Below are 144,179 nucleotides of genomic sequence, written 5' to 3'. Positions count from 1 at the left end.
ATATGATCTCCATGTATAATACATAAGGGGGGATATGATCTCCATGTATAATACATAAGGGGGGATATGATCACCATGTATAATACATAAGGGGGGGTATGATCTCCATGTATAATACATAAGGGGGGGATATGATCACCATGTATAATACATAAGGGGGATATGATCTCCATGTATAATACATAAGGGGGGATATGATCTCCATGTATAATACATAAGGGGGGATATGATCTCCATGTATAATACATAAGGGGGATATGATCTCCATGTATAATACATAAGGGGGGATATGATCTCCATGTATAATACATAAGGGGGGATATGATCTCCATGTATAATACATAAGGGGGGATATGATCTCCATGTATAATACATAAGGGGGGGATATGACCTCCATGTATAATACATAAGGGGGGAATATGATCTCCATGTATAATACATAAGGGGGGGATATGATCTCCATGTATAATACATACGGGGGATATGATCTCCATGTATAATACATAAGGGGGGATATGATCTCCATGTATAATACATAAGGGGGGGATATGATCTCCATGTATAATACATAAGGGGGGGATATGATCTCCATGTATAATACATAAGGGGGGAATATGATCTCCATGTATAATACATAAGGGGGGATATGATCTCCATGTATAATACATAAGGGGGGATATGATCACCATGTATAATACATAAGGGGGGATATGATCACCATGTATAATACATAAGGGGGGATATGATCACCATGTATAATACATAAGGGGGGATATGATCTCCATGTATAATACATAAGGGGGGATATGATCTCCATGTATAATACATAAGGGGGGATATGACCTCCATGTATAATGCATAAGGGGGGATATGATCTCCATGTATAATACATAAGGGGGGATATGACCTCCATGTATAATGCATAAGGGGGGATATGATCTCCATGTATAATACATAAGAGGGGATATGATCTCCATGTATAATACATAAGGGGGGATATGATCTCCATGTATAATACATAAGGGGGAAATGATCTCCATGTATAATACATAAGGGGGGATATGATCACCATGTATATTACATAAGGGGGGATATGATCTCCATGTATAATACATAAGGGGGGATATGATAATACATAAGGGGGATATGATCTCCATGTATAATACATAAGGGGGGATATGATCTCCATGTATAATACATAAGGGGGGATATGATCACCATGTATAATACATAAGGGGGGGTATGATCTCCATGTATAATACATAAGGGGGGGATATGATCACCATGTATAATACATAAGGGGGATATGATCTCCATGTATAATACATAAGGGGGGATATGATCTCCATGTATAATACATAAGGGGGGATATGATCTCCATGTATAATACATAAGGGGGATATGATCTCCATGTATAATACATAAGGGGGGATATGATCTCCATGTATAATACATAAGGGGGGATATGATCTCCATGTATAATACATAAGGGGGGATATGATCTCCATGTATAATACATAAGGGGGGGATATGACCTCCATGTATAATACATAAGGGGGGAATATGATCTCCATGTATAATACATAAGGGGGGGATATGATCTCCATGTATAATACATACGGGGGATATGATCTCCATGTATAATACATAAGGGGGGATATGATCTCCATGTATAATACATAAGGGGGGGATATGATCTCCATGTATAATACATAAGGGGGGGATATGATCTCCATGTATAATACATAAGGGGGGAATATGATCTCCATGTATAATACATAAGGGGGGATATGATCTCCATGTATAATACATAAGGGGGGATATGATCACCATGTATAATACATAAGGGGGGATATGATCACCATGTATAATACATAAGGGGGGATATGATCACCATGTATAATACATAAGGGGGGATATGATCTCCATGTATAATACATAAGGGGGGATATGATCACCATGTATAATACATAAGGGGGGATATGATCACCATGTATAATACATAAGGGGGGATATGATCACCATGTATAATACATAAGGGGGGATATGATCTCCATGTATAATACATAAGGGGGGATATGATCACCATGTATAATACATAAGGGGGGATATGATCTCCATGTATAATACATAAGGGGGGTATTATCTCCATGTATAATATATAAGGGGGGATATGATCTCCATGTATAATATATAAGAGGGGATATTATCTCCATGTATAATACATAAGGGGGGATATGATCTCCATGTATAATATATAAGAGGGGATATTATCTCCATGTATAATACATAAGGGGGATATTATCTCCATGTATAATACATAAGGGCGGGATATGATCTCCATGTATAATACATACAGGGGGATATGATCTCCATGTATAATACATAAGGGGGGTATTATCTCCATGTATAATATATAAGGGGGGATATGATCTCCATGTATAATATATAAGAGGGGATATTATCTCCATGTATAATACATAAGGGGGATATGATCTCCATGTATAATACATAAGGGGGATATGATCTCCATGTATAATACATAAGGGGGGATATGATCTCCATGTATAATACATAAGGGGGATATGATCTCCATGTATAATACATAAGGGGGGATATGATCTCCATGTATAATACATAAGGGGGATATGATCTCCATGTATAATACATAAGGGGGGGATATGATCTCCATGTATAATACATAAGGGGGATATGATCTCCATGTATAATACATAAGGGGGGTATTATCTCCATGTATAATATATAAGGGGGGATATGATCTCCATGTATAATACATAAGGGGGGATATGATCACCATGTATAATACATAAGGGGGGGATATGACCTCCATGTATAATACATAAGGGGGGATATGATCTCCATGTATAACACATAAGGGGGGGATATGATCTCCATGTATAATACATAAGGGGGATATGATCTCCATGTATAATACATAAGGGGGGATATTATCTCCATGTATAATATATAAGGGGGGATATGATCTCCATGTATAATATATAAGAGGGGATATTATCTCCATGTATAATACATAAGGGGGATATTATCTCCATGTATAATACATAAGGGGGGGATATGATCTCCATGTATAATACATAAGGGGGGGATATGATCTCCATGTATAATACATACAGGGGGATATGATCTCCATGTATAATACATAAGGGGGGTATTATCTCCATGTATAATATATAAGGGGGGATATGATCTCCATGTATAATATATAAGAGGGGATATTATCTCCATGTATAATACATAAGGGGGATATGATCTCCATGTATAATACATAAGGGGGATATGATCTCCATGTATAATACATAAGGGGGGATATGATCTCCATGTATAATATATAAGAGGGGATATTATCTCCATGTATAATACATAAGGGGGGATATGATCTCCATGTATAATATATAAGGGGGGATATGATCTCCATGTATAATACATAAGGGGGATATGATCTCCATGTATAATACATAAGGGGGGTATTATCTCCATGTATAATATATAAGGGGGGATATGATCTCCATGTATAATACATAAGGGGGATATGATCTCCATGTATAATACATAAGGGGGGTATTATCTCCATGTATAATATATAAGGGGGGATATGATCTCCATGTATAATACATAAGGGGGGATATGATCTCCATGTATAATACATAAGGGGGGATATGATCTCCATGTATAATACATAAGGGGGGATATGATCACCATGTATAATACATAAGGGGGGATACGACCTCCATGTATAATACATAAGGGGGGATATGATCTCCATGTATAACACATAAGGGGGGGATATGATCTCCATGTATAATACATAAGGGGGATATGATCTCCATGTATAATACATAAGGGGGGTATTATCTCCATGTATAATATATAAGGGGGGATATGATCTCCATGTATAATATATAAGAGGGGATATTATCTCCATGTATAATACATAAGGGGGATATGATCTCCATGTATAATACATAAGGGGGATATGATGTCCATGTATAATACATAAGGGGGGATATGATCTCCATGTATAATATATAAGAGGGGATATTATCTCCATGTATAATACATAAGGGGGATATGATCTCCATGTATAATACATAAGGGGGGTATTATCTCCATGTATAATATATAAGGGGGGATATGATCTCCATGTATAATACATAAGGGGGGATATGATCTCCATGTATAATATATAAGGGGGGATATGATCTCCATGTATAATACATAAGGGGGGATATGATCACCATGTATAATACATAAGGGGGGGATATGACCTCCATGTATAATACATAAGGGGGGATATGATCTCCATGTATAACACATAAGGGGGGGATATGATCTCCATGTATAATACATAAGGGGGATATGATCTCCATGTATAATACATAAGGGGGGTATTATCTCCATGTATAATATATAAGGGGGGATATGATCTCCATGTATAATATATAAGAGGGGATATTATCTCCATGTATAATACATAAGGGGGATATTATCTCCATGTATAATACATAAGGGGGGGATATGATCTCCATGTATAATACATAAGGGGGGGATATGATCTCCATGTATAATACATACAGGGGGATATGATCACCATGTATAATACATAAGGGGGGATATGACCTCCATGTATAATGCATAAGGGGGGATATGATCTCCATGTATAATACATAAGGGGGGATATGACCTCCATGTATAATGCATAAGGGGGGATATGATCTCCATGTATAATACATAAGAGGGGATATGACCTCCATGTATAATACATAAGGGGGGATATGATCTCCATGTATAATACATAAGGGGGATATGATCTCCATGTATAATACATAAGGGGGGATATGATCTCCATGTATAATACATAAGGGGGGGATATGATCACCATGTATAATACATAAGGGGGGATATGACCTCCATGTATAATGCATAAGGGGGGATATGATCTCCATGTATAATACATAAGGGGGGATATGACCTCCATGTATAATGCATAAGGGGGGATATGATCTCCATGTATAATACATAAGAGGGGATATGATCTCCATGTATAATACATAAGGGGGGATATGATCTCCATGTATAATACATAAGGGGGATATGATCTCCATGTATAATACATAAGGGGGGATATGATCTCCATGTATAATACATAAGGGGGGGATATGATCACCATGTATAATACATAAGGGGGGATATGATCTCCATGTATAATACATAAGGGGGGGATATGATCTCCATGTATAATAGATAAGGGGGGATATGATCTCCATGTATAATACATAAGGGGGGATATGATCTCCATGTATAATACATAAGGGGGGTATGATCTCCATGTATAATACATAAGGGGGGAATATGATCTCCATGTATAATACATAAGGGGGGAATATGATCTCCATGTATAATACATAAGGGGGGCTATGATCTCCATGTATAATACATAAGGGGGGGATATGATCACCATGTATAATACATAAAGGGGGGATATGATCACCATGTATAATACATAAGGGGGATATGATCTCCATGTATAATACATAAGGGGGGATATGATCTCCATGTATAATACATAAAGGGGGATATGATCACCATGTATAATACATAAGGGGGGGATATGATCACCATGTATAATACATAAAGGGGGGATATGATCACCATGTATAATACATAAGGGGGATATGATCTCCATGTATAATACATAAGGGGGGATATGATCTCCATGTATAATACATAAGGGGGATATGATCTCCATGTATAATACATAAGGGGGGATATGATCTCCATGTATAATACATAAGGGGGGATATGATCTCCATGTATAATACATAAGGGGGGGATATGATCACCATGTATAATACATAAGGGGGGGATATGATCTCCATGTATAATACATAAGGGGGGATATGATCTCCATGTATAATACATAAGGGGGGATATGATCTCCATGTATAATACATAAGGGGGGATATGATCTCCATGTATAATACATAAGGGGGGGATATGATCTCCATGTATAATACATAAGGGGGGAATATGATCTCCATGTATAATACATAAGGGGGGCTATGATCTCCATGTATAATACATAAGGGGGGGATATGATCACCATGTATAATACATAGGGGGGGATATGATCTCCATGTATAATACATAAGGGGGGATATGATCTCCATGTATAATACATAAGGGGGGATATGGTCTCCATGTATAATACATCAGTGGTTCATATAGTGAACTCGGTGTAGTTATTCCCCCTGAGGTCATCACAGAGGACAAGGGGGCGCTCTTTACATCTGGAGGAAAAGAAATGTCATCTCCAAACACGGAAAGGTTTCTTCACAGTAAGAGCTGTGAGAATGTGGAATAGACTCCCTCCAGAGTTGGTTGTGGCCAGCTCAGTGGATTGCTGTAGGAAAGTCCTGGATTCTTTCTTGGATACACAGAATATAACTGGATATAACATTTATAGGGAACGTTGATCCAGGGAATATCCGATTGCCTCTCGGGGGATCAGGAAGGATTTTTTTTCCTAGCAGGAGCAAATTGGATCGTGTTTTGCTGGGTTTTTTGCCTTCCTCTGGATCAACTGTGGGTGGAGGATTATAACTTTTTTTTTTTTTAATAGTTGAACTGGATGGACTTTTGTCTTTTTTCAGCCAGACTAACTATGTAACTATGTAGCACTAATCCCCCCCAATCCCCTTTCTAGCACAAATCCTCTACCCTTCAAATTTCACCTCCAAGTGCAAATCCTCCCCCCCAACTCCAAAGCCCTCCTCCCAACACTAATCACCCCCCCCCCCCAATCCCTTTCTTGTGCAAATTCCCCTCAATCCCCCATCCTAGCACAAATCCCCTCCCCCCTCTACCTCTTTTAGCGCAAACCCCCAAATCCTCCTCCTAGCACAAATCCCCCCCCCCAACTCAAATTCCCTCAAAGCACCACTCCTAGCATCCCCTCCCAAATTTCCCATTATAGAACAATTCTCAACCCCTGGTGTCCCCCAAATTCATCCTCTCAAAAACCCTCCCCTCAATCTCCTTGCACTGCCCCCCATTTCACATGATGCCACAGTGCCCAGGGCAGCCGCCTCTCCTGCCCACCCCTTGTCCAGTCCCTGCCTGGAATGTATTTCATTAATAAGTGGTGGGGGGAGGGGGGGGGGTACTGATGGCCGTTAATTAGTTGGCCTTTGTAGTCCCAAAAGTCTGGGACTTTCCCAGACTTAATAATAAACGGGTGGCATGTGTGCATCAGATGGAAAATGTTGTCTCTGCGGCCCCATGACTCACTCGGTCTGTTTTTACCTCCCTGCACTTCCCAAAATCTCTGAAAGGTTATCAAAGTTCTGCTGGAAGAACACAGCTCTGCGCCGCCACCGCGGGGGAACGCAGCTCTGCGCCGTCATCATGGAAGAACGCAGCTCTGCGCCGTCATCATGGAAGAACGCAGCTCTGCGTCGTCACCGCGGGGGAACGCAGCTCTGCGCCGTCACCACGGAAGAACGTAGCTGTGCGCCGTCATCACGGAAGAACACAGCTCTGCGTCTTCATCACGGAAGAACACAGCTCTGCGCCTTCATCATGGAAGAACGCACCTCTGCGCCTTCATCATGGAAGAACACAGCTCTGCGCCGTCATCACGGAAGAACACAGCTCTGCGCCGTCATCATGGAAGAACGCAGCTCTGCGCCGTCATCACGGAAGAACACAGCTCTGCGCCGTCATCATGGAAGAACACAGCTCTGCGCCTTCATCACGGAAGAACACAGCTCTGCGCCTTCATCACGGAAGAACACAGCTCTGCGCCTTCATCACGGAAGAACACAGCTCTGCACCTTCATCATGGAAGAACGCAGCTCTGCGCCGTCACCACGGAAGAACGCAGCTCTGCGCCATCACCACGGAAGAATGCAGCTTTGCGCCGTCATCACGGAAGAACGCACCTCTGCGCCGCCATCACAGAAGAACGCAGCTCTGCGCCGTCATCACGGAAGAACACAGCTCTGAGCCGTCACCACGGAAGAACGCAGCTCTGCGCCGTCATCATGGAAGAACGCAGCTCTGCGCCGTCATCATGAAAGAACGCAGCTCTGCGCCGTCACCACGGAAGAACACAGCTCTGCGCCGTCATCATGGAAGAACGCAGATCTGCGCCGTCACCACGGAAGAACGCAGCTCTGCGCCGTCACTACGGAAGAACGCAGCTCTGCGCCGTCACTACGGAAGAACGCAGCTCTGCGCCGTCATCATGGAAGAACACAGCTCTGCGCCGTCACCACGGAAGAACACAACTCTGCGCCGTCATCATGGAAGAACGCAGCTCTGCGCCGTCATCATGGAAGAACGCAGGTCTGCGCCATCACCACGGAAGAACACAACTCTGCGCCGTCATCATGGAAGAACGCAGGTCTGCGGCTTCACCACGGAAGAACGCAGCTCTGCGCCGTCACCACGGAAGAATACAGCCGTGCGCCGTCACCACGGAAGTATGTGTCTTCTAAACCCATTCAATGATTCTTTATTTAATCCAAACAAATAGCTAAAATCTAGTAGTAACTTTTAGTGTCAACATGCCAGCCGAAAGATGAAATCAGGCTGGCAAGCAGGTCCTGCTTAATAAAGGTGGTCAGCTACTTAAAGCATCAGTCCACCGGAAAGTGATGTTTCAGGATTTTGGGGAGAGTTCAGTTCCGTGACAGTCTCTTCTCGCTTTCAGGGACTCTGTTGGTAAGATCTCTGTGTCAAGTTCCTGGCTCTGTACACTTGCTGTGCCCATCATGAGGGGTTCCCACCATCCCTGTGCCGAGTTCCTGGATCTGTACCCCCACTGTGCCCATTTTGAGGGGTTCCCACCCTCCCTGTGCTGAGTTCCCGGGTCTGTACGCATGCTGCACCCACTATGAGGGGTTCCCATCATCCCTGTGCCGAGTTCCAGGTCTGTACACCCGCTGTGCCCATCATGAGGGGTTCCCACCATCCCTGTGCCGAGTTCCCGGATCTGTACCCCCACTGTGCCCATCATGAGGGGTTCCCACCATGCCTGTGCTGAGTTCCCGTCTCTGTACACCCACTGTGCCCATTATGAGGGGTTCCCACCATCCATGTACTGAGTTCTCAGTTCTGTACACCTGCTGTGCCCATTATGAAGGGTTCCCACCATCCCTGTGCTGAGTTCCCGAGGGTGGTGGGACATTTGGTCCTTGGCGTGAATAGGGGGGTAGGTGATGTCTAATCCTTGGCTGGAATCTGTGGGTAGGTGACATCTGGTCCTTGGCTGGGATCTGGAGGTAGGTGACGTTTGGTCCTTGGCTGGAATCTGGGGGTAGGTGACGTTTGGTCCTTGGCTGGGATCTGGGGGTAGGTGACGTTTGGTCCTTGGCTGGAATCTGGGGGTAGGTGACGTTTGGTCTTTGGCTGGGATCTGGGGGTAGGTGACGTTTGGTCCTTGGCTAGGATCTGGGGGTTAGGTGATGTCTGGTTCTTAGCTGGGATCTGGGGGTTAGGTGATGTCTGGTCCTTGGCTGGGATCTGGGGGTAGGTGATGTCTGGTCCTTGGCTGGGATCTGGGGGTAGGTGGCATCTGGTCCTTGGCTGGGATCTGGGGGTAGGTGACATCTGGTCCTTGGCTGGGATCTGGGAGTAGGTGACTGCTGGTCCTTGGCTGAGATCTGTAGGTAGGTAACCTCTGGTCTTTGGCTGGGATCTGCGCAGGGGCGGACTGACCATTTGGAAACTCGGGCACTGCCCGAGGGCCCGGGGTCAGTAGGGGGCCCCATGAGATGCCCCTGGTACCTTTTTCATAGGCTTTTTTGAGTTTGGGCAAGGATACAGGGGCCCCATGATCCCCTATTGCCTGAGGGCCCCATGAGTTGTCAGTCCGCCCCTGGATCTGGGGGTAGGTGATATCTGGTCCTTGGTAGGGATCTGGGGGTAGGTAACATGTGGTCCTTGGCTGGTATCTGGGGGTAGGTGACATGTTGTCCTTGGCTGGTATCTGGGGGTAGGTGACATCTGATCATTGGATCGGATCTGGGGGTAGGTGACATCTGGTCCTTGGATGAGATCTGGAAGTAGGTGACATCTGGTCCTTGGATGGGATGTGGGGGTAGGTAACCTCTGATCCTTGCCTGGGATTTGGGGGTAGGTGACATATGGTCCTTGGCTACGATCTGGAGATAGGTGACGTCTGGTCCCTGGCTGGGATCTGGGGGTAAGTAACTTCTCGGCCTTGGCTGGGATCTGGGGGTAGGTGACATATGGTCCTTGGCTACGATCTGGAGATAGGTGACGTCTGGTCCCTGGCTGGGATCTGGGGGTAAGTAACGTCTCGGCCTTGGCTGGGATCTGGGGGTAAGTGACATCTAGTGCTTGGCTGGGATCTGGGGATAAGTGATGTTTTGTGCCTGGTTGGGATCTGATCCTTGGCTACGATCTAGAAGTAGGTGACGTCTGGTCCTTGGTTGGGATCTGGGGGTAAGTAATGTCTCGGCCTTGGCTGGGATCTGGGAGTAGGTGATGGCTGGTCCTTGGCTGGGATCTGTAGGTAGGTAACCTCTGGTCTTTGGCTGGGATCTGTGGTAGGTAACATGTGGTCCTTGGCTGGGATCTAGTAGTATGTGACATCTGCTCCTTGGATGGGCTCTGGGGGTAGGTGACATCTGGTCCTTGGATGGGCTCTGGGGGTAGGTGACATCTGGTCCTTGGATGGGATCTAGTAGTACGTGACATCTGCTCCTTGGATGGGCTCTGGGGGTAGATGACGTCTGCTCCTTGGATGGGCTCTGGGGGTAGATGACGTCTGCTCCTTGGATGGGATCTGGGAGTAGGTGACATCTGGTCCTTGGATGGGATCTGGGGGTAGGTGACATCTGGTCCTTGGCTGGTATCTGAGGGTAGGTGACATCTGGTCCTTGGCTGATATCTGGGGGTAGGTGACATCTGGTCCTTGGATGGGATCTGGGGGTAGGTGACATCTGCTCCTTGGATGGGCTCTTAGGGTAGGTGACATCTGCTCCTTGGATGGGCTCTGGGGATAGGTGACATCTGCTCCTTGGATGGGCTCTGGGGGTAGATGACGTCTGCTCCTTGGATGGGATCTGGGAGTAGGTGACATCTGGTCCTTGGATGGGATCTGGGGGTAGGTGACATCTGGTCCTTGGCTGGGATCTGGGGGTAGGTGACATCTGGTCCTTGGATGGGATCTAGTAGTACGTGACATCTGCTCCTTGGATGGGCTCTGGGGGTAGATGACGTCTGGTCCTTTGCTGGGATCTGGGGGTAGGTGACAAATGACGAAGCCTGAGGTGGGTGATAATCTATTCTGAGAGTCCGGCGGAGGCTGATGACGCCATTACTGGAAGTGTTGTCGCAGGGTCTTGTTTGTGTTTGCGGTGCTGGCTGCAGATAAAGTGTGATTGTCGTCCTCTCTCCATCTGTTCTTCTCCCAGCAAATATCACACTGAGAAATCGCAGCCTTGGCAGGAGAGCTGCAACGTGACGGAGAGTAAAGAGGGACTGAACTGAGCGTCAGGGGACCCAGGGAGGGGGCACTACTTGTCCTCATCGCCTACATCACATCTATCTTAAAGGAACCGGCAAAGAACCATTCACACCATTGTGGTGCCATAACACGCCTTCAGAGACACGCAATTCATGTGAGTGGTCTACCCAATCCACCAGAACACAGGAGACAAGGTGAAGGCCCATTTCTGGAAGCACACGTTAGGGGACATCGCTCATTCTGTCAACAAGACGCATTGTGGTGCCAACGCAGAGATGTCAATGGGCCCAAAGTGTTTTGGCCGGCTGCCTTCAAAATGAATTCCACCAAATGGAACCGCTGCATGTCTACATCTGTATATATGACATAAGCACTCAGAATCTGGTGGAGCTGTACATGGCGGCCAATCAGCTTCTACCTTCAGCTTGTTCAATGAAGCTTTGGCAATAAAATCTTGAAGCTGATTGGTTTCTATGCAGAGCTGCACCAGATTTTGCACTCTCTAGTTTTAGTAAATAACCTCCTATATGTCCATAAGATTTGGTATGTTCATATGACCCAAGTATTGGCCAGCCGGCCTTTCCACGCGCATGACCTTTAATGCTCCCCCCCCCCCAGTCTGACCCCTGGACCCCAGCTCTCACGTACACTATATTGCCCCAAGTATTGGCCACCGGCCTTTCCAGGCACATGACCTTTAATGGCCCCCCAGTCTTAGTCCGTAGGGTCCAATATTGAGTTGGCCCCGCCCTTTCACACACATGACCTTTAATGACCCCCCCAGTCTTAGTCCGTAGGGTTCAATATTGAGTTGGCTCCGCCCTTTGCAGCTATAACAGCTTCAACTCTTCTGGGAAGGCCGTCCACAAGGTTTAGGAGGGTGTCTATGGGAAGGTTGGACCATTCTTCCAGAAGCACATTTGTCAGGTCAGGCACTGATGTCGGGGGAGGGGGCCTGGCTCACAGTCTCCACTCTAATTCATCCCAAAGGTGTTCTATGGGGTTGAGGTCAGGACTCTGTGCAGGACAGTCAAGTTCCTCCACCCCAAACTGGCTCCACCATGTCTTTATGGACCTTGCTTTGTGCACTGGAGCGCAGTCATGTTGGAACAGGAAGGGGCCATCCCCAAACTCCTCCCACAAAGTTGGAAGCATGAAATTGGCCAAAATGTCGCCTTAAGAGTTCCCTTCACTGGAACTAGGGGGCCAAGCCCAACCCCTGAAAAACAACCCCACACCATAATCCCCCCTCCACCAAACTTTACACTTGGCACAATGCAGTCAGGCAAGTACCGTTCTCCTGGCCACCGCCAAACCCAGACATGTCCATCAGATTGCCAGACAGAGAAGCGTGATTGGTCACTCCAGAGAACACGCCTCCTCTGCTCTAGAGTCCAGTGGCAGCATGTTTTACACCACGGCATCCGACGCTTTGCATTGCACTTGGTGATGGAAGGCTTGGATGCAGCTGCTCGGCCATGGAAACCCATTCCATGAAGCTCTCTACGCACTGTTGTTGGGCTCATCTGAAGGACACACCAAGTTTGGAGGTCTTTAGCTATTGACTCTGCAGACAGTTGGTGACTTCTGTGCACTGTGCGCTTCAGCATAGGGGCTTGATTGTATACACCTGTGTCCATGGAGGGGATTGGAGCACCTGAATCACGTGATATGGAGGGGATTGGAGCACCTGAATCACATGATTGGGAGGGCTGGCCCAATTCTTTTGATTTTCGCTCTCTTAGTGGGGCAATGGCACCGGACGATTTTCATGATTCCTCCCCATTTTGTTTATCGGGCATGCTTGAAAATTCATGAAAAACGACTGATTTTCAAAATCATTGGTGGCGCCATTGAAAAATCGTTCAGAATTTGACCCATGTATGGACTGCTATAGTATATATATATGACCCGATATCTGCCATAAAGGTTCCTGTATCTGTCTGCCTGGCTCTATATATCAGTCTGTAAGATATACAGTCCTGCATGTTAACTGAAGAAGAATATCTGTGGAAGGTTCTTTCACCAAATACAATGTAAACCTTAGAGAATCCCCCAGTCCGGCCTTTCCTCTCCCCTCCTCCTTATGCAGGACATACATGGGTCGAATTCCGAACGATTTTTCATCTGAAAATCTAAAACATTGTTCGCTCGGTAATCCAATGGCGCCATCAATGATTTCAAAAATCGTCCGACCGAGTCATAAAGCTTACCCCATATAACAGGCGAAACTTCTGTTCCTTCCAGGTCACGGCTCATGTGCATGTTCTTTTCGGGAAAACGATCGTATGATTTGACCATCATTGAGTCGAAATTCGGTCGTTTTTCACAAATTTCCAACATGCCCTATCACTGAAAAGGGGAGGAGCCAGGAAAATCAGCCGGTGCCATTGACCCCACTAACAGAGCGAAAATCAGCCGCTTATTCTTAGGTCCGGATGGATGAAAAATTGGGCGAATTTCGACCCGTGTATGGCCACCATTAGTCTCCCAGTCTGGCCTTTCCTCTCCTCTCCTCCTTAGTCCCCCAGTCTGGCCTTTCCTCTCTCCTCTTCCTTAGTCTCCAGTCCGGCCTTTCCTCTCCCCTCCTCCTTAGTCCCCCAGTCCAGCCTTTCCTGTCCCCTCCTCCTTAGTCCCCCAGTCCGGCCTTTCCTCTGCTCTCCTCCTTAGTCTCCCAGTCAGGCCTTTCCTCTCTCCTCCTCCTTAGTCCCCCAGTCCGGCCTTTCCTCTCCCCTCCTCCTTAGTCGCCCAGTCCGGCCTTTCCTCTCTCCTCCTCCTTAGTCTCCCAGTCCGGCCTTTCCTCTCTTCTCCTCCTTAGTCTTCCAGTCCGGCCTTTCCTCTCTCCTCCTCCTTAGTCCCCCAGTCCGGCCTTTCCTCTGCTCTCCTCCTTAGTCCCCCAGTCCGGCCTTTCCTCTGCTCTCCTCCTTAGTCTCCCAGTCAGGCCTTTCCTCTCTCCTCCTCCTTAGTCCCCCAGTCCGGCCTTTCCTCTGCTCTCCTCCTTAGTCTCCCAGTCCGGCCTTTCCTCTCTCCTCCTCCTTAGTCCCCCAGTCCGGCCTTTCCTCTCTCCTCCTCCTTAGTCCCCCAGTCCGGCCTTTCCTCTCCCCTCCTTAGTCCCCCAGTCCGGCCTTTCCTCTCCCCTCCTCCTTAGTCTCCCAGTCCGGCCTTTCCTCTCCCCTCCTCCTTAGTCCCCCAGTCCGGCCTTTCCTCTCTCCTCCTCCTTAGTCCCCCAGTCCGGCCTTTCCTCTCCCCTCCTTAGTCTCCCAGTCCGGCCTTTCCTCTCCCCTCCTCCTTAGTCTCCCAGTCCGGCCTTTCCTCTCCCCTCCTCCTTAGGCTCCCAGTCCGGCCTTTCCTCTCCCCTCCTCCCTAGTCCCCCAGTCCAGCCTTTCCTGTCCCCTCCTCCTTAGTCCCCCAGTCCGGCCTTTCCTCTGCTCTCCTCCTTAGTCCCCCAGTCCGGCCTTTCCTCTCCCCTCCTCCTTAGTCTCCCAGTCCGGCCTTTCCTCTCCCCTCCTCCTTAGTCCCCCAGTCCGGCCTTTCCTCTCTCCTCCTCCTTAGTCCCCCAGTCCGGCCTTTCCTCTCCCCTCCTTAGTCTCCCAGTCCGGCCTTTCCTCTCCCCTCCTCCTTAGGCTCCCAGTCCGGCCTTTCCTCTCCCCTCCTCCCTAGTCCCCCAGTCCAGCCTTTCCTGTCCCCTCCTCCTTAGTCCCCCAGTCCGGCCTTTCCTCTGCTCTCCTCCTTAGTCTCCCAGTCAGGCCTTTCCTCTCTCCTCCTCCTTAGTCCCCCAGTCCGGCCTTTCCTCTCCCCTCCTCCTTAGTCGCCCAGTCCGGCCTTTCCTCTCTCCTCCTCCTTAGTCCCCCAGTCCGGCCTTTCCTCTCTCCTCCTCCTTAGTCTCCCAGTCCGGCCTTTCCTCTCTTCTCCTCCTTAGTCTTCCAGTCCGGCCTTTCCTCTCTCCTCCTCCTTAGTCCCCCAGTCCGGCCTTTCCTCTGCTCTCCTCCTTAGTCTCCCAGTCCGGCCTTTCCTCTCTCCTCCTCCTTAGTCCCCCAGTCCGGCCTTTCCTCTGCTCTCCTCCTTAGTCTCCCAGTCAGGCCTTTCCTCTCTCCTCCTCCTTAGTCCCCCAGTCCGGCCTTTCCTCTCCCCTCCTCCTTAGTCGCCCAGTCCGACCTTTCCTCTCTCCTCCTCCTTAGTCCCCCAGTCCGGCCTTTCCTCTCTCCTCCTCCTTAGTCCCCCAGTCCGGCCTTTCCTCTCTTCTCCTCCTTAGTCTCCCAGTCCAGCCTTTCCTCTCTCCTCCTCCTTAGTCCCCCAGTCCAGCCTTTCCTCTCCCCTCCTTAGTCTCCCAGTCCGGCCTTTCCTCTCCCCTCCTCCTTAGGCTCCCAGTCCGGCCTTTCCTCTCCCCTCCTCCCTAGTCCCCCAGTCCAGCCTTTCCTGTCCCCTCCTCCTTAGTCCCCCAGTCCGGCCTTTCCTCTGCTCTCCTCCTTAGTCTCCCAGTCAGGCCTTTCCTCTCTCCTCCTCCTTAGTCCCCCAGTCCGGCCTTTCCTCTCCCCTCCTCCTTAGTCGCCCAGTCCGGCCTTTCCTCTCTCCTCCTCCTTAGTCCCCCAGTCCGGCCTTTCCTCTCTCCTCCTCCTTAGTCTCCCAGTCCGGCCTTTCCTCTCTCCTCCTCCTTAGTCCCCCAGTCCGGCCTTTCCTCTCCCCTCCTCCTTAGTCCCCCAGTCCGGCCTTTCCTCTCTCCTCCTCCTTAGTCTCCCAGTCCGGCCTTTCCTCTCTCCTCCTCCTTAGTCTCCCAGTCCGGCCTTTCCTCTGCTCTCCTCCTTAGTCCCCCAGTCCGGCCTTTCCTCTGCTCTCCTCCTTAGTCCCCCAGTCCGGCCTTTCCTCTGCTCTCCTCCTTAGTCTCCCAGTCCGGCCTTTCCTCTGCTCTCCTCCTTAGTCCCCCAGTCCGGCCTTTCCTCTGCTCTCCTCCTTAGTCCCCCAGTCCGGTCTTTCCTCTGCTCTCCTCCTTAGTCTCCCAGTCCAGCCTTTCCTCTCCCCTCCTCCCTAGTCCCCCAGTCCGGTCTTTCCTCTGCTCTCCTCCTTAGTCTCCCAGTCCAGCCTTTCCTCTCCCCTCCTCCCTAGTCCCCCAGTCCGGCCTTTCCTCTCTTCTCCTCCTTAGTCCCCCAGTCCGGCCTTTCCTTTCTCCTCCTCCTTAGTCTCCCAGTCCAGCCTTTCCTCTGCTCTCCTCCTTAGTCCCCCAGTCCGGCCTTTCCTCTCTCCTCCTCCTTAGTCTCCCAGTCCGGCCTTTCCTCTCTCCTCCTTAGTCCCCCAGTCCGGCCTTTCCTCTCTCCTCCTTCTTAGTCCCCCAGTCTGGCATTTCCTCTCTCCTCCTCCTTTGTCTCCCAGCTGTCATACGGATCCTCAGGCTTCGATGGTTTCTGAGTCGCTGACCTAGAACAAATATGACGTTTCGGGGCCCAGTGACACTAAGGCATCTCGGTGACGCAACACGCGGTGGCGCACACAATACAGAGTAATTCCATCCATGATGAATGGAACCCTGACCACCAAGGTAGCGCAGGTGTTGCGTCCAATTATCCGCACGTTGGGGGCGCATGGCGGCTCATTCACTGGGCTGTCCTAATGCAAAGCATGTTGACGCGCGGCGTATGGCGCTTTAGCACACTGGAACGCAGCACAAAGAAGTAAATGTTCAGAGCTCGGCCTGACTCCTCCTGCTTCAGTCTTGCTCATAGTCGGAGAGGATTCGAAACCAGAGGATCATCATGACAGCCAGGCAAAGACACTTTGTGTTAAAAGGAGTACAGCAGCGGCTGCGTATTGTCCTCAGCACAGGTTCTCTTTGAAGGGGAGGAGGAGCGGCAACGGTGCGACCTCTGATAAAGTACCAATAATGAAACCACCGCAAAGGTCACGCGGTTCGTGTTCTGCGTCATCTGCTGCGGTTCCCAGTTACGAGCGGAGCAGATGAGCTGGATGACATTTCACACATTGGAGTGTTGCTGGTCCTCTGATTCATGTTTTCTCCTCCGTACGCCGGAGCGTATCGGTCAGAGGAGCTTCACCTGACCCCGCCGCCGGCTTCTCACCCTCAGCAACACAGCCACCTGATTACAAAGCAGTCACATGGAAACCACGCCCATTTTACGTCGGAATCCACGAGTAAGGTGAAATGACGCGGTGGATTTTAGAGGAGCTGCCAAAGGAGTTGTATATCTGTCCATGCGGCCCTGAGATTTACCCAGCTCCACCACGCAGCAGGGACAGCCAATCTTTCTCTGCTGCAGTTTCACTTTCACTTGCAGGTCTCCTCCCCACTCTACGACTGGATTGTGAAGGGAGAAGCAGCGGACTAATGACCTCACCTCTCTGCCACTCTGCTGTCTCCTCCTGTGAGTGTGCGTCCTGCGCTGCAACACAACCGATTGGCTCCTTGAACTGTTTCTCCCTCCCCCAGTCTGAGCTCTGTTGTAAAGGGAGTGCAAGAGGGAAATATCACATTAAATGTAGGTACGTACACTGCTTGTATTTTTAAAGAAAAATACATTTTGGATTCATATTCATGAACATGTCAGGGTAACATACACGTAACATGTCTCACTGCATCGTGGTAATGCGCACCGTAGTGCGTTTTGGCGCGCTGCGTTACAAAAAGAAGATAACCTTCGTGTCGGGGTGCGAGACATTCATCTCAATGGGCTGCCGTAATGCATCATAATATATACTTCTTCTGGGTTGTGTTTGTAAATTGGGTCCAATGTGCGCTAAAGTGAGTAAATGGCCCATAAATAACCCGAACCTGTCAGGGGGAACAATGTATACAGGTTGTATGGAGGGAGAAGGAAGGTGAGCCCAGTGATGTCACCGCTACATATTAGAGCCGGATCTAGGGGGGTGCTGGGCTAGGCTGTGTAAGGGGGCACTCTGATGAAGACAATCATTGTAAGGGGGCACTCTGATGGGGACCCTGATGTAAGGGGGCACTCTGATGAAGACAATCATTGTAAGGGGGCACTCTGATGGGGACAAGTGATCTAAGGGGGCACTCTGATGGGGACACCTGATGTAAGGGGGCACTCTGATGGGGACAAGTGATGTAAGGGGGCACTCTGATGGGGACAAGTGATGTAAGGGGGCACTCTGATGAGGATACTGGATGTAAGGGGGTTTGATGGGGACACCTGATGTAAGGGGGCTTTCTGATCAGGATTCTGATGTAAGGGGGCACTCTGATGAAGACAGTTGATATAGGGGTGAGGGAACTCTGTTAGGGACACCTGATGTAAGGGGGCACTCTGATGAAGACAATCATTGTAAGGGGGGGACTTTATTAGGAACACTGCTGTAAGGGGGCACTCTGATGGGAACAAGTGATGTAAGGGGGCACTCTGATGAGGATACTGAATGTAAGGGGGTTTGATGAAGACACTTGATGTAAGGGGGCACTCTGATGAGGATACTGGATGTAAGGGGGCATTTTGATGGGGACACCTGATATAAGGGGGCACTCTGATGAAGACAGTTGATGTAGAGGTGAGGGAACTCTGTTAGGGACACCTGATGTAAGGGGGCACTCTGATGAAGACAATCATTGTAAGGGGGGAACTTTATTAGGAACACTGATGTAAGGGGGCACTCTGATAGGGACAAGTGATGGAAGGGGGCATTCTGATGAGGACAAGTGATGGAAGGGGGCACTCTGATGAGGACAAGTGATGGAAGGGGGCACTCTGATGGGGACAAGTGATGGAAGAAGGCATTCTGATGGGGACAAGTGATGGAAGGGGGCACTCTGATGGGGACAAGTGATGGAAGGGGGCACTCTGATGAGGACAAGTGATGGAAGGGGGCACTCTGATGGGGACACCTGATGTAAGGGGACACTCTGATGAGGACAAGTGATGGAAGGGGGCACTCTGATGGGGACAAGTGATGGAAGGGGGCATTCTGATGGGGACACCTGATGTAAGGGGGCACTCTGATAAAGACAATCATTGTAAGGGGGGAACTTTATTAGGAACACTGATGTAAGGGGGCACTCTGATGAGGACAAGTGATGGAAGGGGGCACTTTGATGAGGACAAGTGATGGAAGGGGGCACTCTGATGAGGACAAGTGATGGAAGGGGGCACTCTGGTGAGGACAAATGATGGAAGGGGGCACTCTGGTGAGGACAAATGATGGAAGGGGGCACTCTGATGAGGACAAATGATGGAAGGGGGCACTCTGATGAGGACAAGTGATGGAAGGGGGCATTCTGATGAGGACAAGTGATGGAAGGGGGCACTCTGATGAGGACAAGTGATAGAAGGGGGCACTCTGATGAGGACAAGTGATAGAAGGGGGCATTCTGATGAGGACAAGTGATGGAAGGGGGCACTCTGATGAGGACAAGTGATGGAAGGGGGCACTCTGATGAGGACAAGTGATGGAAGGGGGCACTCTGATGAGGACAAGTGATGTAAGGGGGCACTCTGATGAGGACAAGTGATAGAAGGGGGCATTCTGATGAGGACAAGTGATGGAAGGGGGCACTTTGATGAGGACAAGTGATGGAAGGGGGCACTCTGATGAGGACAAGTGATGGAAGGGGGCACTCTGATGGGGACAAGTGATGGAAGGGGGCACTCTGATGAGGACAAGTGATGGAAGGGGGCACTTTGATGAGGACAAGTGATGGAAGGGGGCACTCTGGTGAGGACAAATGATGGAAGGGGGCACTCTGATGAGGACAAATGATGGAAGGGGGCACTCTGATGAGGACAAGTGATGGAAGGGGGCATTCTGATGAGGACAAGTGATGGAAGGGGGCACTCTGATGAGGACAAGTGATAGAAGGGGGCACTCTGATGAGGACAAGTGATAGAAGGGGGCATTCTGATGAGGACAAGTGATGGAAGGGGGCACTCTGATGAGGACAAGTGATGGAAGGGGGCACTCTGATGAGGACAAGTGATGGAAGGGGGCACTCTGATGAGGACAAGTGATGTAAGGGGGCACTCTGATGAGGACAAGTGATAGAAGGGGGCATTCTGATGAGGACAAGTGATGGAAGGGGGCATTCTGATGAGGACAAGTGATGGAAGGGGGCACTCTGATGAGGACAAGTGATAGAAGGGGGCACTCTGATGAGGACAAGTGATAGAAGGGGGCACTCTGATGAGGACAAGTGATGGAAGGGGGCACTCTGATGAGGACAAGTGATGTAAGGGGGCACTCTGATGAGGACAAGTGATGGAAGGGGGCATTCTGATGAGGACAAGTGATGGAAGGGGGCACTCTGATGAGGACAAGTGATGGAAGGGGGCACTCTGATGAGGACAAGTGATGGAAGGGGGCACTCTGATGAGGACAAGTGATGGAAGGGGGCACTCTGATGAGGACACCTGATGTAAGGAGACTGGATCCGGCCCTGTTACATTGTGTGCACTTCATACACTGCTGAAAGTTCTCTATCCTCTCCTCATAGACACGTAATACAAATAAACAGAAAAGAAAGAAAAAAGAAACATACAAAAACAATACTTCCTATGAAAAGGAAGTATTGTTCCAGCTTTCAGATTCTAATAAACATAGTGAGCGCTAAAAGCAAAGAAGCAGAGCCACAGCATCAAAAAGGATACCAAAAAACCTTGCAAAACTCAGAGTATAAAAGATGTGGCGCTAAATACAAATAGTTATAAATAATATTACAAAGTGTCTAACAGCCACAGTGCCGATATAGTGGATGCTAATATATGGTGAGCATACATCAAGTGACTAGTGTGATCACATGTATTCCGTCACTAACAAAGTGACAAGTCTTAGTGAAAACGTGGGAGATGAAAATCCCTCTCCATCAGAGTGCTTCTTCCAAGCCGTGATAATGAAGGCTGTGCACTCACCAGATGCAATGTAACTGCACATTTAGAGACAAATTTCTCTACTGGATCCGCTGATGATTCCTAGAGACTTGGCTCTGGTCTGGTCAGGTATTCCTCACCCCGCTTAATACCGCTGGTAATCCTTGGTCTCTCCTTTAACTGGCTCTCATGAGGTGGATATGAAGATGGCCGCCGGGACCTCCGTGGTGCCGGCGGTGTGACGTCACGACGCTGTGTCTCCTTTTTCCTGACGCGTTTCGTGCTAATCGCACATCATCGAAGGGGGTTCCAGCTTTGGCGAGGGCACCCCACCAGCTCTCCCCGCAGCCAGGCACATCGGCTTATTCACACGTTCCTTCAATGGCCAGTCTAGGGGGGTCGTTTTTGTTGTTTTTATTTAAATAATTTCTGTAAAACTTGGATAGGGATGAGGGGATTGGGAGGGATACTTTAGTACTAGGAACTGTGTACCCCCCGAGGACCGAGGTATTGTTCAGAACCAATCATGCAGTAGACTTTAGCTTTAAGGCAGTAGGAGGAGATTGACTGTGAATCTCTGTGCTTGAGCCACCAGAGTCCCTTCTAACCGCCTCCCACCCGCCATATAAGGTAATGACGGGCCCAAGGCGGTTCTCTCATTCTGGGAGGAGTCACATGACGTCCTCCCACACTAACCGCGCGTGCGCAGCTCCGGGGGCGCGCAGTGCGGTGATCGGTGGTCTCTCGGACACAGCGAATCATCAATCAATGGAAAGAGCCGAAGACGCCGGCTCAGTCATGTGGTCAGCTGTGTCCAATCACAGCTGATTGCATGTAAATAGGGGAATGCCAGTTATCGGCATTCCTCTCCTCACAAGCTGTCACGCTGACAGAGGAGAGGAGCGGAGAGCCGGTAATCGGCATTCCTCGGATCAGACAAGTACACTGATCATCAGGGCACTGATGATCAGTGTGCCCTGATGAACAGTGTAACCCCAGCAGTGCCACCTGTCAGTGTCTATCAGTGCCACCTATCAATGCCAGTCCATGCCGCCTGTCAGTGGCAATCAGTGCCACCTATCAGTGCCATATATAAGTGCTGCCTTTCAGTGCCCATCAGTGATGCTTGTCAATGCCCATCAGTGCTACCTATCAGTGCCTCCTCATCAGTGCCCATCAGTGCAGCCTATCAGTGCAGCCTATCAGTGCCCATCACTGCAGCCTCATTAGCGCACATCAGTGAAGGAGAAAAATTACAATTTATAACAAAAACTAAGAAAAAACGTTAAATTTTTTCAAAATTTTCAGTTGTTTTTGGTTTGTTTAGCAAAAAAATAAAACCCCCGAGGTGATTAAATACCACCAAAATAAAGCTCTATCCGTCTCAAAAAAATGCTAAAAATTTCATATGGATACAGTGTTGCATGACCGCGCAATTGTCATTCAAAGTGTGACAGCACTGAAAGCTGGAAATTGCCCATGACAGGAAGTGGGTGAAAGTACCTGGGGGGCAGGAAGGGGGTAGAAGCACCCGGTAGGCAGGAAGGGGGTAGAAGTGTCCTGTAGGCAGGAAGGGGGTAGAAGCGCCCTGTAGGCAGGAAGGGGGTAGAAGTGCCCGGTAGGCAGGCGGGGGGTAGAAGTGCCCTGTAGGCAGGAAGGGGGTAGAAGTGCCCTGTAGGCAGGAAGGGGGTAGAAGTGCCCTGTAGGCAGGAAGGGGGTAGAAGTGTCCTGTAGGCAGGAAGGGGGTAGAAGTGCCCGGTAGGAAGGAAGGGGGTAGAAGTGCCCGGTAGGCAGGAAGGGGGTAGAAGTGTCCTGTAGGCAGGAAGGGGGTAGAAGTACCCGGTAGGCAGGAAGGGGGTAGAAGTGCGCGGTAGGCAGGAAGGGGGTAGAAGTGCCCGGTGGGCAGGAAGGGGGTAGAAGTGCCCGGTGGGCAGGAAGGGGGTAGAAGTGCCCGGTGGGCAGGAAGGGGGTGGAAGTGCCCGGTGGGCAGGAAGGGGGTAGAAGTGCCCTGTAGGCAGGAAGGGGGTAGAAGTGCCCTGTAGGCAGGAAGGGGGTAGAAGTACCCGGTGGGCAGGAAGGGGGTGGAAGTGCCCGGTGGGCAGGAAGGGGGTATGAGTGCCCAGTAGGCAGGAAGGGGGTATGAGTGCCCAGTAGGCAGGAAGGGGGTAGAAGTGTCCTGTAGGCAGGAAGGGGGTAGAAGTGTCCTGTAGGCAGGAAGGGGGTAGAAGTGCCCAGTAGGCAGGAAGGGGGTGGAAGTGCCTGGTAGGCAGGAAGGGGGTAGAAGTGCCCGGTAGGTGAGGGGTTACGCAAGAGGTTGGAAGGACAAAGATCCTCGGAACCCCAGCCGCTGTCCCCTTTAGACCCACAGCTGACACCAGAGTCTCTAAGGTCCTTTCGGTGGTTTCTGTACTCACAAGGCCCAAGGACAGCTGGTTGCCTTCCCCCGGGATATCAGGCCAGATCTTCAGTAGACAGTCCCTCAGTCACCTTTAGTGCAACCCGGGTCTCAGCATTCAGGCCCTCAGCTCATCTACCTTAGGCCTTGGGTTGCCACCTCATCCCTTTAAACATCTATTAATTACAGGGGTTCTGAGGCTAATTTAATGCAGATGAGGTGCTAAATGAGTTTCATTTCCACCTTAATCAGCCACAGAATCCGTGTCATTATGTTTTTGGGTTTAAAGGGATGAAGTGGCCACCCTACTTAGGCTTTGCACCAGCAGATGCAGCAGCATTGCCTGGGAGGGCAGCATGCCCCGCCAGGGTGGACCGATCCTCTCCAGGAAACGTCCCAGAGCTCAGTGAGCTCACGGAACATGTACAGTTACCCAGCATGCCATCTGCACAGCTCCACACCTACCATCCAGAAGCTTCTCAAGCTCTTTGGATGCAGAGGGAGCCCTCAGGCTGGCAGCAGATGAGCACACAGAGCAGACCTGACTAGCAGAACCCAGCAGAACTGACTACACCGTGCAGACTGTGCTTTTACCTAACAACAATCACAACCACACTGACTACAGTGCGACAACTAAATGTGCCAATCGAAACGCAACTAAACCATCTATCTAATCCCAGCACCTATCTAGGAGAACGGTGCACATATATTGCATGAACTTTCACCAAGTTACACGGAATGATGAAGGTCCAAGTCATTCATATGAACTCTCAGGGACACGTATCTGCAATTTGTTCTCAGTATACAGTATTCATAATCCAAGTATGATATTACATATGTATACGGAGTGAGGCCCTGAGGAAAGAAGACTTACCACCACTGGCACAACAGTCAATGCAACTCCTATGGGGCCAAGGGATGGAGGGGACCCCATTAACCCCTCGCCTTCCAGAGGATTTCCCCCCTTCCTGACCAGGACATTTTTTGCATTACGGCGCTGAGTTATTTTCCTGACAATTGCGCGGTCATGCAACGCTGCACCCAAATGAAATTTACGTCCTTTTTTTCCCACGAATGGAGCTCTCTTTGGGTGGTATGTGGCCACCTCTGCGTTTTTTATTTTTTGTGCTTAAGCAAAAAAAGGCTGACAATTTTGAGAGAAAAAACAATATTTTGGACTTTTTGCTATCAAACATGCCCAGTAAAAAATATTTTAAAAAATCAAATTTCGTCATAAATTTCGGCCAAAACGTATTCTGCTCCGTGTTTCCACTGAAAAAAATCCCAATACGTGTAAATTCATTGGTTTATGGGGCAGCACAGTGGCTAAATGGTTAGCACTTCTGCCTGGCAGTACTCGGGTCGTCAGTTTGAATCCCAACCACGGCACCACCTGCCTGGAGTTTGCATGTTCTCCCTGTGCCTGCGTGGGTTTCCTCCGGGTACTCCTGTTTCCTCCCACACTTCAAAGACATGCTGGGAAGTGAATTGGCTCCTGTCTAAATTGTCCCTAGTATGTGTATGTATGAATGTGAGTTAGGGACCTTAGATTGTACGCTCCTCGGGGGCGGGGCCTGATGTGAACGTACAATATATATGTAAAGCGCTGCGTAAACTGACGGCGCTATAGAAGTACCTGAAATAAATAAAGTTATAGCATTTACAAATGGCGGTATAGATGATGGGATATTTTTTCTACTAGTAATGGTGGCGATCAGCGACTTATAGCAGGATTGCGGTGGACATTCTGACACTGGTGGGGAGCTAACTTGGTGTCACTGACATCTCCAGTGACACCAAGACAGTGATCGGTGCTAAAAAAAAGCCCTGACACTGTACTAATGGCACTGGGCAGGAAGGGGATATTTGTGAGGGGTGATCAAAGGGTTAACTGCTGGGCGTGTTTTACTAGGGGGTGGGGTCTGTGTGCTTCACTGTAATCACACTGATGGGGATGGATGTGCTGTGCAGTGTGCCCGAGCTGACATGGAGGAGGACTGTTATTAAACAAAACAATTTTGCTCCCCGTGGGAGATACTCAGTAATCACCGGGCGCCGGAGGGTAATTACTGTCCGGGACCCGGTGATTGACATCCGTGGCCTTGAATGGCGGCGCGGGTAGGGCGTGCGTTCGGCTCGCGCGCGCCTCCTACCTGGAAATGCAGAATGACGTATATACACGTGATCCTACGCACAGGTGCCGCCCTGTAGCCGTATATCTCCTATATGGCGGTCCTTAAGCGGTTACGGAAGATTGTTGAGGATATAGAAACATAGCACTACCTCTAAAGGAGCCACTGGATAAATGAGTTCCTCTGTCTTCCCCCAGTGATGACCCACCCTGAACTGAGCCAGAACTCCACCTGTAGTGAAAATTGGGCTTTATTAACAAACAAAAATCTCTGCAAGATAGAAGGGTTTGTTGGGGCGATGAACAGCGATGAACAGCGATGAACAGCACAACTGCAATGTCAGGTACAGCCAATGTCTATCTACACACAAGAGGCCCTACCTATATCACTGGGCCAGTGGCCCTATAAACAGGCCGCCTGCGTTGGGGCCCTGGTGGTTTAGTTGGAGGGCTCAATTACATTATAACAGACTCAAGTGGCCATGAAGCCTCCCACCAAAGAAACTGGTCCTGGTCCGTCCCCCAAAGGCCAGATGAGAGGTCAGGCCTCCCCCCTGTTCAGCTGCATTACCATGCAGTCCTTTCCACCAGAAGTCCCACCCTTGGAGGTCCCGAACACGGCTCCGCAGCTCAGAGCTCTGTTCTTGAGGCTCTGCTCTCTATTGCCATGCCAGTGAAGCTCTTCCACCTCATGACTTTATTTATTACAGATACTTCTATATCACCATCACTTTACAAAGTGCTTTACATATATTATACTTCCATATTAGTCCCCGCCCTCAGGAATCTTACAATCTAAGGTACCTAACTCCAAATCATACATACACATACTAGGGCCAATTTAGACAGGAGCCAATTAAACAACCAGCATGTCTTTGGAGTGTGGGAGGAAACCAGAGTACCCACGCAGGCACGGGGAGAACATGCAAACTCCAGGCAGGTGGTGCCGTGGTTGGGATTCAAACCGACGACCCGAGTACTGCCAGGCGGAAGTGCTGACCATTTTCCATAGTTTTTTTCATCAGTTCAGTCACATTTTTTTCCAAGCAAAAATGGATCAGTTTACATCCATTTTTCATCTGTTTACATCCGTTTTTCATCTGTTTACATCCGTTTTTGTCCACTTGCATCCATTTACATCTGTTTTTCATCCATTTACATCCGTTTTTTTTTTTTTTTACGGAAGAAAAATAGGGTTTTCTTCCGTTCAAAAAAACGGATGTTAACTGATGTAAACGGACAAAAACAGATATAAATGGATGAAAAACAGATGTAAATGGATGCAAACGGATGGAAAACTGATGAAAAAAATGGATGTTAACAGATGTGGACATTAATGGATGTAAACAGATGATCATCCGTTTATATCCGCTAGTCCATAGAAATATATGGGGGTCCGTTTTTCATCCAAAAACAGACATCCGGAACACCAGTGTGGAAGGGGCCTAAAGACCCCATAGCCATTCTCTCCAGCCAGGCTGCCTAGTTGTATCCCAGCTCCTGACTCAGCTCAGCAGGGACGTACAACCAGCAGGGACGTACAACCAGCAGGGACGTACAACCAGCAGGGACGTACAACCAGCAGGGACGTACAACCAGCAGGGACGTACAACCAGCAGGGATGTACAACCAGCAGGGACGTACAACCAGCAGGGACGGTACAACCAGCAGGGACGTACAACCAGCAGGGACGTACAACCAGCAGGGATGGTACAACCAGCAGGGACATACAACCAGCAGGGATGGTACAACCAGCAGGGACGGTACAACCAGCAGGGATGGTAAAACCAGAAGGGACGTACAACCAGCAGGGACGGTACAACCAGCAGGGATGGTAAAACCAGAAGGGACGTACAACCAGCAGGGATGGTACAACCAGCAGGGATGGTAAAACCAGAAGGGACGTACAACCAGCAGGGATGGTACAACCAGCAGGGATGGTAAAACCAGAAGGGACGTACAACCAGCAGGGATGGTACAACCAGCAGGGACGGTACAACCAGCAGGGACATACAACCAGCATGGACGGTACAACCAGCAGGGACGGTACAACCAGCAGGGACGTACAACCAGCAGGGACGGTACAACCAGCAGGGACATACAACCAGCAGGGACGGTACAACCAGCAGGGACGGTACAACCAGCAGGGACGGTACAACCAGCAGGGACATACAACCAGCAGGGACGGTACAACCAGCAGGGACATACAACCAGAAGGGACGTACAACCAGCAGGGACGGTACAACCAGCAGGGACATACAACCAGAAGGGACGTACAACCAGCAGGGACGGTACAACCAGCAGGGACATACAACCAGCAGGGACGGTACAACCAGCAGGGACGGTACAACCAGCAGGGACATACAACCAGCAGGGACGGTACAACCAGAAAGGAAGGTACAACCAGCAGGGACGGTACATGTGGGTGCATGAGAACATAACCCGGATCCATCAGTGTCTTAGTGAGGATTGAGGAGCCCCCGGACCTCTTGTGACAGAGGATGGCCAGCTTTTGTAGTGGACATTGATTGCCCTCAGAGATTCTGGTCATCCCGGCCAGCACTGAAATTAACCCCCTACGTCTAATGCAGGCTGGTAACATCCTCATGTACTGCTTAGAAGTAACAATCCGTACAGAAATGGTTAATGAGACTCACAAGGAAAAGTGCTTTCAGTGTTGCTCAACACTCTATGAGAAGATCCAAAAATAATACCACAAAGCCACCGAACTCCGCTGTCATTAGGAACAACTAAAAGCTTTTCAAGACGAAGAATAAAAACCAAAAACCTCAATAAGGACCTCTAATCCTCTCCGTCTGGGGGTTTTAGGTGACCCCCACCCCCCCTTGGGAATTCCAGCTCCTCTTGTTACATTCAACTCCAATAGGGATGGTGGTAACCCCTCATAATGGGTACAGCAGGTGTACAGACCCGGGAACTCGGCACAGGGATGGTGGGAACCCCTCATAATGGGCACAGCAGGTGTACAGACCCGGGAACTCGGCACAGAGATGGTGGGAACCCCTCATAATGGGCACAGCAGGTGTACAGACCCGGGAACTCGGCACAGGGATGGTGGGAACCCCTCATAATGGGCACAGCAGGTGTACAGACCCGGGAACTCGGCACAGGGATGGTGGGAACCCCTCATAATGGGCACAGCAGGTGTACAGACCCGGGAACTCGGCACAGGGATGGTGGGAACCCCTCATAATGGGCACAGCAGGTGTACAGACCCGGGAACTCGGCACAGAGATGGTGGGAACCCCTCATAATGGGCACAGCAGGTGTACAGACCCGGGAACTCGGCACAGGGATGGTGGGAACCCCTCATAATGGGCACAGCAGGTGTACAGACCCAGGAACTTGGCATAGGGATGGTGGGAACCCCTCATAATGGGCACAGTGAGTGTACAGACCCGGGAACTCAGCACATGGATGGTGGGAACCCCTCATAATGGACACAGTGGGTATACAGACCCCAGAACTGGGATGGCGGGAACCCTTCATAATGGGCACAGCAGGTGTACAGACCCGGGAACTTGGCAAAGGGATGGTGGGAACCCCTCATAATGGACACAGTGGGTGTACAGACCCCAGAACTGACACTTCTGTCCGTTTTTTTTCTCCAGTGTTTTCCACTGGAATGAATTACTTCACTTCCTGTCCCATAGTAAGAACAGGAAGTGAGAGAAAACCCACCCAAATGAAGGGAAATCCCCTCTTAGACGGATGTCACCAGAACGAACAGAGAGGGTGAACCTCCCCAGTGGGGACACAGGTAGATATAAGAAACTGTCTGGGTTCTAATCCCTCACCATTGTATCCAAAGCTCCGCAAAAAAAGATTTTGGCATTGGAGATGTCCCCTCCAGCCACAGAATTCACTCTCTCATCTCTTGAAAGTCGTCCTTTTTCATTGATCACCCCATATATGCAGTCACTCCACCGCACAGCCCACATCGATTTTCCACAGTTCAGGAACAAACATGGAGCACTGTCCCTCTAAGGGCTTGTGGCTCCTGCAGGTTCTGTTCACCAGCGCACCCAGATCGTGATGTCTCATGCCAGAAACAACGGTTCATAGAACACTCACTTTGCGGCAGCGACTACTAATCTGCCCGCATCCTCCACCATATTCTTCACCAACAAACCCTAAGAGCTTCACTCAAATCTAGTACTTTTCATCAACTCCAGTCCAGCCAGGGAAGTACATTTGGACTTCTTTTCTTTAAAAGTAAAATTAAAAAAACCTCACAAGGTTACCCTTACCGATAAAACTAGTCATTTGAAGGCAACCATAATGCTGATATGGCTATATTGCCAAATGTATCGGGCCACCTGCCTTTCCCCGCACATGAACTTTAATGACCTCCCAGTCTTAGTCCGTAGGGTTCAATATTGAGTTGGCCCCGCCCTTTCCCCGCACATGAACTTTAATGACCTCCCAGCCTTAGTCCGTAGGGTTCAATATTGAGTTGGCCCCGCCCTTTCCACGCACATGAACTTTAATGGCCTCCCAGTCTTAGTCCGTAGGGTTCAATATTGAGTTGGCCCCGCCCTTTCCACGCACATGACCTTTAATGGCCCCCCAGTCTTAGTCTGTAGGGTTCAATATATAGTTGGCCCCGCCCTTTGCAGCTATAACAGCTTCTGGGAAGGCCGTCCACAAGGTTTAGGAGGGTGTCTATGGGAAGGTTGGACCATTCTTCCAGAAGCACATTTGTCAGGTCAGGCACTGATGTCGGGGGAGGAGGCCTGGCTCGCAGTCTCCGCTCTAATTCATCCCAAAGGTGTTCTATGGGGTTGAGGTCAGGACTCTGTGCAGGACAGTCAAGTTCCTCCACCCCAAACTGGCTCCTCCATGTCTTTATGGACCTTGCTTTGTGCACTGGTGGGCAGTCATGTTGGAACAGGAAGGGGCCATCCCCAAACTCTTCCAACAAAGTTGGGAGCATGAAATTGTGCAACATGTCGCCTTAAGACTCCCTTCACTGGAACTAGGGGGCCAAGACCAACCCCTCAATAAAACAACCCCACACCATAATCCTCCCCTCCACCAAACTTTGCACTTGGCACAATGCAGTCAGGCAAGTACCGTTCTCCTGGCAACCGCCAAACCCAGACACGTTCATCGGATTTCCAGACAAAGAAGCATGATTGGTCCCTCCAGAGAACACATCTCCTCTGCTCTAGAGTCCAGTGGCGGCGTGCTTTACACCACGGCATCCGACGCTTTGCATTGCACTTGGTGATGGAAGGCTTGGATGCAGCTGCTCGGCCATGGAAACCCATTCCATGAAGCTCTCTACGCACTGTTGTTGGGCTCATCTGAAGGCCACACCAAGTTTGGAGGTCTTTAGCTATTGACTCTACAGACAGTTGGTGACTTCTGCGCACTGTGCGCTTCAGCATGTGCTGACCCCGCCCTGTCATGTGACGTGGCCTACCACTTGGTGGCTGAGTTGCTACTGTTCCCAGATTCTTCCACTTTGTTATAATCCCACTAACAGTTGAGCGTGGAATATTTAGTAGCCAGGAAATGTCACGGATGGACTTATTGCCCAGGTGGCCACCTATCACGGGACCACGCTTGGAGTCACTGAGCTCCTGAGAGCGACCCATTCTTTCACCAATGTTTGTAGAAGCCGTCTGCATGCCTAGGGGCTTGATTGTATACACCTGTGTCCATGGAGGGGATTGGAACACCTGAATCACATGATATGGAGGGGATTGGAACACCTGAATCACATGATTGGAAGGGATTGGAACACCTGAATCACATGATTGGAAGGGGATTGGAACACCTGAATCACATGATATGGAGGGGATTGGAACACCTGAATCACATGATTGGAAGGGATTGGAACACCTGAATCACATGATTGGAAGGGGATTGGAACACCTGAATCACATGATATGGAGGTGATTGGAACAACTGATTCACATGATATGGAGGGGATTGGAACACCTGAACCACATGATTGGAAGGGGATTGGAACACCTGAATCACATGATATGGAGGGGATTGGAACACCTGATTCACATGATATGGAGGGGATTGGAACACCTGAATCACATGATTGGGAGGGGATTGGAACACCTGATTCACATGATATGGAGGGGATTGGAACACCTGAATCACATGATTGGGAGGGGATTGGAACACCTGATTCACATGATATGGAGGGGATTGGAACATCTGAATCACGTGATATGGAGGGGATTGGAACATCTGAATCACATGATTGGGAGGGGATTGGGACACCTGAGTCACATGATATGGAGGGGATTGGAACACCTGAATCACATGATTGGGAGGGGATTGGAACACCTGAATCACATGATTTTAGGGGTGTCCCACTACTCTTGGCAATGACCTGATTTTTCTATACTGAAGCTAGAGTAATAGCAATTGGTCTCCTCCCCACCCCTAGCCTGTGATTGGATAGTAAAGTAGGTGCAGAACTGTAATGAAGCCATCCCTCCGCTCTGCGTTAGCACACGTCTCCCCATTCTGCCTGAACAAGGCTTCCAGCGCTCGGTGAGAAAATGAAAATTTAGAATATAACATATTGCTACAATCAGTGCAGATGATCCCTTCCCAGAATTCCCCTGTGATGTATACAGTGATCCATAGAGCTAGAGCAGATAACAGAGGATACATAGGAGATGTCACCCACATATACAGTATCATAGTTGTGTTGTGGGAGGAACGATCTGCAGAAACTTTTCAGAAAAATAAGGAACTTGCCCTTTTTGAACAAAGTGCCGATGTTTGGTCTGGAAAGTACCCGATGTTATTTGGAGAAACAGATTTTGGGAAGTGGGGCGTTTAATGTATTAACGTATAGAGAATGACTAATGAAAGACATCAATACCCTTCCCATGAAAACAGACCGAACGGCTTAGCTGTACCCGGCGCGGTGCGCTTATCATTAACATCCTGCACAGAATATAACAGGCACATTTGTGAGTTGTGAAGCACCGCTCAGGAAGTGACGCTCTGCAGGACCAGGTGGAGGCGCAGTCAGGGCTTAGTCGCACATCTGTGTTGTGTTACGATGCATGCGTTGGGTTGGGTTGGGGAGGCCTCTTCCCTCTGAACATGGTCTCAGCATGTCTAGTGGAGCAGACAATGCACCAGTACTATCTTTGAGAATGCGGTGCACCACAACACGCATTGCAATGACATCTGTGTGTTGTGGTGCGCTAAGAAACAGATGCTTTTCTCCTTACAGTGTATGTACATTGGGGTGCCGAGTAAATAAGTGACGCTGCAATGCGAGGCACATTATAGAGTTTCTTTAGCACAGCCTGTGTTTTTAATACAGAGGAACCCTTAAAATAATTTTCAAGCCTTGGGGAACAGTGAAAAATGTAATGAAATAAATAAATAAATGTTCCCCCACATTGGTGGTCAGGAGAGAAATAAATCTTATATTGGGGGATGATAGAGAAATGCCTCCTCACCTTGATGGTCAATAGAGAAATGCACCTTATAATGGAGGACCATGGAGAAATACACCTTACAATGGAGGACCATGGAGAAATACACCTTACAATGGAGGACCATGGAGAAATGCACCTTACAATGGAGGACCATGGAGAAATGCACCTTACAATGGAGGACCATGGAGAAATACACCTTACAATGGAGGACCATGGAGAAATACACCTTACAATGGAGGACCATGGAGAAATGCACCTTACAATGGAGGACCATGGAGAAATGCACCTTACATCAGAGGACCATGGAGAAATGCACCTTACAATGGAAGACCATGGAGAAATGCACCTTACATCAGAGGACCATGGAGAAATACACCTTACAATGGAGGACCATGGAGAAATGCACCTTACAATGGAGGACCATGGAGAAATACACCTTACAATGGAGGACCATGGAGAAATGCACCTTACAATGGAGGACCATGGAGAAATACACCTTACAATGGAGGACCATGGAGAAATACACCTTACAATGGAGGACCATGGAGAAATACACCTTACAATGGAGGACCATGGAGAAATGCACCTTACAATGGAGGACCATGGAGAAATACACCTTACATCAGAGGACCATGGAGAAATGCACCTTACAATGGAGGACCATGGAGAAATGCACCTTACAATGGAGGACCATGGAGAAAAGCACCTTACATCGGAGGACCATGGAGAAATACACCTTACAATGGAGGACTACGGAGAAATGCACCTTACAATGGAGGACTACGGAGAAATGCACCTTACAATGGAGGACCATGGAGAAATGCACCTTACAATGGAGGACCATGGAGAAATACACCTTACAATGGAGGACCATGGAGAAATACATCTTACAATGGAGGACCATGGAGAACTACATCTTACAATGGAGGACCATGGAGAAATACACCTTACAATGGAGGACCATGGAGAATTACACCTTACAATGGAGGACCATGGAGAAATGCACCTTACATCGGAGGACCATGGAGAAATACACCTTACAATGGAGGACTACGGAGAAATGCACCTTACAATGGAGGACTACGGAGAAATGCACCTTACAATGGAGGACCATGGAGAAATGCACCTTACATCGGAGGACCATGGAGAAATGCACCTTACATCGGAGGACCATGGAGAAATGCACCTTACAATGGAGGACCATGGAGAAATGCACTTTACAATGGAGGACTATGGAGAAATACACCTTACAATGGAGGACTATGGAGAAATGCCTCCTTACCTTGATGGTAAATAGAGAAATGTACTTTACAATAGAGAACCATGGAGAAATGCACTTTACAATGGAGGACCATGGAGAAATGCACCTTACAATGGAGGACCATGGAAAAATACACCTTACAATGGAGAACCATGGAGAAATACACCTTACAATGGAGGACCATGGAGAAATACAGTTTACAATGGAGAACAATGGAGAAATACACCTTACAATGGAGAACCATGGAGAAATACACCTTACAATGGAGGACCATGGAGAAATACAGTTTACAATGGAGAACAATGGAGAAATACAGTTTACAATGGAGAACAATGGAGAAATACACCTTACAATGGAGGACCATGGAGAAATACACCTTACAATGGAGAACCATGGAGAAATACACCTTACAATGGAGAACCATGGAGAAATACACCTTACAATGGAGAACCATGGAGAAATGACTCCTTACCTTGGTGGCCCAATGGAGAAATGCCAGCTTACATTGGAGGTCACTCGAGAAACACACCTTACATTTAAGGACGATGGAGAAATGCCTTCTTACATTGGTGGTCAATGGAGAAATTCTCTCTTACATTCAAGGTCAGTGGAGAAATGCCCCTTTAGATGGGAGGTCAATGGAGAAACCCCCCCTTGAAATGAAGGTCAATGGAGAAAGTTCCCCTTTCATTGGTATTTAATAGATAATTGTCTCTTACATTGGTGTTCAATGGAGAAAGGCCTGTGTACATTGGTGGTCAATAGAAAAATCCCCCCTTATTTTGGAGGTCAATAGAGAAATACCTCCTTACATTGGAGGTCAATAGAGAAATGTATCTAACAATGAAGGATGATGGAAAAATGCCTCCTTACATTGGTGTTCAGTGGAGAAATTGCCCCTTACAATGGAGGTCAATGAAGAAATTTCCCTGATATTGGAGGTCAATAGAGAAATTACCCCTTACATTTGTGGTCAACGGAGAAATGCTATCTTGCATTGGTAGTTAATAAAGAATTGTCCCTTATATTGGAGGTCAATAGAGAAGTATACCTTACATTGACGGATGATGGAGAAATGCCTCCGTACATTGGTGGTCAGTGGGAAGAATGTCCCTTACATTGGTGGTCAGTGGGAAGAATGTCCCATACATTGGTGGTCAGTGGGAAGAATGTCCCTTACATTGGGGGTCAGTGGGAAGAATGTCCCTTACATTGGGGGTCAGTGGGAAGAATGTCCCTTACATTGGGGGTCAGTGGGAAGAATATCCCTTACATTGGTGATCAGTGGGAAGAATGTCCCTTACATTGGTGGTCAGTGGGAAGAATGTCCCTTACATTGGGGGTCAGTGGGAAGAATGTCCCTTACATTGGTGGTCAGTGAGAAGAATGTCCCTTACATTGGTGGTCAGTGGGAAGAATGTCCCTTACATTGGTGATCAGTGGGAAGAATGCCCCTTACATTGGTGGTCAGTGGGAAGAATGTCCCTTACATTGGTGATCAGTGGGAAGAATGTCCCTTACATTGGGGGTCAGTGGGAAGAACGTCCCTTACATTGGGGGTCAGTGGGAAGAATGTCGCTTACATTGGGGGTCAGTGGGAAGAACGTCCCTTACATTGGTGGTCAGTGGGAAGAATGTCCCTTACATTGGGGGTCAGTGAGAAGAACGTCCCTTACATTGGGGGGCAGTGGGAAGAACCTCCCTTACATTGGGGGTCAGTGGGAAGAATGTCACTTACATTGGGGGTCAGCGGGAAGAATGTCCCTTACATTGGGGTCAGTGGGAAGAATGTCCCTTACATTGGGGGGTCAGTGGGAAGAGTGTCCCTTACATTGGGGATCAGTGGGAAGAATGTCCCTTACATTGGGGGTCTGTGGGAAGAATGTCCCTTACATTGGTGGTCAGTGGGAAGAATGTCTCTTACATGGGGGGTCAGTGGGATGAATGTCCCTTACATTGGTGGTCAGTGGGAAGAATGTCCCTTACATTGGGGGTCAGTGGGAAGAATGTCCCTTACATTGGTGGTCAGTGGGAAGAATGTCCCTTACATTGGGGGTCAGTGGGAAGAATGTCCCTTACATTGGGGGTCAGTGGGAAGAATGTCCCTTACATTGGTGGTCAGTGGGAAGAATGTCCCCTTACATTGGGGGTCAGTGGGAAGAATGTCCCTTACATTGGGGGTCAGGGGGAAGAATGTCCCTTACATTGGTGGTCAGTGGGAAGAATGTCCCTTACATTGAAGGGCAGTGGGAAGAATGTCTCTTACATTGGGGGTCAGTGGGAAGAATGTCCCTTACATTGGAGATCAGAGGGAAGAATGTCCCTTACATTGGGGGTCAGTGGGAAGAATGTCCCTTACATTGGGGGTCAGTGGGAAGAATGTCCCTTACATTGGGGGTCAGTGGGAAGAATGTCCCTTACATTGGTGATCAGTGGGAAGAATGTCCCTTACATTGGGGGTCAGTGGGAAGAATGTCCCTTACATTGGTGATCAGTGGGAAGAATGTCCCTTACATTGGGGGTCAGTGGGAAGAATGTCTCTTACATTGGGGGTCAGTGGGAAGAATGTCCCTTACATTGGGGGTCAGTGGGAAGAATGTCCCTTACATTGGTGATCAGTGGGAAGAACGTCCCTTACATTGGGGGGTCAGTGGGAAGAATGTCCCTTACATTGGTGATCAGTGGGAAGAATGTCCCTTACATTGGGGGGTCAGTGGGAAGAATGTCCCTTACATTGGGGATCAGTGGGAAGAATGTCCCTTACATTGGGGGTCAGTGGGAAGAATGTCCCTTACATTGGGGGTCAGTGGGAAGAATGTCCCTTACATTGGGGGTCAGTGGGAAGAATGTCCCTTACATTGGTGGTCAGTGGGAAGAATGTCCCTTACATTGGGGGTCAGTGGGAAGAATGTCCCTTACATTGGTGATCAGTGGGAAGAATGTCCCTTACATTGGGGGTCAGTGGGAAGAATGTCCCTTACATTGGGGGTCAGGGGGAAGAATGTCCCTTACATTGGTGATCAATGGGAAGAATGTCCCTTACATTGGTGGTCAGTGGGAAGAATGTCCCTTACATTGGGGGTCAGTGGGAAGAATGTCCCTTACATTGGGGGTCAGTGGGAAGAATGTCCCTTACATTGGTGATCAGTGGGAAGAATGTCCCTTACATTGGGGGTCAGTGGGAAGAATGTCCCTTACATTGGGGGGTCAGTGAGAAGAATGTCCCTTACATTGGGGGGTCAGTGGGAAGAATGTCCCTTACATTGGAGGTCAGTGGGAAGAATGTCCCTTACATTGGGGGTCAGTGGGAAGAATGTCCCTTACATTGGTGGTCAGTGGGAAGAATGTCCCTTACATTGGGGGTCAGTGGGAAGAATGTCCCTTACATTGGTGGTCAGTGGGAAGAATGTCCCTTACATTGGGGGTCAGTGGGTAGAATGTCCCTTACATTGGGGGTCAGTGGGAAGAATGTCCCTTACATTGGGGTCAGTGGGAAGAATGTCCCTTACATTGGTGATCAGTGGGAAGAATGTCCCTTACATTGGGGGTCAGTGGGAAGAATATCCCTTACATTGGTGATCAGTGGGAAGAATGTCCCTTACATTCGGGGTCAGTGGGAAGAATGTCCCTTACATTGGTGGTCAGCGGGAAGAATGTCCCTTACATTGGGGGGTCAGCGGGAAGAATGTCCCTTACATTGGTGGTCAGTGGGAAGAATGTCCCTTACATTGGGGGGTCAGTGAGAAGAATGTCCCTTACATTGGTGATCAGTGGGAAGAATGTCCCTTACATTGGGGGTCAGTGGGAAGAATGTCCCTTACATTGGGGGTCAGTGGGAAGAATGTCCCTTACATTGGGGGGTCAGTGGGAAGAATGTCCCTTACTTTGGTGGTCAGTGGGAAGAATGTCCCTTACATTGGGGGGTCAGTGAGAAGAATGTCCCTTACATTGGTGATCAGTGGGAAGAATGTCCCTTACATTGGGGGTCAGTGGGAAGAATGTCCCTTACATTGGGGGTCAGTGGGAAGAATGTCCCTTACATTGGGGATCAGTGGGAAGAATGTCCCTTACATTGGGGGGTCAGTGAGAAGAATGTCCCTTACATTGGGGGTCAGTGGGAAGAATGTCCCTTACATTGGGGGTCAGTGGGAAGAATGTCCCTTACATTGGTGATCAGTGGGAAGAATGTCCCTTACATTGGGGGTCAGTGGGAAGAATGTCCCTTACATTGGGGATCAGTGGGAAGAATGTCCCTTACATTGGGGGGTCAGTGAGAAGAATGTCCCTTACATTGGTGATCAGTGGGAAGAATGTCCCTTACATTGGGGGTCAGTAGGAAGAATGTCTCTTACATTGGGGGTCAGTGGGAAGAATGTCCCTTACATTGGTGGTCAGTGAGAAGAATGTCCCTTACATTGGGGGTCAGTGGGAAGAATGTCCCTTACATTGGGGGTCAGTGGGAAGAATGTCCCTTACATTGGGGGTCAGTGGGAAGAATGTCCCTTACATTGGGGGTCAGTGGGAAGAATGTCCCTTACATTGGGGGTCAGTGGGAAGAATGTCCCTTACATTGGGGGTAGTGGGAAGAATGTCCCTTACATTGGAGGTCAGTGGGAAGAATGTCCCTTACATTGGGGGTCGGTGGGAAGAATGTCCCTTACATTGGGGGTCAGTGGGAAGAATGTCCCTTACATTGGGGATCAGTGGGAAGAATGTCCGATACATTGGTGGTCAGTGGGAAGAATCTCCCTTACATTGGAGGTAATAAGTAAAATACCTCTTACAGACATCTAATAGGATCAGTGGTGTCAGTGGTCAGTGGTGTCAGTGGTCAGTGGTGTCAGTGGTCAGTGGTGTCAGTGATCAGTGGTGTCAGTGGTCAGTGGTGTCAGTGATCAGTGGTGTCAGTGATCAGTGGTGTCAGTGATCAGTGGTGTCAGTGGTCAGTGGTGTCAGTGATCAGTGGTGTCAGTGGTCAGTGGTGTCAGTGGTCACTTATCTGAGAGACAGGCATTGCTCATTGGAACTCACGGAACCGTCAGCAATTGAGGAGCCCTGCTTGGGAAAGGCTGCTATAACACACATTATGTTTTTTTAAAGGCTGTGCCTCCCCATAGACATCTATTAGTTTTCTCCCACAGCCTTCCAAACGTGGGAGGAACACTGAACCAAAAACAGACGCCTGTCTGAAGACACCCATATAAACTGGTATAAAAACACAGCAATAAAAATCATTAAAAAAAAGTCAAATCAAATGCTTCATACAACAGGCCCCATGAAAGACCGGCTGGAATTACATTGTTTAACATCTCAATGTCTTGGAAATGTGATTCTTCCACCATATATGCTCCATTGTTCCCGTTTCTCCACATCCTCTCCAGCACCACGGGGGGGATCTTCTGCTTGCTGCTTATGGGCTGCGCTTGGTGTTATGTACCATCTAGTTGTACATTTATAGTTCATTTCTACCGTGCGCATATTTGTCGCCTTATGTACTAATTTAACCACTTGCCGCCCGGCCGCTCTATATAAACGGCCGGACGGTGGCAGTCCAGGGGGCAGGTTCCCGTTCATAAACGGCACCAGCATTTTCAAGCTGTGTGTGCTCCCTGGGAGCGCGCAGCACCGCGATCCGGTGCCCGCTGTGTCCTCCGGACACAGTGGAACACCAATCGTTGTACGAGACGTCTGTGCGAGATCCCGATCATGTGATCACTGTTTGGCCAATCAGTGATCACATGCAGAGTAGTAAGCAAGATGTCACTTCTGACATCATTGCTTACTACGTGAATGATCACAGAGATCACATGGTACAGGGCCATTCACAACAGCCTTGTACCATGTGATAAGCTGTGACCAATCACAGCTCATTCAGTATTTCTCAGTGGTTGCAGGAATGCAGCCAGAGAGAAGGAGAAATGATTGATTTTACAGTCTTTATGGGTGTAAAAGCAATCAGTGTAAAAAAAAAAAAAATCTTCATCACCCCCCACAAGTAGTACAGTGTCACCATGGTGACCCCACACTGCTAGAGTGACAGTATGTAAAAAAAAAAACAAGAAATAATAATATAAACAAATAAAATAAAAATGTAAATGTTTTTTTTAAAAATTAGCATTTTTGGTTATAAACTAATTTGGGTTATTTTTTTTTTTACTAAAAAGATAACTGAATACATTTTGGCCGATATTTATGATGAAATATTATAAGATTTTATTAAAAGATATTATTAAATTTTATAAGAAAAACACTTTTTTCAAAATTTTTGGACATTTTCATTTATATAGCAAAAAAACAAAAAATCCCAGCGGTGAATAAATAACACCAAAATAAAGCTTTATCTGTCTCAAAAAAAATGCTAAAAAATTCATATGGGTACAGTGTTGCATGACCGCGCAATTGTCAAACAAAGTGTGATAGCGCTGAAAGCTGAAAATTGGCCTGGGGGGGAAGGGGATGGAAAGTGTCCGGACTGGAAGGGGGGTGAAAGTGTCCGGACTGGAAGGGGGGGAAAGTGTCCGGACTGGAAGGGGGTGAAAGTGTCCGGACTGGAAGGGGGGAAAGTGTCCGGACTGGAAGGGGGGGGAAAGTGTCCGGACTGGAAGGGGGGGAAAGTGTCCGGACTGGAAGGGAGGGAAAGTGTCCGGACTGGAAGGGAGGGAAAGTGTCCGGACTGGAAGGGAGGGAAAGTGTCCGGACTGGAAGGGGGTGAAAGTGTCCGGACTGGAAGAGGGGGAAAGTGTCTGGACTGGAAGAGAGGGAAAGTGTCCGGACTGGAAGGGGGTGAAAGTGTCCGGACTGGAAGGGGGGGGGGGAAAGTGTTCCGACTGGAAGGGGGGGGAAAGTGTCCGGACTGGAAGGGGGGGAAAGTGTCCGGACTGGAAGGGGGGGGAAAGTGTCCGGACTGGAAGGGGGGGAAAGTGTCCAGACTGGAAGGGGGGGGGAAAGTGTCCGGACTGGAAGGGGGGGGGGGGGGAAAGTGTTCCGACTGGAAGGGGGGGGGAAAGTGTCCGGACTGGAAGGGGGGGAAAGTGTCCGGACTGGAAGGGGGGGGAAAGTGTCCGGACTGGAAGGGGGGGGAAAGTGTCCGGACTGGAAGGGGGGGAAAGCGTCCGGACTGGAAGGGGGTGGAAGTGTCCGGACTGGAAGTGGTTACAGACAGTGTTCCTTTGCTGTGGGTTCATGTCTATTCCCAATTCCTTCTCCCATTTTCCCAACACTCAGGGGGGGGTCTACTCCTTCCAATCCATAAGGATCTTGTATATATTTGAGGTAATATTTTTAGGGGTTACCTGACAATTCATTAGTGTTTCCAGCGGTTCATATCCTTCAATACCCTCAACGGTTGTGTAAGACTCGCAACAAAATGGTTTAAGTGGTAATACCTCCATTCATCCAATCTAACGAATAAATCTTTGTTCTTTTTTAGATTTTGAAAAGTGCATATTTTCCCGCCTTTTACAATATCCTTCAAACGTGCATTCTTATCTTTTATCCGACTCCCCCCCAAATTCAATATTCCCAGGTGGAAAGAACTCTGTTCCTACAAGTGGGAGGTAGTGGTGGAGTTGTCCGAAAATACAGAATTTTTGGAGGGATATACAGTGAAGGAAATGCGTATTTGCCCCCCTGCTGATGCTGAATGTTCGCCCCTCACACAGAAATGATCGGTCTAACAATGGAATGTTCGCCCCTCACACAGAAATGATCGGTCTAACAATGGAATGTTCGCCCCTCACACAGAAACAATCGGTCTAACAATGGAATGTTCGCCCCTCACACAGAAACGATCGGTCTAACAATGGAATGTTCGCCCCTCACACAGAAATGATCGGTCTAACAATGGAATGTTCGCCCCTCACACAGAAATGATCGGTCTAACAATGGAATGTTCGGTGTAACACTGAGAGACAGAATACAACAACAAATTCAGCAGAAATGCGTCTAACAAATGATGACGGATCTGCATGTTCATGAGGGAAAGAAGGATTTGATCCCCTATCATTCAGCAGGATTTCTGGCTCCCAGGTGTCTCTCATACAGGTAACAAGCTGAGATTAGAAGCAGTCTCTTAAAGGGAGTGCTGCTAATCTCATTGTGTTACCTGTATAAAAGACACCTGTCCACAGGAGCCATCAAACCATCAGATTCCAAACTCTCCACCATGGCAAAGACCAAAGAGCTGTCCAAGGATGTCAGGGACAAGATGGTAGACCTACACAAGGCTGGACTGGGCTACCAAACTATGGCCAAGCAGCTTGGTGAGAAGGTGACAACAGTTGGTGCAATCATTCACAAATGGAAGAAACACAAAACAAGTGTCAGTCTCCCTAGGTCTGGTGCACCATGCAAGATCTCACCTCGTGGAGTGTCAATGATCATGAGAACAGTGAGGAATCATCCCAGAACTACACGTGAGGATCTTGTCAATGATCTCCAGGCAGCTGGGACCACAGTCACCAAGAAAACAATTGGTAACACACTACGCCGACAAGGACTGAAATCCTGCAGTGCCCGCAAGGTCCCTCTGCTCAAGAAAGCACATGTCCAGGCCCGTCTGAAGTCTGCCACTGAACATCTGAATGATGCAGAGGAGGACTGGTGGAAGTGTTGTGGTCAGATGGGACCAAAATCCAGCTCTTTGGCATCAACTCAACTCGCCGTGTTTGGAGGAGGAGGAATGCTGCCTATGACCCCAAGAACACCATCCCAACTGTGAAACATGGTGGTGGAAACATTCTGCTTTGGGGGTGTTTTTCTTCTAAGGGGACAGGACAACTGTACCGCATCAAAGGGACGATGGATGGGGCAATGTACCGTCAATCTTGGGTGAGAACCTTCTTCCCTCAGCCAGGGCATTGAAAATGGGTGGTGGATGGGTGTTCCAGCATGACAATGACCCAAAACACACGGCCAAGGCAACAAAGGAGCGGCTCAAAAAGAAGCACATTAAGGTCCTGGAGTGGCCTAGCCAGTCTCCAGACCTTCATCCGATTGAAAATCTGTGGAGGGAGCTGAAAGTTCGAGTTGCCAAACGTCAGCCACCAAACCTTAATGACTTGGAGAGGATCTGCCAAGAGGAGTGGGCCAAAATCCCTCCTGAGATGTGTGCGAACCTGGGGGCCAACTCCAGGAAACGTCTGACCTCTGTGATTGCCAACAAGGAATTGGCCACCAAGTACTAAGTCATGTTTTGTGAAGGGGATCCAATCCTTCTTTCCCTCATGAACATGCAGATCAGTCATCATTTGTTAGACGCATTTCTGCTGAATTTGTTGTTGTATTCTGTCTCTCAGTGTTACACCGAACATTCCATTGTTAGACCGATCGTTTCTGTGTGAGGGGCGAACATTCCATTGTTAGACCGATCATTTCTGTGTGAGGGGCGAACATTCCATTGTTAGACCGATCATTTCTGTGTGAGGGGCGAACATTCCATTGTTAGACCGATCGTTTCTGTGTGAGGGGCGAACATTCCATTGTTAGACCGATCATTTCTGTGTGAGGGGCGAACATTCCATTGTTAGACCGATCATTTCTGTGTGAGGGGCGAACATTCCATTGTTAGACCGATCGTTTCTGTGTGAGGGGCGAACATTCCATTGTTAGACCGATCATTTCTGTGTGAGGGGCGAACATTCAGCATCAGGGGGGGCAAATACACATTTCCTTCACTGTAGCTCAACTCATTCAGGAAATTTGTGAAGTAAATTTTCAGAGAGACCCGTGGAAATGTTTATTTTATTATTTTGAACCCGCAGTGGAAACACATAAAAATAAACTATTATATCACTTAATCAGCGCAGCAAAGGGTGAGATTCCTACATTTTGGCAGGTGATTGAGGGACCAGAAATCAGGGATTGGATAGATGGAGTGGAGAGTATTGTGAGAATGGAGGAACTATGACATAAGGAACAGGATAAAATGGGAACATTTTGGAAAATATGGTGGAGTTGGACGAATTTTAAAACATCGGAAATATATTCAGAATTAATTAGAACAAGAGGGGGGGTGTAGAAGTCAGAAGGGAGTTTATAAGATAAAGAGATCTTGATACAGATAGAAGAAATAATTAGAAGGTGAAGAGGGGGGGGGAGGTGAAGGGTAGGGAGGGGGGAGGAAGGGGGGGAAGGTGAAGGGTAGGGAGGGGGGAGGAAGGAGGGGGGAGGGTGAGGGGTAGAGGGGAAGGTGAGGTGTAGGGAGGGGGTAGGAAGGGGGGGAAGGTGAGGTGTAGGGAGGGGGTAGGAAGGGGGGGGAGGTGAGGTGTAGGGAGGGGATAGGAAGGGGGGGAAGGTGAGGTGTAGGGAGGGGGTAGGAAGGGGGGGGAGGTGAGGTGTAAGGAGGGGATAGGAAGGGGGGGAAGGTGAGGTGTAGGGAGGGGGTAGGAAGGAGGGGGGAAGGTGAGGGGTGGGGGGGAAGGTGAGGTGTAGGGAGGGGGTAGGAAGGGGGGAAGGTGAGGGGTGGGGGGGGAAGGTGAGGTGTAGGGAGGGGGTAGGAAGGAGGGGGGAAGGTGAGGGGTGGGGGAAGGGAAGGTAAGGTGTAGGGAGGGGGGAGGAAGGGGGGGAAGGTGAGGGGTGGGGGAAGGGAAGGTGAGCTGTAGGGAGGGGGGAGGAAGGGGGGGAAGGTGAGGGGTAGACAGGGGGGAGGAAGGGGAGGGGGAAGGTGAGGGGTGGGGGGGGGAGGTGAGGGGTAGACAGGGGGGAGGAAGGAGGGGGGAAGGTGAGGGGTGGGGGGGAGGTGAGGGATAGGGAGGGGGTAGGAAGGGGGAGGAAGGTGAGGGGTGGGGGGGGAAGGTGAGGTGTAGGGAGGGGGTAGGAAGGTGAGGGGTGGTGGGGGGGAAGGTGAGGTGTAGAGAGGGGGTAGGAAGGGGGGGGGAGGTGAGGTGTAGGGAGGGGGTAGGAAGGGGGGGAAGGTGAGGGTTGGGGGGGAAGGTGAGGTGTAGGGAGGGGGTAGGAAGGGGGGGAAGGTGAGGTGTAGGGAGGAGGTAGGAAGGGGGGAAGGTGAGGTGTAGGGAGGGGGTAGGAAGGGGGGGAAGGTGAGGGTTGGGGGGGGAAGGTGAGGTGTAGGGAGGGGGTAGGAAGGGGGGGAAGGTGAGGTGTAGAGAGGGGGTAGGAAGGAGGGGGGTAGGTGAGGGGTGGGGGGGGAAGGTTAGGTGTAGGGAGGGGGTAGGAAGGGGGGGGGAGGTGAGGTGTAGGGAGGGGGTAGGAAGGAGGGGGGTAGGTGAGGGGTGGGGGGGGGAAGGTGAGGTGTAGGGAGGGGGTAGGAAGGGGGGAAGGTGAGGTGTAGGGAGGGAGTAGGAAGGGGGGGGGGGAGACGTAGGGTGTAATGGATTATATAGGAATAATGTGAAAATGTTATTTAAGTATTTGTTTATATGTGATATTCTTTTTTTGTATAATAACCAAATAAAAATGTATATAAGAAAAAAAAAAGAAAAGAAAGACAATGTTATTTTTGCGTATTGCACGTCACGTTGTACATGGGGGCGGGAACATCTCATCACATGATCAAGATCAGCCTCCTGCGACTGGACAGTGGTTGTGCTTTACTGCTCCTTCTATTACTATGTGTCAGCTGACTCATTGCGACCAATGCACTCCCTTATCCCAACAGCTGTTAGGGGGACCCAAGTCTGCAGGATTACATTGTTCAATAAATGTTCACCTTTACCAAAAAACAGCCAATGCATAATGGGGGGTCTACAGGGCTGCTGCTAGAAACCACGGGGCCCCATACAGCCAACTTCACAGGGCCCCCTTACCCCAAGAAAAACAATTTAGTTATGAATGAACACAGTGAGTGATTGGTACTGATGAGTCATTATGCTCCTTCAGGAAAGTCAGGGCTGGTAAATGTGTCATATTTACAGGACACCCTTCCCCCGCTCTCCATCCTGAAGAATCCTATTATGTGCTTGCAGCCGCTGGTGGGAAGGAGAGGAGGGAAGTCGGCAGCACTGGGGGGGGCACACAGGTAGGGTGATGGGTGTATTGAGGGGACAATTACTGGAACTGATCCCCTGTATGGCTCTCTCTGCAGCAGCTGAAAGCCGGCAAGATGGAGAGGAGAAGAAGCTAGATTTTAGCTGCTGCAGGAAGAGCCATACAGGAGATTGGTTCCCGCAGTTGCTCCTCCTGCCACACCAATCACCCTGCTGGTCTGGGCCCCGTACAAGAGGACTGGTGGTGCCCCCTTATCCACGGCCCTGGGGGGTCTAAACATTCTTCCCTTTACCAAGGTTAGGATGTTGTATGTACACCGATCAGCCATAACATTATGACCACTCACTATAACCCTTCGAGGCGTGGACCCCTCGAGACTTCTGAAGGTGCGCGGTGGCACCAAGCCGTCAGTAGCAGGTCCTTTAAGTCCTGTGAGTTATGAGGTGGGACCTCCATGGATCAGATTTGTTTTTCCAGCACATTCCACAGATGTGCAATCAGTGGCGTCACTAGGGTTGGTGTCACCATGGTGTCACCATGGTGTCACCACCGCCCCCCCAATACTTTTCTTCCCACGGGAGGCCAATTCTGGTGAAGCACATAGCTGATTACCCCCCCCCCCCCGTATGTCAGAGCTTTCGCCATGATCACCCTTCCTAGCAATGGAGGCCACTGGAAGGGTGAGGGGGGGGGGGAGGGGGTTCACTGGGAAAAGGGAGGGTGACAGCCTAAAAGGACAGAACCCACTAGGAACCCCCAAGTGTGGGGGCGATGGTGATGATGGCATTTCAGCAGCCACAAGCTTGAAAAGCAAAGATGAGGTGGAGATGGACATCACAGGTGACCCAGAAGGTGGGTGATTACTTGGTGACAACTCCCCCGCATGACGAGCCCCATGGAGCAGTGGCCAGGGATCAGGGTGCCAGCGGGGATGCAGTGAGGAACTGGGTTCTTCAAATCATAGGGAACATTTGGAGCAGCATGGTCTCTGTTGCAAACAACGGGTGCCTGAGGTCTGCAGAGTTCCCCTTTACATCAGGGTCTGCAGAGATCCCCTTTATGTCAGGGTCTGCAGAGCTCCCCTTTATGTCAGGGTCTGCAGATTTCACCTTTACATCAGGGTCTGCAGAGCTCCCCTTTACATCAGGGTCTGCAGAGTTCCCCTTTACATCAGGGTCTGCAGAGTTCACCTTTACATTAGGGTCTGCAGAGATCCCCTTTATGTCAGGGTCTGCAGAGATCCCCTTTACGTCAGGGTCTACAGAGTTCACCTTTACATCAGGGTCTGCAGAGATCCCCTTTACATCAGGGTCTACGGAGTTCACCTTTACATCAGGGTCTGCAGAGATCCCCTTTACGTCATCGTCTGCAGAGTTCCCCTTTACATCAGGATCTGCAGAGTTCTCCCTTGCACTGTAAAGGGGAACCCTGCAGACTTTGATGTATTGTAAAGGGGAACCCTGATGTAAAGGGGGCTCTTGAAATGCTGGGAACTCTCATGTAAGGGGGAACTCTGTGGACTCTGAATGGGGGGGGGAGCTGGATGACCTTATCCCGACACTGGTTGGAGGAATGAGTGTGTGTGTGTGTGGGGGTATTCAGCTATCGGGGAGGGGTAATCCAGGGACCCTCTAACCCTGAATGGGCAAATTACGGGGTCACCTTAGGTCGAAGTGTAGAGCGATCTACATCTACTTTTTGTCCTCTATTAATATAAAGTCCCTTCATCACCAGAATGATCGGCTGTGGGGGGATTTCCGGGTTTTGCGCTGAAATAATGGCCTCCATAGACATACTACACAGTGGGACCATTTCACAGAGCCGACCCGCCAGGAGAGGAATCTTTATTTACCAAAATGTGACAGTTATTTTCAGCCAAGTCCAGTAGCATTTGCAGGTCACCTGACTAAAACAAAGAAATGTATCCTCGTGTTTACTCCTCGTGGGTGGAGCCTATCGTATTTTATATTGGACTCAGCACCAGTCACCATTGTAGAGTCCATACAGAGACTGAAATGATACAGTGTATGACGAGTGACACCTTCTGTATACATCAACTGTTTGAATCGTAGTTCTAGAAATTTGGTTTTTATCATTCAGACGGGATGTGGGACCGACTGGGAAGCCGGTGAGTCTGGATAGGAGAAGATTATTGTGCAGGTCATTGCCCCATTGTGTCTGGACAATCGATTGTCGCTAGGGATGAGCTGATGGTTCGGCCTGAACTAGAGGCGTAACTAGAACCTCCAGGGCCCTGGTGTAAGAAACCACAAAGGGCCCCTGTGACCCAAGCCCAGGGCCCTTCCCACTGAGCCTGGGGCCCTTTACAGAGTCCCCCCTTACATCAGAGTCCACAGAGTTCCCCCTTACATCAGAGTCCACAGAGTTCCCCCTTACATCAGAGTTCCAGCATTCCCAGAGCCCCCGTAACTAGAACCGCATGTGCTAACAAGAAGCACGTTGATAGGAAGAGAGAGCAGAATGACAGAGAGATGAGCGCATAACTTTGCTGCTTTTCCTTTCACCATCCAATCACAGGTTGGGGGAAGGATAAGACCTGTAAGTGAAAAGGAAACTGCAGCAAAGATCAGCTAGACAGGGCTGTCCTGTGTGGCAGAGCTGTTTGAATCTAAGAACTGGATGGAGGAAACACAAATCACACACACATATATATATAGCATCTGTGTATTCAGTCATTTGGGATGGGGGTGGGGCGTTCGCACTATCAATAAATCATACCCTCCAGCATTGTGCTATATTGTCATTCTAAGATCAATCAGGCTGTGGGGGCTGGAGGGGGAGGAGTTTAGGCAGGCTCTCCTGATAGGCAGAGCATAGAGAGGACTCTTCCTTCATAACACAGCCACACAGGTTCTGAATAGTGGTGTCACCCTCCAGCCCTGCAGCATTAGAGGGGTGTGTGCATCAAGAAGGACTGATACAATGGCACGTGAGCGAGTCCACAGATGTGGATCGTCAGTCTGGAAGGAGTTTAGCTTTGATCAGTAATATCATGATTGATATGGAACGCTCCGATTCTTTCACTGATCGCTCCTGGTAGGAGGGGCTCCCGATCATGTGACCGCTGTGAAAGCCAATCACAGAAGGCACATGGTCCAGGCCTCCGCCTCCTGTCATTCAGGACTCCCTAAAGGGCCAGCGGGAGTTTGGCAAGAGTTTAAATGATTATCTAAAAACAAATCAAAATCTTTCTCTTTTTTTCCGTAATGATTCAATGTATCCATTCATCCGGCTCTCTGGAATATGATGTCAGGGAATTTATTCAGAAAAAGGCCCCAAAGGGAATTTTTATGATCTCATCAGAAGAATCTGCAAATGTTAAGGAAACTTTCCCTTTTTAAATAAAACAAAAATTGGAATGCCTTTAATTTTTGTGTTGGTGTCTATGACTTGTTGCCATGAATACCCCCCATCTTCTTCCTCGTTGGTCAGCTCGGATTCCTTACGATTTGTGACATGTTGTAGTTTTCGTTACACGTACCCTCAAAGTGACCCTGTTGCAGTGACGGAACTACCAAGGTCGCAAAGGTCGCACTTCCGACTGGGCCCTATGGGAAAAACATGTGAAAGTGTCCCACTGTGGGACTGTAATAAGGGGCCCCCTTGGATCAGCGGGAGGGCTCCGGGCTTGGAGGGACCAGAGGAAAGGGCTCTGGGACTGATGGAAATGGCCCTGGACCAGTGAGAAGGGCCTCCAGACCAGTGGCAAGGGCTCTGGGAGCGATGGAAAGGGTAAGAATCCCGAAAGGTTAAACTGCTTCCCTACTCAGGTCCCTGAGCATTCCATCATCACCTGGGAAAGGGGTCAGGGGGGGCCTTCATGGTTTCTTGCATTGAGGCCCTGAAGGTTCGCGTTAAGGCAGTATTGACCTGTCTCTTCCGTGCCACCAAACTGCACTCCATTCAAGAGAAATGCTCCTCGAAAATGTGTGCAGAAACCAACATTGGGAGTGTCGATCTAAACAGTGGTTCCACCAATAGAGATGTGGTGGTCAACGAGGAGCTTGTGGACTTCTCAGTGAAGGATTTCTCTTGATGTTCAGCGACAGTTGGAGATTCTCCTATTTCGCAGTTCTTTGGGCAATTTCATTGTCACAGCAAAGGAAACTGAACAGATGGCCCCACCCAGCTTATTAATGTGATATATAACATCTCTCTGTGGACTCTTTGATGTGAGATTGCACAGTCAGCTAGACCCATGATTGCTCAATCAGGTCTGTGATCAGAATATTACAGGAGATTCAAAGGAATGATTGTTGGGGAAGGAAGGTGTGTAGAAGAGCCATACAATGCTCAGGACTTTCCTGAACCCTCACTATACTGATAACGCAATGAGTTTCTGGGCCTTTCTATAGGCTGTCTGAGCTTCGCCTACATCTTCTGCAGAAGTCTGAACTTAAAGGATGCTGTGACCGGGGAAAGGAGCTCGCCCTGCATGTGTGCGAATTTGTGGATGAGTAATACAACAGGTCCACGAGTCTTCCTGTTATCACGGGGAGGCACGCTCAACGTACGTCTGTCCATTCTGATATGGAGAATGATGCCAATCAATGAGAATGCTAGTTTCTCAGTCAGGTTTTTGTGGAAGCCATGGCATATCGTGTAAGGGAAGCTGAATCTCTCTAAGATGCTTACTGGGGCCCCCTGACCGCACTGCGAATTTTATTATACAGGAGAACTAAGTCTTTGAAGTATAAGTATTCCTGTAGGCCAAGGGTGGCTTCACCAAAGCCTGATCAGAAAACTTCCATTGAAACAGATTCTTTATATAGACTGTCCAAGTTTCGCCTACATTGGCTTGTTTCACCAACCTGAACAACTTAAAGCAGGGCCAATTTTTCCAAACGAAAGCCCGGCGTCCTTCAGACTTTAGGGGGCCTGGACTTTGCCCAGTGGGAGTAGAAAATGGCCCATTGTCAGTGCCTCATCATTGGTATTTGGTGGAATAGTGTCGCATTGTTGGTATCAATGAAAAGAATAGTGCCCGTTCGCTGGCGTTTGAGGGAGGAAGAGTCCAAATCACCGGTGTCAGTTTGAAGAATAGCGCCTCGTACCAGTAGTAGAGTGGGAGAAATAGTGCCCCATCGTTGGTGTCAGTGGAAAAAAAAATGCCCCGTCACTGGTGTCAGTGTGTCAAGAGGTTTCCCAGAGGTTATGCTGCTCCATGTACTGGCATCCATCTTGGGTTTCTGCAGAGCATGGTGGGAGTCTTTTATGCCTTCAGGCCTCTGCGGTCCATCCCCCAGAGGGGTGTGGTTGATCACATATAAGCCTGTTCTCTTTGCATTCGTGTCTTGTGTGTTAGTGTTGCAACAAGCTCTGTTTATACTCTCGTGGCTCTCCTGGAAACTGACTCGGCTTTTAACTAGACTATTCTCTGCGTTTTCCAATTATCTGACCTCCCGTTGCTGAACCCGGCCTGTGACCTGTTATTCTTGTCTACCGTTCTGTACCGTTGGTCCCGTTGTTACCGACCCGGCCTGCCCGACTACGCTATTGTCTTTTCTGGTTCCTACCAGCTACACGCCATTGGCGGAGGCCATTACCACAGCTGGGGTGTCTCGGGGGCCACGACCTGGTCCCTGGCTGCGTCAAGTCCATCCCCACCATCAGGGGCCCTGGTGAAGGGCAGCCTGGGACTTAGACTCCGTGCCCTGAGGGACTCCGGTCTGTTGGTGGTGGTTGTCGTCAGTCGGTGCGTGACCCTGCCATTAGGCCTGCCTGTCCGATCCACAGCTCCTGCCCTGACACAGTGGGAGAAGGAGTGTTCCATCATTGGTATCATTGTGAGGAAGAGTGACTTGTGTCAGTGGGAGAAATAATACTCCAACGGCTGGATAATGGCGAGCAGTTTGGCACATTCAGCCTTTGTGCCGCAAATTGGAGACCACTGACATAAAGGGTTAGTTCACTTTTGTATAAATGGACCCCCAGCATTTCAAAAACCTTGTTCACTTAAGAAAAAAGTTAGCTCACTGTAAATGATATTCCTGTAGGCCAAAGATGGCTTCCCTGAAGCTTGGCCAGAAAACCTCCCCTGAGACAGATCCCTATAGAGGCTGCCCAAACCTTATCTACATTGGGCTTTTACACCAAGTGTGGAAATTTTAGGGTTTCCTCACCTTTGTATAAATGGGCTCCAGTTTTTTTAAAAAACCTTGTTCAGTGGAGAAAAAAATGTTATTTAAATGATATTCCTGTAGGCCAAGGATGGCTTTCCTATAACCTGGCCAAAAACTTCCATTTATTATTATTATTATTATTATTATTACATCGAGTTTATATAGCGCCAAAGGGTTTACTCAGCGCTGTACAATAGGGGGGGGACAATACATGGCACAGTACAACAAAAACAGACAACGTACGAGGGGTAAGAGGGCCCTACTCTTTCAAGCTTACAATCTAGGAGGGAGGGGGTAGTGGAACAATAGGAAGTGGCTGAGGGGAATGAAGTGGCTGAGGGGGATGAAGTGGTGGGAGGAATGAGGGAGGAATGAGGGAGGATGGCCGTTAGGTGAGGGTGGGGTAGGCTTCCCTGAAGAGATGGGTTTTGAGGGAGCGCCTGAATGTGGGGAGGGAAGGCGACAGTCGGATGGATTGGGGCAGTGAGTTCCAGAGGATAGGGGAGGACCTGGAGAAGTCCTGCAGTCGTGCATGGGAGGAGGAGACCAGGAAGCAGGATAGAAGGAGGTCCTGTGAGGAGCGAAGGGTACGGGTAGGGTGGTACTTGGGGATCAGGTTGGTGAGGTAGTCAGGGGCAGTGTTATGAACGGCTTTGTAGGTCAGGATTAGAAGTTTAAATTTGATGCGTTGGGCAATCGGGAGCCAGTGGAGGGAGAGGCAGAGGGGGGTGGCAGAGGTGGAGCGGGTGGTGAGGTGGATGAGTCTGGCCGCTGAGTTCAGGATGGTCTGGAGCGGGGAGAGCCTGCACTTGGGTAGGCCAATGAGAAGAGAGTTGCAGTAGTTAGAGAGATCCACTGAAGCCTGAATAGAATCTAGAACAGGAGAACCATTGGGCAGTGCACCAGCATTTAAGACACATTTTTTTCTGGTCACCCTTGGCCTACAAGAATATCATTTCAGTATCAGTAAGCTCATTTTTTTCTCCACTAAGCATTTTTTTTTTAAATACTGAGGGCCTCTTTATACGAAGGAGAACTAACCCTTTAAGTTGTTCAGATTTCTGCACATGGTGGAACAGCTCGATGTAGCCATGGCTCTGACTGCCTCTATAAAGCATCCCTCTTGATGGAAGTTTTCTAGCCAGGCTCTGAGGAAGCCGACCTTGGCCTACAGAGATACTTATACTTCAGAGACTTTGTTCATCTTTATAATAAATATTGGCGTGCGATTGGGGGGGGGGGGGCAGTAAGTTTGAAATCATGGTGCATTTTACAGAAATTCACCCTCCTATTTATGAAATATTTGTAGGCCAACCGTAGCTTCTGTAAAGCCTGGGCAAGAAACTAATATTCTCATTAATTGGTGATGTCCTGCATATAAAAATGGATGGATGGTACACTTGGCGAGCCCTCCTTTGATTGGCACCATCCTATATAAAAGATAGGACGGATGGTATGTTGGGTGCACTCCCATTTGCTCGGCACTGTCCTACATATAAGATAGGATGGATGGTATGTTCTGCAAGCACCTATTTGATTGGCGCCATCCTACATATGATAGGTCAGATGGTATGTTGGGCGAACCCCTATTTAAATGGAGCCATCATACATATAAAATAGGAAGGATGGTAAGTTGGGTGCACCCCTACTTGATTGGCGCCATCCTACACATAAGATAGGTCGGATGGTGGCATCATACAAATAAGAAGGATAGTATATTGAGAAAGCCCCTATTAGATTGGTGCCGTCCTACATATAAGATAGGAATGGTAAGTTGAGCACACTCCGTGATACCAGGAAGAGGCGCAGACCTCCTGTATTGCTCGCCTGCAAATGCGCACATTCGCAGGGCGCTCTTCCTCCACCAGTCACATACAGTTGTGTTGAAAATAATAGCCGTGTGTTGTAAAAAGTGACTAAAGCTGAAAATCCTTCTAATAGCTTTTATTTCCATCCACACAAATGCATTGGGAACACGACACATTCTATTCCAAATCACAACATGAAGAAAAATACATCAAATTTGTGTTGTTCCTCTAAAAAAATGGAAGAAAAGTGAATATTAGACGGTTCAAAAAAATGGCCGTGTTTGTATTCTTCTTTACAAACTCCAACATTCACTATATAAACTGAAAAATGTTTGAAGATTTTGCTTTCCTTTGAATGACTTCATGAATATTTGGTTGTAGTCGCACTGTTTCTGAGAACTGCTGTACATCTGTGTTGCATGGAGTCCCCCAACTTCTGGCCCCTGTGATCAGGTATTCCAGCCCAGGATGATTGGACCACATTCCACAGTTCTTCTCTATTTCTTGGTTTGGCCTCAGAAACGGCATTTTTGATGTCACCCCACAAGTTTTCTATTGGATGAAGATCCGGGGATTGGGCTGGCCACTCCATAACGTCCATCTTGTTGGTCTGGAACCAAGATGTTGCACGTTTACTGGTGTGTTTGGGGTCGTTGTCTTGTTGGAACACCCATTTCAAGGGCATTTCCTCTTCAGCATAAGGCAGCATGACCTCTTCAAGTATTCTGATGGATTCAAACTGATCCATGATCCCTGGTATGCGATAAATAGGCCCAACACCGTAGTATGAGAAACATCCCCATATCATGATGCTTGCACCACCATGCTTCACGGTCTTCACAGTGTACTGTGGCTTGAATTCAGTGTTTGGGGGTCGTCTGACAAACTGTCTCCGCCCACTAGACCCAAAAAGAACAATCTTACTTTCATCAGTCCACAAAATGTTGCGCCATTTCTCTTTAGGTCAATCAATGTGCTCTTTGGCAAATTGTAACCTCTTCAGCACGTCTTTTTCCCAACAGTGGGACTTTGCGGGGACTTCTTGCAGATAGCTTGGCTTCACATCGGCGTCTTCTAATTGTAACAGTCCTCACAGGGAACGTCACACCTTCTTTCATCTTCCGGGAGCTGATTGTTGGCTGAGTCCTCACAGGGAACGTCACACCTTCTTTCATCTTCCTGGAGCTGATTGTTGGCTGAGTCCGCCCCATTTTGGCTATTCTTCTATCCATTCCAATGGTAGTTTTTCGCTTTCTTCCACGTCTTTCAGGTTTTGGTTGCCATTTTAAAGCATTTGCCATCATTTTAGCTGAGCAGTCGATCATTTTCTGCACTTCTTTATATGTTTTCCCCTCCAATCAACTTTTTAACCAAGGTACGCTGTTCTTCTGAACAATGTCTGGAACGACCCATTTTCCTTAGAATTTCAGAGAGAAATGCACTGTAACCAGCATGTCCAACATTTGCTGCCTTCCTTCCTTAAATAAGGGCAATAATTGCCACCTGTTTATCAAAGAATGAATGACGTCACTAATAGAACTCCACACGGCTATTATTTTGAACACGCCCCTTTCAATGAGTGATTCAATGACACAGAATCAGCAGCATGCATGTCATGACTGTCGGGTCTGTTGGATTTCTATGACTCTACTACACCTGCTAGGAAATTATTTGCCATGTAGAAATATCATTTCCACCAAAAACAGCGATTGATCCGGTTAGTGATCTCTGACTGTTTTTTGTTTTTGTTTTTTTTTTAAGTCCGCAAACATTGCGAAAAACGAAAAAACCTATAAGTGTTCACAAAAAAAGTACAAGTGCAAAACACCACACGAAAAAGTGCACTTAGGGGTGTGCTTTGTCCTTCCCCCGAAGGGGATGGACCTCTACCCTGATCCCCCGGGGCACGAAGCTCCTGACAGGGACAAGGTTCCCATTTGGTCCACCTAGCCAAAAGGCCTGGCGGACCACCGTTCCTTGTGGCCAGCCGAAGCCAGCCACTCAGTACTTGGCCAGGGGGTTCTCCTGGGGAACCCCCCCAGGGACAGGGGAGGAAGGAACCAAAAGGCCACACATCCTCCCCCTAGACTTCAGGGCAGGCCCGAGGACCCACACCCTACCATCCTGTGAGGAAAATAAAGCACACACATAAGAGTGAAAGTGACAAAACATGGGAGAGTAAATAAATTAAATAAATAAATAAAAAAGTGGTCGTGCCAAATTGTGCACAGACCAGGCCCTGAGGCCTGTAGCAAAAATTGCCCCGAACTTAGCCAAAAGGCCTGGTCCTGAGGGCGCTGTGCAGGAAAAGTGGTAAACACAGTGGCCATGTGCCTTTTCACACTGTGGGGTCCCACACCCAGGTGTTACTAAGAGCACCCCTGAGGCGACCACTCAGGGGGCACTGGTTTGTGGACTTTCTGCTTTCCCGGCTCCTGGCCAGACAAGGTAGATCCGTTCGAATCAGGAGGAACTGGGCCCCTCCGGTCTTCCCGGGGGAATTACTCTCGGGCCCCAGCAGCCTGTGGGCGCCTCGGTTTCTTTTCCAGCCGGTACTAGCCGTCAGGACCCCCATCATACCAGCAGGGGTACTATACACCCAGTCATCCCCGCAAAGCTAGAATGACCGTGGAGCGCCCCTACTGGACACTGATAAGAACAGATACTACACTTGATCTTAGCCAAAAGGCCGATAGTATTTTGAACACAACTGTAAGTGCCACGTTCAGGAGAGGAATTAATATTTACTAGTTGTGATTTCAGACGTTTCCGTATCATACATTGATAATTATGGAGACCAATTTTCATAAATCTTCCTTCTCTTGATACTCCTGGGTCAGATCTTTCCTTGTAAATGGTTTCTTATTGTTCTTTATCCACCAATTCAGATGTGTGAACCTACAGAAAGCCGTCATTAGACGCTCGTGTCTCAGATCTCTGGGAGGAAAAACATTTACCATTGATGGCTCAGTCATGGGCGGTCCGTCTGAGGTCCTAAAGGGACCGGCATCAGTCAGTCTGATCAAAGTATGTATTATTAGCAGGCATTTGGTGTCAATGAGGAAGAACTGGAGTGTTTGCCTCACACCTGACAGCCAGGAGATAACACACCTTAATGACTGATACCCGGCACAGGTTTCCTTTAACAAGACTGACGGCATCAGGCAGGGAAGGAAATGCTGCTTCTTAAAGAGAACCAGTCATCAGCGGGCATCTACTAGAATATCCACACTTGTTATTGTTACAGCGCCCTGAAAAAGTCTCCCCCCCCCTTGAAATGTTCCCCATGTTGTCATGTTACAATGTACTTTATTTGATGTGATAGACCAGGGGTCTCCAAACTTTTCAAACAAAGGGCCAGTATACGGTCCTTCAGACTTCGGGAGGGCCGGATTAGGGCCAGTGAGGATAGAAAATGTCCGGGCCCAGCATCAGTGAGAATAAACATGGCCTCGGGGTTGATGGTCAGTAGGAGCAGTAGTGCCCCATCATTAGTATTAGTGGGAAGAATTGTACGCCATCATTGGTTCTAGTGGGAAGAATTGTGCACCATCATTGGTTCAAGTGGGAAGAATTGTGCACCATCATTGGTTCTAGTGGGAAGAATTGTGCACCATCATTGGTTCTAGTGGGAAGAATAGTGCACCATCATTGGTTCTAGTGGGAAGAATTGTGCACCATCATTGGTTCTAGTGGGAAGAATAGTGCACCATCATTGGTTCTAGTGGGAAGAATTGTACACCACCATTGGTTCTAGTGGGAAGAATAGTACACCGTCATTGGTTCTAGTGGGAAGAATAGTACGCCATCATTGGTTCTAGTGGGAAGAATTGTACACCATCATTGGTTATAGTGGGAAGAATAGTACACCACCATTGGTTCTAGTGGGAAGAATAGTACACCGTCATTGGTTCTAGTGGGAAGAATTGTACACCATCATTGGTTCTAGTGGGAAGAATAATACACCATCATTGGTTCTAGTGGGAAGAATAGTACACCGTCATTGGTTCTAGTGGGAAGAATTGTACACCATCATTGGTTCTAGTGGGAAGAATAGTACACCGTCATTGGTTCTAGTGGGAAGAATTGTACACCGTCATTGGTTCTAGTGGGAAGAATTGTACACCATCATTGGTTCTAGTGGGAGGAATAGTACACCATCATTGGTTCAAGTGGAAGAATTGTACACCATCATTGGTTCTAGTGGGAAGAATAGTGCCCCATCATTAGTATTAGTGGGAAGAATTGTACACCATCATTGGTTCTAGTGGGAAGAATAGTACGCCATCATTGGTTCTAGTGGGAAGAATAGTACACCATCATTGGTTCTAGTGGGAAGAATAGTACGCCATCATTGGTTCTAGTGGGAAGAATAGTGCCCCATCATTAGTATTAGTGGGAAGAATAGTACACCATCATTGGTTCTAGTGGCAAGAATAGTACGCCATCATTGGTTCTAGTGGCAAGAATAGTACACCATCATTGGTTCTAGTGGGAAGAGTTGTACGCCATCATTAGTATTAGTGGGAAGAATAGTACACAATCATTGGTTCTAGTGGGAAGAATTGTGCGCCATCATTGGTTCTAATGGGAAGAATTGTACACAATCATTGGTTCTAGTGGGAAGAATTGTACACCATCATTGGTTCTAGTGGGAAGAATTGTGCACCATCATTGGTTCTAGTGGGAAGAATAGTACACCTTCATTGGTTCTAGTGGGAAGAATTGTGCACCATCATTGGTTCTAGTGGGAAGAATTGTGCACCATCATTGGTTTCAATGGGAGGAATAGTGCCCAAAAGGCCGGATAAAGGGTAGCGAAGGGACATATCCGGCACTCGGGTCGCAGTTTGGATACCCTGTGATGGACCAACACAAAGTGGCACATAATTGTGAAGTGGAAGGAAAATGAGAAATGGTTTCCGACATTTGTGACCAATAAATCTGTGAGAAGTGTGTTTGTATTCAGCCCCCCGGAGTCAATACTCTGTAGGACCCCCTTTGGCTGCAATTCCAGCTGCAAGTCTTTTTGGGGACGTCTCTTCCAGCTTTGCACATCTAGAGAGGGACATTTCTGCCCGTTCTTCTTTGCAGAATCCCTCAAGCTCTGTCAGATTGGATGGAGAGCGTCTGGGAACAGCAATTTTCAAGTCTGGCCACAGATTCTCCATTGGATTTCGGTCTGGACTTTGACTGGGCCATTCTAACACATGAATATGCTTTGATCTAAACCAGGGGTCCTCAAGGTACGGCCCACCAAAGCTATTTATCCAGCCATCCAGAAAAAAAAAAACGGACCGGCAAATAGCTAGGCTGCTCACTGGGCCCTCGGCCGCGAGCGGCAGCCTGGAAGCCCCTGATTTCACCTGCTGCAGCCTGAGGAGCAACAGGAGAGGAGGAGAGCACACCAGGCACCAGGTACAGTGCATTTTAAATATTGAATTGTTTTTTCCTGTTTTTTTTGCACTACAAATAAGATATGTGTGGTTTGCTGAGGAATTTGTTCATATTTTTTTCCAACTATACTCCGGCCCCCCAACAGTCAGAAGGTCAGTGAACTCTCCCCTTGTTTAAAAAGTTTGAGGACCTGTGGTCTAAACCATTCCATTGTAGCTCTGGCTGGATGTTTCGGGTCGTTGTCCTGCTGGAAGGGGAACCTCCGCCCCGGTCTCAAGTCTTTTGCAGACTCTAACAGGTTTTCTTCTAAGATTGCCCTGTATTTGGCTCCATCCATCTTCCCATCAACTCTGACCAGCTTCCCTGTCCCTGCTGAAGAAAAGCATCCCCACCACATGATGCTGCCACCACCATGTTTCACGGTGGGGATGGTGTGTTCAGGGGGATGGGCAGTGTTAGTTTTCCACCACACATAGCGTTTTGCTTTTAGGCCGTAAAGTCCCATTTTGGTCTCCTCTGACCAGAGCCCCTTCTTCCACATGTTTGCTGTGTCCCCCACATGGCTTCTCACAAACTGCAAACGGGACTTCTTATGGCTTTCCTCCATCAATGGCTTTCTTCTTCCCACTCTTCCATAAAGGTCAGATTTGTGGAGTGATGACTAATAGTTGTTCTGTGGACAGATTCTCCCACCTGAGCTGTGGATCTCTGCAGCTCCTCCACAGTTCCCATTGGCCTCTTGGCTGCTCCTCTGATGAATGCTCTCCTTGCCCGGCCTGTCAGTTTAGGTGGACGGCCATGTCTTGGTAGGTTGGCAGTTGTGCCATACGTTTTCCATTTATGGATGATGGATTGAACAGTGCTCTGTGAGATGGTCAAATTTTTTGATAGTTTTTTTATAACCTAACCCTGCTTTAAACTTCTCCGCAACTTTATCCCTGACCTGTCTGGCATGTTCCTCGGCCTTCATGATGCTGTTTGTTCACTAATGTTCTCTAACAAACCTCTGAGGGCTTCACAGAACAGCTGGATTTATACTGAGATTACATGACACACAGGGTGACTATATTTATTCATTAGGTGACTTCTGAAGGCAATTGGTTCCACTAGATTTTAGTTAGGGAGATCAGAGTAAAGGGGGCTGAATACAAATGCTGCCACACTTTTCACATATTTATTGGTCACGAATGTTGGAAACCATTTCTCATTTTTCTTCCACTTCACAATTATGTGCCACTTTGTGTCGGTCTATCACATCCAATCCCAATAAAATACATTGACGGTTTTGGTTGTCACATGACAACATGGGGAACATTTCAGGGGGGAGGAAGACTTTTTTTAAGGCGGTGTATATTGCAATCCTTCCTCTCAGGCATTACTTGATTTTATTACCTCATTTAATTTGTTATTACTTATTTTTATTTTTTTATTTACTTGTATTCTCTGCCTGTTTAAGAGCACATGTTAGGCTGTAAGGCCCCCTACAAGCTTGGCACACCTATTTTTGGGCGATTTCTCCCATTCTTCTTTGCAGGACCTCTCAAACTCCATCACGTTGGATGGGGAGCGTCGGTGCACAGCCATTTTCAGATCTCTCCAGAGATGTTCAATCGGGTTCAAGTCTGGGCTCTGGCTGGGCCACTCCAGGGCATTCACAGAGTTGGCCCGTAGCCACCCCTTTGTTATGTGGGCTGTGTGCTTAGGGTCGTTGTCCTGTTGAAAGATAAACCGTCGCCCCAGTCTATTAGGGATGGCATTGGCCAGGTGGTGAGCGGTGCCCGGGTTCCTCCAGACATGATACTTGGCATTCAGACCAAAGAGTTCAATCTGTGTTTCATCAGACCAGAGAGTTTTGTTTCTCGTGGTCTGAGAGTCCCTCAGGTGCCTTTTGGCAAACTTCAGGCGGGCTGCCATTTGCCTTTTACTGAGGAGTGGCTTCCATCTGGCCACTCTACCATACAGGCCTGATTGGTGGAGTTCTGCAGAGATGGTTGTTCTTCTGGAAGGTTCTCTTCTCTCTACAGAGAAACACTGGAGCTCGTTCAGAGTGACCATTGGTGACTTGGTCACCTCCCTGGCTAAGGCCATTCCCCCTCGATCGCTCATTTTGGTTGGGCGGCCCTTCTCTAGGAAGATTCCTGGTGGTTCCAAACTTCTTCCATTTACGGATGATGGAGGCAACTGTGCTCATTGGCACCTTCAATGCTGCATACATTTTTCTGTACCCTTTTCCAGATCTGTGCCTTGATACAATCCTGTCTCGGAGGTCTACGGACAATTCCTTGGACTTCAAGGCTTGGTTTGTGCTCTGGCATGCACTGTTACCTGTGGGACCTTCTATAGACAGGTTAATGCCTTTCCTAATCATGTCCAATCAACTGAATGTCCCACAGGTGGACTCCAATCAACTGAACGTCCCACAGGTGGACCCCAATCAACTGAATGTCCCACAGGTGCACTCCAATCCACTGAATGTCCCACAGGTGGACTCCAATCAACTGAACGTCCCACAGGTGGACTCCAATCAACTGAACGTCCCACAGGTGGACCCCAATCAACTGAACGTCCCACAGGTGGACTCCAATCAACTGAATGTCCCACAGGTGCACTCCAATCCACTGAATGTCCCACAGGTGGACTCCAATCAATTGAATGTCCCACAGGTGGACCCCAATCAACTGAACGTCCCACAGGTGCACTCCAATCCACTGAATGTCCCACAGGTAGACTCCAATCAAGTTGTGGAAACATCTCAAGGATGATCAGTGGGAATAGGATGCACCAGAGCTCAATTTTGAGTGTCATGGCAAAGGCTGGGAATACTCATGTACATGTGTTTTTTTGTTTGTTTTTTTTATTTTTAATAAATTGCAAAGATTTCAAAACAAACTTCTTTCCCGTTGCCATTATGGGGTATTGTTTGTAGAATGTGGAGGAAGAAAATTTATTTCATCCATTTTGGAATAAGGCTGTAACATAACAAAATGTGGCAGAAGTGAAGCGTTGGGAATACTTTCTGGATGCTCTGTATATCTGATTGGTTGAACCATATACAATCTATGTCTGATTCTTCTCGATTTGTGTTGGAGGTGGATAAATGTGTTCATGCACAATTATAACTGGAAATGTTCTCCGGGTGGGAGGTAGACTTTAATGGCGAGGAATCCGAGATATTTCTAAGACAGAAGGACGGTAGGCCAGCCGCCAGGGGAGGATCTGAGCGACACATTAAATTGGACCCATTATAATTGTATGAGCAGGGCGTGACGAGTCGGTGTTTGAATTGGTAACATTACACTAGATTATGGTACATTAAAAACGCCGCTAATTAAAAGGTATACACATCATCCTCACAATGAACCGAAGGCATTTTAATAATATGGACAATTTTACCCAAAGACATTTCACATTTAAAGGACAACATCAGACAATGCGAAGTAAAAAAAACAATAGTGATAAATTACACATAAGAACACCGTCTTACCCGAGCGCGCCGTAAATTTGTAGAACTGTCAGGTTAACAACTCGTATTGGACTTCAACCTGTCTTCTCTCCAAAGTCTCGAAATGTAAACCAATGGTTCCTGGGTGTCAGGACAACCCCAACCAATGCATCTTTGTGGACACCTGACCATGATATCTACCTACATAGACAAATGTTTGAGGAAACCTAAACTTCACACCTACCTATACGGCCAAACCTTTGTGGATACCTGACCACGGCACCTACCTATATACCCTAATATTTGTGGACACCTGACCTTCACACCTATCTATACGGCCAAACCTTTGTGGATACCTGACCACGGCACCTACCTATATACCCTAATATTTGTGGACACCTGACCTTCACACCTATCTATATGACCAAATGTTTGTGGACACCTGATCCTCACACTTGTCTACATGGTCAAACGTACTGACACCTGACCATCACACTAGGGTTGCCACCTCATTGCTTTAAAACTGAACACATATTAATGACACAGGTTCTGAGGCCTATTTATTGCAGATAAGGCACTAAGTTTAATTACCACCTTAATCGGCCTCAGAACCTGTGCCATTAATATGTGTTCAGTTTTAAAGGAATCAGGTGGCAACCCTACATCACACCTACCTATATGGCCAAATGTTTGTGGACACCTCACTTTCACACCTACTTATATGGGCAAATATTTTATTATCAGTATTAGTATTATTATACAGGATTTATATAGCATCAACAGTTTGCGCAACGCTTTACAAAATGAATATGTGGACACCTGACTTTCACACCTATCTCTATGGCAAAACCTTTGTCGACCTGACCATCACATCTGCACATATGACAAATATTTGTGGATACCTGACCTTCGCACCTATCTACATGGCAAACGTTTATGGAAACCTAATCATCATTCCTACCTATATGGCCAAACATTTATTGACCTGACCATCACACCTAACATACTATATGCTAAATATTTGTGGACACCTGACCTTCGCACCTATCTATATGGCCAAATGTTTGTGGACACCTGACCTTCACACCCATGTATATGGGCAAATATTTGTGGATACCTGACCTTCACACCTACGTATATGGACAAATATTTGTGGATACCTGACCTTCACACCCATGTATATGGACAAATATTTGTGGATACCTGACCTTCACACCCATGTATATGGACAAATATTTGTGGATACCTGACCTTCACACTTACCTATATGGCAAAATGTTTATGGAAACCTAACCTTCACACATACTTTTATGGCCAAACCCATTTGGACACCTGACCATTGCATCTACCTATATGGCCAAACAATTGTGGACACCTGACCATCACACCTACCGACATTGCCAAAGGTTTATGGAAACCTGACCTTCACACCCGCCTATATGGCCAAACATTGTTGGATACCTGACCATCACACCTACCTATGTAGCCTAACATTTGTGGACACCTGACCTTCACACCTACCTATATGACCAAATGTTTGTGGACACCTGATCCTCACATCTACCTATATGACCAATGTACTGACACCCGACCTTCACACCTGCCTATATGGGCAAACATTTGTGGACACCTGACTTTCACACCTACCTATATGGCAAAACCTTTGTCGACCTGACCATCACATCTGCACATATGCCAAATATTTGTGAACACCTGACCTATCTATATGGCAGATATTTATGGAAACCTAACCCTCACTCCTACCTATATGGCCAAATGTCCTAACTTCCTATATGACCAAACCTTTGTGGGTACCTGACCTTCAAATCTACCTAGAGTATGTGGCCAAATGTTTGTGGACATTTGACCATTACACCTACCTATATGGCCAAACTCTTTTGGACACCTGGCCATCACATCTACCAATATGGCTAAACCTTTGTGGACATCTGACTTTCACACCTAACTAGGTGGCCAAACCTTTGCGGACAGCTGACCATCACACCTATCTAGGTGGCCAAACCTTTGTGGACAGCTGACTATCACACCTACCTAGGTGGCCAAACATTTGTGAACACCTTACCATCCCACCTAACTATATGGCCAAAGGTTTGTGAACATCTTACTTTCACACCTGCCTATATGGCCAAACGTTGTTGGACACCTGACCATTACAGCTACCTATATGGCCAAACTCTTTTGGACACCTAGCCATCGCATCTATCAATATGGCCAAACCTTTGTGGATGCCTGACCTTCACACCCAAAACACGTATGGACACTTGACCACAAATAACTGAGTTCAGGTGTCTCCAGTGAAGGGTCCTGCTAATGCTAGGTCATATAAAGACATGGTAGTCAATTGTGCTTTTCCAACCTTGTGGTAAAGGTTTGAGGAAGACACTTTTCTGTTCCAGTATGACCGTGCCCCCGAGTACAAAGACAGCTTCATAAAGACATGGATGACCAGTTTGGTGTGGAGGAACTCGGGTATCCTGCACTGAGCTCTGACCTCAACCCCACTGAACACCTTTGGGATGAGTTGGAACTCTGATCGCGAACCAAGTCTTCCTATCCAACATCAGTACCTGACCTCACAAATGGACACAAATTCCAATAGACAGCTTCAAACCCTCTCAAACATGCCTCTGATGGAGCCTACAAGCACCCATTTCAGCAAGCATAACATAAACATGATCCACTTTTGTCATCATTGGAAAATTCAACTGGAGTATACACTCACTTATTGGGTGACTTTATTTATTGGGCCACTTTATTGGGTACACCTTGCTAGTGCCAAGAAAATCCCCCCCCCACACCATTACACCACCACCACCAGCCTGAATCGTTGATACAAGGCAGGATGGATCCATGCTTTCATGTTGTTTATGCAAACTCTGACACTACCATCTGAATATCACAGCAACCAGTCTGCCCATTCTCCTCTGACCTCTGACATCTTCCTCCACACAACTGCCGCTCAATCGATATTTTCTCTTTTTTTTGGACCATTCTCTGTAAACCCTAGAGATAGTTGTGTGTGAAAATCCCAGTAGATCAGCAGTTTTTGAAGTAAACAGACCAGCCCGTCTGGCACCAACAACCATACCAAGTTCAAAGTCACTTAAATCCCCTTTATTCCCCATTCTGATGCTCAGTTTGAAATTTAGCAAATTGTCTGCACCATGTCTACATGCCTGAGTGCATTGAGTTGCTGCCATGTGATTGGCTGATTAGCAATTTGTGTTACCGAGCAATTGAACAGGTGGACCTAATAAAGTGGCCAGTGAGTGTAAGCGGACAGGAGGTGGCTGCAGGAGGCCAGGAGGTAAGGATGAAAAAAAGGGAATTCCTTATATATACAGTACTGTGCAAAAGATGAAGGCTGTTTTGAAAAAAAGGCTGTAAATGAAGAATGCTTTCAGAAATAGAAGTGTTAATAGTTTATTTTTTATCAATGAACAAAATGGAAGTAAATTAACAGACACAAAATCCAAATCAAATCAATATTTCGTGTGACCACCCTTTGCCTTCTAGGTAGACTTGCACACAATTTTCGAAGGAACTTGGCAGGTAGGTTGTTTGCAAACATCTTGGAGAACTAAGACCAGATCTTCTGTGGATGTCGGCTTCCTCCAATCCTTCCGTCTCTTCATGTCATCTCAGACTCCATGATGACCAGGGCTCTGTGGGGGCCAAACCATCACTTCCAGGACTCCTTGTCCTTATATACACTGAAGATAGTTCTTAAAGACATTAGTTGTATGTTTGGGGTGCTTGTCCTGCTGCAGAATAAATTTGGGGCCAATTACATGCCTCCCTGATGGTATGGCATGATGGATGAGTATCTGCCTGTATTTCTCATCATTGAGGACACCATTGATCAGGTAACATTGAGGATCGTAGGTGCAGTGGTTGGCCATGGAAATTTAATGCATCAGATGAAAGACATATCATGCTTACTTCCCTTCCACATCGGTAAATTTCCAGCAGTGCCATCAGAACAGAACTGGTGGAAACCAGTGGGACCCAGGTACACCCGTCTACTGCCTGGAGAAGTCTGGCCAGAAGTGGTCTCCATGTAAGAATTGCAGCTAAAAAGCCAGACCTCTGACATGGAAACAAGGCTCACTGACTCAACTATGCAGGAAAACATAGGACCTGCAGTGCAGAAAAATGGGAGGTGGTGCTTTGGACTGATGAGTCCAAATGTGAAATATTTGGCTGTAGCAAGGGGCAGTTTGTTGGCAAAGGGCTGCAGACCCGTACAGCAATGAGTGTTTGTGGGCAACTGTGAAGCATGGTGGAGTTTCCTTGCAAGTGTACTCAATGCTGAGAAATAGAGGCAGATACTTCTCCATCATACCATACCATCAGGTGTGTGATTAGCCCAAAATTTATTCTGCAGCAGGACAACCACCCCAAACATACAGCCAATGTCATTAAGAACTATCTTCAGTATAAAGAAGAACTAGGAGTCCTGGAAGTGATGGTTTGGCCCCCACAGAGCCCTGATCTCCCCACCATGGAGTCTGTCTGGGATGATATGAAGAGACAGAAGGATCGGAGGCGGCCGACATCCACAGAAGTTCTGGACTTCGTTCTCCAAGGTGTCCATAGAACCACTTACTGGCCAAGTTCCTTCACTGGGTGGGAGTCTACCTAGAAGAAGGCAAAGGGCGGTCACGCCAAGTACTGATTGGATGTGGATTTCTCTTCTCTTCATTTACTTTCCATTTTGTTGATTGATAAAAATAAACTATTAACACTTCGATTTCTGAAAGCATTCTTCATTTACAGCATTTTTTCACAACTGTCGATAACTTTTGCACAGTACTGTAGGTAGGTCTAAAGGTCCACATTATTTTAAAACACTGACAATGCACAGAGCACACCGAGGGGGAGATTTAGGCCCCTTTCACACCAGCGTTCCATATGTCCGTTTTTCATCTGTCCGTTTACGGATGCAAAACCAGATCCCCATGTATTTCTATGGTCTAGCGGATGTAAGTGGATGATCATCAGTTTGCATCCATTAATGTCTACATCTGTTAACATCTGGGGAGTTTTTTTAACAGAAGAAAAATGTATTTTTCTTCTGAAAAAAAACGTAATGGACGAAAAACAGATGCAAACGGATGTAAATGGACATACGGTCCATTTTTGCATTGCTAAAGGATTTAAAAAACTGATGTAAAAACCGATGAGAAACTGATGTAAAGTGATCTGTTTTTTCTGTGAAAAAAAGTGACTGAACTGATGAAAAAAATGGAACGCCCGTGTGAAAGGGGCCTTTCTGCAAGTGGTTCACTCAGAATCTGGTGCAGCTGTGCATGGGAGCCAATCAGCATCTAACTTCCGCTTTTTCAATTAGTCCTCATGCACACTTGATATTTTTACAGCGGCTGTTTTTGGCTTTTGACATTTTTTTCTACAGCCAGTAACCCCCTGGCATGTTATCCTCGGTGTTCATACACACATAGACTGGAATCAATGTTTTTTGGCTGGAAAAACCCCAGAACTGGTGGGTTTCTAGAGGAGTTTTTTAGCTGTAAAAACGCTCTAACGCTGAAAAAACACGGCAAAACGTGGTAAAACGCCACAAATCGGTATTTTTGAGCTTTTTTTAACCAAAAAAATTATTTTGGGGGGGGTAAAAAAACCCTAGAAAAAGCGTCAAAACGCAAATGCAAAAACGTTAAAAAAGCTGAAAAACACATTTTTAATGTGACTTTACACAGCTAACGTTACCAGCATTATCAAACCGTCCCGTGTGCGTGAGGACTAAAGCTTTGGCAATAAACCCTGGAAGCTGATTGGTTTTTTTGCACAGCTGCACCATATCATGCGCGCTCCAGTTTTAGTAAATCCCCCCCTTAAGCCGGCCATACGCGGGTCGAATTCCAAAGTTTCTTTAGAAAATCAGAAATTGCATGTGTTTTGTAACCCGATGGCGCAACCATTGATTTCAAAATTCAACCAATCAAGCCTTCCATTTCACCCCATCTTGCTACAGAAAAGAATTTTCGTGGCCAAGAATTTTCTTTTCTTTCCAGGTCACAGCTCACGCTCGTTTCTTTTTTTGTATATATATTTCCGGCAGGATTCTCCCATCATTGATTTGAAATTCGTTCGTTTTTCAAAAAATTTCCAACACGCCCAATCGCTCAAATTCGATGGTCACACCAAAATCATCCGTTTCTGTGGCTCATTAATGGTGCGAAATTCGAACAAAAATTCTTAGAAAAGATTTTTCAAAAGAAAATTCTTTCGGAATTCAACCCGTGTGTGGTTGGCTTTACGCAGACCCTACACAGGTCGAATTCCGAACGAATGTTCTTAGAAAATCAGAAATTTTGTGCGTTTTGTAACCTGATGGCGCCACCATGGATTTTGAAATTCGACCAACCGAGCCTTCAATTTCACCTCATATTGCTACAGAAAAGATTTTTTGTGGCCAAGAAGTTTCTTTTCTTTCCAGGTCACGGCTCATTTCTTTTTTGATTACATTTCCAACATGCCAGATCACTCAAATTCAATGGTGGCGCGAACACCTTCCGTTTCTGTGACCCCACTAATGGTGCAAAACTCGAACGAAAATTCTTAGAAAAGATTTTCGAAAGAGAATTCTTTCGGAGAGAGGGGCGGACTGACAACTCATGGGGTCCCCGGGCAATAGGAGATCATGGGGCCCCTGTGTCCTTGCCCAAACTCAAAAAAGCCTATGAAAAAGGTACCAGGGGCATCTCATGGGGCCCCCTACTGACCCCGGGCCCTCAGCAGTGCCCGAGTTTCCAAACGGAGATCAACTCATGTATGGCCGGCTTAAATGTCATTCATTTGGGATTAATATCTACTCTAACAGAAATTATAATACTCACCTCTTATCCTGCATGAAAAAAAAAGAATTGATTTTATTTTTGCAACACCGACAACAGGAATCCAATTTGTCATCCTGCCGACAACGCCAGACAACGGACATTGACAGAACTGACGCCCGCGGTCTGCGTTCATCCAGAGTGCAGTAATGAAAATGATTAGGTTCTCTTTGTTGAAATATTTGGAACCCAAACGTGCTCCAGGCTTAGATGTTCGATCTCCACAGCGGGAACGTTGTGCAATCTTTTCCCCCCAGTAGAACATTTTATGGGTCTTACAGGTCTGGCACACTCATTTATGTACCCTGAACCTTCAAAGATCACGTCATTGGGAAACCGTAGGCTCTCTTGTAGCTGCATCTCATTTTCTGGCTGAGAGTTACGTAGATGGGAAGTCGCGTTGTGAGTTCAGCGGAACATATAAAGACCTCGGTCCGCCTTCAGAATACGAAAACCAAGTCATCTTGTTGACTTTCTCTTGCACCCACTTCCTGTGTCACCTCCGCTGTGTGCTCCGCTTTCTATGTTCAACGGTTGTACTTGGAAGATGTCAGAGAGAGACGAATGCAAATTAATTTCCATGAAAGCGGAAAATCAGGTCACGGACACCCACCTCGCCTCGTGAGTTTATTTATAAAGTCCATTATATTCACAACGAAAGAAGACCTTCAACAGCCTTAGGCTCCTTCTTCTGAACGATGGGAACTGACTGCTGGAAAACGAAGGTTAAACAAAGTCCGTTTATGCGCGTTTGCGTTTAGAAGCACTGGAGAACCTCCCAAATGCCCAGAATGCACTGAAAAGTGGTAAATTATGAACTATTTCAGACTATTTCAGAGAAATACAGAGAGTAGAAGCAGAGACAGTAGTATGTGTTGAGATTAGCTGAGGTGCGAGTTGCTCATTAACATTTCTTTTGTTTCCAATCCTGGGAAAGGTGTCTGGTGGAGGGAGTCATTGAGGCCACCTGGCAGGGGGTCTCCATGAGGAATTTGAGGTGTGAATTGTCATTAACATATCGTTTGTTTCCAAGGGTGGGAGAGGTCTGAGGTGTGAATGGTCATTAACATATCTTTTGTTTCCAAGGGTGGGAGAGGTCTGAGGTGTGAATGGTCATTAACATATCTTTTGTTTCCAAGGGTGGGAGAGGTCTGAGGTGTAAATGATCATTAACATATCTTTTTTTTCCAAGGGTGGGAGAGGTCTGAGGTGTGAATGGTCATTAACATGTCTTTTGTTTCCAAGGGTGGGAGAGGTCTAAGGTGTGAATGGTCATTAACATATCTTTTGTTTCCAAGGGTGGGAGAGGTCTGAGGTGTGACTGGTCATTAACATATTTTTTTTCCAAGGGTGGGAGAGGTCTGAGGTGTGAATGGTCATTAACATGTCTTTTGTTTCCAAGGGTGGGAGAGGTCTGAGGTGTGACTGGTCATTAACATGTCTTTTATTTCCAAGGGTGGGAGAGGTCTGAGGTGTGAATGGTCATTAACCTGTCTTTTGTTTCCAAGGGTGGGAGAGGTCTAAGGTGTGAACGGTCATTAACATATCTTTTGTTTCCAAGGGTGGGAGAGGTCTGAGGTGTGACTGGTCATTAACATATCTTTTGTTTCCAAGGGTGGGAGAGGTCTAAGGTGTGAATGGTCATTAACATATCTTTTGTTTCCAAGGGTGGGAGAGGTCTGAGGTGTGAATTGGTCATTACAATGTGTGACAAGCTTGGTAGGAACATCCTGTGTTCAGTGTTTTGTACATTTGAGTACCTTGAAAACACTTTGCATGCATCTTTCATGATGAGCTCTGGACAGCATCGGGAACTGGAAGAGTTAAAAAAAAATTTAAACCACTTATAAATACGATTTGCCACATTTAGCCACATTTTGCATTTGAAACACTGATAAAATCGACTGCTGAACGCAAGTTTTCTGCATTAAAAAAAAACGACTGTAAACTCAAATGCCTGTTAATGACTGTAAAGGACGATGTGTACGGACACAGAGGAAAACATTAGGGAGAGTTCAGGGGCTGCTGAAAAACACGCTGAACGGCTCCTAAACGTGCGTTTATCAGCTGCAGTGAACATGGGGCCCTTAGGTAATCCGGAAGGGAAAGGAAGAAAAAAAAATGTATAAAACATGCTAATTTTTGGCAAAGTTTTCTTTCTGCGTTCGTAAAACCATTTGTGGCCATAACTGTACAATGCTCATGTTCCGGAACATTCCAAGGTGCATTTTTGAAGCTGTAAATAAAGTTTTATTCTTTTTTTTCCCTCTATGAATCGATGTATTTCCATTTTCAGAGCCCTTGGCCCGGAATCACAGCGTTGGTGGAGTGGTCGTCCAACTCATGTTCCTATCACACTCTCAGACGGCTCAGTTTCAAACAGGGGGCTACGGCCCAGGCATTGGAGGTACCGTTCACAGGGCCTGACTTCCCAATAGGCACGTGCCTACAGGCATCCTTCCTAGAGGGGCACCTGTCTTTTTTTTTTTGACAGCTGTCACAAGGAGTCGTGGAAGGTGTGTCATGGACAGCTGAGCTGCACCAAAACAGACGCTGCCGGGCGGGGTGGGTAGGAGACATAACTTGTGGCACACAGCTCCCTCCACCTACCCTCCTCCAACTCCTGGACCCCAGCAGCTGATCAAGCTGAACGCTGATGTATGAGGGAACACTTTGGACCTTCATGTAAAGGGGAACGCTGCTGACTGTGATTTAAGGGGGGGGGGGGTGTTTTGGTGATCAGAGACCACCTTACATCAGAGTCCACAGTGTCCCCCTTACATCAGAGTTCCCCTTTACATCAGGGTCTGCACTGTAAGCGGGAACCCTGCAGATTCTGATGTAAGGAGAACTCTGATGTAAAGGGAATTCTGGGGACTCTTGTGTAAGGGGGGGCTCTGGTGGCCAGAGACCCATTTATATTCCATTTACATCAGAGTCTGCAGTGTCCCCCTTACATTAGAGTTTCCCTTTACATCATGCTCCGCAGAGGTCCCCCTTGCACTGTAAGGGGGAACCCTGCAGATTCTGATGTAAAGGAAAAAAAGAACTCTGAGGGCTCTGATGTAAAGGGAACTCTGGGGGCTCTTGTGTAAGGGGGAGCTCTGGTGACTGCTTCTATTCCATTTATATCACAGTCCACAGAGTTCCCCTTTACATGAAAGTCCTCAGCATTCCCCTTTACACTTATAAAAATATTTTATCAAGATAAAGTTGGTCATACTGTCTTTTTTGGGAGGGAAAGGGGGGGTGGTACTTCAGAATTCTCTGCCTATGGGCTCCTGAGATATAAATCCAGCCCTGAACGTCTATGGGTGCTGAGCCTTCTGGTTCACCGTATTCTTTTTGCTCACTTGGTGCTTGGCAGGAATGTGAATCTCCAGCAGAGGACCTCCTTTTGCCTGATGGGCGACACTGACACCACTGATGGGCACTGCTGGGCGCAACTGCTGGGCAGTACTGATGGGCACTGGTGGGTGGGCACTGCTGGGCGCAACTGCTGGGCAGCACTGATGGGCACTGGTGGGAGGCACTGCTGGGCAGTACTGCTGGGCGCAACTGCTGGGCAGCACTGATGGGCACTGGTGGGAGGTACTGCTGGGCGCAACTGCTGGGCAGCACTGATGGGCACTGGTGGGAGGCACTGCTGGGCGCAACTGCTGGGCAGCATTGATGGGCACTGGTGGGAGGCACTGCTGGGCGCAACTGCTGGGCAGCACTGATGGGCACTGGTGGGAGGCACTGCTGGGCGCAACTGCTGGGCAGCATTGATGGGCACTGGTGGGAGGCACTGCTGGGCGCAACTGCTGGGCAACACTGATGGGCACTGCTGGGTGCAACTGCTGGGCAGCACTGATGGGCACTGGTGGGTGGCACTGCTGGGCAGCACTGATGGGAGGCACTGCTGGGCGGCACTACAGTGCACCTGATGATCCGTGCTGATCTGCTCTGTGACAGCTGCCGGTTATCGTCAGTACATTTCCTCACGCTGTGACAATGTGAGGAAAGTGCAGCTGATAACCAGCAACTGTATTTACTCCTTGATCTGCTGTGTCATTGGACACAGGTGATCACGTGGTAAAAGGCAGCTGTGATTGGCCTTTTACCTCATCGCATGATCAGCTGTGTCTGTAGGGCACACGGGAGGGAGCGTGGCGGGAGGACGTCATATAATGACCTCCCAGAACTGGGTAACCGTGCTGTAGCCATCACTCGGCATAGTGCGGTTACCAGGTGGTTACGATTAGTTAGGTTTTCTACTTGAACTGATTGCTGGATATTGTTTGCATTGTATTAATAAGGAAGCAGACGAGACCCAAGAAACGCGTAGACGGGGATTCCTGAATGCATGTACATTCTGTAATACTGATCCTATCACTTGGAAATGACATATTTACAAAGATTAATTATTTGGAGAGCAAAAAGATACCCAGAATCAGTAAATCAGCAAAAAAGTTTTGCTGATTTTTATCGATCCGGAATATCTTTTCACGTTGTAAAGAAAGCCACTAATTTTACCATTTTTGGGTCCTCTAAACTATGAATAACTTCCAACCCCCAAAGAAGAGGGAGGTCTTTGAAACATGCTGGCCATTTTATGCTTTCCTGTTTGGAGTGGGGGTGGGAGCAAGTGTAAGCATAGCTAGGTTTTGACTGGACATCTACAGGGGGTTGGACACAATGATGGAACCACCAGGTAACAGAATGAAATCGTTACCCGATATGGTGTTGGAGCGCCTTTGGCATCCAAGATGGCCGGAATTCTCCTGGGAATTGACAAATGGAAGTCTTGGATGGTGGATAATGGAATCTGATACTGATCTTCATGTAGAAATTGTTCCGGTTCTGCCGGGATGCTGGAGGCGGAAAATGAGCCCCAACCTCGTTCTCCAAAACTGCCCATAGTGGCTCTATGATATTGAGGTCCGGAGACTGTGGTGCCCAGGGAAGGTGAGTGACTTCATCTACATGATTGTCAAAGCTTGATTCAACACCAGCTGTGTGATTCGGAGCATTATCGTCTTGGTAAATGCTGCTGTGTTCAGGAAACAATTTCTGCACCATGGGCTAAAATTTATAGTTACTCGCAGTGACTATACATTTCAAGGTGATGATGGGGCCTGCAGAATACCGAGATATGGCTGCCAAACCATGACTGCACTGCCACCATGCTTTACAGTTGGCACAACAGTCCTGGTGGTAAGCTTGGGATGGTGTTGGCCACACGTAAACACGTCCGGTGGTTGGGAACAGTGTGAAGCTCGAGATTCATCAGGCCATATTAGTCTTCCATCGATGGATAGTCCACCATTTATGGGTGGTGCACCACTCTGTCCTCTTCTGAGCATTAATATCGGTCACTGGTGGTTCGGCCATCGCAGCTTGCCCAGGAATGTTCTGCTGATGGAGTTCCCTCCGCACAGTGTTTGTGGACACGGGCTTTGGAAGCCACTTTTGCAGCAGTTCTTATTCCATGTGACGATACTTTGCGATGTCCTTTTGTCTCTTTTGGTCAGGTGACCATGTGGCCCGCGCTTATACTGATCAGATGACCTTTTTCCACGCCGCCATAACCTTTGATACTGAACCTCGCCATACGGCAAATAAATCGGTGACTTCAGTCACAGAGGCGCCAGTTAAGCGGCACCAACAATTTGCCTTCTTTGAAGCTCAGTAATCTCTGACATGACTCCGTATTACTAGCAGTAAATGAGGAAAGTGAGGCTTCCCACCTGTTAGCTGGGTGTCTCATCACATAGCGGAAGCAAAAGAATGTTACATCACTTCTGCTTTCAATATGAAACATGGCGTCACTTTCACACCTGCAAATCATGTAGTGTTTCCATATTCTGACCAGTTTATTGAAGATTAAGATGCTGTTTGGGATGAAAGATTGCCATACTTGGGGGATTTTGGAGTGTTGAGGTGTCCTTCTAAATCAGACTTCATCAGTTGGTTGAGGAGTTGGTAACCAGCTAGTGAAGCCATGTTCAGAAGAAAGAATAATCTCTACACCTGAAACCTCTAAAGTCCTCCAAGCCTGCCCATCTTTCTTCCCAAAGAGAATTTCAGGCCTGGATAAAGCACAGTACAAACCCTTGAAAAAAGCAAAAGCAAAAGAATGTTACATCACTTCCGCTTTCAACATGAAACATGGCGTCACTTTCACACCTGCATGTAGTGTTTCCATATTTTGACCAGTTTATTGAAGATAGAGATGCTGTTTGGAATGAAAGATTGCCATACTTGGGGGATTTTGGAGTGTTGAGGTGTCCTCCTAAATCAGACTTCATCAGTTGGTTGAGGAGTTGGTAACCAGCTAGTGAAGCCATGTTCAGAAGCAAGAATCATCTCTACACCTGAAACCTCTAAAGTCCTCCAAGCCTGCCCATCTGTCTTCCCAAAGAGAATTTCAGGCCCTGATGAAGCACTGTACAAACCCCTGAAAAAAGCAAAAGAATGTTACATCACTTCCGCTTTCAACATGAAACATGGCGTCACTTTCACACCTGCATGTAGTGTTTCCATATTTTGACCAGTTTATTGAAGATAGAGATGCTGTTTGGAATGAAAGATTGCCATACTTGGGGGATTTTGGAGTGTTGAGGTGTCCTCCTAAATCAGACTTCATCAGTTGGTTGAGGAGTTGGTAACCAGCTAGTGAAGCCATGTTCAGAAGCAAGAATCATCTCTACACCTGAAACCTCTAAAGTCCTCCAAGCCTGCCCATCTGTCTTCCCAAAGAGAATTTCAGGCCCTGATGAAGCACTGTACAAACCCCTGAAAAAAGCAAAAGAATGTTACATCACTTCCGCTTTCAACATCAAACATGGCGTCACTTTCACACCTGCATGTAGTGTTTCCATATTTTGACCAGTTTATTGAAGATTGAGATGCTGTTTGGGATGAAAGATTGCCATACTTGGGGGATTTTGGAGTGTTGAGGTGTCCTTCTTCCAATCAGACTTCATCAGTTGGTTGAGGAGTTGGTAACCAGCTAGTGAAGCCATGTTCAGAAGCAAGAATCATCTCTACACCTGAAACCTCTAAAGTCCTCCAAGCCTGCCCATCTGTCTTCCCAAAGAGAATTTCAGGCCCTGATGAAGCACTGTACAAACCCCTGAAAAAAGCAAAAGAATGTTACATCACTTCCGCTTTCACCGCCAAACACGACGTCACTTTCACACCTGCAAATCATGGAATGTTTCCATATTTCCATACAAATCCATCCATCAGGCAGTAAAACTGAAGGGCACCTGACCCATATGAGACAGGCTACCAATATCATTATGAATGTGTGACGGGAGTCACTTTGGGTGGGGGGGCCCATGGAACACAGCTCACTTTGGGTGGGGGGCCCATGGAACACAGCTCACTTGGGTGGAGGGCCCATGGAACACAGCTCACTTTGGGTGGGGGGCTCATGGAACACAGCTCACTTTGGAGAGGTGGGGAGACCCCTGTCTCAGCTCCCCATATCCCTCTTATGTGTAAGTCACCCTGTGCCTGTTAGGGGTACAGGGTGATCTGTCCTAATATTGGGGTGGGGGGTTGTTGATTGTTTAATGCCATGTGGCTGCATCCCATTGTTGTATTGTGTGTCTGGCTTGGGAGCAAACTATTATGGGATGTATGTGTTTATATGAATTGGCTTAGTGGGGGGTGTCTCCAGCAGCCCTCCCTCCTGGTGGGACTGTCTGTTGGTGTGTCTCTTGTTACTAAATGTAGATTGCCCCGCCCTGTGTCATTATGCATTGAGGGGGGATTGTTCCCTTGAATGTATATATCCTGTATCTGTGTTAAACTAGACTACTTTCTGGTTTACTTCAAGACTGGTGTCGTCTAGTCTTGTATGGTCAGCGGTGGTGTCCGTGGTCGGTGTTTGAACGGGGTAGCGGGAGTCTAACAGAGGTACCCAAGCGCAGTTCCAATACAGCATGGCTATAGTCTGATGGAAAGGACTAAGGGAACAGCCACATTTAAAAATGATTCTTGGATACTATTTGCTCTGTATTGTTCCTGAGAACAAACTAAGCCTCACAAATGAGTATGTTGGTTCCCCTGTCCTGAGGAAGCGCGGGAGACCCAAGAAACGTGTAGACATAGGGGACTCGCTTGCACCTACTATATTGTGATGGTTTTGTGACGGCTGTTTGCTCAGTTATACTGAATAGGTTTGGGTAGTATTGGATATCTGATGTCGCGTCGCACACACTGACGTATAAGTATCCGGAACAAACATATAACTTGTTTTTAAGATCTGGGACTTATAACCCCTATTTTTGAGGGTGTGATTTTTTTTTTGGGGAATAAAAATGATATTTTCTATTGAGTTACCTCTTGTGTATTGAATAAAATTGTTGGTGCTGACATCCTCACAGGGTAATCAGGGGATTTGATATGGTCTATTTGGAGGTGGTCATAGCAACAATATACCGTATATACTCGAGTATAAGCCGAGTTTTTCAGCACATTTTTTGTGCTGAAAAACGGCCCCCTCGGCTTATACTCGAGTCAACGTCTGCAGATGACATGCCGTCCCTGTCATCTGGACACACCCCCGGGATCAATCCTCGCCGGTGATTGGCCGCCGGAACTGTAGCTCAGGAGAGGCACACAGGCGCCCAATCACCGGCGAGGAGGTGGAGCTTGGAGAGGAGGAGCCAAGCGGCACCGCGAAGATCGAGCGAGTGAAGAGGAGGAGAGCGGCCGGAGAAGGAAGACATCTGACCGGTAAGTGTGTACCATGGGAGAGGGAGGGAGCGAGCGAGCCAAGGCTGGAGCAGGGGTCACCAACGATGGGGCACTATTCCTCCCCCCACTGACACCAACGATGGGGCACTATTCCTCCCACACTGACACCAATGATGGGGCACGATTCCTCCCCCCACTGACACCAACAATGGGGCAGTATTCCTCCCCCCCACTAACACCAACGATGGGGCACTATTCCTCCCACACTGACACCAATGATGGGGCACTATTCCTCCCCCCACTGGCACCAACGATGGGGCACTATTCCTCCCCCCACTGACACCAACGATGGGGCACTATTCCTCCCACACTGACACCAATGATGGGGCACTATTCCTCCCCCCACTGACACCAACGATGGGGCACTATTCCTCCCCCCACTGACACCAACGATGGGACACTATTCCTCCCCCCACTGACACCAACAATGGGGCACTATTCCCCCCACTGACACCAACGATGGGGCACTATTCCCCCCACTGACACCAACGATGGGGCACTATTCCCCCCACTGACACCAACGATGGGGCACTATTCCTCCCCACTGACACTAACGATGGGGCACTATTCCTCCCCCCACTGACACCAACAATGGGGCACTATTCCCCCCACTGACACCAACGATGGGGCACTATTCCTCCCACTGACACCAATGATGGGGCACTATTCCCCCCACTGACACCAACGATGGGGCACTATTCCCCCCACTGACACCAACGATGGGGCACTATTCCTCCCCACTGACACCAACGATGGGGCACTATTCCCCCCACTGACACCAACGATGGGGCACTATTCCCCCCACTGACACCAACGATGGGGCACTATTCCTCCCCACTGACACCAACGATGGGGCACTATTCCCCCCACTGACACCAACGATGGGGCACTATTCCCCCCACTGACACTAACGATGGGGCACTATTCCTCCCCCCTCGGCTTATACTCGAGTCAATAGTTTTTCCCAGTTTTTTGTGGTAAAATTAGGTACCTCGGCTTATATTCGGGTCGGCTTATACTCGAGTATATACGGTAGAAACAAGAAGCAGGAAATAATTAGTCAAGCTTCATTTTTTGGGTTCACCATTTCCAAGTACCCATAGCTACCTGTAACATCCACATCCCGAGGAAGAGGGAGTCCCCCAAAAGACATTGGATGTGTTATACTTCCTTGTTATGAGTTACTGTCAAAACTAAAGTGATATTAAACCCTTCCATATACCTCAGGTGATACACAGAGATGAAACAAATGCTCCTACATAAGTTGTACCAGATTATCTGCAGCCCTCTCTTCTCTACAATCTTTTAAAGTACACAGTTTCTTGGTCTGCCAGTGCAAGAGGGATCTGAGTACAGCCTGTACAGTCTGAGGCTAGGTTCACATCTGTGCGGGTGGTGCAGCTGTGGATCCACACAAAAATCAGTGCAGCCGCACCACCCACACAGAAGAATGCGGACCCACGGGGGGGGGGGGGGGGTGCCATTAATTCTAATGGCACACCGCCCACACTGGAAATCACAACTGTACTGGGAACCGAGGTTCCTGTGCGGGCTGCGTTTTCAGAAGTGCAGTGACTTCTTCCCTGAGTGTCCCGGGGCACGAGAGTCCATTCAAATGAATGGGATCTCGTGCCCGTGCAAAACACAGACCGCAGATATGTGAGCCAGAGGTTAGTCCGGATCAATAGCAGAGTCCAAACGGTGTTTCTGGGAAGTTTCCCTGGTGAGCGGCCTGGCAAAGTACTTTTGACCAGCCGCCCTCTGCTTCTTCTTGGATGCACGGATCGGGGTACCACCATCTTGCCCAGCCAACTCAGGCAAGGCCCGAGTTCCTTTCCCCCTTTTAGCCATCTTGGATCAGGATAAACAGGGCACCAAGTGACAGTAGAGGGGTCGGCGCACACCCTGGGGACCCAAAATGCAGTTTTAGCCGGAGAACGAGGTGCCAATCAGGATAGATTACAGGATGAAGAGAGGAGCTCACCGAGCACACATCCTACTGCATGCGAAGTTGGCCACGCCCCCCAAAATTACACAGTTTAGTTTTATTATTTATTCCTCATCTTCTAGAAGGATCTGATATCACACACTGCACAGCAGAGAGCTGGGTGTAATTTGAGACCTGAGCGGAAGAAAAGGACAAACCCCAACCTCAACACAGCGTCCTAAAGAAACATGCACAGCTGAGGCTGCCAATCACCTTCTGTGTGCTGGAGGGGGGTGGGCTGTCCCCAAGGTTTACCTGTTGTCAGGAAAAACCATCAGAAGTGACTCCTGCAGGTAGTACAAGGCAGCCAGAAATCGCACTAACTGCTATGAACCGAGGCAAATATACACTATATGAGGATGTGTTTTGTTCATTTTTCACTTCTGAGGTTTACAGCCACTTTAAAAGTCTTTGGAATCCCAGACCATTTGGTTGGTGCCCCCATTAGGTCTTGTACACGTTCAACTCTGGGCCCCCAAGGGCTACCCCATCCCCATTTTTGGTAGAGTGTAGCCTTACCGGAGCTACTGCACCCTGTCTCATTTTGCTGAACCTGCTGAGAAGTTGAATCCGGAGCCTCAGTTACACTTTGCAGGACCTTTTATCACTACGTAGTAGTTTTGTCTCGTTCTCGTTTCAGTTTTATTCATCACTTGAATTACACATTTATCAAAAAAAAAAAAAACTGCACGTATTTACATCAAATGACGACACCCCAATATGCTCAGATTAGAATGAAGCTGTCAGGACAGATATAAAACCTACCAGTGCCAATAAAATGAAGCCCCACGGCTGGCACAGAACCTCACAAGAATCAGCGCTGGGAGAGTAAATGGTGTGTGGACCTCCCTTGGAGATGTACCTTTATTGGATACAAGGGTCACAATAGATGGTCACAATGGATGATGGGTGGCTTGGGCAAGGTGGACGGCCTGTTCGCTCCAATGTTATGATGATTTAGGGCAGAGAAAGCTCCTGTATCCTGAGACCGCGGCTTCCCAGAACCAACGTCACCGTGGTCTTCGAAGGAAGCGGAAGGGAGGATCCTGACTTGGAACGCAACCTAGACAACGCGTTTCACGCGCATGCGCCCCTAAGAGACTTGATGAGGTGAATGCGCGCAAAACGCATTGTCTAGGTTACCGGCCACAGCTATCGGCTTGCGTTCCAAGGCAGGATCCTCCCTTCCACTTCCTTCGAAGACCACGGTGATGTCGGTTCCGGGACGCCAGGTACCCACTTGCCTACCAGGCACTTATACCCCCTTATTTACCAGGCCAATTTTCAGCTTTCAGCGCTGCCGCACTTTGATTGACAATTGCGCGGTCATGCAACATTGTACTCATATGAAATTTTGATCATTTGTTTCTCACAAATAGAGCTTTCTTTTGGTGGTATTTAATTGCCACTGGGCGCTTTACTTTTTGCGCTATAAATAAAAAAAGTGCAAAAAATGTGAAAAAAAAAAAAAAAGTTTCTTTGTTTCTATTATAAATTTTTTCAAACAGGTAATTTTTCTCCTTCACTGATGTGCGTTGATGAGGCAGCACTGATGGGCACTGATAGGCGGCACTAATAGGCAGTACTAATGAGGTGGCACGGATAGGCGGCACTGATAGACAGCACTAATGAGGTGTCACGGATAGGCAGCACTAATATGCAGCACTGATAGGCGGCACTGATAGGTGACACTGATGATGGGTACTGATAGATGTCACTGACTGGCATCACTGCTGGGCACTGACTGGCACAACCGCTGGACACTGACTGGTGGCACTGACTGACAGCACTGCTGGGCTGCACTGGTGGGTGGCACTGGTGGGCACAGGTGGGTGGCACTGCCGAGCACAGGTAGGTGGCACTTCTGGGCACAGGTGTGTGACACTGCAGAGTGGCACAGGTGGGTGCACTGCTGGGCACAGGCGGGTGATCTGCTGGGCACAGGTGGGCGGAGCTAGTGGGCGCACTGCTGGGCACAGGTGGGCGGAACTTGCGGGTGGCACTGCTGGGCACCGAATATCAGGGCACTGATCATCAGTGCCCTGATGATCGGTGCCGATCCCCGCTCTGACAACTGCCGGTTCTCGGCAGTACTTTCCTCACGATCTGACAGCATGAGGAAAGTGCAGCCGAGAACCGGCACTTGCATTTCCCTCTGATCAGCGTGTCATTGGACGCTGATCACGTGGTAAAAGGCCGCTGTGATTGGCCTTTTACCACATCACGTGATCAGCTGTGTCCGTAGGACACAGCGATCACGGAGATCGCCGGGTGCGCGCCCAGGAGAGCGTGTTCTGGGAGGACGTCATATGACGTCCACCCAGAACTGGCCGGCCGCAGTGCAGCCGTCATTCGGCTATCTGCGGTCGGCAACTAGGTACAGGAGCCTCGTGTCTCAGGGTACAGGAGCTCTCTCTGCCCTACATCATCACAACATTGGAGCGAATGGGCCGTCCACCTTTCCCAAGCCACCCATCATCCATTGTGATCATCTGCTGTGACCCTTGTATACAATAAAGGAGGTCTATACACTATTTACTATTCACAGCGCTGATTCTTGTGAGGTTCTTGGATTCACAACACAAGTGTTCATTACATCAGCAGTGAGGATTTATGTCTCATATACTTTTGTAACCACGTATGGATGGCTCTTTACTGCGCTTGGAACAACTGACAGCCACGGCGGGCATACACTGACCAGGATGGAGGATGCAGCCAGTCACGCGGGGATTTCCAGCAACCCTATGCTCAGTTACTAGGTTTGCACACCAACCATGCCGATGATAAGGGGCTCCCACCATGTCTTCTAAAGTTTTACTTATTTTATATTATGGAGAATGTAACAGGAGAATGGAAACACCTATAACTCCCAGGTGGGCAGGAAAAGAGATCTCGCTTCTGGAGCATCCAAGACAAACGATCATTCAAGGGCTGGCTCAGCCCACTAGGCCTATTACTAAAACATCACTTCAGGATGGATGGATTGTTTAGAGAGGAATTGGCGGGAAGGGTTAGCTTTGGGGTGCCAGGCAGTGATATTCAGGTAAGCACAATAAAGAAAAAAGTATAAAAACATTGAAATTCAGCAATTCATTGAGAAAAGTCCAAAATCATTTGTTGCCTCTGATGTAAGGCCATCTCTTCCGTCCCGCTCTAAAGCTTCCCGTTGGCAAAGGCAGCTTCTTGGAACTGAGGAACAAAACTTCGGAAATAAGCTCTGCAAGAAAACAAACATCAGACCGTCAGCTGGGCTTAAAGTAAACCGTTCCCGCTCCAAAGTTAGCAAAAACAACATGGCTAAATATGAACCATTCAGATTATAAACATCGAACTAGAGTAGTCGAACCAATGAACAGTCAATGAGAAGAGGGGTGTCAATGCTGGAAGCCTGGTTTGGACAGGAGGAGGGAAGAGCTCAGGGAGGACTACATCAGATTCCACAAATATCAATTTTGGGTAGACTGATCCTTTAAATCACTTACACCACAGGTGTCAAACTGGCGGCCCTCCAGCTATTGCCAAACTTCAAGTCCCATGAGGCATTGCAAGATTGACAGTTACAAGCATGACTCCCAGAGGCATGATGGGACTTGTAGTTTTGCAACAGCTGGAGGGCCGCCAGTTTGACCCCCTTGACTTACACCATATGACCAAACGTTTGAGGACACCTGTAGGCCACCCCATTCCAAAAACCAAGGCTATTAATATAGATTTGGCTCCTCTTTGTGGCTTTAACATTCTCCCATCTTCTGGGCGGGCTTTCTGCAAGATTTGGAGGGTCTCTGTTGGAATTCTTGCCCATGTGTGAGGTCACGTACTGATGTTGGATTAGAAGGCCTGTCTCACCCTCACCATTCTAATTAGTGTTCAGTAGGGTGGATATCAGGGCTCTGTGCAGACCATTCAAGTTCCTCCACACCAAACTCATAAAACTATACCTTCATGCATCTGGCTTTGTGTCATACCTTTGTGCCGTACCATACCTTCATGCATCTGGCATGGTGGAGCAGAAAAGGACCTTCCCTCAACTGTTACCAGAAGTCTGGAAGCTCACAATGGTCTAATATGTCTTTGTGTGCTATAGTTTTCAACCACAACAGCATTTTTTAGGTCAGGTATAGATGCCGGAAGAGAAGACCTGGATTGCAATTAGCACTCCCGTTCATCCCAAAGGTGTTCAGTAGGGTTGAGGACAGAGCTCTGTGCAGACCATTCAAGTTCCTCCACACCAAACCATACCTTCACGCATCTGGCTTTGTGCATAGGGCACAGTCAGGGTGGAGAAGAAAAGGACCTTCCCTAAACTGTTACCAGATGTTTGGAAGCTAACAATGGTCTATTACGTCTTTGTATGCTTTAGTAATCAACCACAACAGCATTTTTATGGTCGGGTATTCATCCTAGATGAGAAGACTTCTAGAATTCCTGTTCATCCCAAAAGTGTTCAGCAGGGTGGCAGACAGGACTCTGAAGGACACTGGATTCCCTCCACATCAAACTCATCAAACCATGTCTTTATGGAGCTGGCTTGGTACAGAAGATCCAAAAGTCAACTAGCCAATGTTGTCCGTAAAGAATTTCCATTTTTGTATCATGAGGAACATACACTGCAAAGGGGGCAAAATGTCGATCGCATTTCAGCCACGTCTGACCTTAACCATAACCTTGATGTGGTTACAATTAAAGTTGGCCAAACTCTTTGGTTGCACAGTAGTTTAGGGGCTAGCACACCTGTCTTGCAGCACTAGGGTCCCTCAGTCTGAATTCCAAGCTGGACAATACCTGCATGGAGTTAGCATGTTCTCCCTGTGCTCGAGTGGCTCTCCTCTGAGTACTCTGGTTTTCCTCCCACACTCCAAAGACACAGGTTATTTGACCCCTCTTTAAATTGGCCCAGAGAGTTTTCCTCTTTTGTACTGTATGTTCCACAGGATACGTTTGGGACACCAGTGAGTTCTGGCTATTGGATGTGTCGTTTACCATCCATGTTCCTGCACCGTTAGGCTCCCTCTCTTCCTTGTCCTGCAATGCTTCTGGGTTTCATGGCCAATGTCGCAGCTGATGATGCCTTTGGCATGCACCTCGTAAGGGACTGTGCCTATCCTAGGGAACTTAATGATGGAGTCCATTGATGGAGCAACGTTCTGCTTGCCTCGGAGCTCTTACTTGTGGTTTCTCTCCTTGACTGCTGTTCTCCAAGGATTGTTCTCTCATGCGCCAAAAACTAGAAATGGCGCTGATAGGGCAACCAGCACAAGTCTATAAAAGTCCAACTTGAGCAAATGGTCCTGTAATGCTATTTACAACCTTACTTAAGGAAGCCACCCCAGAGTAGAAAGTCGCCTCTGTAATGGAACAACAAGGGAGAAAGGGGGCGCCCAATAAGTGTAGCATTAATCTCCTTTATTAAAATACAATTTGCAACTCTCTGGATTAACAGATCAAAGGCATATCTCCACAAGAACACCAGTCAGTCCCCAGCCTTCATTAGTGGGACTGACAGCAGTGTTTTTGCAGAAATATGTTTTTGGTCTGTTAACCCTGTCAGTTGCCAGTTGTATTTTAATAAAGTGGATGATTTTAATGCTACACTTAGTGGGCGCCCCTTTCTGTTCTCCTGTACAACAAACTTGGCTCTTCTCTTTAGGATTTGCTTGTCTGCTGCCCGTGCCGACCCTAGGTTTGTGTCCTGGACCTTCTACTAGGCTGACTGCTTTGGACTTACCAATACTTTGCTTCCCACCATTTGGCACGTTGAGTAGGGTGAACCTGTGGGCTGCGCCAGGTCACATCCCCCAGGTTTCCACCATTTGGCACGTTGAGCAGGGTGAACCTGTGGGCTGCGCCAGGTCACATTCCCCAGGTTTCATCCATTTAGAAGGTTGAGCAGGGTGAACCTGTGGGGTGCTTCAGGTCACATCCCCCAGGTTCCCACCATTTGGCATGTTGAGCAGGGTCAACCTATGGGCTGTGCCAGGTCACATCCCCCAGGTTCCCACCATTTGGCATGTTGAGCAGGGTGAACCTGTGGGCTGCGCCAGGTCACATTCCCCAGGTTTCATCCATTTAGAAGGTTGAGCAGGGTGAACCTGTGGGGTGCTTCAGGTCACATCCCCCAGGTTCCCACCATTTGGCACGTTGAGCAGGGTGAACCTGTGGGCTGCTTCAGGTCAAATCCCCCAGGTTCCCACCATTTGGCACGTTCAAGGGAAGCCATTGTGAAGACCAGCTGGTGCTTAGAGCCCGCAGCACCTGCCACACGTGGGCTCACATTTTGAGGCACTGCGATGAGATGCTGTGGACCTACACTTGGAGTGGTACTGCCAAGCTGCGCTGTGTGATGCTCGGAGTGGGTTGAGCAGCACTAATTTCTTTTTGTTGGTCTGGGGGAACAGAAAAGGGTCTTCCCCAAACTGTTACCTCAGGGTTGGAAGAGCACAATGGTCTAAATCAAGGGTCTCCAAACTCTCTGAACAAAGGGCCAGTTAACTGTCCTTCAAACATTAGCGGGGCCGGACTGTGGTCAAATGTCCTGGTGTCAGTGGGAGTATAGAATGCTGCATAATTGGTATTAGGAGGAGAAATAGTGCCCCACCATTGTTGTCAGTGGGAGGAATAGTGCCCCATCATTGGTGTCAGTGGGAGGAATAGTATCCCATCATTGGTGTTAGTGGAGGGAATAGTGTCCCATTATTGGTGTCAGTGAGAGGAACAGAGACCCCTCATTGGCATAAATAGGAGGAATAGTGCCCCATCATTGGTATCAGTGGGAGGAATAGTGTCCCATCATTGGTGTCAGTGGGAGGAATAGTGCCCCATCATTGGTGTCAGTGGGAGGAATAGTGCCCCATCATTGGTGTCAGTGGGAGGAATGGTGTCCCATCATTGGTGTCAGTGGGAGGAATAGTGCCCCATCATTGGTGTCAGTGGGAGGAATAGTGCCCCATCATTGTTGTTAGTGGGAGGAATAGTGCCCCATCATTGGTGTCAGTGGGAGGAATAGTGCCCCATCATTGGTGTCAGTGGGAGGAATAGTGTCCCATCATTGGTGTCAGTGGGAGGAATAGTGCCCCATCATTGGTGTCAGTGGGAGGAATAGAGCCTCATCATTGGTGTCAGTGGGAGGAATAGTGCCCCATCATTGGTGTCAGTGGGAGGAATAGTGCCCCATCATTGGTGTCAGTGGGAGGAATAGTACCCCATCATTGGTATCAGTGGGAGGAATAGTGCCCCATCATTGGTGTCAATGGAGGGAATAGTGCCCCATCATTGGTGTCAGTGGGAGGAATAGTACCCCATGATTGGTGTCAGTGAGAGGAATAGTGCCCCATCATTGGTGTCAGTGGGAGGAATAGTGCCCCATCATTGGTGTCAGTGGGAGGAATAGTGCCTCATCATTGGTGTCAGTGGGAGGAATAGTGCCCCATCATTGGTGTTAGTGGGAGGAATAGTGCCCCATCATTGGTACCAGTGGGAGGAATAGTGCCCCATCATTGGTGTCAGTGGGAGGAATAGTGCCCCATCATTGGTGTCAATGGGAGGAATAGTACCCCATCATTGGTATCAGTGGGAGGAATAGTGCCCCATCATTGGTGTCAATGGAGGGAATAGTGCCCCATCATTGGTGTCAGTGGGAGGAATAGTACCCCATGATTGGTGTCAGTGGGAGGAATAGTGCCCCATCATTGGTGTCAGTGGGAGGAATAGTGTCCCATCATTGGTGTCAGTGGGAGGAATAATGCTCCATAATTGATGTCAGTGGGAGGAATAGTGCCCCATCATTGGTGTCAATGGAGGGAATAGTGCCCCATCATTGGTGTCAATGGAGGGAATAGTGCCCCATCATTGGTGTCAGTGGGAGGAATAGTGCTCCATCATTGGTGTCAGTGGGAGGAATAGTGCCCCATCATTGGTGTCAATGGAGGGAATAGTGTCCCATCACTGGTGTCAGTGGGAGGAATAGTGCCCCATCATTGGTGTCAGTGGGAGGAATAGTGTCCCATCATTGGTGTCAGTGGGAGGAATAGTGCCCCATCATTGGTGTCAGTGGAGGGAATAGTGTCCCATCATTGGTGTCAGTGGGAGGAATAGTGCCCCATCATTGGTGTCAGTGGGAGGAATAATGCTCCATTGTTGGTATCAGTGGCAGGAACTATGCCCCACTCTTGCTGAAAGTGGGGGGGAATAATGGCCCCCAGGCCGCAGTTTGGAGACCACTGGTCTAAATGGTCTTTGTATGATGTAGTATTACTAGGACCCTTCCATGGGGGGTCCACATGGTTTTGGCTAGGTATGCACCGACACCAATATCGAGTACTTGAACTCGTGAAAATGATACTTTGCAGTGAATTTGTATCAATACAAAATGTATGAATGCAAATCGCACAGCAAAGAATAGCATTAGCTTTGATCGGGAATGCGATTCCTGTCCATATTGCATGCGGTTCCCCCGCTGCTCCTGTGTGAAGCCCGGCTTGTCAGAGTACGGGAAGTGCTCCTGTGTGAAGCCCGGCTTGTCAGAGTACGGGAAGTGCTCCTGTGTGAAGCCCGGCTTGTCAGAGTACGGGAAGTGCTCCTGTGTGAAGCCCGGCTTGTCATAGTACGGGAAGTGCTCCTGTGTGAAGCCCGGCTTGTCATAGTACGGGAAGTGCTCCTGTGTGACGCCCGGCTTGTCAGAGTACAGGAAGTCTCTCCTCATCCCATGACGTCACAGAAGGAAAAGCTGGAGACTTGAAATCCCTTTCTCTCCGGGAATGACAGCATGGGCTAGATGGCTTCTGATTGGTCAGCACCGCCGCGGTGTCTGCAAACACACCTTTCATCATACTTCCTATATCCAGTAAATGAGATGAATGGCGTGTGCGGCGCTCCCCATACAGCACCCTCATTGAGTGACACCGGAGGGGCGGTACAAAGCGATCCACCTGCTCGTCTGAGGTAATGCAGTTCACTGTCACAATAATAAGAAGTGTGATACGTTCAGAAGGTAATCGCGGGATTAGGCGCAGTTAATGCTTCTAATCCTCAGCACGCCTCTACAGCGATGTGTTCATACCTACAGTCTACTCTCACCCCGTGCCTTCCAACTCCTTAAAGTGTACCTGTCACTCGGGGTGCGAACGAGGGCTGGGCGATGGTGACGATGGTGACATATCGCCCACAGCACAATCACCTGGGACAAGTTTTTACTTACCCTCTTAGGCTCGGAACGCGATTGCGTCTCCCCTGCTGGTGGCATCCCACCGGTCCGGGTAGCGAGGAAGCAACAGGTAAGTGGGAAGTTAGCAATTCTGTTGCTTGGCGGTGTCTGCTCCTCTCTGTTCCTGGGCCATCATCATTATAGGAATGCTGACTTCACCCCAAGTCGGAGCATAGACACCCCAACCCTCTTGGTTCTATGGGGTCCCCAAGTCCCAGACGTCCTCCACTGCCCTGCCTGATACAAAGTAAAGGAGAACCAACTAGAAATTGTGGGGCTCTCTACGGCCTGCCTGACAGGGCCACCCTCCAACCTCCTGTGAGCTCCTGACAGCACCACCTTTGCCTAGAGGGAGGATTATCCTTGACCAGGATCATATCCAACTCCTAAAGGGGACCTCTACCGATTCATTCAATGCGTATATACATTACGCATCTGGTGAGTGCGTAACTTTACCACACTATTTGGAGCACCAATACCGGATTTTGCTGTCATTCCGCACCTAGACCTGCAGACTGTCACTTTCCGATTGATTTATTATTTTTGGCATATATATATATATATATTTACGGACAGATATTTCATACTCATTATTTTTAGCGCTGCACTTATTTATTTATTTCAATTATAAAAATACTGACTTCACCCCAAGTCTGAGCATAGACACCCCAACCATCTTGGTTCTATGGGGTCCCCAAGACCAAGAAGTCCTCCACTGCCCTGCCTGATACAAAGCAAAGGAGAACCAACTAGAAATTGTGGGGCTCTCTACAGCCTGCCTGACAGGGCCACCCTCCAACCTGACACCCACCAACCTGACACCCACCAACCTGACACCCACCAACCTGACACCCACCAACCTGACACCCTCCAACCTGACACCCTCCAACCTGACACCCACCAACCTGACACCCTCCAACCTGACACCCACCAACCTGACACCCTCCAACCTGACACCCACCAACCTGACACCCTCCAACCTGACAGTCCCTGCCTTTCAATAGCTTCTTGCACAGAAATCTCACCAGCAAATACATACAAGTTCCCCAAGGCATCGGATCAGCAGAAGAGGCCAGAGAGGGGACTTTATTTGATCATTTTTCAGGAACAGGTTGAGTAATCCTCCCTGCGCAGCTTCTGACATTAATGCAGGGGTGGGCAACTGTGGCCCTCCAGCTGTTGGTGAAGTCCCATCATGCCTCTGCCTTTGGGAGTCATGCTTGTAACTGTCAGTTTTGCAATGCCTCATGGGACTTGTAGTACTACAACAGTTGGAGGGCCACAGTTGCCCACCCCTGCATTAAAGTGATTCTAAAGGATCAATTGGTTTTCCCCTTAAAATAAAAAAACATTTCTTACCTGTTCTGTAATGGATTTGCACAGAGCAGTCCTGATCCTCCTTTTCTGGAATCCCGCTAGCGCTCCTGGCTCCCCCCACCCCCCTTATGGTGGGCACTTGTGCGTATGTGCTCTGTGCACTCATAAAACACACAGAGCGTGGCTTTGGTCCCACCCCCTCCTCACTGGCTGTGATTGACAAAAGCAGGAGCTAATAGCTCCCACTGCTGTGTCTAAGCCAATGGAGAGAAAGACTAGAGAGCCTCTGCTCTGGTGCAAGTATAAGGAGGGGCTGGGGGGTGAAGGGGTGGTGGGTGGGCTGCAATCATTTGAAATACTTTCTGCTTTTTTTTCCAACCACTTTAAAGTTACTTCTATAATAATCAGCCGTCTTACAAAACCCCGGACCCCGCATTCACTGTATCCGCTCTCCCCGGACCCCGCATTCACTGTATCCGCTCTCCCCGGACCCCGCATTCGCTATATCCGCTCTCCCCGGACCCCGCATTCACTATATCCGCTCTCCCCGGACCCCGCATTCACTGTATCCGCTCTCCCCGGACCCCGCATTTGCTATATCCGCTCTCCCCGGACCCCGCATTCACTATATCCGCTCTCCCCGGACCCCGCATTCACTATATCCGCTCTCCCCGGACCCAGCATTCACTATATCCGCTCTCCCCGGACCCCGCATTCACTATATCCGCTCTCTCCGGACCCCGCATTCGCTATATCCGCTCTCCCCGGACCCCGCATTCACTATATCCGCTCTCCCCGGACCCCGCATTCACTATATCCGCTCTCCCCGGACCCCGCATTCACTATATCCGCTCTCCCCGGACCCCGCATTCGCTATATCCGCTCTCCCCGGACCCCGCATTCACTATATCCGCTCTCCCTGGACCCTGCATTCACTGTATCCGCTGTCCCTGGACCCCCCATTCACTGTATCCGCTCTCCCCGGACCCCGCATTCACTATATCCGCTCTCCCCGGACCCCGCATTCACTATATCCGCTCTCCCCGGACCCCGCATTCACTGTATCCTCTCTCCCCGGACCCTGCATTCACTGTATCCGCTGTCCCCGGACCCCGCATTCACTATATCCCCCCCCGGACCCCGCATTCACTATATCCGCTCTCCCCGGACCCCGCATTCACTATATCCCCTCTCCCCGGACCCCGCGTTCACTATATCCGCTCTCCCCGGACCCCACATTCATTATATCCACTCTCCCCGGACCCCGCATTCACTATATCCGCTCTCTACTATGCCTGATCCTGAAAATGAAAAATAGTCCCCTCTCTATTCCCGCCGCTTCACTAATGACTCCTGGGGAACTTTTATATAATTTCTGGGAGCCGTGTCCCGTGGGATTACCGTGGATTCAAAGGTATTAAAAAGAGTCCCCTCTATGCCCCAGGCTTGGGCACGGTACAGGAGAGTCAGCTCTACCCAAATGGCTGTCCCTGAGCACAGATGTCGGGTTCTTGTGTATTCTGCAACATTAATCATCCCCAGAGATCTTCAGATGTGGACTAAACTGCAAGACGAGCAAACCTTGTAATATATACCTCCTGGTGTCACCTCATCTACATTCACTGCAGTGACTGGCTGCCTGTATTATGGCTCAGACTCACATATACAATATTGCCCAAAGTATTGGGCCCGCCCCCCAAATCATGTGATTCAGGTGTTCCAATCCCCTCCCAATCATGTGATTCAGGTACTCCAATCCCCTCCCAATCATGTGATTCAGGTGCTCCAATCCCCTCCCAATCATGTGATTCAGGTGTTCCAATCCCCTCCATGGACACAGGTGTATACAATCAAGCCCCTAGGCATGCAGACTACTTCTACAAACATTGGTGAAAGAATGGGTCGCTCTCAGGAGCTCAGTGACTCCAAGCGTGGTCCCGTGATAGGTGGCCACCTGTGCAATAAGTCCATCCGTGACATTTCCTGGCTACTAAATATTCCACGCTCAACTGTTAGTGGGATTATAACAAAGTGGAAGCCACTGGGAACAACAGCCACTCAGCCACCAAGTGGTAGGCCACGTCACATGACAAGGCGGGGTCAGCACATGCTGAAGCGCACAGTGCGCAGAAGTCACCAACTGTCTGCAGAGTCAATAGCTAAAGACCTCCAGACTTGGTGTGGCCTTCAGATAAGCCCAACAACAGTGTGTAGAGAGCTTCATGGAATGGGTTTCCATGGCCGAGCAGCTGCATCCAAGCCTTCCATCACCAAGTGCAACATTGGTGTCACGTGCAGATATTTTCTGCGCAGAAATCTGCAACTTGTATGAAACACATTGAAAACAGATGTCTCTGCACATGAAATCTGCACGTCACCCTCAATCAGTTTTTCTACACTTAAACAAGACCTTACAAACAGGAAACCAAAGAGAAAATTAAATGAACAGAATATTTCAGGGCAACTACTGAGTGACCCAAAAGATGGAAATGCAAAGAATCGGATGCCGTGGTGCAAAGCACGCCGCCACTGGGCTCTAGAGCAGAGGAGGCGTGTTCTCTGGAGGCACCAATCACAGTTCTCTGTCTGGCAATCTGATGGACATGTCTGGGTTTGGCAGTTGCCAGGAGAACGGTACTTGCCTGACTGCATTGTGCCAAGTGTAAAGTTTAGTGGAGGGGGGATTATGGTGTGGGAGTGTTTTTCAGGGGTTGGGGTTGACCCCCTAGTTCCAGTGAAGGGAACTCTTAAGGCGTCAGACATTTGCGTGTTTGGGGTGGAGGAAGTTGACTGTCCTGCACAGAGTCCTGACCTCAACCCCATAGAACACCTTTGGGATGAATTAGAGCGGAGACTGCGAACCAGGCCTCCTCCCCCGACATCAGTGCCTGACCTGACAAATGTGCTTCTGGAAGAATGGTCCAACCTTCCCATAGACACCCTCCTAAACCTTGTGGACGGCCTTCCCAGAAGAGTTGACGCTGTTAAAGCTGCAAAGGGCGGGGCCAACTCAATATTGAACCCTACGGACTAAGACTGGGGGGCCATTAAAGGTCATGTGTGTGGAAAGGGCGGGGCCAACTCAATATTGAACCCTACGGACTAAGACTGGGAGGCCATTAAAGGTCATGTGTGTGGAAAGGGCGGGGCCAACTCAATATTGATCCCTACGGACTAAGACTGGGGGGCCATTAAAGGTCATGTGTGTGGAAAGGGTGGGGCCAACTCAATATTGATCCCTACGGACTAAGACTGGGGGGCCATTAAAGGTCATGTGTGTGGAAAGGGCGGGGCCAACTCAATATTGATCCCTACGGACTAAGACTGGGGGGCCATTAAAGGTCATGTGTGTGGAAAGGGTGGGGCCAACTCAATATTGAACCCTACGGACTAAGACTGGGAGACTAGGGAATTTCATGTACTTTTGGTAATATAGTGTATTAGCAGATGTGTAGCGGGGATACTGGTAATGTTGAATTCCACCAACCTGCCAGGATTCCCTCCGCAATGCTGGGTTTCAGTAAGCTGCTTTCCATCATCCAGCCCCATGGATGCTCAGCCAACCCGAAGGATCATGTTTATTCCAGCAGCTGGACCAGAAGACATAGTCAAGTAGACAGATCGTGTCTCTGCGCCCAATGTTCTCAGGTATGTCTAAGCCAGTATGGGTGGTGGCACTCTGGGGGTGGTCATCCATGCTAGTTTAGATGTATCGGAAGTGAAGAGCTGGACCAGCACCTGCATTTGTTGGGGCATTTGATTGTGGACCAACTTGGCGATGTTCTCAGGTGTCTGCGTTCAGCTTCTATGTGCTCCTATCAGCTCCCCAGACAAAGTGGGACTAGTAAATGATCGTATTTTAACAATCACCAGAGAACAGAGTTCGATAAATCAGACCTCTAATGAAACGCTCATTTTATCTGTAATAATATAGGAATAGAATGGCTGGGATGAATCCACACAAAGGCAAATACTAGTCTCTCATGGAGAAAATACTGCTACTGGTCTCCTCCAGTGCTGCTTGGCATTTGGTCAGACGATCTTTTCTGAGGGGGAAGGATCAGCCAATGCAACTGCAGAACTTCTAATGAAATGCTGTTCTAAGTACTGGAGGGAGCTTAGGACAACATTTTCTCCATGTCAGCACCTCCATGATTCTCTATTGATCTGTTACAAGAATACGAACATTTGAGTCTGCTTTACATAGGCCACTTTAAGTGGACATTATGTGTTCATATTACACAGACATACAGCCAGGGCTTTTCTCAGAGAACAGGTGCAGGTACTCCCCACCTCCGAGCACCGTCCCTTAGTTCCACCCCCTACCCACCTCCAAGCACCGCCCCTTGATTCCACCCACTACCCACCTCCGAGCACAGTCCCTTGGTTCCACCCCCTACCCACCTCCGAGCACCGTCCCTTAGTTCCACCCCCTACCCACCTCCGAGCACCGTCCCTTAGTTCCACCCCCTACCCACCTCCAAGCACCGCCCCTTGATTCCACCCACTACCCACCTCCGAGCACCGCCCCTTGGTTCCACCAACTACCCACCTCCGAGCACCGTCCCTTGGTTCCACCCCCTACCCACCTCCAAGCACCGCCCCTTGGTTCCACCAACTACCCACCTCCGAGCACCGCCCCTTGGTTCCCCCCCCTACCCACCTCCAAGCACCGCCCCTTGGTTCCACCAACTACCCACCTCCAAGCACCTCCCCTTGGTTCCACCCCCTACCCACCTCCAAGCACCGCCCTTTGGATCCACCCCCTATCCACCTCCGAGCACTGTCCCACCTCATTGGCTCCCACTGCTGTCAATCACAGTCAGTGAGCCAATGAGGAGAGAGAGTGGGTGGGGCCGAGCCACCACTCTGTGTGTGACTGGACACACAGAGCATCCGCTGGGGAGCGAGCCTGCTTGGGTGGCCCCATAGCAAGCCGTTTCCTCTGTGGGCACTCGGCAGGAGGAGGGCATCAGGAGGGCCAGCGGGGGCCCAGAGGAGGATCAGGGCTGCTCTCTGCAAAACCATTACAAAGCAGGAAAGTATGACCTGCCTTTAATATCACTTTAATCCCATCCAGGCAGTTGCATCCATTGTCCCTGGCTCAGGTTTCCCATTGATGAGTCACATTTTACATTTGACACCAGGGTGGTCTCAAGATTTTGCACTCTTACAAATGGTGCTACAATGGGGAAAACATTGAGGAACGTTGGTTTAAACGATTCTGATTTGACTGACTGACCTAAATTATTAACTGCAAAAAAAAAAAGAATAAAATTTTGGTAAATTTACCAACAGAATTTTAAAATTTTCAGAAGTCAGCTTCCTGTGGTTCCCTCCAATACTGTACAGTTGTGCTCAAAAGTTTGCATACCCTGACAGAAATTGTGAAATTTTGGCATTGCTATTGAAAATATGACTGACATCTTTTTATGTCCTTTTCCATCTTTATAAAGTTCCATTACCTTGTTACGCAGGACTTTTGACGGTTCTTTTCTGCTCCCCATGGCTCAGTATCTAGCCTAGTCAGTGCTTCCACGTAAGAGCGAACAAACTCATTGACTATTTATACACTGACACTAATTACAATCTAACCTCTTCACGCCGGCCGAACGCAAATGTGCGTCCTCCCGGGGTCTGGGCCTAGATGCCGAGCGACCGAACATTTGCGTTCTATTAAAAAAGGACGTATGTGTCGAGAGCGCGTGCCCTGCGAGCTCCCAGCACACGTCTGGTACTCATGGATAGGTCCCAATCTCCTCTGTCGATCGGGACCTTTCTCGATCATGTGACCGCCGTGACGCGTCGTCACGGCGGTCACATGACCGTAAACCCGGCCCCGCCTCCTGAAACTCTTAAAGGGCCAGGAGGCGCTGGCATGAAGGGGTTAAAAAGCCACAGATGTGGGACATTAACCTCTAATTGGCATTTTAACCCGTGTGTGTCTATACCAAGGCCAAACATTCCAGGGGGCGGAGACTTCTGATCTGGGGGCGGAGACTTCTGATCCGGGGGGCGGAGACTTCTGATCCGAGCCATTTGGGTGATTTCTGTTATTATTATGATTTAAAAAGGAGCCAAACAACTATTGGATAATAAATGGCTTCATATGATCATCATCCTTCAATAAAAGGGCATTTATTGGCAGATCAGTCAGATTTTCAATATCAATGCCAAAAGTTCACAATTTCTGCCCCAGGGGTATGAAAACTTTTGAGCACAACTGTATACACAATGTTCCTGAAGGAGGCTGGACCTCTAATCTGCAGCATCTGTAAATTATAACCGTTTAGATTCCCAATGAAAGGAGGGCGTTCTACACACTATCAGAAAGTGACATCACGTCGGTCACGATGACAGATCGGCACATCATGGCGTTTAGTAAAGGAAGAACCTCCTACAAACATTTTATGGAAGGATCAAATAAACAACAAAAAAACAACAACTTTATCAGCAGCCTAACCTCCCTGAGATGACATAATGGGAACGTTTATAAATGTAAATTGTAACAAAGTGGAAGGAAAATGAAAAGCGTCACCCAGACATCCAGCTTTCCGACAGTCACCTACTCTTAGGGCCCCACGTACACAGCAGCCCATAGACGCACGTTTAGCAGCCGTTCAGCGTTTTTTCAGCAGCCCCTGAACTCTCCCTAATGTTCTCCTATGTGTCCGTGTACACATCGTCGTTTACAGTAGCCATTGAGAAATACCGTGTGAGCTGTGATTGGTCACAGCTTGTCACATGGTGTGAATGGCCCTGTACCATGTGACCTCTGTGATCATCCACAGATTTCACACGTAGTAAGCAATGGTGTCAGAAGTGACATCTTGCTAACTACTCTTCATGTGATCACTGATTGGCCAATCAGTGATCACATGATTGGGACCTCACACAGAGGTCCCGTACAACGATCCGTGTTCTACTGTGTCCGGAGGACACAGCGGGCACCGGATCGTGGTGCCGTGTGCTCCCAGGGAGCGCGCACAAGCAGGGGGCGGGGAGGCCGTTTATGAACGTCCACCCGCCCCTGCACTGCTCCCGTCCGGCCGTTTATATACAATGGTGGTTAAAAGATAACCTCAGGAGACCTTCCCAAATGCCCAGAATGCACTGAAAAATAGTAAATAATGAACTATTTTAGACATTTTTAGAGGAATACAGAGAGCAGAAGCAGAGACAGTAGTATGTGTGGAGATGACCGGTCTTTTCTGGTTGTATTCACTATGGATCCCATCATGAGGATAATGCGGCGCGTTCTGCCATTTTTTCCTTCACGTGAAACCTGGAACTGACTGCGCCGGTGTGCCGGGTCCATCGGAATACATAGAAAAAATTTTGCATGCATTTCTGATGATGAAAAAAGTCTCCGGACAGCATCTGGACATGAAGTAGTTAAAAAACACTTCTAAAGGCAAACGCTTATAAACGCAGTTACAAGCGTTTGGCATTTAAAACGCCGGTAAAATCTACTCCTGAACGCAAGTTTGGTGCGTTCAAAAAAACGACTGTAAACTCCACTGCCTGCAAAGGACGATGTGTACACGGGCACATAGGAGGACATTAGGGAGAGTTCAGGGGCTGCTGGAAAAAACGCTGAACAGCTCCTGAATGTCAGTTTATCGGCTGCGATGTACATGGGCCCTCAGACACATTCAACATGCACAGGCCTAGTGTACCCGCCCACATTCACTACAATTCCCAGAGGATGATGGGAACTGTAGTTTCCTTTTACTGCAGAGAGAGGAGAGGATGTGATGTCATCCCGGCGGTTACACCTCCTCATTGGCACAGCAGATGCAATTATTTAGAATTACAGAGACGAGGTCATGAAAATTCCGTTAGTAAGGATTTAGTTGGTAAGGATTTTCAAAATTGTATTAGCCGTTTCGTGTTTTGCGTAGAGGGGTGTACTAATGGCTGAATTATTTTTTGCCTATCCTGGAGTTCTTCTTCAAAAAGAAAAAAAACAAAAGTTTCCTGTTGTCTTGTGACGCTCATGAGCGAGGGGCCACAATACTGGCGATAGAATTTTACTCTTCACCCAAACGTCCTCTCCACTCCCCCCACGACCTCCTGCTCTCTAGCTCCCCTGTCTCCTCCTCCCATGCTCGTCTCCAGAGCCTCCCATCCTCTGGAACTCTCTACCCCAATCTATCAGACTATCTCCTACTCTGCTCACTTTTAGGCAATCTCTGAAAACCGATCTCTTCAGGGAAGCCTATCCCGCCCTCAGCTAATAATGGAATCTTCTACTCCTCCTACCAGCCCATCCCCCACAGTTACCTTTTGTACCACCAGCCCCTCCCTCTTAGATTGTAAGCTCCCAGGATCAGGGCCCTCCTATCCCTCTTGTATTGACCTGTATTGTTGCTGTATTGTTTCCCGTTATATTGTAAAGCGCTGAGCACACTGTTGGCGCCATAAATCCTGTATAATAATAATAATATAAATCCTGTATTATAATAATAATATAAATCCTGTATTATAATAATAATATAAATCCTGTATAATAATAATAATATAAATCCTGTATTATAATAATAATAATATAAATCCTGTATAATAATAATAATAATAATAATATAAATCCTGTATAATAATAATAATATAAATCCTGTATTATAATAATAATATAAATCCTGTATAATAATAATATAAATCCTGTATAATAATAATAATATAAATCCTGTATTATAATAATAATAATATAAATCCTGTATAATAATAATAATAATAATAATATAAATCCTGTATAATAATAATAATATAAATCCTGTATTATAATAATAATAATAATAATATAAATCCTGTATAATAATAATAATATAAATCCTGTATAATAATAATAATATAAATCCTGTATTATAATAATAATAATATAAATCCTGTATAATAATAATAATAATAATAATATAAATCCTGTATAATAATAATATAAATCCTGTATAATAATAATAATAATATAAATCCTGTATAATAATAATAATATAAATCCTGTATTATAATAATAATAATATAAATCCTGTATAATAATAATAATATAAATCCTGTATTATAATAATAATATAAATCCTGTATAATAATAATAATAATAATATAAATCCTGTATAATAATAATAATAATATAAATCCTGTATTATAATAATAATAATAATAATATAAATCCTGTATAATAATAATAATATAAATCCTGTATTATAATAATAATAATAATATAAATCCTGTATTATAATAATAATATAAATCCTGTATAATAATAATAATAATATAAATCCTGTATAATAATAATAATATAAATCCTGTATTATAATAATAATAATAATATAAATCCTGTATAATAATAATATAAATCCTGTATAATAATAATAATACTCGTCTATACACTTACACACGTTTACTCAAAATTACAAGTCTTTGCACAGTTTTTGGCCCCTTGCACACAGTTGTCACAAGTTTCTGGGAAAACATCATTAAATTATGACGCTCGTGTGCAAGGGGCCTAATGCAGGCCATAGACTGGGAGAAAACCGGCCTTTTTTTTTTAGAAAAACGAAAAATCGGTCGTTCAGTCGACCGACGTTACCACCATTGGTAAAAAAAAAAAAGTAGGTTGATTTTCGTCCCGTCTACGGCCGGCAAATATAATAGCGGTGTCCCTGCAGAGAGCTCCGCCATTTTATTTGTCAGAAGAATTAGAATATGAATAAGAAGAAAAAGTTGCAACATTGTATCTATTTGTATCCATTTCGGATACAGATGTTTCTATTCGGATACAATGTTGCTATACTTTTAAATGTCAAATATAATATCGGACTGAAATTCTTTTTTTTTCTTCTTCTTCTTCATATTCTATTTCTTCTTTTTTTCTTCTTTTTCATATTCTATTCCTTCTTTTCCTTCTTCTTGCCGGTCACTGCTCATGCACATTTTTTAAAATCAGTAAAAAGATCGGCCGATTTGTCCATCATTGCCGTGAAAATCGGCTGAAGGACAAAATTGGCCGATTTTTTCCCCAACATGACCGATAAAAAAAAAAAAAAGTGTCAAAATCACAAAAAATGCCCGACTGATTACCCCACTAATGATCCGAAAATCGGCCGATTTTTTTTTCCGGCCGGTTTTCTCCCCATCTATGGTCTGCATAACAGTGTCTATGAGTTGGTGGTCCTCAGAATGGGATGTCAGAACAAAAAAAGCTCTGAAGTGTCCATTAGAAATAAAGAAATAAGAGGAGAGGTGGAAGAGCCCTTATGGTGCAATAATTCCACAGCAATGATATGTAACAATAGATGTTCCAAAATATCATTTACATTTGGTTAGGTTGCAAATAACCAAACATGGTGGTAAATGCCACCTTCCAAGTAGGTGTGTGGAGAATACCTGTCTCCAAACAAGAAAAGGTCACTCTCTATGCCCCAGGAAACGTAGTCGTAAGGTCCCCGTTGGGGATAACGGTGGTATCTTCAGAGGTGCAACGAAAAATAAAACCGTCAAACACTAATATGGCATTGCGCCCATGGTGGCATATAAAGGTACCAATGAAGGGGTCAAAGACGTTGTAATTTAAGTGTTGAACCATCAAATTTATTTAGTGCACCTAAAAATGTGTTTCCTGGCTGATCCGCCACTTCCTCACCTTCACAGTGATACATAAAAACGTTGGAGACTCCTTACAGTAAATTAATTGCACAGCAATGATATGTAACAACCGATATTCCAAAAGCTAAAAGATATACAGTAATTTACATTTGGTTAGGTTGCGAATAATCAAATATGGTGGTAAATGCCACCTTCCATGTAGGTGTGTGGAGAATACCCGTTTCCAAGCAGGAAATGGTCACTCTCAATGCCTCGGGAAACTTGTCCCTAGGTCATCATCGGGGATAACGGTGGTATCCTCAGAGGTGCAATGAAAAATAAGATCGCCAAACACCAATGCAGCATTGGCGCCCATGATGGCATATAATGGTAACAACGAAGGGATCAAAGTCGTAATTTGTGTGATGAATCAACAAATTTATTTAGTGCATCCAAACGATGTGTTTCCTGGCAGAAACGCCAATTCCTCAGTTTCACGGTGTTACATAAAAATGTTTTACGCTTGTTAACTTAGACTCACGCCATTGATCGCAGAACAAGCAGGAAGCATGGCAATTTTTCGGGTGTACTAAATAAATCTGATTTTTCTTTAGTTAAATTATGACAACTTCGACCTCCTGCATGGATACCACCACCAGCGCCTTTGCTGAATTGGTATGTGACTTTTTTTCATTGCACTTTTGATATCTAGTTGAAGGTGGCAATGGACATCTACCGGCCTACTGCTCAGGACTGGACAGGTTTATAAATCTAGTTTGATATTTATGTTCCACCCTTGGAGATATGTGGCACCAAGAGATGACTAACCACTTCTTTTCCTCTCCAAGCCATCCAGTTACATATATACCCTGGGCTGAGCCATGTGCACATGTTGCCAGCTGGTAGACTTGCTTCCAGGAGGTTATATCATGTTTGCCTCACATGTCTATGACCACCTCGAGTCAATCCTCAGCTTGTTAACTTAGACTCACGCCATTGATTGCAGAGCAAGCAGGAAGCATGGAATGTTTTTGGGTGTACTAAATAAATCTGATTGTTCATTTCTTAAATTATGACAACTTCGACCTCCTTCATGGATACCACCACTGGTGCCTTTGCTGAATTGGTATGTGACTTTTTTTCGTTGCACTTTTGATATCTAGTTTAAGGTGGCAATGGACATACAGGTGAAATTCGAAAAATTAGAATCTGGTGCATTCGTTGATTTATTTCAGTGCAGCAACTTAAAAGGTGAAACTAATATATGAGACTCATTCCATGCAAAGCAAGATAGTTCCAGCCGTGATTTGTCATCATTGTGATGATTATGGCTTACAGCTCATGGAAACCCCAAATCCACAATCTCAGAAAATGAGAATATTCCATGCAATCAATAAAACACGGATTGTACATAGAACAATATCGCACCTCTGAAAAGTAGAAGCTGCATATGTACTCAGTACTTGGTTGGGGCCCCTTTTGCAGCAATTACTGCCTCAATGCGGCGTGGCATGGAAGCTATCAGCCTGTGGCACTGCTGAGGTGTTATGGAAGACCAGGATGCTTCAATAGCGGCCTTCAGCTCTTCTGCATTGTTCGGTCTCATGTCTCTCATATTTCTCTTGGCAATGCCCCATAGATTCTCTATGGGGTTCAGGTCAGGCGAGTTTGCTGGCCAATCAAGCACAGTTATCCCACGGTCAGTGAACCAGGTTTTGGTGCTTTTGGCAGTGTGGGAGGTGCCAAGTCCTGCTGGAAAATGAAGTCAGCATCCCCATAAAGCTCATCTGTGGAAGGAAGCATGAAGTGCTCCAAAATCTCCTGGTAGACGGCTGCGGTGACCCTGGACTTAATGAAGCACAGTGGACCAACACCAGCAGATGACATGGCTCCCCAAATCAACACAGACTGTGGAAACTTCACACTGGACTTCAAGCATCTTGCAGTGTGTGCCCCTCCATTCTTCCTCCATACTTGGGGTCCTTGTGCCTCTCCATTCTTCCTCCATACTCGGGGTCCTTGTGCCTCTCCATTCTTCCTCCATACTCGGGGTCCTTGTGCCTCTCCATTCTTCCTCCATACTCGGGGTCCTTGTGCCTCTCCATTCTTCCTCCATACTTGGGGTCCTTGTGCCTCTCCATTCTTCCTCCATACTCGGGGTCCTTGGGCCTCTCCATTCTTCCTCCATACTTGGGGTCCTTGTGCCTCTCCATTCTTCCTCCATACTCGGGGTCCTTGTGCCTCTCCATTCTTCCTCCATACTCGGGGTCCTTGTGCCTCTCCATTCTTCCTCCATACTCGGGGTCCTTGTGCCTCTCCATTCTTCCTCCATACTCGGGGTCCTTGTGCCTCTCCATTCTTCCTCCATACTCGGGGTCCTTGTGCCTCTCCATTCTTCCTCCATACTCGGGGTCCTTGTGCCTCTCCATTCTTCCTCCATACTCGGGGTCCTTGTGCCTCTCCATTCTTCCTCCATACTCGGGGTCCTTGGGCCTCTCCATTCTTCCTCCATACTCGGGGTCCTTGTGCCTCTCCATTCTTCCTCCATACTCGGGGTCCTTGGGCCTCTCCATTCTTCCTCCATACTCCGGGTCCTTGGGCCTCTCCATTCTTCCTCCATACTCTGGGTCATTGTGCCTCTCCATTCTTCCTCCATACTCGGGGTCCTTGTGCCTCTCCATTCTTCCTCCATACTCGGGGTCCTCGGGCCTCTCCATTCCTCCTCCGTACTCGGGGTCCTTGGGCCTCTAAATTCTTCCTCCATACTCGGGGTCCTTGGTTTCCAAATGAGATGCAAAAGTTGCTCTCATCAGAAAAGATAGCTTTGGACCACTGAGCAGCAGACCAGGTCTGTTTTTCTTTAGCCCAGGTAAGACGCTTCTGACGTTGTTTGTTGTTCAGGAGCGGCTTGACAAGAGGAATACGACATTTGAAGCCCTTGTCCAGGATCCATCTGTGTGTGGTGGCTCTTGATGCACTGACTCCAGCCTCAGTCCACTCCTTGTGAAAGTCCCCAACACTTTTGAACGGCCTTTTCCTGACAATCCTCTCCAGGCTGCGGTCATCCCTGCTGCTTGTGCACCTTTTTCTTCCACATAACTTTCTATTAAAGTGCTTTGATGCAGCACTTTGGGAACATCCAAATTCTTTTGCATAATTGCAAAGGTAATCCTTTTGAGGCTTTCCCTCCTTATGGAGGGTGTCAGTGATGGTGTCAGGTCAGCAGTCTTTCCCATGATTGTGATTCCTACTGAACCAGACTGAGAGACCATTTAAAGGCTCAGGAACCCTTTGCAGGTGTTATGGCTTAATTATCTGATTAGAGTGGGACACTTTGAGCCGAGATTATTCTACCTTTTCACAATATTCTCATTTTCTGAGATTGTGGATTTGGGGTTTTCATGAGCTGTAAGCCATAATCATCACAATGATGACAAATCACGGCTTGAACTATCTTGCTTTGCCTGTAATGAGTCTATCTCATATATTAGTTTCACCTTTTAAGTTGCTTTATTGAAATAAATGAACTTTTGCACGATTTTCTAATTTTTTGAGTTTCACCTGTATACCGGCCTACTGCTCAGGACTGGACAGGTTTAAAAATCTAGTTTGATATTTATGTTCCACTCTTGGAGATATGTGGCACCAAGAGATGACTAACCACTTCTTTTCCTCTCCTCACCATCCAGTTAAACATATACCCTGGGCTGAGCCATGTGCACATGTTGCCAGCTCGTAGACTTGCTTCCAGGAGGTTATATCATGTTTGCCTCACATGTCTATGGGCACCTTCAGTCAAACCTCAGCTTTGTCCACTGTACTGAAGGATCTAGCTTGCCTGTTAGAAAATGCTCTAATGTCAATGGTCCTTAAAAATGAACCTTGGCATTACCTATGCAGAGCAAACCAACAGGTTAATTTTTGATGACAGGCTCACCAGCATGACGTATTTCTTGCCCTTTGCAATCTTGTTCTGGAATCAAAGGAAAATGCCTGGTAGTTCTGAGTATAGAGAATGGGACTCACTCCCCTTCCTCCAACATGACAGTGCTGGTGCTTGGCGGTTGGCCTCTTGGACACCCTGACCCAAGGCAGGGAGACAGTCCTCAGCTTTGGACAAGTTCCAAGTCATACAGGGCTAACTCGCTCGTTCCATGCTAATGGATGAGTGTCTAATATCACCAATTTGGTTTCTGAAGTTGAAGGGCAAAAATATTTGCAGATCCTCTACAATAGGTGCTGAGAATCATTTGCTGTCTGTGCCCACCCTGCTTTAGGGTCAGTTAGTCCAAAGAAGCGATGTTGTGTCTGTGCTCCCATTGACCACTTTGATTGGATACTTGGAAACTTTTTTAATTTAAACCCTTGTTTCACACCAAGTGTAGTTTTGTGGGCCACGGCACAGCAGCCAATACATACACTACAGTGCGGTTTCCAGTGCGACCAGATTAATGGCATCTGCCCGCGGGTCACGCATTTTGTGCGGGTGGCTGCAGCTGCAGGATAAAGTGCGGGTCCCAAAGCGACTTCCACCCATACTAGTGTGAACCGAGCCCACAAAGTGTCTTCTATGACCTTTGGTAGTCTTCAAATCCTCCCCTGTATGCTCCACTGAAGCTGACTAAACGCCTGACTGATCGATTCTGTAACGAAACCCTGCCAACTGCCACCCCAGTCCAATGGCAGTTCCCTAGTAGATAATAAATGAGATGTTACTGGAAAGGGGGATGGTGGGTGGGCTTTAGACCTGAATTCCGACCCCTTGTAACCAGTGCCCTGACAAGGTCACCTAGCAACTAAGGGAAGATGCCAAACTGCACCCCCCTATACCCCACAATGTGTGAGCATCATGGCTTAACGAAAATCTGCCACCCCCCCCCCCTCAAAATCCAGTACTGATCTGGACACTCTGGCAGGCCATACATGGTTCGAATTCTGAACGTTTTTTTGTCCGAAAATCGAAAAACATCGTTCGCTTGGTAATCCGACAGGGCCACAAATGATTTTGAAAATCAGCCGACCGAGTCATAAAGTTCACCCCATATAAAAGGCAAAACATCTGTTCCTTCCAGGTCACAGCTCATGGTGCATATTCTTTTTGGAAAAACGATCATACGATTTGGCCATCATTGAGTCGAAAATCGGTCGTTTTTCACAAATTTTCCAACATGCCGATCACCGAAAAGGGGAGGAACCAGGAAAATCGGCCGGTGCCATTGACCCCACTAACAGAGCGAAAATCGGCCGATTATTCTTAGGTTCGATTTTTGGACGAAAAATCGGTCGCATTTCTACCCGTGTATGGCCGGCCTAACTCTGCTAAGCCTATAATCCCACTGCAAGCCAAAATTCTCCCCAAACACACATGCAAACCTCCTTCCCCCTCTTCCCAGTGCAAGTGCCCCCTTGTGGCATAAACCTTTGCCCCCCAGATCTTCCCCTCCAGCTCAAATCATCCCCTCGCCTAGCCAAAAATCCCCCCCCCACCAAAAATCACCCCTCCAAGCACAAATCCTCCCCCAACTCCCAGCACTGATCTGCATGCTAACGGCCCTAAGGATAAATTCCCTGTGCAAGCCAAAATTCTCCCCAAACAAACATGCAAATATTTCCCCTCCTCCCAGTACATGTCCCCCTCCCAGCACAAATCTTTGCTCCTCAAATCCCCCCTCCTGGCAAGAATTCCCGGTCAAAAAAATCCTGCCTCCTAGCACAAATCATCCTTCCTACTCTCCCCTCCCAGTACAAATCCCTCCTTGTATAATACCCCTCACCCCCCAAAAAAAAAAAATCTTACACATGTGTATGACTCGCATGTGGAACACTCTATGGCATGGGTGTCAAACTGGTGGCCCTCCAGCTGTTTCCAAACTACAAGTCCCATGAGGCATTGCAAGATTGACAGGTACAAGCATGACTTCCAAAGGTAGAGGCATGATGGGACTTGTAGTTTCACAACAGCTGGAGGGCCACCAGTTTGACACCCGTGATCTATGGTATTATTTCATATAAAGGGATGTTCTCAACCGATGGCGGGCTTGGGAGGGATGTGAGGTCTTTATGACACTTTATCGCTGAATGGAGACATCCTGAACCATAGCAATACGACCTAAACTGTTATTAGTACAAAATAATGGCACTTTGTAAAAACAGTGTGTCTTATGTGTGCCCTAGATTCCATAAATAACACGGCTCATTATGTATCTGGGTTATATGTCATAACTGTTTATTAAACCTATTATCATCCGGAGAGAACGTGTTTATTGGGCCCTAATCTGACCTATACACGTTTAATGAGGTGCTTCAAAGAGGAAGGACAACATGTAAGGTACAGCCTCCCGTACAACACAGGTCTCCTTTAGGTAGATCAGTAAAGGGGAAGGAAGGACAACATGTAAGGTACAGCCTCCCGTACAACACAGGTCTCCTTTAGGTAGATCAGTAAGGGGAAGGAAGGACAACATGCATGGTACAGCCTCCCGTACAACACAGGTCTCCTTTAGGTAGATCAGTAAAGAGGAAGGAAGGACAACATGCATGGTACAGCCTCCCATACAACACGGGTCTCCTTTAGGTAGATCAGTAAAGGGGAAGGAAGGACAACATGCATGGTACAGCCTCCCATGGAACACAGGTCTCCTTTAGGTAGATCAGTAAAGGGGAAGGAAGGACAACATGCATTGTACAGCCTCCCGTACAACACAGGTCTCCTTTAGGTAGATCAGTAAAAGAGAAGGAAGGACAACATGCATGGTACAGCCTCCCATACAACACAGGTCTCCTTTAGGTAGATCAGTAAAGAGGAAGGAAGGACAACATGCATGGTACAGCCTCCCATACAACACGGGTCTCCTTTAGGTAGATCAGTAAAGGGGAAGGAAGGACAACATGCATTGTACAGCCTCCCATACAACACGGGTCTCCTTTAGGTAGATCAGTAAAGGGGAAGGAAGGACAACATGCATTGTACAGCCTCCCGTACAACACAGGTCTCCTTTAGGTAGATCATAAAGGGGGAGGAAGGACAACATGCAAGGTACAGCCTCCCATGGAACACAGGTCTCCTTTAGGTAGATCAGTAAAAGGGAAGGAAGGACAACATGCAAGGTACAGCCTCCAGTACAACACAGGTCTCCTTTAGGTAGATCATAAAGGGGAAGGAAGGACAACATGCAAGGTACAGCCTCCCATGGAACACAGGTCTCCTTCAGGTAGATCAGTAAAAGGGAAGGAAGGACAACATGCATGGTACAGCCTCCCGTACAACACAGGTCTTCTTTAGGTAGATCATAAAGGGGAAGGAAGGACAACATGTAAGGTACAGCCTCCCGTACAACACAGGTCTCCTTTAGGTAGATCAGTAAGGGGAAGGAAGGACAACATGCATGGTACAGCCTCCCATACAACACAGGTCTCCTTTAGGTAGATCAGCAAAGGGGAAGGAAGGACAACATGCATGGTACAGCCTCCCATACAACACGGGTCTCCTTTAGGTAGATCAGTAAAGGGGAAGGAAGGACAACATGCATGGTACAGCCTCCCGTACAACACAGGTCTCCTTTAGGTAGATCATAAAGGGGGAGGAAGGACAACATGCAAGGTACAGCCTCCCATGGAACACAGGTCTCCTTTAGGTAGATCAGTAAAAGGGAAGGAAGGACAACATGCAAGGTACAGCCTCCCATACAACACAGGTCTCCTTTAGGTAGATCAGTAAAGGGGAAGGAAGGACAACATGCAAGGTACAGCCTCCCGTACAACACAGGTCTCCTTTAGGTAGATCAGTAAAAGGGAAGGAAGGACAACATGCAAGGTACAGCCTCCCGTACAACACAGGTCTTCTTTAGGTAGATCATAAAGGGGAAGGAAGGACAACATGCAAGGTACAGCCTCCCATGGAACACAGGTCTCCTTCAGGTAGATCAGTAAAAGGGAAGGAAGGACAACATGCATGGTACAGCCTCCCGTACAACACAGGTCTTCTTTAGGTAGATCATAAAGGGGAAGGAAGGACAACATGCAAGGTACAGCCTCCCGTACAACACAGGTCTCCTTTAGGTAGATCAGTAAGGGGAAGGAAGGACAACATGCATGGTACAGCCTCCCATACAACACAGGTCTCCTTTAGGTAGATCAGCAAAGGGGAAGGAAGGACAACATGCAAGGTACAGCCTCCCGTACAACACAGGTCTCCTTTAGGTAGATCAGTAAAGGGGAAGGAAGGACAACATGCATGGTACAGCCTCCCATGGAACACAGGTCTCCTTTAGGTAGATCAGTAAAAGGGAAGGAAGGACAACATGCAAGGTACAGCCTCCCATGGAACACAGGTCTCCTTTAGGTAGATCAGTAAAGGGGAAGGAAGGACAACATGCATGGTACAGCCTCCCATGGAACACAGGTCTCCTTTAGGTAGATCAGTAAAAGGGAAGGAAGGACAATATGCATTGTACAGCCTCCCATACAACACAGGTCTCCTTTAGGTAGATCAGTAAAGGAGAAGGAAGGACAACATGCAAGGTACAGCCTCCCATGGAACACAGGTCTCCTTTAGGTAGATCAGTAAAGGGGAAGGAAGGACAACATGCAAGGTACAGCCTCCCGTACAACACAGGTCTCCTTTAGGTAGATCAGTAAGGGGAAGGAAGGACAACATGCATGGTACAGCCTCCCATACAACACAGGTCTCCTTTAGGTAGATCAGCAAAGGGGAAGGAAGGACAACATGCATGGTACAGCCTCCCATACAACACGGGTCTCCTTTAGGTAGATCAGTAAAGGGGAAGGAAGGACAACATGCATTGTACAGCCTCCCGTACAACACAGGTCTCCTTTAGGTAGATCATAAAGGGGGAGGAAGGACAACATGCAAGGTACAGCCTCCCATGGAACACAGGTCTCCTTTAGGTAGATCAGTAAAAGGGAAGGAAGGACAACATGCAAGGTACAGCCTCCCGTACAACACAGGTCTCCTTTAGGTAGATCAGTAAAAGGGAAGGAAGGACAACATGCAAGGTACAGCCTCCCGTACAACACAGGTCTCCTTTAGGTAGATCAGTAAAAGGGAAGGAAGGACAACATGCAAGGTACAGCCTCCCGTACAACACAGGTCTCCTTTAGGTAGATCAGTAAAGGGGAAGGAAGGACAACATGCATGGTACAGCCTCCCATGGAACACAGGTCTCCTTTAGGTAGATCAGTAAAAGGGAAGGAAGGACAACATGCAAGGTACAGCCTCCCATACAACACAGGTCTCCTTTAGGTAGATCAATAAAGGAGAAGGAAGGACAACATGCAAGGTACAGCCTCCCATGGAACACAGGTCTCCTTTAGGTAGATCAGTAAAGGGGGAGGAAGGACAACATGCATGGTACAGCCTCCCATGGAACACAGGTCTCCTTTAGGTAGATCAGTAAAGGGGAAGGAAGGACAACATGCATGGTACAGCCTCCCATGGAACACAGGTCTCCTTTAGGTAGATCAGTAAAGGGGGAGGAAGGACAACATGCATGGTACAGCCTCCAGTACAACACAGGTCTCCTTTAGGTAGATCAGTAAAGGGGAATTCTGATTAGTTGACTGTGGTAATGGAAGTTTACACCCTACCTTTGTGAATACGGACGAGAAAGATGCTTGGAGTCCACAATATAGAAAGTAATGTGAACATGGACTGGTCTGCTTAAAGGAGAACTCCAGCCCCCAAGTTTTCTTGCAGTTTTGGATGGAGTAGAAAAGCGTTAGAATCTGTGAAGTTTGAATCGCTGTCTGTGTACCACTGAAAACATACAGCCCGCTATTTGTTCTTGTGACCAGTCACCTGGGAAAAATAGCAGTAATTCACAATCACAGGAACATTAAAAGAGATTTTAACCCCACAATTAAGCTCCAAGGGGTCGGGGGTGTAGGGGGTGTAGCGAAACGCATTGGAGGCGTGGTCTGATTGGAGTCCTGGCTGAAGCTGCCATTCCTCTCACTACCTGCACATGGGTCTACCTTTGACGTGCGGCTTATGGGCCCTTCCTTCTGACATTGCTGCAGCTTGGAGATCCCTGTCCCTCACAGCGGTCTAGTTTGGACTTCACCTCCCTACCTGAGCGGCACCTAATTTTGTCTTTTTTGGGTCACAGAGTATTTAACCCTTCCATACTCTACCAATAGGAGCCAAAGGACTTCCCCCCCACCTGATTGACACCCAATCTTGTCTTTTTGGGTCATAGATATTTTAACCCTTCCATACTGTACCAATAGGAGCCAAAGGACTTCACCCCCCCCCCCCCCTTATTGAAAACTAATCTTGTCTTTATTGGGTCATAGAGATTTTAACCCTTCCATACTCTACCAATAGGAGCCAAAGGACTTCACCCCCCTACCTGATTGGCACCTAATCTTGTCTTTATTGGGTCATAGAAATTTTAACCCTTCCATACTCTACCAATAGGAGCCAAAGGACTTCACCCCCCTACCTGATTGGCACCTAATCTTGTCTTTATTGGGTCATAGAGATTTTGACCCTTCCATACTCTACCAACAGGAACCAAATGACTTCACCTCCCTACCTGATTGGTACCTAATCTTGTTCTTTTGGGTCATAGAGATTTTGACCCTTCCATAGTCTACCAATAGGAGCCAAAGGACTTCACCCCCCTACCTGATTGGCACCTAATCTTGTCTTTATTGGGTCATAGAGATTTTGACCCTTCCATACTCTACCAATGGGAGCCAAAGCAAATACCCGGTACTTCTTGGTATGGAGGAACACATGAAGGAGCTGGTATTGGCCAATCAGAGGAGCCCATAGCCCCATGTGAGCTACAACTCCATTGCCTCACAGCTCACACAGGGATTTCCTTTTGATCCTGGTCGCAGAAAGGAGCAAAGCCACCAACAAGGAGTACTGGGCCTCACCGGGCCAGCAGGAGGACTTGGGTCTTGCTGTCCCCCACTCTGACTTCATTCTCAGGCCACTCTGAAATTCTTCCACTACAATGCAATAAGCAAGTGATTGGTTGTGGGAGGAAGAACAGGCACCTGCCCCCCCCCCCCCCTCCCCATGGCTATGAGCATGTCAGGATCCCAGCTTCTCCCTGAAAACAAAGGGGTGAAACAGTTGTATAGATAGTGTGACAGCCAATGCTGTTGAGTCAGAGTGCCCTGCAACCCCCTGCCCACCAGCAGCAGCAGCAGCTTACTACTCGGTTACATGAGCCCCCAGGGGACCACAGTTGCCAAAATGTACCTGTTACCTGTCAAGTAGGTTACATGGAGTCCTATGATTTCTAATGGCAGCCCTGGATAGGAGTGAAAGAGAAGCAAAAGGAAAGTAAGCAAGTCTGCATGCAGCAGCACTGCCCTCGGCATGTTCCACCTCTGCATCTTGCCCTGCCCACTTCCAGGTTGAATGACGGCCAGCATCATTCAATCCCATACTGTGCGTCCAGGATGTCATGGACATATCACACCGGCCTGGGCTCAGAGAACTGCCAAGGTGAAGAGAGCTCACATGTCAATACTTGTGTGGCCTTCAGTGTTGTAGTAAAGACCACCTACTGCTGATACTGGATGAAAAGACGAAAGAGCTGTGACATCACAGACTGGCCAGAAGACACTTGTATGATGTCATTTAGGAAATTAAAACAAATGTTGGGATAGAGCAGGGGTGTCAGACTGAATTTCATCGTGGGCCATATCAGGATTACTGTTCTCCTCACAGGGTCGGCTTTATTTCTAAGACTAGATGTCTAATGCACCCCACCCCCCTTACATCAGTTGTCAAGAGCCCCTCTCCATCAGAAATCAAGAGCCCCCCATATTCCTTTATATCACAGTGCACCCCCTTACCTAGCTGCTGCCAGGAAGAAGCTGGGGGGCAGAGCTGGGAAGCAAAAAGTGAAGAGTCTGGAGGAGGACCACAAGAGGGCTGGAGTCAGCTGCTGGCCTCTGCTGAATGCTGAGACCAGGGGAGGCAGAGACAAGGGAGTGCTGCGGCTGCACAGAGAGAAGCAGGAGTTCTGTGCTCCTCTCTGCTGCCGACTGCTGAGATAGGGAAGAGGGGGCAGAGAGGAGCCTCTTCGTGTCTGCACAGAGAAGCACTGGATCTGTAGGAGGAGTTCTGCCCTTCTCTCTGCTGCTGACTGCTGAGATGGGGGGGAGGCAGAGATAAGCCTCTTTGTGGCTGCACAGAGAAGCACTGGATCTGTAGGAGGAGTTCTGCCCTTCTCTCTGCTGCCAGCTGCTGAGATTGGGGGGGCAGAAACGAGCCTCTTTGTGGCTGCATAGAGAAGTGCCAGAACTGTAGGAGGAATTCTGCTCTTCTCTCTGCTGCCACCTATTGAGATGGGGGGGGCACAGGTGCGCCTCTTCATGGCTGCACAGAGAAGTGCTGGATCTATAGGAGTTCTGCTCTTCTCTCTGCTGCCGACTGCTGAGATGGGGGGGGGGGGGGCAGAGACGAGCCTCTTTGTGGCTGCACAGAGAAGTTCCAGATCTGTAGAAGGAGTTCTGCTCTTCTCTCTGCTGCCAACAGCTGAGATGAGGGGGGGGGGGGGCACAGGTGTGCCTCCTCATGGCTGCACAGAGAAGCGCTGGATCTATAGGAGTTCTGCTCTTCTCTCTGCTGCCGACTGCTAAGACGGGGGGGAGGCAGAGACAAACCTCTTCGTGGCTGCACAGAGAAGTGCTGGATCTGGTGGAGGAGTTCTGTCCTCCTCCCTGTTGCTGACTTCTGAGACAAGGTGGGGGTGGGGACGAGGGGGTGCAGGAGAGGTGCGAGGGCCCTATGTATAGGCCTAGCGGAACAGATTCAGCCTGCTGGCCTTGTGGTATCCATTGTGGGACAGAAGTTCAGGGAAAGGGGGGAAGGATGGGCTTTAAGTCCAGCCAGTCCCATCATCTCTCATGAGCAAAGCACACATTCACTTTACGTTGACCACACTGACTTGTGTGAACCCCACAAATGATTAAGATTCCCTAAAAACAAAATAAAGTGATAATTTTCTAAGATTTTGTTTTAAACTTTCTTTCTTCCATAATAAGCAGCACATGCTCCCCATTGTGGGACTACGGCTCACTCTAATGGATGTACAGGAAGGTGGCGCGGCCATTAGACTGAACTTTTCTCCACATTTGATCTCGCTGATTTCACTCCTCTGAAATCCGGCAGCATTGACCTATCATTAGGGAGGGATGAGGGCAGCCTGCCTATACCCGTCTAAAGGTTAATTCTTGGGAGGCGATGACAAACACGCCGGCCATAAAACCGGCTCCGATAAACAAGGCAGCCTCGTTCGGACCAGCCCTGCTGTCAGCCGGCCAAGAACAGGTTGTTTTGGGTGTCAGGTATAATTATCAGGAACAAGTTTTCCAAGTCTGGAAACAAGTTCAAGCAGCAACAGATAAAACAAAACACAACAACAACATTACAAGGAGGAGAGAGCCTGCCAAAGGTTCATCCTCCGTCTTCACTGCGGTGATCAACCGACCACTAAACTTGAAGTGAAAAAATTATTATTGTTTAAATGTTTGGTGTCACCAATGAATTTGAAAGCAGAAGATTCCAAGACTTGTGTATATAGAACTGCTACAAAATACTGGTAACATAATATATCACAAACCTAATATTTCATTATATTTCCAGTTTTTTCTAGAAGGCCATTGTGTGTGCTTAAAAACCAAAACACCCGACATAAAAAGGAGTTCAGTGCAAATCAAACACAAAAAATGAACGCAAGGGTGCTGTGGGCCTCCTCTTCAGAGGAAGGGTCTCGATCAGGTGCATGGTCCCCGACAGAGACAAGGTAATTGATCCACCAAGGTCAAGTCAGGCATAGCTCGCTACTAAGGGATCTGCTGAACCTGATCAACCTCAAGGTGGGGGAGAAAGCAACTAGAAGGCAACAAATTCCCCACCAAACATCAGAACAGGTTGAGAAATTAACACTTATTGTGCCACCTACAGTGAAGGAAATGCGTATTTGCTCCCCGGCTGATGTTGAATGTTCGCCCCTCACACAGAAATGATCGGTCTAACAATGGAATGTTCGCCCCTCACACAGAAATGATCGGTCTAACAATGGAATGTTCGCCCCTCACACAGAAATGATCGGTCTAACAATGGAATGTTCGCCCCTCACACGGAAATGATCGGTCTAACAATGGAATGTTCACCCCTCACACAGAAACGATCGGTCTAACAATGGAATGTTCGCCCCTCACACAGAAATGATCGGTCTAACAATGGAATGTTCGCCCCTCACACGGAAACGATCGGTCTAACAATGGAATGTTCGCCCCTCACACAGAAATGATCGGTCTAACAATGGAATGTTCGGTGTAACACTGAGAGACAGAATACAACAACAAATTCAGCAGAAATGCGTCTAACAAATGATGACTGATCTGCATGTTCATGAGGGAAAGAAGGATTTGATCCCCTTCACAAAACATGACTTAGTACTTGGTGGCCAATCCCTTGTTGGCAATCACAGAGGTCAGACGTTTCCTGGAGTTGGCCCCCAGGTTCGCACACATCTCAGGAGGGATTTTGGCCCACTCCTCTTGGCAGATCCTCTCCAAGTCATTAAGGTTTGGTGGCTGACATTTGGCAACTCGAACTTTCAGCTCCCTCCACAGATTTTCAATCGGATGAAGGTGTGGAGACTGGCTAGGCCACTCCAGGACCTTAATGTGCTTCTTCTTGAGCCGCTCCTTTGTTGCCTTGGCCGTGTGTTTTGGGTCATTGTCATGCTGGAACACCCATCCGCCACCCATTTTCAATGCCCTGGCTGAGGGCAGAAGGTTCTCACCCAAGATTTGAGGGTACATTGCCCCGTCCATCGTCCCTTTTGATGTAGTGCAGTTGTCCTGTCCCCTTAGCAGAAAAACACCCCCAAAGCAGAATGTTTCCACCACCACGTTTCACAGTTGGGATGGTGTTCTTGGGGTCATAGGCAGCATTCCTCCTCCTCCAAACAACGCGAGTTGAGTTGATGCCAAAGAGTTGGATTTTGGTCTCATCTGACCACAACACTTCCCACCAGTCCTCCTCTGCATCATTCAGATGTTCAGTGGCAGACTTCAGACGGGCCTGGACATGGGCTTTCTTGAGCAGAGGGACCGTGCGGGCACTGCAGGATTTCAGTCCTTGTCGGCGTAGTGTGTTACCAATTGTTTTCTTGGTGACTGTGGTCCCAGCTGCCTGGAGATCATTGACAAGATCCTCACGTGTAGTTCTGGGATGATTCCTCACTGTTCTCATGATCATTGACACTCCACGAGGTGAGATCTTGCATGGTGCACCAGACCTAGGGAGACTGACACTTGTTTTGTGTTTCTTCCATTTGTGAATGATTGCACCGACTGTTGTCACCTTCTCACCAAGCTGCTTGGCCATAGTTTGGTAGCCCAGTCCAGCCTTGTGTAGGTCTACCATCTTGTCCCTGACATCCTTGGACAGCTCTTTAGTCTTTGCCATGGTGGAGAGTTTGGAATCTGATGGTTTGATGGCTCCTGTGGACAGGTGTCTTTTATACAGGTAACACAATGAGATTAGCAGCACTCCCTTTAAGAGACTGCTTCTAATCTCAGCTTGTTACCTGTATGAGAGACACCAGGGAGCCAGAAATCCTGCTGAATGATAGGGGATCAAATCCTTCTTTCCCTCATGAACATGCAGATCAGTCATCATTTGTTAGATGCATTTCTGCTGAATTTGTTGTTGTATTCTGTCTCTCAGTGTTACACTGAACATTCCATTGTTAGACCGATCATTTCTGTGTGAGGGGCGAACATTCCATTGTTAGACCGATCATTTCTGTGTGAGGGGCGAACATTCCATTGTTAGACCGATCATTTCTGTGTGAGGGGCGAACATTCCATTGTTAGACCGATCATTTCTGTGTGAGGGGCGAACATTCCATTGTTAGACCGATCATTTCTGTGTGAGGGGCGAACATTCAGCATCAGCAGGGGAGCAAATACACATTTCCTTCACTGTATCCTCCTCTTCAGAGGAAGGGTCTCAAAGGGATCTGCTGAAGCTGATCAACCAAGAACAGCAAAGAGACCCCCAAGGTGGGGGAGAAAACAACAAGAAGGTAAGAAATCCCCCACCAAACTTCAGAACAGGATTAAAAATGACCACCTATCATGACACATATCCTCCTCTTCAGAGGAAGGGTCTCAATCCCTGAACTTCTCATGTGCAAAGCTCTCGACAGAGACAAGGTACTCTTCATCCACCACGCTCAAGTCAGGCGTATCCCGCTAATAAGGGATCTGCTGAAGCTGATCAACCGAGAACAGCAAACAGGGACCCCCAAGGTGGCAGAGAGAGCAACTAGAAGGTAAGAAATCCCCCACCAAACTTCAGATAAGGATGAGAAATTACCACCGATCCTCCTATACAGAGGAAGGGTCTCAAACCCTGAACTCCTCGGGTGCAAGGCTCCCAACAGAGACAAGGTACTCTTGATCCAGTTAAAATAAGTACTATGAAGAAAGTAAAAGTACAAGAACGTGGCTATGTCTTCCGGCCTGGTATAGAAATGTCTCCAGCATTTGCCTATAGGCCCAATCTAGCCTAGCAAGTGATTTACAAAAGTAGAGTAGAGGTCCAATGACCATGGTGGCACAATATCAATGAAGTCCCAAAACCCAAAGTATTTCTGGGACACATGGAGGACTAGTCCAGGCGCACAAGCACCCCAAGGACAGACTTGGGCAAATCTGCCTTATCAGGAGGCACTGGGCCTCTCATAATCCCATCTTCTACCTGACAACCTGTCTGAGAACTAGAAAAAACAGGTAATCTGCTCCCAGACAGAAGAAGATGGTCCCTTGGAAGCTCCACCATTCCAGGTTGGGTACTCCCAACCCGTCACCTCAATGATGCAAAGTACATGGGGAAGGGTCCTCTATAGGTGAACCCATCTTTAACTCAGGGAGTTGGTCTTTATTTTGGAAAACTGCATGGTGACACCAATAAGAACGGATACTAGTATTATTATTATATTAAGTTAAAAAGTCCCGAAAAGCCTTTAGCAAACCGATCATTTGTCCGCTTCTAGAACATCAGTTATTGGACTATATCTGTGAATAGTGCCCCATCATTGGTGTCAGTGGGAGGAATAGTGCCCCATTATTGGTGTCAGTGGGAGGAATAGTGACCCATCATTGGTATCAGTGGGAGGAATAGTGCCCCATCATTGGTATCAGTGGGAGGAATAGTGCCCCATCATTGGTGACAGTGGGAGGAATAGTGCCCCATCATTGGTGTCAGTGGGAGGAATAGTGCCCGAATAGTGCCCCATCATTGGTGTCAGTGGGAGGAATAGTGCCCCGTCACTGGTGTCAGTGGGAGGAATAGTGCCCCGTCACTGGTATCAGTGGGAGGCATAGTGCCCATCATTGGTGTCAGTAGGAGGAATAGTGCCCCATCAATGGTGTCAGTGGGAGGAATAGTGCCCCATCATTGGTGTCAGTGGGAGGAATAGTGCCCCATCAATGGTGTCAGAGGGAGGAATAGTGCCCCATGACCGGTGTCAGTAGGAGGAATAGTGCCCCATGACTGGTGTCAGTGGGAGGAATAGTGCCCCATCATTGGTGTCAGTGGGAGGAATAGTGCCCCATCATTGGTGTCAGTGGGAGGAATAGTGCCCCGTCATTGGTATCAGTGGGAGGAATAGTGCCCCATCATTGGTGTCAGTGGGAGGAATAGTGCCCCATCAATGGTGTCAGTGGGAGGAATAGTGCCCCATCATTGGTGTCAGTGGGAGGAATAGTGCCCCATCAATGGTGTCAGAGGGAGGAATAGTGCCCCATCATTGGTGTCAGTGGGAGGAATAGTGCCCCATCATTGGTGTCTGTGGAAGGAATAGTGCCCCATCATTGGTGTTAGTGGGAGGAATAGTGCCCCATCAATGGTGTCAGTGGGAGGAATAGTGCCCCATCATTGGTGTTAGTGGGAGGAATAGTGCCCCATCATTGGTGTCAGTAGGAGGAATAGTGCCCCATCAATGGTGTCAGTGGGAGGAATAGTGCCCCATCAATGGTGTCAGAGGGAGGAATAGTGCCCCATGACCGGTGTCAGTAGGAGGAATAGTGCCCCATGACTGGTGTCAGTGGGAGGAATAGTGCCCCATCATTGGTATCAGTGGGAGGAATAGTGCCCCATCATTGGTGTCAGTGGGAGGAATAGTGCCCCATCATTGGTGTCAGTGGGAGGAATAGTGCCCCATCATTGGTGTCAGTGGGAGGAATAGTGCCCCATCATTGGTGTCAGTGGGAGGAATAGTGCCCCATCATTGGTGTCAGTGGAGGAATAGTGTCCCTTCATTGGTGTCAGTGGGAGGAATAGTGCCCCATCATTGGTGTCAGTGAGAGGAATAGTGCCCCATCATTGGTGTCAGTGGGAGGAATAGTGTCCCATCATTGGTATCAGTGGGAGGAATAGTGTCCCATCATTGGTATCAGTGGGAGGAATAGTGCCCCATCATTGGTGTCAGTGGGAGGAATAGTGTCCCATCATTGGTGTCAGTGGGGGGAATAGTGCCCCATCATTGGTGTCAGTGGGAGGAATAGTGCCCCATCATTGGTGTCAGTGGGAGGAATAGTGCCCCATCATTGGTGTCAGTGGGAGGAATAGCGCCCCATCCTAATTGAAGAGTGCTGACTGCACTGAAAAAGAAGAGCCATAATAAGTGGATAAGGAAGATAGGAAGAAAACCAGGGAGAGGAGATCATCAATCTGCTGCTTCTCCTTTCACTGTCCAATCACAGTCTGGGGGAGGGACAAGACCTATTTTGCAACTGCAGAAAAATCAGATCCCTGCTCTTCCAGGGCTGCACTACGTGGCAGAGCTGTGTAAATCTCAGGACCGGATGCTCAGAAATACAAATCCCGTGGCATGTAGTCCATGGATTTCCTGCGTATTTGTTTGCAGATTTCCTGTAGAAGAGGTTCAGCCTCTCACATCTGCAGCTGACAGGCTCTGCCCCGGGAGGACCGGGACTGAACAGCGGGGGCGACAACGCGCACACAGCCGCCATTAGTGTCATGTGAACTGAAGAATTACGGGTGACGGCTATCAGTGCAAAATGAAAAAAAGATGTAATTACGGCGATAATCCCATTCTGCTAAAGGGGATGTAATACGCTATTAAGACTCCAAAATAGAAATGTCAGAATACAATGTAATTACAGGGATTAGAGGAAGGGGAGCGAGACACAACTTGTACAAAGTTCCACATCTGCTGAGAGCAGGAAAGCTGCGGCCCGGGTCACCCCAGCGTGGGGAATGTCACAGCGAGGAAAGCTACGGCCTACTTCTACACAGCGGAAGGAGAAGTGCCTTATTGTTGGTGTAAGTGGGAGGAATAGTGTCCCATCATTGGTGTCAGTGGGAGGAATAGTGCCCCATCATTGGTGTCAGTGGGAGGAACAGTGCCCCATCATTGGTGTCAGTGGGAGGAATAGTGCCCCATCATTGGTGTCAGTGGGAGGAATAGTGTCCCATCATTGGTGTCAGTGGGAGGAATAGTGTCCCATCATTGGTGTCAGTGGGAGGAATAGTGCCCCATCATTGGTGTCAGTGGGAGGAATAGTGTCCCATCATTGGTGTCAGTGGGAGGAATAGTGTCCCATCATTGGTGTCAGTGGGAGGAATAGTGCCCCATCATTGGTGTCAGTGGGAGGAATAGTGCCCCATCATTGGTGTCAGTGGGAGGAATAGTGCCCCATCATTGGTGTCAGTGGGAGGAATAGTGCCCCATCATTGGTGTCAGTGGGAGGAACAGTGCCCCATCATTGGTGTCAGTGGGAGGAATAGTGCCCCATCATTGGTGTCAATGGGGGGAATAGTGTCCCATCATTGGTGTCAGTGGGAGGAATAGTGCCCCATCATTGGTGTCAGTGGGGGGAATAGTGCCCCATCATTGGTATCAGTGGGAGGAATAGTGCCCCATCATTGGTGTCAGTGGGAGGAATAGTGTCCCATCATTGGTGTCAGTAGGAGGAATAGTGTCCCATCATTGGTGTCAGTGGGAGGAATAGTGTCCCATCATTGGTGTCAGTGGGAGGAATAGTGTCCCATCATTGGTGTCAGTGGGAGGAATAGTGCCCCATCATTGGTGTCAGTGGGAGGAATAGTGCCCCATAATTGGTGTCAGTGGGAGGAATAGTGCCCCATCATTAGTGGGAGGAATAGTGCCCCATCATTGGTGTCAGTGGGAGGAACAGTGCCCCATCATTGGTGTCAGTGGGAGGAACAGTGCCCCATCATTGGTGTCAGTGGGGGGAATAGTGCCCCATCATTGGTGTCAGTGGGAGGAATAGTGCCCCATCATTGGTGTCAGTGGGGGGAATAGTGCCCCATCATTGGTATCAGTGGGAGGAATAGTGTCCCATCATTGGTGGCAGTGGGAGGAATAGTGTCCCATCATTGGTGTCAGTGGGAGGAATAGTGCCCCATCATTGGTGTCAGTGGGAGGAATAGTGCCCCATCATTGGTGTCAGTGGGAGGAATAGTGCCCCATCATTGGTGTCAGTGGGAGGAACAGTGCCCCATCATTGGTGTCAGTGGGAGGAATAGTGCCCCATCATTGGTGTCAGTGGGGGGAATAGTGCCCCATCATTGGTGTCAGTGGGAGGAATAGTGCCCCATCATTGGTGTCAGTGGGGGGAATAGTGCCCCATCATTGGTATCAGTGGGAGGAATAGTGCCCCATCATTGGTGTCAGTGGGGGGAATAGTGCCCCATCATTGGTGTCAGTGGGAGGAATAGTGCCCCATCATTGGTGTCAGTGGGAGGAATAGTGCCCCATCATTGGTATCAGTGGGAGGAATAGTGCCCCATCATTGGTGTCAGTGGGAGGAATAGTGCCCCATCATTGGTATCAGTGGGAGGAATAGTGCCCCATCATTGGTGTCAGTGGGAGGAATAGTGCCCCATCATTGGTGTCAGTGGGAGGAATAGTGCCCCATCATTGGTATCAGTGGGAGGAATAGTGCCCCATCATTGGTATCAGTGGGAGGAATAGTGCTCTATCATTGGTGTCAGTGGGAGGAATAGTGCTCTATCATTGGTGTCAGTGGGAAGAATAGTGCTCTATCATTGGTGTCAGTGGGAAGAATAGTGCCCCATCATTGGTGTCAGTGGGAGGAATAGTGCCCCATCATTGGTATCAGTGGGAGGAATAGTGCTCCATCATTGGTGTCAGTGGGAGGAATACTGTCTCATCATTGGTGTCAGTGGGAGGAATAGTGTCCCATCATTGGTGTCAGTGGGAGGAATAGTGCCCCATCATTGGTGTCAGTGGGAGGAATAGTGCCCCATCATTGGTGTCAGTGGGAGGAATAGTGCTCTATCATTGGTGTCAGTGGGAAGAATAGTGCCCCATCATTGGTGTCAGTGGGAGGAATAGTGCCCCATCATTGGTGTCAGTGGGAGGAATAGTGCTCCATCATTGGTGTCAGTGGGAGGAATACTGTCTCATCATTGGTGTCAGTGGGAGGAATAGTGTCCCATCATTGGTGTCAGTGGGAGGAATAGTGCCCCATCATTGGTGTCAGTGGGAGGAATAGTGCCCCATCATTGGTGTCAGTGGGAGGAATAGTGCCCCATCATTGGTGTCAGTGGGAGGAACAGTGCCCCATCATTGGTGTCAGTGGGAGGAATAGTGCCCCATCATTGGTGTCAGTGGGGGGAATAGTGCCCCATCATTGGTGTCAGTGGGAGGAATAGTGCCCCATCATTGGTGTCAGTGGGGGGAATAGTGCCCCATCATTGGTATCAGTGGGAGGAATAGTGCCCCATCATTGGTGTCAGTGGGGGGAATAGTGCCCCATCATTGGTATCAGTGGGAGGAATAGTGCCCCATCATTGGTGTCAGTGGGAGGAATAGTGCCCCATCATTGGTGTCAGTGGGAGGAATAGTGTCCCATCATTGGTGTCAGTGGGAGGAATAGTGCCCCATCATTGGTGTCAGTGGGAGGAATAGTGCCCCATCATTGGTGTCTGTGGAAGGAATAGTGCCCCATCACTGGTGTCAGTGGGAGGAATAGTGTCCCATCATTGGTGTCAGTGGGAGGAATAGTGCCCCATCATTGGTGTCAGTGGGAGGAATAGTGTCCCATCATTGGTGTCAGTGGGAGGAATAGTGCCCCATCATTGGTGTCAGTGGGAGGAATAGTGCCCCATCATTGGTGTCAGTGGGAGGAATAGTGCCCCATCATTGGTGTCAGTGGGAGGAATAGTGCCCCATCATTGGTGTCAGTGGGAGGAACAGTGCCCCATCATTGGTGTCAGTGGGAGGAATAGTGCCCCATCTTTGGTGTCAGTGGAAGGAATAGTGTCCCATCATTGGTGTCAGTGGGAGGAATAGTGCCCCATCATTGGTGTCAGTGGGGGGAATAGTGCCCCATCATTGGTGTCAGTGGGAGGAATAGTGCCCCATCATTGGTGTCAGTGGGGGGAATAGTGCCCCATCATTGGTATCAGTGGGAGGAATAGTGCCCCATCATTGGTGTCAGTGGGAGGAATAGTGTCCCATCATTGGTGTCAGTTCGAGGAATAGTGTCCCATCATTGGTGTCAGTGGGAGGAATAGTGTCCCATCATTGGTGTCAGTGGGAGGAATAGTGTCCCATCATTGGTGTCAGTGGGAGGAATAGTGCCCCATCATTGGTGTCAGTGGGAGGAATAGTGCCCCATAATTGGTGTCAGTGGGAGGAATAGTGCCCCATCATTAGTGGGAGGAATAGTGCCCCATCACTGGTGTCAGTGGGAGGAACAGTGCCCCATCATTGGTGTCAGTGGGAGGAACAGTGCCCCATCATTGGTGTCAGTGGGGGGAATAGTGCCCCATCATTGGTGTCAGTGGGAGGAACAGTGCCCCATCATTGGTGTCAGTGGGAGGAACAGTGCCCCATCATTGGTGTCAGTGGAGGGAATAGTGCCCCATCATTGGTGTCAGTGGGGGGAATAGTGCCCCATCATTGGTATCAGTGGGAGGAATAGTGTCCCATCATTGGTGGCAGTGGGAGGAATAGTGTGCCATCATTGGTGTCAGTGGGAGGAATAGTGCCCCATCATTGGTGTCAGTGGGAGGAATAGTGCCCCATCATTGGTGTCAGTGGGAGGAATAGTGCCCCATCATTGGTGTCAGTGGGAGGAACAGTGCCCCATCATTGGTGTCAGTGGGAGGAATAGTGCCCCATCATTGGTGTCAGTGGGGGGAATAGTGCCCCATCATTGGTGTCAGTGGGAGGAATAGTGCCCCATCATTGGTGTCAGTGGGGGGAATAGTGCCCCATCATTGGTATCAGTGGGAGGAATAGTGCCCCATCATTGGTGTCAGTGGGGGGAATAGTGTCCCATCATTGGTATCAGTGGGAGGAATAGTGCCCCATCATTGGTGTCAGTGGGAGGAATAGTGCCCCATCATTGGTGACAGTGAGAGGAATAGTGCCCCATCATTGGTGTCTGTGGAAGGAATAGTGCCCCATCATTGGTGTCAGTGGGAGGTATAGTGTCCCATCACTGGTGTCAGTGGGAGGAATAGTGCCCCATCACTGGTATCAGTGGGAGGAATAGTGCCCCATCATTGGTGTCAGTGGGAGGAATAGTGTCCCATCATTGGTGTCAGTGGAAGGAATAGTGCCCCATCACTGGTATCAGTGGGAGGAATAGTGCCCCATCATTGGTATCAGTGGGAGGAATAGTGCCCCATCATTGGTGTCAGTGGGAGGAATAGTGTCCCATCATTGGTGTCAGTGGGAGGAATAGTGCCCCATCATTGGTGTCAGTGGGAGGAATAGTGCCCCATCATTGGTATCAGTGGGAGGAATAGTGCCCCATCATTGGTGTCAGTGGGAGGAATAGTGCCCCATCATTGGTATCAGTGGGAGGAATAGTGCCCCATCATTGGTGTCAGTGGGAGGAATAGTGCCCCATCATTGGTATCAGTGGGAGGAATAGTGCTCTATCATTGGTGTCAGTGGGAAGAATAGTGCCCCATCATTGGTGTCAGTGGGAGGAATAGTGCTCTATCATTGGTGTCAGTGGGAGGAATAGTGCCCCATAATTGGTGTCAGTGGGAGGAATAGTGCCCCATCATTAGTGGGAGGAATAGTGCCCCATCACTGGTGTCAGTGGGAGGAACAGTGCCCCATCATTGGTGTCAGTGGGAGGAACAGTGCCCCATCATTGGTGTCAGTGGGGGGAATAGTGCCCCATCATTGGTGTCAGTGGGAGGAACAGTGCCCCATCATTGGTGTCAGTGGGAGGAACAGTGCCCCATCATTGGTGTCAATGGAGGGAATAGTGCCCCATCATTGGTGTCAGTGGGGGGAATAGTGCCCCATCATTGGTATCAGTGGGAGGAATAGTGTCCCATCATTGGTGGCAGTGGGAGGAATAGTGTGCCATCATTGGTGTCAGTGGGAGGAATAGTGCCCCATCATTGGTGTCAGTGGGAGGAATAGTGCCCCATCATTGGTGTCAGTGGGAGGAATAGTGCCCCATCATTGGTGTCAGTGGGAGGAACAGTGCCCCATCATTGGTGTCAGTGGGAGGAATAGTGCCCCATCATTGGTGTCAGTGGGGGGAATAGTGCCCCATCATTGGTGTCAGTGGGAGGAATAGTGCCCCATCATTGGTGTCAGTGGGGGGAATAGTGCCCCATCATTGGTATCAGTGGGAGGAATAGTGCCCCATCATTGGTGTCAGTGGGGGGAATAGTGTCCCATCATTGGTATCAGTGGGAGGAATAGTGCCCCATCATTGGTGTCAGTGGGAGGAATAGTGCCCCATCATTGGTGACAGTGAGAGGAATAGTGCCCCATCATTGGTGTCTGTGGAAGGAATAGTGCCCCATCATTGGTGTCAGTGGGAGGTATAGTGTCCCATCACTGGTGTCAGTGGGAGGAATAGTGCCCCATCACTGGTATCAGTGGGAGGAATAGTGCCCCATCATTGGTGTCAGTGGGAGGAATAGTGTCCCATCATTGGTGTCAGTGGAAGGAATAGTGCCCCATCACTGGTATCAGTGGGAGGAATAGTGCCCCATCATTGGTATCAGTGGGAGGAATAGTGCCCCATCATTGGTGTCAGTGGGAGGAATAGTGTCCCATCATTGGTGTCAGTGGGAGGAATAGTGCCCCATCATTGGTGTCAGTGGGAGGAATAGTGCCCCATCATTGGTATCAGTGGGAGGAATAGTGCCCCATCATTGGTGTCAGTGGGAGGAATAGTGCCCCATCATTGGTATCAGTGGGAGGAATAGTGCCCCATCATTGGTATCAGTGGGAGGAATAGTGCCCCATCATTGGTGTCAGTGGGAGGAATAGTGCCCCATCATTGGTATCAGTGGGAGGAATAGTGCCCCATCATTGGTGTCAGTGGGAGGAATAGTGCCCCATCATTGGTATCAGTGGGAGGAATAGTGCTCTATCATTGGTGTCAGTGGGAAGAATAGTGCCCCATCATTGGTGTCAGTGGGAGGAATAGTGCTCTATGATTGGTGTCAGTGGGAAGAATAGTGCCCCATCATTGGTGTCAGTGGGAGGAATAGTGCCCCATCATTGGTATCAGTGGGAGGAATAGTGCTCCATCATTGGTGTCAGTGGGAGGAATACTGTCTCATCATTGGTGTCAGTGGGAGGAATAGTGTCCCATCATTGGTGTCAGTGGGAGGAATAGTGTCCCATCATTGGTGTCAGTGGGAGGAATAGTGCCCCATCATTGGTGTCAGTGGGAGGAATAGTGCCCCATCATTGGTGTCAGTGGGAGGAATAGTGCCCCATCATTGGTATCAGTGGGAGAATTAGCCCCCCAAGGGCCACATAAAGCCAACCAAAGGGCCACATCTGGCCCTTGGCCTGCAGTTTGGAGACCAGTGCTGTAGACAAGGAGGTGCAGGTTATCTGGAAAGCCTGCAATTTGAATCTAATGACCCGTAAAAGGTCTGACTACCGCTGTGCCGGGAAATGGGCAGACGTGTTGATTGGCCGTCTGTAATCATGAAGTGTGTCAGGTGTTGGGAATTGCGCAGCACTTGCTGTGATCAGTACACACCACACGGCGGTTCCTGTCCCTGGAATGACTCGTGTGAACGCACAGAACGGTTCCGGTCCCTGGAATGACTCGTGTGAACGCACAGAACGGTTCCGGTCCCTGGAATGACTCGTGTGAACGTACAGAACGGTTCCGGTCCCTGGAATGACTCGTGTGAACGCACAGAACGGTTCCGGTCCCTGGAATGACTCGTGTGAACGTACAGAACGGTTCCGGTCCCTGGAATGACTCGTGTGAACGCACAGAACGGTTCCGGTCCCTGGAATGACTCGTGTGAACGCACAGAACGGTTCCTGTCCCTGGAATGACTCGTGTGAACGTACAGAACGGTTCCTGTCCCTGGAATGACTCGTGTGAACGCACAGAACGGTTCCTGTCCCTGGAATGACTCGTGTGAACGTACAGAACGGTTCCTGTCCCTGGAATGACTCGTGTGAACGCACAGAACGGTTCCTGTCCCTGGAATGACTCGTGTGAACGCACAGAACGGTTCCTGTCCCTGGAATGACTCGTGTGAACGCACAGATCTCACTGACAGCGCGAAGTGACTGACGGCAGACAGACGAGTGGAAGTATTTCAGAAATGCTTTCATGGCTCTTGCTGACAGAGCGGAAGAATCCTGCATCCAGCCAACGATACATCGAACTTGTGGCATCATCCAAACCAGCGATACATCCACCTTGTGACATCATCCAGCCAGTGATACATCGAACTTGTGACATCATCCAGCCGGTGATACATCCACCTTGTGACATCATCCAGCCAGCGATACATCGAACTTGTGACATCATCCAGCCAGCGATACATCGAACTTGTGACATCATCCAGCCAGCGATACATCGAACTTGTGACATCATCCAGCCAGCGATACATCGAACTTGTGACATCATCCAGCCAGAGATATATCCACCATGTGGCATCATCCAGCCCAGAGTGCGCAGGAACCCTTCCTATCAGAGTAAAGAAAAAACCCTCCAGAGTGCGCAGGAACCCTTCCTATTAGAGTGAAGAAAATCCCTCCAGACTGAACTGGAACCCTTCCCATCCCATCAGTGTACATAAAGACCCTTCACAGTGCACAAGAACCAGGAATAGTTCCTATCATTTTAAGGTAGAGCTGATGGAGGCCTAAAAACAAGAGACTTTTGCAAAAAAAACCATCTTGATCCAAACCTCCATATCTGGAAGAGCAGAGACAGTCCATGTGTTCATGTGTCCATGTGTCCATGTGTTCATGTGTCCATGTGTCCATGTGTTCATGTGTCCATGTGTCCATGTGTCCATGTGTCCATGTGTTCATGTGTCCATGTGTCCATGTGTCCATGTGTCCATGTGTTCATGTGTCCATGTGTTCATGTGTTCATGTGTCCATGTGTCCATGTGTCCATGTGTCCATGTGTCCATGTGTTCATGTGTTCATGTGTCCATGTGTTCATGTGTCCATGTGTCCATGTGTTCATGTGTCCATGTGTCCATGTGTTCATGTGTCCATGTGTTCATGTGTCCATGTGTCCATGTGTTCATGTGTCCATGTGTTCATGTGTCCATGTGTCCATGTGTCCATGTGTTCATGTGTCCATGTGTTCATGTGTCCATGTGTTCATGTGTCCATGTGTCCATGTGTCCATGTGTCCATGTGTTCATGTGTCCATGTGTCCATGTGTCCATGTGTCCATGTGTCCATGTGTTGGAGCTTTGCTCTTCCTATATAATGTCAACGAAGTGGGAAATGCACACATAACCTTTTCAGGAGCAATAATACGATTTCTCTTTAATATGTGCAGAAGTATGTTATGTGTTGTATATTTTCAGTACATATATCACACTATATACCTTCCAGCCACAGCCAGAAATCCCAGGGCAGATCTTTCATCTTCCAGGAGCTCAGGAGATGTGGACTGAGGCATCATAGCTGTCACTAGTAATATATGAGATATCTACGAGAGGAGTACAATCTCTGCAGGCTGCTCCCTGCTCATCCCCTCCATCTGACTTCCAGAAATCTTCTAGTAGTTCTGCCAGCTGAGCCGCTATCTAATTAAATATCCCTTCAACATTTTCCAAACAAAAGGTGAGCTGCGCTCTACCTCTACACCCAATCCTGGACAGCGAGGAACACCGGTGCTCTGACCGTAGCCTCTGTACGCCTTGTGATAGCACCTCCTAGACCAGCAATGGGCAAACTACGGCCCGGCGGACCTTTTAATCCGGCCCGCGGAGCGTGATACTGTCAGGATGGCTGTCAGGATGTGTGTAGGCGGGGCAGCGTGACGAACGCGAGGGGAGCTATGCTCCTCTCACAGTCCGCCCTGAAGACCGGTGTAGCGTGAAAATCTGTCTCCTATGAAGATCTGTCCCCCTTGACGTATCTGCGCATGTGCCGGAGATCGCCGATCGGCTGCTAATGCCTGAAACTGGCACATGCGCAGATACGTCGAGGGGGACAGATCCTCATAGGAGACAGATTTTCATGCTACACCGGAACGGCGCGGGAACACGGCGAGAGGAACGCACGGAGCAAAGGTAAGTGAATTGACACAGGGGGGACTTGGGGACTTAATATGGGGGATGAATTAATATGGGGAATGAATTACTATATGGGGGATGAATTACTATATGGGGGATGAATTACTATATGGGGGATGAATTACTATGGGGGATGAATTACTATATGGGGGATGAATTACTATATGGGGGATGAATTACTATGGGGAATGAATTACTATAGGGGGGATGAATTACTATATGGGGGATGAATTACTATATGGGGGATGAATTACTATATGGGGGATGAATTACTATGGGGGATGAATTACTATGGGGGATGAATTACTATATGGGGGATGAATTACTATATGGGGGATGAATTACTATATGGGGGATGAATTACTATATGGGGGATGAATTACTATGGGGGATGAATTACTATGGGGAATGAATTACTATGGGGAATGAATTACTATATGGGGGATGAATTACTATGGGGGATGAATTACTATATGGGGGATGAATTACTATATGGGGGATGAATTACTATATGGGGGATGAATTACTATGGGGAATGAATTACTATAGGGGGGATGAATTACTATATGGGGGATGAATTACTATATGGGGGATGAATTACTATATGGGGGATGAATTACTATGGGGGATGAATTACTATGGGGGATGAATTACTATATGGGGGATGAATTACTATATGGGGGATGAATTACTATGGGGGATGAATTACTATGGGGAATGAATTACTATGGGGAATGAATTACTATATGGGGGATGAATTACTATGGGGGATGAATTACTATATGGGGGATGAATTACTATATGGGGGATGAATTACTATGGGGAATAAATTACTATATGGGGGATGAATTACTATGGGGGATGAATTACTATGGGGGATGAATTACTATATGGGGGATGAATTACTACATGGGGGATGAATTACTATGGGGGATGAATTACTATATGGGGGATGAATTACTATATGGGGGATGAATTACTATATGGGGGATGAATTACTATGCTTACTATGGGGGAATATTACTATACTTACTATGGATGACACATACACATTATTCATCTACTCTTGGTCCGGCCCCCGGGTCCAATATATGAACCCATTTCGGCCCTCAGGTCAAAAAGTTTGCCCACCCCTGTCCTAGACTGAACCTCAGCACCACGGTGCAAATGTAATATCGAACATCCATATACTGATACAAAAGGCCAAAATCCGGCCAACGGAGAAGATTACGAGTTTCAGTCACTTGGGAGCTATGACGAAGGCCTAAGTGGCTCAAATGCGTGAGCTTCTCAGTTGGCTGGATTTTGGCCTTTTGTATCAGTAAAGGAATGTTCAATATTACATTTTCACCATGGTGTCAACTTTTCTAGGCAAAACCCCAAAAATGGACTGGAGAAAAGTATTGGCACCTTCTCAAAATTGTAAGAAATAATTGAATTCCAGGTTTGTGACGCTCCTGTAATTTGTAATTTAACTCACCTGTATCAATGAACAGGTGATGACAATATAGAAATCACACCGGCAACCAGCTAAAATGGTAAAAAATGGCCTCCACCTTCCTGTTGGGGGTCTCTGTGTGCCACATGGTGTATGGAGAAGAGAAAAAGCAACAAAGAATTGTCTGAGGATTTGAGAACAAAAATGGTGGAAAAGCACGGACAATCTCAAGGTCACAAGTCCATCTCCAGAGATCTTAATGTTCCTGTGTCCACTGTGCACAACATTGTCAAGAAGTTTGCAGCCCATAGCACTGTAGCTAATCTCCCTGGACATGGCCGAAAAAGAAAATTGGATTAAAGACTGCAACGAAGGATTGTTGGAATGGTGGCTAAAGAACCTCCATCAACTTCCAGACAAATCCAAGCTGAGCTTCAGGCACCGGGGACAATAGTGTCCGCTCCCACTATACATAACCATCTGAATGAAAAGTGACGCTATGGGAGGAGACCCAGGAGGACCCCACTGCTGACACAGAAATATGGTGGGAGACCCAGGAGGATCCCACTGCTGACACAGAAATATGGGAGGAGACCCAGGAGGACCCCACTGCTGACACAGAAATATGGGAGGAGACCCAGGAGGACCCCACTGCTGACACAGAAATATGGGAGGAGACCCAGGAGGACCCCACTGCTGACACAGAAATATGGGAGGAGACCCAGGAGGATCCCACTGCTGACACAGAAATATGGGAGGAGACCCAGGAGGACCCCACTGCTGACACAGAAATATGGTGGGAGACCCAGGAGGATCCCACTGCTGACACAGAAATATGGGAGGAGACCCAGGAGGACCCCACTGCTGACACAGAAATATGGGAGGAGACCCAGGAGGACCCCACTGCTGACACAGAAATATGGTGGGAGACCCAGGAGGATCCCACTGCTGACACAGAAATATGGGAGGAGACCCAGGAGGATCCCACTGCTGACACAGAAATATGGGAGGAGACCCCGGAGGACCCCACTGCTGACACAGAAATATGGGAGGAGACCCAGGAAGACCCCACTGCTGACACAGAAATATGGGAGGAGACCCAGAAGGACCCTTATTGCTGACACAAAAATATGGCAGGAGACCCAGGAGGACCCCACTGCTGACACAGAAATATGGTGGGAGACCCAGGAGGATCCCACTGCTGACACAGAAATATGGGAGGAGACCCAGGAGGACCCCACTGCTGACACAGAAATATGGGAGGAGACCCAGGAGGATCCCACTGCTGACACAGAAATATGGGAGGAGACCCAGGAGGACCCCACTGCTGACACAGAAATATGGTGGGAGACCCAGGAGGATCCCACTGCTGACACAGAAATATGGGAGGAGACCCAGGAGGACCCCACTGCTGACACAGAAATATGGGAGGAGACCCAGGAGGACCCCACTGCTGACACAGAAATATGGTGGGAGACCCAGGAGGATCCCACTGCTGACACAGAAATATGGGAGGAGACCCAGGAGGATCCCACTGCTGACACAGAAATATGGGAGGAGACCCCGGAGGACCCCACTGCTGACACAGAAATATGGGAGGAGACCCAGGAAGACCCCACTGCTGACACAGAAATATGGGAGGAGACCCAGAAGGACCCTTATTGCTGACACAAAAATATGGCAGGAGACCCAGGAGGTAACACCGCTGACACAGAAATATGGTGGGAGACCCAGGAGGACCCCACTGCTGACACAGAAATATGATGGGAGATCCAGGAGGACCCCACTGCTGACACAGAAATGTGGGAGGAGACCCAGGAGGACCCCACTGCTGATACAGAAATATGGTAGGAGACCCAGGAGGACCCCATAGCTGACACAGAAATGTGGGAGGAGACCCAGGAGGACCCCACTGCTGACACAGAAATATGGGAGGAGACCCAGGAGGACCCCATTGCTGACACAGAAATATGGTGGGACACCCAGGAGGACCCCACTGCTGACACAGAAATATGGGAGGAGACCCAGGAGGACCCCGCTGCTGACACAGAAATATGGGAGGAGACCCAGGAGGACCCCACTGCTGACACAGAAATATGGGAGGAGACCCAGGAGGACCCCACTGATGACACAGAAACATACAAAAGCCAGACTAGAGTTTGCCAAAACTTACCCAAGGAAGCCAAAATCCTTTTGGGAGAATGTGCTGTGGACGGACGAAACAAAATTCCAGCTTTTTGGTAAAGCCCATCATTCTACTATTCTCAGAAAAAGAAATGAGGCCTTCAAAGAAAATAATCCAGTCCCTCCAGTCACACATGGTGGGTGGTCGCTGATGTTTTGGGGTTGCTTTGCTGATTCAGGCACTGGATGTCTTGACCATGTAGGTCCCGGGGTCAGAAAGTTGGGTCTCCGTCAGAGGTCATGGGTCTTCCAGCAGGACAATGACCCCAAAGCACACGTCAAAAAGCCCCCAGAAATGGTTTCAGAGAAAGCGCTGGAGAGGACTGAACTGACCAGCAATGAGTCCAGATCTCCATCCCATAGAGCTCCTGTGGAGAGATCTCAGACCAGCAGTTGGGGAAAGGAACCTTCCAATCTGAGAAACCCGGAGCAGTTGGTGAAAGAAAAGCGCTCCAAACTTCCAGTAGAGAGGTGGAGGAAACTCATTGCTGGTGACAGGAAGCCACATGTTTCAGTTATTTTTTCCAAGGGGTGTGTCACCAAATATTACATGGAGGGTGCCAATAATTTTGTCCAGTCCATTTTTGGGGTTTTGCATGGAATTGCCAGATTTGGCTTTTTGTTTCTCCACTTTTTGTATCATACCGATACAAACAAAAGAAATAAACATGAAAATGCCGAAACATTTGTAATTGCAACAATTTTCTGGGTGTAGGGTGCGTTATCTGACAGAAATGGGGGGGGGGTACAAGACTTTCGGCCATGACTCTATATCCCATAGTTTATAATCTATGGAAAAATGTAGCAGAATACATTTTGGCCTAAATGTATGAAAAAACATTATTTATTTGCAAAATTTTACAACAAAAACAGAAAAATTTGTTTTTTTTCAGAATTGTTGGCATTTTTTCTCAAAAGAAAGCTGTATTTGTGAAAAAAAAGTTAATTTTAGTACAGTGTTGCATGACTGCGCAATTGTCATTCCAATTGCGACATTACTGAAAGCTGAAAATTGGCCTGGGCAGGAAGGGGGGGGGGAGTGCCCGGTATGGAAGGGTTAAAGCTAATGGCAAACGCTTGGCTTGTTGCTGCATTTTCCGAATACAAAATCTTGGGATAAATAAATAAATTCAGGAGGCAGCAGGGTGACCTCCTGAACGCATATCCAATGCTGCTATACCGCTCTCCGAAACGCGCTCCGCCGCGGATCACTTTTAAGGGTAGTAAAGGGTAGTAGGCAGTGCCGCCCAACTTTCTATACAGACAGGTCCTACCCACATGGAAGAAAAATATATTTTAAAAATATTTTTAAAATATTCTTCCCAAATATATTGACTAATACTTGAAATACTACAATTTTGGCCATAGTCAATATATTTCAAAATATATTTTATATATATATTTCATTTTTTTCATATATTTGCAAACATTACTAAAATTATTGGGCACATGGAAGAAAAATATATTTTAAATATATTTTTTAAATATTCTTCCCAAATATATTGACATTTCAATAAATTATATATATATATACAGCTGCAAGAAAAAGTATGTGAACCCCTTGGGATTACGTGGAGTTTTGCATGAATTGGGCATAAAATGTGCCCTGAACGTCATCTAAGTCACAACAATAGAAGAACACAGTCTGCTGAACATAATACTACACAAACATTAGATGTTGCCATGGTTTAATTGCACATAACATGTAAACATTCACAGTGCAGGGAGGAAAAAGTATGTGAACCTTTGGACTTAATAACTGGTTGACCCTCCTTTGGCAGCAATAACCTCAACCAAACGTTTCCTGTAGTTGCAGATCAGACCTGCACAACGATCTGGAGTCATTTTGGACCACTCCTCTTCACAAAACTGTTTCAGTGTAGCAATATTCTTGGGGTGTCTGGTGTGAATCGCTCTCTTAAGGTCATGCCACAGCATTTCAATGGGGTTGAGGTCAGGACTCTGACTGGGCCACTCCAGAAGGCGTATTCTGTGCTGTTGCAGCCATTGTTTTGTTGAATTACTTGTATGCTTTGGGTCATTGTCCTGTTGCATCACCCATCCTCTGCGGAGCTTCAGTTGGTGGACAGATGGTCGTACGTTTTCCTGCAAAATGTCTTGATAAACTCTGGAATTCATTTTCCAATCAATGACAACAATCCGTCCAGACCCTGAGGCAGCAAAGCAGCCCCAAACCATGATGCTCCCTCCGCCATGTTTCACAGTGGGGATGAGGTTTTGATGTTGGTGTGCTGTGCCTTTTTTTCTCCACACATAGTGTTGTGTGTTCTTCCCAAACAACTCAATCTTGGTGTCATCTGTCCACAGTATATTCTGCCAGTAGTGCTGTGGAACATCCAGGTGCTCTTTTGCAAACTTCAAACGTGCTGCAATCTTCTTTTTGGACAGCAATGGCTTCCTCCGTGGTGTCCTCCCATGTACTCCATTCTTGTTTCATGTTTTCCTGATTGTAGATGTGTCAACAAAAATGTTAGCATGTGCCAGAGATTTCTGTAGGTCTTTAGCTGATACTCTGGGATTCTTCTTTACCTCATGCAGCATTCTGCGCTGTGCTCTTGCAGTCATTTTTACAGGACGACCACGCCTAGGGAGAGTAGCAACAGTGCTAAACTTTCTCCATTTGTAGACAGTCTGTCTTACCGTTGTCATGGAAATTTTGTATTGTTGGTTGAACTTTAAATGTGTCATATATGAGTGTTATTCATATGTCTGTCGTGTGTATAATTAAAGCTCTGAAGGCTGCAATTGGGCCATGCGCATGTACAATGTATGTATTACAGTACTCAGCTTGGTAATGGATGAGATGGCAGATCTGCGCTTATAGACCGGCGTGTATACCACCACGGCATTTGATGCGAATGCCGCCGGCGGTAGGCCGCGGGCCTGTATCCACATATCAGCAGCATAGTACCACATGGACTCCATAACGCAAGGCGCCAAGCAGTACGAACCCCGCGTGTAGGCTTATGCATATCTTACAACCCATTACCAACCTGAAACTGTATCTGGATGGATGTGTTTTAATAAAGATCGTATCGGGCCCATCCAGGTACAGACTGGTGTTTAGCCTGGGGGATGCTTGTACAAGGAATTTGCATACCAATAGGAGCTAGTAGGACAGGAAGTATGCTCTCCATAGAGGGCTCATGGGGGGAAGGGGAGGAAGTCTGCTGACCTCAGAAGGCTCATGGGGGAGGACCAGTGATAGATAATAGGAAAGGCTATGCTCCAATCAGAATGTATATCCTGTGTATAGGCACTCCCCATTGCATTGTTCGGTGGGAGGGGATTGACCTTATTCATGTGGGGGGGGCGTGTGTCTGCTTGTAAATAAAAATCCGATTCTGGAGTCAGATCGGGCCTTATGTGAATTCAAACATCATCCTGAGAGTGTCGCCTGATCATTCTAGGGTAACGGAGCTCCATCCCCCACATTTCAACAGAGCTAACCCAGTTGGAGGGGCAGGAATTGTGTAGTTTAGCTGAAGTCGTGGTAAGCAAGATTCGCACAGCTTTATGGGGGATTTCTGCGCATCCAACTGCGAGTACTCACGGTAAGGAGAAATTCGTTAAAAGCGAATTTCCAAGACACCGTGGACACATGAACATCAAGGCTTTTGGGGATACTTTTGTAACCCTTTCCAGCTTCATGCAAGTCAACAATTCTTGATGGTAGGTCTTCTGAGAGCTCTTTTCTGCGAGGCATGGTTCACATCAGACAGTGCTTCTTGAAACCAGCAAACCCAAAACAGGTGTCAGCAACACATCCAATATCATCACACTGATTGGAGTCAAGGTTGGCTCACTCCTGGCTCCAATTAGCTCTGGGAGAAGTCATTAAGCTAGGGCCTCACATACTTTTTCCTCCCTGCACTGTGAATGTTTACATGTTATGTGCAATTAAACCATGGCAACATCTAATGTTTGTGTAGTATTATGTTCAGCAGACTGTGTTCTATTGTTGTGACTTAGATGACGTTCAGAGCACATTTTATGCCCAATTCATGCAAACCTCCACGGAATCCCAAGGGGGTCACATACTTTTTCTTGCACCTGTATATATATATATATATATATATATATACACATACCTACTGCATATTGCATTGCATTTCTTTTTTATAGATTACAGAATATATGAAAAATATTTTCTAAAAATACATTTAATCTACATTTTTGGAATGCATTTATAAATATATGTAAAATGACTTTTTTATATGTTAAAAAACAATCTGAAGACAATATTTAAAAAATATATATTTTCATATATTTTGAAGTATATAAAAAATGCATTTCAACATACAGTATATATATATATATATATATATATATATATATATATATATATATATTGAAATATATTGAATATGGCCAAAATTGTAGCATTTCAAATATATGTCAATATATTTGGGAAGAACATTTTTAAAATATATTTAAAATATATTTTTCTTCCATGTGGGAATACAAGCTGAAGCCTGTGTGAAAACAACCTTAAAGGCCGGCCCTCTGGCTCATATGTGACAGAAAGCAGCAAGAGCACGTAGGGGAGAGGCTCCATCAGATTTTTATTGTTGTCGCGCCATGGTGACACCATTAACCATCTTTTGTTCTGGTGTCACTGGGACAGGAAGTAAGGGGAAATCTCCAAAGATGGAAACAAAAGTGACAGAAGTTCTGACTCCCCTATACTCTATTGAAATTACAAAACGTTTTGGCTGGATCTAGGCTTTAATCCTCTTGTCTCATTTTTTTTTCTTTTTTTTTGCAGCATGGTGCAATGCCACTGGTTTATAAAGACTCTGGCATTCCATGCCCTTTAATGACCAATTATGGCAGCTTCCAGTAAAACATGACCAGCGTGTGAACCTCTAAACACCTCCGCTGAATGTGCGAGACCTCCGGGTCAGCAAACAGGGGCTGCTGACTGTCATGGGAATCCTCAGTGAGGAATGCATTCACACATTCCACATTTCCCGGAAGGGGAGAAATCTCAACATGGAACTCCGGAGAGACACATCAATGCCTCTTCTGTGCCTCGAGGTAACTGGAGGCAGATATGTAGAAGGCATTCTCTTCATGGTTGAGCTTGGAAAGGACAGCAGAACCATAGCAATGGTTTCCATTCATTATCCAGAGTCCATCATTTTTCATTCCATTAATCCCAGAAGGAAGCCAATGGATCGCAGGGGTTTGTACACAATGATGGAACCAGCAGGTAAAAGAAGGAAATCGTTACCTAAAATGGCGATGGACCCCCTTTGGTATCCAAGTCGGCCTGACTTCTCCTGGGAATTGACAAATATAAGTCTTGGATGGAGGATAATGGAATCTGATTCCACTCTTCATGCAAAAATCATTCCAATTCCCGCAGAGATGCCGGAGGCGGAAAACGAGCCAAACCTTGTTCTCCAGAATTGACCATAATGGCTCTATGATACTGAGGTCCAAAGACTGCGACTCCCAGGGAAGGTGCAAGACTTCTCCTGCATACTTGTCAAACCATGATTCGACATCAGCTGTGTGAATTGGAGCATTATCGTCTTGGTAAATGGCACCATCTTTGGGAAACAATGTCTGCACCATGGGGGGGGGGGGGCGCACATGGTCGGCCACAATTTGTACATAGTTGCTGGCAGTGACTCCACCTTGTAAGGTGATGATGGGACCTGCAGAATACCAAGTTATGGCTGCCCAAACCATGATTGTGCCACCACCATGCTTTACAGTTGGCACAAGACAGCCCTGGTGGTAAGCTTGGGATGGTGTTGGTCACACGTAAGCACGTCCGGTGGTTGGGAACAGTGTGAAGCTCGATTCATCAGGCCATATTAGTCTTCCATTGGTTGATAATCCACCATTTATGGATGTTGCACCACTCTGTCCTCTTCTGAGCATTAATATCGGTCACTAGTGGTTCGATCATCACAGCTCGCCCGGGAATGTTCTGCTGATGGAGTTCCCTTTGTTTGTGGACACAGGCTTTGGAAGACTGAGATTGAGCTCTGCAGTCACTTTTGTTGTTTTCTTACTCCGGGTCAGAATCCTACGCAATGTCCTTCTGTCTCCTTCGGTCAGGTGACCATGTGGGCGGGGCTTATGCTTATCAGACAAAGACTATATACGCCACCATCACTTTGACACTGAACCTCACCACATGGCAAATAAATTGGCAACTTCAGTCACAGAGGCGCCAGCTAAGCGGTTCCAACAATTTGTCCTCTTTGAAGCTCAGTAAGCTCTGACATGACTCCGTATTACTAGCAGTGAATGAAGAAAGTGAGGCTTCCCACCTGTTAGCTAGGTGTCTCATCACACAGCGGAAACAAAAGAATGTCACATCACTTCTGCTTTCAACATGAAACATGGCGTCACTTTCACACCTACATGTAGTGTTTCTATATTTTTGACCATTTTATTGAGGCTTGAGATGCTGTTTGGGATGAAATATTGCCATACTTGGGGGATTTTGGAGTGTTGAGGTGTCCTTCTAAATCAGACTTCATCAGTTGGTTGAGGAGTTGGTAACCAGCTAGTGAAGCCATGTTCAGAAGAATAATCTCTACACCTGAAACCTCTAGAGTCCTCCAAGCCTGCCCATCTGTCTTCCCAAAGAGAATTTCAGGCCCTGATGAAGCACTGTACAAACCCTTGAAAAATGTTGGGTTTCTTTTTTTGGATTTTATAAAATAAATAGTTCTGGACCCTAAAACCTTTGGTGTGACACCCTTGTCTCCTCCTAAACTCTTTGATCCCAAAGCTCCCTCAATGCCCTTTCATATCAAAGAACCGCCAAAAAGTGAGCTACTGTGCTCTACGACAGTGTTTTCCAACCTCTTTTCTGTCAAGGCGCCTTTAGAAATGTGTACAATTCTGGGGCACACCAGTCTGAGGGCTTGTTCACACCAGGAGGTGGATCCACGTGCGCACTCTTTTTACCGTGTTTAGGCATGTTGAAGGTGTCATTAGGAATTAATGGCATCCATGCGCGACTGCAAAACGCAGCACATTTTTGTGCCGTACGGGAAAACACGCAAGTTTGCACCTGGTGTGAACAAGTCCTAAAACGCAGTCTGTGAGGCAGAGTTCAGTGGTCTTAGGTTCAAGGATCTTAGGTCTCTTGTTCCCCCAAATTACTCCTCCTGGCACAATATCCCCCAAATTCCTACCCCTAGCACAATCCCCCCCAAATTCCTCCTCTTAGCACAATCCCCCGCAAATTCCTCCTCTTAGCACAATCTCCCCCAAATTCCTCCTCCTAGCACAATCCCCCCCAAATTCCTCCTCCTAGCACAATCCCCCCCAAATTCCTCCTCTTAGCACAATCCCCCCCAAATTCCTCCTCTTAGCACAATCCCCCGCAAATTCCTCCTCTTAGCACAATCTCCCCCAAATTCCTCCTCCTAGCACAATCCCCCCCAAATTCCTCCTCTTAGCACAATCCCCCCCAAATTCCTCCTCTTAGCACAATCCCCCCCAAATTTCTCCTCCTAGCACAACCCCCCCCCCCAAATTCCTCCTCTTAGCACAATCCCCCCCAAATTTCTCCTCTTAGCACAATCCCCCCCCCAAATTCCTCCTCTTAGCACAATCCCCCCCAAATTCCTCCTCCTAGCACAATCCCTCCCAAATTTCTCCTCCTAGCACAATCCCCCCCAAATTCCTCCTCTTAGCACAATCCCCCCCCAAATTCCTCCTCTTAGCACAATCCCCCCCCCAAATTCCTCCTCTTAGCACAATCCCCCCAAATTTCTCCTCCTAGCACAACCCCCCCCCCCCCCCAAATTCCTCCTCTTAGCACAATCCCCCCCCCAAGTGAGCGATTCATAGTCACATGGTCTTACTTGGCTCTCTTGGCCATCTCGTTCCCGTCCCAACGTGGGCTGTAGGGGTAGTTCTTCTGGGCCTGGGAGTAGAGCTGCCCGCTGTTCGTGAAGTGATAGACGGACTGAAACGTCAGGGTGGGCTGATCTCGCGGGAAATACAGAGGAAGGTCAACTGCAAAGAGACATGGAGACAATGATAGGACACATTAACAACTGCCAGGAGACATGGAGACAATGATAGGACACATTAACAACCGCCACGAGACATGGAGACAATGATAGGACACATTAACAACTGCCACGAGACATGGAGACAATGATAGGACACCTTAACAACTGCCACGAGACATGGAAACAATGATAGGACACATTAAAAACTGCCACGAGACATGGAAACAATGATAGGACACCTTAACAACTGCCACGAGACATGGAGACAATGATAGGACACCTTAACAACTGCCACGAGACATGGAGACAATGATAGGACATCTTAACAACTGCCACGAGACATGGAGACAATGATAGGACACATTAACAACTGCCACGAAACATGGAGACAATGATAGGACACATTAACAACTGCCAGGAGACATGGAGACAATGATAGGACACATTAACTACCACGAGACATGGAGACAATGATAGGACACATTAACAACTGCCACGAGACATGGAGACAATGATAGGACACATTAACAACTGCCACGAAACATGGAGACAATGATAGGACACATTAACAACTGCCAGGAGACATGGAGACAATGATAGGACACATTAACTACCACGAAACATGGAGACAATGATAGGACACATTAACAACTGCCACGAGACATGGAGACAATGATAGGACACATTAACAACTGCCACGAGACATGGAGACAATGATAGGACACATTAACTGCCACGAAACATGGAGACAATGATAGGACACATTAACAACTGCCACGAGACATGGAGACAATGATAGGACACATTAACTACCACGAGACATGGAGACAATGATAGGACACATTAACAACTGCCACGAGACATGGAGACAATGATAGGACACATTAACAACTGCCACGAGACATGGAGACAATGATAGGACGCATTAACAACTGCCACGAGACATGGAGACAATGATAGGACACATTAACAACTGCCACGAGACATGGAGACAATGATAGGACACATTAACTGCCACGAAACATGGAGACAATGATAGGACACATTAACAACCGCCACGAGACATGGAGACAATGATAGGATGCATTAACAACTGCCACGAGACATGGAGACAATGATAGGACACATTAACAACTGCCACGAGACATGGAGACAATGATAGGACACATTAACAACTGCCACGAGACATGGAGACAATGATAGGATGCATTAACAACTGCCACGAGACATGGAGACAATGATAGGACACATTAACAACTGCCACGAGACATGGAGACAATGATAGGACACATTAACAACTGCCACGAGACATGGAGACAATGATAGGACACATTAACAACTGCCACGAGACATGGAGACAATGATAGGACACATTAACAACTGCCACGAGACATGGAGACAATGATAGGACACATTAACAACTGCCACGAGGCAAAAAAAAAACATTGGTTAAAGGCGACTCCATCAAAAGAAGAAAGGTGGAGCCGAGCGGGTGTCATTGGTGTCAGACCCTTAGAGGGCCATGGGAATGTTCCAGCCAATGAGATCCCTGGAGCCGTTACTCTGGTGTTGGATTTGTACCATACACCCACCCGGCTCCATCATACCGGTCTGTGACAGGTATATGAAGTGGCCCCGGCATTGACCATTTCGGTGTGGCGGCCGACTGAAAATCTAAAGGGTGTCTATCATACCCGTCATGATTCCCTCGTGGGTGTCATAAAACTATTACCTTTTTTTTTTTTTAAATAAAATGCAGTTTTCACTTTCGTCCTATCAGTGCTTTTAATCCCCTGCAGCCTCTTTGCAGCCACTTCATGCCTACATATGCTCCAGCAATGGCTGCCTGGCGTCTCTTGATGGTGACAACAGTGGACCATGACTGTGCTTTGTTTTGACAA

General features: G+C 47.8%; 1 long non-coding RNA gene across 1 annotated transcript; it reads right to left on the bottom strand.

The window, feature by feature from the left end:
* Positions 1 to 81,568: 81,568 nt before the first annotated feature.
* Positions 81,569 to 142,273, bottom strand: LOC149440567 (uncharacterized). Its single transcript, XR_016307568.1, has 2 exons — positions 142,126 to 142,273; positions 81,569 to 84,167 (listed from the first exon to the last, which is right to left on the bottom strand). It is a non-coding gene; the product is annotated as an uncharacterized LOC149440567 (long non-coding RNA).
* Positions 142,274 to 144,179: the final 1,906 nt, after the last annotated feature.

This window comes from Staurois parvus, unplaced genomic scaffold (assembly GCF_062004578.1).
Source record: "Staurois parvus isolate SC_StPar_1 unplaced genomic scaffold, SC_StPar_1.0 ptg001069l, whole genome shotgun sequence".
Classification (NCBI taxonomy): Eukaryota; Metazoa; Chordata; class Amphibia; order Anura; family Ranidae; genus Staurois; species Staurois parvus.
The sequence above is the reverse complement of the archived record's forward strand: the minus strand, read 5'-3'. Positions and strand labels throughout refer to the sequence as shown.